Here is a 111,037-nt window from a genome sequence, read left to right as displayed (position 1 = left end):
ATACCCTACTACATACATATTAAAAACCATGGCAGAATCAACCAGGTACATTTATTAGGGAGAGTTGTCAATATTTACCCCTACAACGTCAAATAAAGCATTTACTCTCATCACTTTTTATTTTGTTTTCGCGATGTTTTGCACATTATATCAAAACCAACACATATTTATTTGGAACAATTTTAATTTGAATTAAATATTTCACGAAAAAAGTAAATACAGAATTTGAAAACCAAAAATTAATTTATTTTTGTTTTAGACATTTCGTTTTGTTTTTTCTAATTTTCTTTTGTTTGACGTTATAGGGAATGAATAATTGAGAATATACTTTCCAATAATTGTACCTTGCTTGTTCTGCCATGTTAAAAACTAGCCTGCCAGAAATATAGCGACAATGTATGAATGTATTTTGTATATGAGCAATTCCATATCATCGTACGTGACATTTGTACGCCTATAGAGTGGAATAGATTTTGCTAAAATAAGAGTATCTGAAAGATAATTTGGTCTTTATGTTCCTATATTTTAAAATAATAAAAAGTTCTTTCGAAATATTGTTGTCCAAAATATGGAGCGAAATAAGGGTATATCGTACGTGACATAAAACGGAACTCATTTTCAGGTACATGTAGAAATATGTGAAAATATTCGAATCGTGAGAGGCGTTATGTTTTCTTTTAATTTCTTACACTAAACGAAATAATTTTCCTTTACAATACGGTACATTTATATAAAAACAATCTTTGGATGATTTTATAATAAAAATTAATTTATAAAAAATAAGTACGTGGCATACCGTACGTGACAGATAATAATAAAAAAATATATATTCTGTAAATATATTCGGTTTCAATAAACAATTCGACAATAGCAAAAAAAACAATCAGAGTCAAATTCATTTTATACTACAAGCTAATTGGGAGCCTAGTTTTCGCCACAATTTTAGCCTAAAACATTAAAAAAATAAATATAATCTCTTTAAACTATTATTTTTGTCTTTAAAATGTTGTGATCTAATGATGTAAATACTTTCACATAGTAACATTTTATTATTTTCTTTTATTCATATCATCTTGAAAAAAAGTTTCAAGGGTTTTTGTTTTTTCAGTCGTGGTGGCGATTCTCGTGGAATTGCCCATATTTTAAAAATGTTCATCTTTATAATCCACCGTTTAATGCATTTATTTATGAAAATTTACCAAAAACCAGTTTTATATATAAACATACATATTTAAAAAGGGACCACATTAATGAAATTACAAGGACACGCATTTGTATAGCCATTTTGAAAACTAGTAGTAGTGTTTATATTATGTTTATTAATTACAATAAAGCAATAAAGACATTAATTGTCAGTGACAATTTGTCACTAATGTCTGATCACTTGGTTGACTCTAATTTATATATTTTGGGTCATTTGACACGTATGTGTCCTTTGTAGTTCAGAGAGAAGTCAATTGGTTACTTCATACATCCCATGTTATCTAGCGTAAAGACAATTGTCACTTAAGTGTCTTTAGGTAATCTAGAGTGTAGTCACTTTAAACGATTATTATGTGCTGTAGTTTTATACAAATTGTGTTGATATATTTCTCATAAAGTTTATTTTCTTTTTGCTTACGACTACTGACATCACATGTAACCTAGCGTATAGTCAATTGTCACTTTAGTGTCTCTAAGTAACCTAGAGTGTAGTTACTTTAAACCTGACTTAATTTACCCAAAATTAGTAATTTATTGGAGATTAGTCTGAGGTAGGTTTGTCTAAAAGCAATGGGTGATTGGACTGTCTATGAGATGTAGTTTTAACTGGCCATTTGTTTAAATAACTAGTTATGTAGCTGATCCAATAACCAGTTAGGTAGGTAGTAAGGTAACTGAATCTATGTAGCCGGCATGTGAATCCAATACGTTGACTACTTCGGACAAGCTGTCAGACAATCTCATTATAATCAAAAAAGGTCAATTGAACCTCTGCCTAGTCACGTAGCTAGTTATATAACTTGTTGTCACCCGCAATGATAGGTAAAATCACAAGTTCGGGACAGTCTTCTAGAACTGCTGGGTTGTAAGAAAGTGTCGTATTGAGTTTTTCGAACCGTTACTTACATTTTGAATTCATCAGAATGCAAGAGGACATTTTCAATTTCATTAATGTATTATTTATTTTTGTTTCTGTAATATATTATATTTCATTATTTTGTAATACAAATGTGAAAAGTTTAACTGCGATTAATCAAAAATCGCGAGTATAAAAAATTAAATGCAATACGCCCACATACGTCTGGTATTAAAAAGCAGCGGATTGTAAAGGTAAACTTAGTTTTAAACTTGTATTTTTTAAATAAGTTTTTATCCTTTTGGAAGCATTTTTTTAATTAGCAAAAACGTTTTTCTTTTAAAATTTCAATAATTTATTTTCGTCTGACTTTCGCAAGTGGGCCTTAAATTGAGAGCTATTCCAATTATGGACCGATCGCCATGAAATAAGGTCGTGTGATTTATTTGTATATGAGACTTTTTTTGCTAAATTCGTAAATATATTTTATTAAAACCGGTTAACCGTCTTACAAAAACCGGTTTTTCAAAAAACCGAAAACTTAAAAAAACCGAAACCGGTGGAGTTTACAAAGATGAAAAAACCGGTTAACCGGTTTTCGGTATCGGTTTTGGATACTCTAATTGCAATGTACAAAATCGTTTTTACTGGATAATGCCATTGATATTAAACTATAATTTAATTAATTGGTTGACAATATAAATTCCAATAAAAATCCTCATTGGATTACTTTTCATCCTGTTCTGTAAATAGAATCCGAGTAACGTTTTTGTTTTTAAAGCGAGTTCACCTATTTTGGTGTTCTCTAAATCGAATTAACATGACTTACTCGTTTCGAGTAAACAATCCAATTTCAATGTACGATTAAAAAAATTGGGTTTTTGAATTTAATTATTTTTCAAATCACTCGATTTACAGAACTGCCGCTGTTATCTTAAATTAATAGTTACTTTATTGTAGCCTTCAAACCACTATTTTTCAATGTACTATTTTTTACCTTATAATGCTAAAAAACTATGATTTTTTGAAAATCAATATTTACAAAAGCGTTTACTCTTTCAAATCCTATCTATTTTTTTTTTCAAAATCTTTTATTTTGTGAAAGTTAATGGAAAATTGTATAAAAAATATAAATATATAAAAATATTTTTTAAATTAAATTAAGTATTTTACATTACCTATAACTACATTCATATACATACATATATTTTTTAACAATAATTTCAATTCACATATCATCGAAACATTTTGTATACATTGTATACTCAATTAAAAACTCCTACAAAAATCACTCACATGAATTAAAACAAGTAAGAGTGTTGTATTCGGCTCTGTCGAATCTTGTACACCCACCATCAATATGTAGTATCATAAACAATATTTCTGGAGGGTAGAGTCAATTATGGACCGATCCTAACAAAAGTTGGTAGAAAGATTTAGGTTAATATAGAACTTGTTTATGTCCAATTTCATCACGAAAGTAATTATTATAAGACAATTATGAATGTTCAAGTCATTTGATTTCAGAAATAATTTGTGCAAAATTTTATCAAGATTGCCACATAATCAAGAGTATTCCTTGTGGACATTTGTATATGGGTGGGGGGGTGTCTAGGTGAAATATATGGACCCATATTAAACATTTTCAATACCACACAAGCCTTACCCACAGAAAGTATTTGTAGAATCTTCCGAGGACCCATATACATGATGTATTATAAACGGAATGAGAAAATCAATATACCCCCCATCTTTTTTGATGGTGGGTATAAAAACACTCAATAATGAAATTAATTATGAACAAATTAATCAAATTAAATTATAAATAAAGCATTCTACATTTTTATATACATATAAAAAGTGCTTTAAGTATTTAAAGAAAAACTTTGTTAAATATTTCCCAAACAAATTTAAACAAAATTAAAAAAGAAAAAATATACATCTACAAAATGAATTATGTATTTAAAACAAAAAATAGAATTTAGCATAGTAAATATACATTTAATAAGTCTATACCTACATATAAATATTAATATACAATTATGTATACTTATGTAAAATTCTTAAATGTTTAAGTAAATTTTTTTTAATGAAAATATTTAAAAATAAAAGATTTTGTTTGTTTATTTTTTAACAACGAATAAATAAATAAAAATTACGAAATAATAAAATCAATAATTGTTTAAATTTCAATAATGTTTTTGTTAGTGTATTTTTATAAGGTAAGAGTACAAAAACGTCAAAATTACGGGCTCCACAAGGCTGGCCCTATTCCATCTTGTACAATAAATATATGTGTTAAGCCCGCCAATCATTCAAAACTTTAGATCTTCTTCCGAATTATATTGATGGTTTTCAGAATAAATTTGCAGAACAAGCAGTCCCGACATACATATTATCAATATAATTAAATCAGGTTTTAGTTAATCTGGGAACATGGATTATACGGTTGCCCAGCTGATATAATTTAATTTGTACGTGATTTTCATCCAAAATGATTTGAGAGCTCTCTTGGAACTCCAAACAATTTATTCTAGTTGAAGGAAACCACACCTTTATGGTTCCAAAAATTCTGTATGAATAATACAGTCTCTGAAACCATCTGGACGTTAAAATGAAAAATCAAAAACATTTTGCAGAACAAACAAGCAATCGAATTTGTTGCCATCGAATGATTCGGTTCTAGCAACTGGTTATCAGTAGAAAAAGAAAAATTTTGGTTGAAGCAACCAAACTTTTGTTACCAGTTCCAAAATTTTGTAGCCACAACTGTAAAATTCGGTCACTAAGGCAGAATCAAAATTCCGTTGATATTGCGAATCTGTTTTCTCTGTGTATGAGTTTTATATTCGGCTATACCCACCAATTAATACGGGCAAAGAAAACAGATTCGTGGTAGCAAGCGAATTTTGTTACCAATCGAATGATTCTACCATAGAGACTGAATTTTACAGTTGTGACTGCAAAATTTTGGAATAGGTAACAACAGTTTGGTTGCTTCAAGGGAAATTCTATTTTATCAACTGACTTAATGTTGATAGAAATGAAAAATTATATGTGTGCAACAAATTCAGTTGATACTACTACGAATCTTTTTTCTCTGTGTGGTTTACCAGATTTGGTTGCTAGATTCATGCATTTAAATATTTTTATAGGTTATTGTAATTTATTTATTTCGAATTTCAACGTGATAACGATATTTATAAGAGATTTATGTGTATTTAAGTGATTTTAGGAAGTGAATTATATATGGGGAATATGGTAAAATATGAACTAAATTTCGTTTAGTTTTTACATAGAACTTTTATTTGCTGAATTTTGTATGGATACTGATATTATATATATGTACTATAGAGCCATATTCCGGGAAGAAATTTGTGTGAAAGCTGGGTTAAAGAAAATATCCAAATATTTTAAAAAAATTCACTTTTTTGGATGTTGTCTCACATTTTGGTCAATAATTCTCGTTCTAGTTGGCCGCCTTTATCCAATTTAAATAGCAAACAACAAATAATATTTTGGGAAAATTTCATCTCCCTAAGTCCTTCCCTCGAGGACCTATCGTGCCAACAACTGGTAGACGAACGGACATAGCTAGATCGTCTAAAAATTCGATAAGTACCAGGAATATATGTATGTATATTAGGGTGGCCCTTAATAAACGAAAGTTGGATTTTGGCCATTCCCATCCTGAAAAAATTTTAGGTAAATCGGTTAGGGTTAAGACGTGTCGCAAGCCCTCTGAAGTTTTGAGATGCATTTACAAGGAAATTTTGACATTTGACCATCACGATTTAAGGTTTAACGTTTTCCAATTTTAGTAAAACTTTCAGAGTATTTTTAGAAATATCTGGACTATAATATTCTGAATAGGTTTTACTTAAATTCATAACAATAAGGAAATAGAGCTCATTCGCCAAAAAATGGCCAAATAATTGGTTTTTCTCGAAAATTTCAAAATTTAAATCGCAGGTACAGAAAAACTTTAAGAGATATTTTCATAATTTTTTCACATTTTTATTCCCTATTATATTCTTAATAAATCCCAATGAGATGATCAAAAAATTCTGAAATTTGTTTAAAAAAATTTTTAAAAATTTGAAAATGGAGCTTTGAAACTGCGTTAACGATATCCTACGAAGACAAAAACTCATATACAAGTAAATATGGATATATTTTAAGTAAAAATGAGCCTTTATTTCAATATTTATCAAAATATGTTAATTTTGTTCCTAGATTTCTTGTTCTAGTTGCCTGAGACACGGTAATGGCCTGGCGAATTTTTAATAACTTTAAAATTTTTTGACTAATTTATGTTTTTTATGTCTCATTAGAACGACAATTACGTACAGATTTGTATTATTTTAAATTAAATTTGCAAAATTAATTTTTTAATTGCAAAATTTTTACAAAAACTGAAAAAATTCATTTTTTCCCCTTGTAAATGGATCTCAAAACTTCAGAGGGCTTGCGGCACGTCTTTACCCCAACCGATTTACCTAAAATTTTTTCAGGATGATTTTTTTACTAATGTTCTCCAAACTGAGGGGTGATAATGGCCAAAATTCAACTTTCGTTTATTAAAGGCCACCCTAATGTATATACTTTTTGGTTCTAAGTCCAATATTCCGATATGTTACAAATGGAATGAAAACTTCCTTTTAAAAAAATAATACATACTGAAATTGGTTATGAGTTAGTTTCATCCTATAAATTGCAGTTTTATTAATTAATTCAGTTTATAAAGTTTACTATTTAATCTTTATAAAATCTACCGGTTTCGGTTTTTTGGCAAACCGGTTTTTATATGAACAAAATAAAAATAAGGAAAAAACCAGGACAATCTCGATTTTTGACCTATATCTGGATTACTAAGTCATTAATATAGACAATATGAAAATCTAATGATAGATATTTCAAAGACCTTTGCAACGACATATATAAGACCATAGCAAGTTGAATCTACAATGGTTCAAAATCGGAAAAAAATATTTTTTAACCCGAATTTTTTTTCACCAAGAGTTTTTTTCGCTAAATATTAAAAAAAATTAAAAAACAATAAAAAAAAATTTTAAATTTAGACCCCTCAGGAGCGAAATTTTTAATTAAAATTAATTAAAAATAAAAAAACAATTCGAATTTTTTTTTCCAAAAAATTAAAAAAAAATAAATTTTGTTTACCTAAAAATATTTCAAATTTTTATTTTGAAATATAATTTGGTGAAGGGTATATAAGATTCGGCACAGCCGAATATACATACATAGCTCTCTTACTTGTTTTTATTTTAGTTTGTTTGTATGTTGTAGTTTGTTTTTTTCTGCCATACACGCATAAATGTTTTAGTTTTTATGTTAAGTTTGTTATTTATTGGTTTTTATAGATTTAAAATTTTGTCACCATATTTAGACAAAAAAAATAGCTGCGTTGCTGCTCCAGGTGAGGCTCGAACTCACAACCCCGGCATTGCTCACAAGTTACTGATTATAAGTACCGTGCGCTAACCAATTGCGCCACTGGAGCGCTTATCGTAAATTTGTCAAAAGCTCCACAAAAGCTTGCCGTGATCAAATTACATACACATGTATGTATTAAAAAAGAGATGGTTTAAAAATATAGTGAAATTTAATATTCTGAGAGTATTTGTACATAATGTTAAATGGAATATTGTGACTAACAATTATTAAATTCTATTTATGAACGTTATCACAACAAATAGTACATAAACAATTTCAAATTGTTTGTATAAAAATTAAATAATACATATGTATGTATGTACTCTTACTTTTTAATCTAATGCTATTAATTAATTAGCTGTTATTTCAAAGCAAACATTTCTTTCCCTAAAAACTTAACATAACAATTTTTAAAGTTGATTGTATTTTAGGCTGTTAATAACATTTACTATAATCATTACTAGCTGCATTACTTAGTAATAATTATTTCATTCAGTAAAATCTGTACATAAGTACTTTGTAAATACATATTTACTACGAATATGCTTTGTAAATAGATTTTTCAGTAGCCTAGTTGGTTAAAGCGTTTGCTGATTTTTTTATTACCCTTAGTGGTTTGTGGTTCGACTCCTGACTGGGTCCAAAGAAAAATTATTTTTATTTTTTTATTTTATTATTAATTAAATAATAGTTTTAAGTGTGAAATTTGTTTAATTTAGCTGTTTTTATATCACACATATAACCAAACTGATTAAATTTGCCATAATTTTTTACATTGCACAGTGGCGCAGAATGAAATTAAATTGGAAATATATCTGTCATTACCAACTACCTGATCCGATTGACATGAAATTTATTATATGTATAGTGGAGGAGTATTCGAATTTAGTTTTTGACGACGGACTCCATAGACTCCTCAGTAGCGGCGTTGTGGAGTATCAAATTATGCCACCTCAGACATGCAACATATTTAAACGCTTGTGAGTTTTTAATATATTCTTAGAGCCCTCGATTAGATCAATAAAATCTCTTAGTTAAATGCATTTTAATGTTTTTTCTGCTAGTTAAACAATTAATAAACAAATCACATGAAACATGTTTCAGAGCTATATATTTTACCAGTCCGAAAATAATCGAATTTGAAAATTTAAAAAAATATGAAGTTTTGTTCTTTGCTTCCTATAAAAAATGATATTACAACAATGATAGCTATCAAATATATGCTACTAGTTTGTCTGACCCTGATATCTATCAGATTTCTTAACATTTCTCTTTTCAATCTCATGTAGTATTGTATTTGAACATACATATTTTGAATTCTTTAACGATGTCCGTATCTGTTGTAATCAACTTTCTTAATCCTCGAAAATAACGTTCGAATAAACTTCCGATAATTTTGCGACAAAAAATCACTCAGATTTTCACAAAATCCTAATTTTTAATATATTTTGATCAAAAACTTGTTACTGGTTCAACATATTTTGTTCATTATTAGACACATAAGTGTCCAGGTTTTTATACCCTTCACCTTCGTGTGAAGGGTATACATATATAAGTTTGTAATTTTCACAATATAATTTTCCGAACCTATAAAGTATATATATTCTGGATCCTTATAGATAGCGGGGTCGATTAACTATGTCCGTCTGTCTGCTTGTTGAAATCAATTTTCTGAAGACCCCAGATATATTCGGGATCCAAATCTTCAATAATTCTGTCAGACATGCTTTCGAGAAGTTTCCTATTTAAAATCAGCAAAATCATCGGTTCACAAATGGCTGAGATATGAGAGGAAAAAACCAGGACAACCTCGATTTTTGACCTATATCTGGATAACTAAGTCATTGATATAGACAATATGGATAATGCAACGACGTATATAAGACCATAGTAAGTTGGACCTACAATGGGTCAAAATCTGAAAAATATTTTTTAATCCGAAAAAAATATTAAAAAACATTTTTTTTTTAAATTATTAAAATTTAAAAAAAAATTCGGCTGTGCCCAATCTTATATTGAATAACAATATAAGATTCGGCACAGCCGAATATATCTCTCTTACTTGTTTTAGATCTCCTCGTATCGTGTTTTACTTGTTTCTAAACTTCGGGTGTACGGACATTTTGTATGTTCAATTATATTTTGGTTAAACCGGTTATCCCATTTTCAATACCAAACATTTCGGATTAACAGATATTATTCCCCAAGGTCCTTCCTTTCATCCCCTATCGTGCCTTCAACACAAACGGACGGACATAGCTAGATCGTCTTAAAATTTTTTAAAAGAAACATGAATATATCGATGGCTTAATATAAAAATGGCGTAACTAATTTGTTTTTCAAAAATATCAATGAAAAAAAGGGTTATATTAAATGCCTCATTCAAATAAAAAAAAAATTAATTTTAAATGAGAAATAAAATGTGATGTCTCTTCTTATTAAATATTGCATTAAAACTTTTTTTGTGTCTAAAATTTTATGGATTTTATTAAGTTTTTTCCTTCTCATGTAAAGTAACAAAATTTCGAGTTACGTCTTTTTTATATTAAGCCATCGATATATTAGTGGTTCTACGATCTATTATTTCGATGTTTTAAAAACGGAATGACTAAATCAATATACCCCCATAGTTAAGATGGTGGGTATAAAAAGTGATTTTGTACTAACAAATAATATAATATTTAAAATGGAAATTATTCAACTTTTTCTTCAGAAATTGTTTAATGTTGTGATGAAAAGTGTATTAGTAATAAAAAAAAACTTTTATTTTGTACTCAAAAACACTTTATACTTTCTTTAATCTTTGGTATTTAACTCATAAACACACACATTTATCATCACTCCCATTTATCCTCACTATTTGGTATGTAACCATCACTCCATGTACTTCGGGATTCATCTAAATTTTCAAGTTTATCGTTGTTGTCATCGAAGGAGTTGCATTTATTATGATTTTCAAAGCGATACGCATGCGAACGTCGTCGCACATTTAATTCGGTCAAGTATTCCACAGGTGTTTGGTGATTTGCATCAGACGTACTATCTTTAAGGGTTTTTTGTAAATGATTTATATAATTGATGGCTATGCTGAAATGAAAGAGATGAACGGATTATTTCAATTAGTTTTCTTCGTTGTCATAGAAATAATTGTGGATTTCTTACCGTAAACTTTCTATTTTGGAATATTTTTTACCATTTGGTTTTGAAATTGGTAGTTTCGAACGTAGTAGATCGAATGCTTTATTCATATCACGCATGCGTGTGCGTTCTCGATCACAGGCAGTCTTTTTGTAGTCTAAAAATGGAAAAGTTTAGAAGGATTAGGGGTTTTAGCAATTAATTTGGTTTTAAATGTTTGTCAAAACTATGTGGAATCATATCATTACAGATATTGGATGCAAATTTGGATATGAAAATTTAACTCACAAAAATAAGTCAAATATCTCTTAAAACAAGTTTTCACCAGCTAAAATTGCGTGCAGATATGTATCAGTACTTATCAATATCATAAATGCCTTATTCATACCCTAAATTATGAGATCGGCCATAATATGGTATGGTCTGTCTATTACATGCTATTCTTGTGACATTACTAATTCAAATAATGTGTTAGAATCAGCAAACCTACGGAACCAGTCAAATAACTAGTTATATATCAGTTAACTTCTTTTTAGGATTATTAAACTATTATTGTTATAAAGTAAATAAATTATATTAAATGTCTGTCTATATAAATTTGAAAATCTTAATTTCGAATTAAAAAATGCCAGCAATTCAATCCATAAAACCATTTCCAATAAAAAAACAATTCTCCAGGTTCATTCAATTTCGTGTATTTGAATGGAATTCTTTAGTTGTTGAATGAAATTATTTCGTAATAAAATTCATTCAATCTTTATATTATACAATTTTTATACCCACCATCAAAAGATAGGGGTTTGTTTGCCATTTGGTTCTATGAAATATTGGTCGTAGAACCAAAAAGTATATATATTCCTGATCCTCATAATATTCCAAGACGATCTAGCCGTGGAAAACATGATAGCGCCCAAAATCGCCAATATCGGTCCATGATTTTACCTACCACCGATTCATATGTCCCCCGGAATACTGTTTGATCAGTCATAAATATGTTGATTGTAAGGCAATTTTGATAAAATTTTGCAGAAATTATGGACCGATCCACTTTCTGTGAGGATCGGTCCATAATTGACCATTCATATAACATAATTTTCGACATAAGTCAAATTCTGTATAGTTCGGACCATAACTGATTCAAGTCCCCATAAGAAAACAACATATTGATGGTGGGTATACAAGATTCAGCCGAATATAACACTCTTACTCCTTGTTAATTCAAATCCAAACCAAATTGAATGAAAATGTTTTTTCCTTATTAAATTTGTTTTGGTTTTTAATCGTTTATAAAATTAATTGAAAACTACTTTCTAAAGCCTATTCGTAATAACTAGATTTGAATTGAAGAACAATCCTTCTTCAATAAATTTTATAATTTGTATTTTTTTTTTTTTTGAGTTAAAGAAAAAAATTCGTTTTATAACAAATGAATCCTCAAAGGAATGAATTCAATACGTTTGAAATACTAAGGAATTAAGCATATGAATTAATTCGTAATGAATTTGTAAAGATATAAAATTTAATTAAGAATTAATTCTTTCGGATCTTTGTTTTGGAATGATTTTTCTATCTATGATTCTTCTAACGATTAAAAAAACTGTTTAAATTCTACAAATGTGCAACATCATTTGAAAAGCTTTTTGGAATACGCTGACGAAAAGAAACATTGCATCAAGGAGTCTTAGTTTTCCTAGGGTATATTGCACAAATATTTACATTTCAAATCTAATAAAAAAATACTATTAATTCATAGGCTTAATTAGTTAGTATGTACTTAAAAAGTATTGAATTCATTATTCATAGAATTAATTCCTTGTTGTATCATTCCAGTTTTTTTTAATTCAAATCCTTTACAAATTCAAATCGATTGCAAACAGGCAACCAAAAACAAATTAAATGAAGAAAGATATTTTCATCCAATTTGGTTAAGATTAAAATTAATTAAAATTTAACCATTCAAAGGTTGAATGAATTTTATTATGAATTAATTCAGTAATAAGTCAATTCTTTTCAAATAAAATACTTTGAATGATGCTAAAGAATTCGATTAGTTGGAAAAGGTTTTATGAAATGAATTGTTGATATTTGTGTAATTCTGAATTAATGAATTAAGCTTTTTAAATTAGAGCATATGTCAAGATCTTTAAAATAGATGTTGGATACAACTTCAATTAAACAAGTCATTATTGCATATTTTAAAATTAGTGAAAACAACCAAATCCGAAGAATCTTCCTTAGTAGATTACATTACATTTAATGGATCAAGGCTTGAAGTGATAGCCTCTTGCAGAGTATATGGCCATAAACAATCTTTTAAATCTATATAGTTCCAATAAAAAACTCCGTTTTTTATCAACATTAACAAAAAAGAAAGTTTCTTGGCCATAATTCTGAAATACCATGCTTTCTTTGATTTAAAAAACTGCAATAATCTCGACAAATGCGAGATGTATGGTCACTTTATGTATGTATATTAGGGTGGCCCTTAATAAACGAAAGTTGGATTTTACTTGGAGTCTCACCCTCCAGTTTGTTGAACATTGGTAAAAAAAATCATCCTGAAAAAATTTTATGTAAATCGGTTGGGGTTAAGACGTGTGCCGCAAGCCCTCTGAAGTTTTGAGATGCATTTACAAGGAAAAAAATTTAATTTTTTAAGTTTTTGTAAAAATTTTGCCATTAAAAAATTACTTTTGCAATTTAATTTAATTTAAAAGAATTGTCGCTCTAATGAGACATAAAAAATATAAGTTGGTCACAAATTTTAAAGTTATTAAAACTTCCCCAGTCCATTAACGTGTCTCAGGCCACTAGAACAAGAAATGTAGGAACAAAATTAATATACAAAATTATATACGTACGATTAAGGATATATTTTAAGTAAAAATTAGCTTTTATTTTAATATTTCTCAAAATACACACAGTTACTAAAGTATACGTACGATTGACTTTTTGGGCTTTTTTTAAAAAATCTATATATTTAAAAATACAAGGCCTAACTCATTCATTCACTCACTCACTGATTCAAAAGTCAGTCGTACGTATACTTTAGTAACTGTGTGTATTTTGAGAAATATTAAAATAAAAGCTAATTTTTACTTAAAATATATCCTTAATTATTTGTATATGAGTTTTTATCGCCGTAAGATACCGTTAACCTACTCGCAGTTTAGTTTTTCCGTACCTGCGATTTAAATTTTGAGATTTTCGAGAAAAATATTTTTTTGTCCATATTTAGGAAAATTAGCCCAATTTCCTTACTGTTATGAATTTTAAGTAAAACCTATTCAGAATATTATAGTCCAGGTAATTTTAAATGTAGTCTGAAAGTTTTACTGAAATCGGAAAACGTTAACCCTTAAATCGTGAAGGTCAAAGGTAAAATTTTTCAATATTTGGAATTTCTAATTTAAAGAAAGCGAAATGTTATTTATTTTTGGGCCGATTTTGATGAAACTTAGGAAAAATATAACATAAAGTCTAGTATTTATAATAACAGCACAAAAATTAAAATTAACCCTTAAAGGCACGTGTGGTTAAAATGAAATTCAAATTTTAAAATCACGAAATATCAGTCAATATGAATGTTGCTAACTTTAATGTTTTTTTATAATTAAATTAACTGAATGATTCAAGTTATTTTTTAAATTTTATAAATACTAGACTTTATGTTATGGACTATAATATTCTGAATAGGTTTCACTTAAAATTCATAACAGTAAGGAATTGGGCTGATTTTCCAAAATATGTCCAAAAAATTATTTCTCTCGAAAATCTCAAAATTTAAATCGCAGGTACAGAAAAACTATAGGAGGTATAGTCATACTTTTTTCATATTTTAATTCCCTATTATATTCTTAATAAATCCCATTGTGATGATCAAAAAATTCTGAAATTTGTTTAACAAAAATTTTAAAAATTTGAAAATGGAGATTTGAAGCCGCCGTTAAAATTTTTTTATTTTTTTGGTCATACCTGCGAATAGGTTAACGGTATCCTACGGCGACAAAAACTCATATACATACAAATAAATATGGATATATTTTAAGCAAAAATGAGCTTTTATTTTAATATTTCTTGAAATATGTTAATTTTGTTCCTACATTTCTTGTTCTAGTAGCTTGAGTGAGACACCTTAATGGCCTGGGGAAGTTTTAAAAACTTTATCATTTTTTTACCAATTTCTGTTTTTTATGTCTCATTAGAACGACAATTACGTACACACACATCTATTCTTTTAAATTAAATTGCAAAATTAATTTTTTAATGGCAAAATTTTTACAAAAACTTAAAAAATTGCATTTTTCCATCTCAAAACTTCAGAGGGCTTGCGATACACATCTTAACCCCAACCGATTTACATAAAATTTTTCAGGATGTTTTTTTTTACCAATGTTCACCAAACTGGAGTGTGGAAAATCCAACTTTCGTTTATTAAGGGCCACCCTAATGTATATGACACTATCGATCACTTTAAAATAGTTTATTAGTCCGTTACACGTTTAAAAATACCTTTTTCACTTTGCAAAGCTTTGACCTTCCATGAAGGATTTGCTTCTTTACTGATCGTGTGCTCGCGAGCATCCGGATAAGACATATAAACCGGTGGTGGTACAATTTCCGTTGTCAATTTGGTATTAAGTTCTGTGGGCGTTATACTCGTCAGCGGTGTTGGCGTCGACCAAGTATAAACTGTTTGTGGTATGTGCACCGTATAGGGCACGGTATTCAAAGAAATCAGTGATGTTGAAGCGTTACACTGATGAGATGGATGTGGCAGGGTTTGATGTGTAGTCGCTGTTGTTCCATCGTTATAAGAATTATTGTATAGTAGTGACGAATCTGTGTGGTAAGTGTGGGAGTGTGTTGGAACACTTATGCCATAGACATTATTTAAATGTATGTCCAAAGGATAATCACTGGCATAGGGCACTGAGCTTAATTCTGTTGTAGTGGCTGTGACATTCGAACTGGCACCTAATTCCAACAGAATAGGTTTTTCACTCTCATTGTCCGATTCGTCGTAGTTGGTACGAATATCGTTTGCCGTACCGTCGGCATTTGAGGTGACAGTTTGTACTAGAAGTGCATTGGGAGCCATGGTTTCATTGTGGAGTGTGTCATGTAAATGATCAGTCATGTTGTTTATTATTTTGTTATTAACTCTTGTTTAAAGTAATTTACTTATTTTCTAGTTTTCTTAATACTTATTATATTTTATCTTTAATATCACAATTTTTTTATATTCAAATAAATTTAAAAATTTCACTCTTTTGTATTTTTATAATCGTGACGTATGTTATTTTTAAATTCCCGCCACTTGACCTGTTTAAGGTTCAATGTCTCTTAACGAAATAACTGTAACAACGTCTCCAGTTGCGTACTTTAAAATATTACTTTCGTTTTCTTAACGTTGATCCTAAATATTTGTTTTCTGTTTTTCTCAAAACGTGCGTTAAAAAAGTAGAGCTTAACTTCAAATTGTTTAATGATACATTAAATATGGATAAATACTAGAATGTATCAGCGACGATACAAACTCACTCATACAGTCACTCAATATTCGTTAACTGAACATTGTTGACTCGTTTTCCTTACTTGTGTAAGACTCTCTTGTCACTCAAACTCAGGTGTAGTTTTTATTTTATATGTACATACCTACATACATATGTGGATGCAGTGATGTGACAATAATATTTACTTAGATATCGAATAATGCGATAGGATAAAAGATTCGATAGAATTAATTCTTAATTCAATTTTTAAAATCAAATAAAATTATTCAATACAAATTAGTTTATAGGCTTAATTTATTAGTATGTACTTCAAACGTATTGAATTCATTCCTTCGATAATACTGTCCAACAAATTGAGACTTTTTGATTGCAACAGAATAGTGACCCTATAATTCTGAAAGAGCATGTTGAGTATATCATTTTTGTAGAATAAACTTATAGTCCAGCTGGTCTGAATTTTTTTTTACAGTGGGTCAAAGTTTTAATTTTTTGATCGAAGGGAGCATTATACTAACTGAAAAAATTTTGTAAGTTATTATCTGAGAGAATTCTTATGGTCAGAGTTATATTATGGAATTTTATGGGGATCATTTTTGTGGAAGCTCCGACCCTTTTTTGAGAAAATCAAAAAAAGTCCTTTCAGAAAGGACATTTAAGGATTCAAAAATTCTTCGAAAATTTTTGACGGAAAATTTCAGTGAGGTTCGCCAAAGATACCAAAGTTGTAAATAAAGCTATTTACGCTTAATCAGCAAAAATAACTCTTGACCTAAAAGTGATAACCTGCATTTGTATGAATGTTTTTTATAGATCTTCTCTAGGACTATTTATATTTTAAATATCAGCTCATTCGGATCATAAATAGATTTTTTGTGATTTTTTTAAAAAATGTGATACCCAAGGTGGAGTTTAATTTTGCCAATTAAGCGTAATTAGCTTTATTTACAACTTTGGTATATTTGGTGACCCCCACTGAAATTTTACGGCAAACATTTTCGTAGAATATTTGAATCCTTAAATGTCCTTTTTGAAAGGACTTTTTTTGATTTTCTCATATAACTCTGACCATAAGAATTCTCTCAGATAATAACTTACAACATTTTTTTTAGTTAGTTAATGCTCCCTTCGATCAAAAAATGAAAACTTTGACCCACTGTAAAAAAATTCAGACCAGCTGGACTATAAGTTTATTCTACAAAAATAATCTACTCAACATTGCCTTTCAGAATTATCTGTTCCAAAAATTCTGTTCCAAAAATTTGTTGGACAGTGTTATTAATTCTTATTGAATTCTTAATTCTTATTTATTCTACAAAAATTATATACTCAACAAGCTCTTTCAGAATTGTAGGATCACTATTCTGTTGCAATCAAAATGTCTCAATTTGGAAGGAATGAATTCAATACGTTTGAAGTACTTACCAATAAATTAAGCTAGAGGGTTAAGATCTTCCACAAAAATGATCCCCATAAAATTCCATAATATAACTCCGACCATAAGAATTCTCTCAGATATTAACTTTCAACATTTTTTCAGTTAGTATAATGCTCCCTTCGATCAAAAAATTAAATCTTTGACCCACTGTAAAAAAAGTTCAGACCAGCTGGACTATAAGTTTATTCTACTCTACTCAACATTGCCTTGGACAGTGTTATTAATTCTTATTGAAGCACTCTAGTTTTTTGTTATTCAAATTCATTACAAAAAATACCTAGAACTTTAGGCAATTTTTTCAAGATGATTTTAATTGGAGAAACCATAAAAATGTTACTATGAGCTTATTAGTGCTTATTACTACATTTTAAGGGCAAAAATAATAGTTTAAACTGACTATATTTAATTTTTTTTAATTGGTATACTTTGCAAAATTGCATGTACCTCAAAATTACTTCCGTTTTATGTCACGTACGATATACCCTTATTTCACTCGATAATTTTGGACCACAATGTTTCGAAAGAACTTTTTATTATTCTAAAATATAGTACCCTCGGAATGGAACATAAGACCAAATTATTTTTCAGATACTCTTATTTTTGCAAAATATATTCTACTCTATAGGTGTACAAATGTCACGTACGATGACATGTAATTGACCATACTTATGTAAAATGTTAAGGAAGTCGTCAAAAGGTTAAATCCAAAAAATCATTAAAATCGACCCAGCTGAATAAATCACGCCAATAAAATAGATAAAATTTGATATAGTTCCGTTCCTTGATTAAAATTTCGAATTTGGCTGATATGAAATACATACATAGGTCTAAACTTTTTTCACATTTCAAATAAATACCTGGAATAAAATTGGGTATATTTCGGATGCTTTAATATTCATATAAATATTTTGAGTAACTGATTTCTTATAAGAATCGATTAAAAACGCTAAAAACACTATATTTTTAAGATGAAAGCCACCCACTATTTCACACATACACTCACTAAACACTTTGAGTGAAATGATACAAAATGCTCTAACATTTTCTCAATTTTACACCAGGCGATCTTTTACTCCACTTTGGACGATAGTTAATTTTTTTCCATGTTAAGTTTATTATTAATTACACTTGTTTACACGAATACTTTACTATTTATTTATTTCCATTGTTACATCAATCATTCATCAACAAGAAAAGGAATAAAAAAACACCAACAGCAACAACCTTTATAAGAGATCTATACAATATATAGGTGGTATAGAGAAAGAGTCTCCATCTATCGATCGAGTGACAAGTGTGTATTAGTATGAGTATGTGCAACTCAGACATGACTAAATAGAAAACAATTGCAGCAGACGTGTGTCAACAACAATAAACAAAATAATAATAAAAAGTATTTTGCCACAGGTATTCCCTCAATCGAAAACCAACAATAGGTGGCAATGTAAATAATCAACATCAAGTGATGTGATGATGATCATCATCAGCATAAAAGTGGACTATTACATTTAAAACAACAATAAAAAGGAACAATTTGTATTGTTCTCTTTTTAATGGAGTGTGAAACTGTCTTTTATAAGCATAAAATTTGATGACATTTTCATTTTATTGATAATGAAATTAATCTTATTTGTATTATTCGTAAAATAAAATTTATACATACATACATATTTCAAATAATTTGTTCTTGGGTATTTAATATATTTCGTTTTGATCTTCTTTCTACTCCACCTCTCTAGACGAGTATTAAACGTTTTAATCGTATTTATCACAAAATACAACAAAAAAATAATAATAATAAAGTCAACACAAGTGTTTTCCATTAATTGAAATTTCAGTATTTAAGATATGGGGAATATTGAGGAAACATTTGTGTCCAATCTTAAAGGTACTGGAGGGCCCCACTGTGTGATATATGTACAATACATATGTACATTAGGGTGGCCTCAAAAAATGTTGTAGCTGTTCCCAACTACAATAAAATAAAAGTTTAATTCATTTTTAGATAATTTTTATTCTGGGTTCAGTATTTGGTGACCTAGATCAAAGGAGAAAAATGTCCTTTTTTCAAGGTTTTAATGATTTTTTTTCTAAATTTTTGAAAGGCGCTTTCAATGCCACATCGATTTTTTTTTAACTTATTTTCTTTCCAATATAGATGCTAATAGCTATTAATTCATGAAACTAAATTTGCATCTAAAAATATATCTTAAAATATATGTACATACTAGGGTTCTATAGCTGAAACAAAAAGTCGACTTTTCGACTTTTTCCGTTTTTTCAAAAGTCGACTTTTCGAACTTTCGACTTTTGGACGAGTACTTTTAAAAAATATTAAAATCTTTGAAATCGGATGGGAAACAAAAAAATGGCACGTGTTTAAAAATTTCACATGTCGAAGGTACCCTACTTTGAGCCCCTGGAGTATTTGTACCGCCCATTTTAATGCTCCTTGGCTACGCCCACGTTAAATTTTATCCCGATCGGACCAGACGATTAGAAAAAAATTTCGATTCTGCCCCACTGTGCATTGTAGGTCCAATATATACATCGTTCCAATGGACTTTGAAATATCTATCATTGGATATCCATATTGTCTATATTAATGACTTAGTAATTCAGATATAGATCAAAAATAGGCCAATCATGTTTGTAAGTTATTTGGGGGATACGGATTTTTTATCAGATTTAGACTATATTCGGTAAACACATACATTCCATTTCCATTTTTATTCTTTTAAATCTCGAAAAACTCGCAATTTTATTCACGATTTAAACTTTTATTAAAAATCAAGAAAATTTACATGGTACTTTTAATGTTATGAAGCTGTTGTCGGAAATTATTGATTTAAGAATCATTTGAATGATAATTATATCCTCTCCAGACTAGCCAAATTAATTTGTTTGTAATATTTTTTTAATATTTAATGAAAACACTTTTTTCATAATTATCTTTCAAATGAATCTTAAATCAAAAAAAAATCCGGCACCAGCTTCATAAGTTACGAATACACAATTTCTTTATGTTCGAGGATAAATTTTGTGTTTTAAATTCTTAATTACTTAAATGCCAATTACTTTACACAATTATTTTCAATTCAAATAATACATTTTCTTTAATAGCACCAACAATGTAATTAATTATATTTTATTTCAAAATGCATCAAAATTGAAGAATATTTCTTTTAAATACTTCTGCAGTTGTATTTTTTTATAATTTCATATTGCAATATTTGTTCAAATGTATTTGTCAAATAATTATAGCTACAGGTATTGAATTTCTAGTTTAAATATTTTAATTATTGAAAATGACATAATAGAGCAAAACTTTAACTGAACAATATTTACGACTTGTCTGAGTATCATATTCAGCACTAAGAATACAACGAAGTGTAAATATTTGTAATAAAAAAATATAGGTCTGTAGGTAAACAGAATTGTATTGGTCAATGTATTTTTGAATGGACAATGTCATTGTGAAATTACAAAAAAAAACTTTTTGTATTCAAATAACAATAAAATTCTAAAATTGTTATTTTTGAAAATTTATATTACAACTGATTTCTATTTAACACTACTTGACAATTCTCAATCAAATTTTAGCACATAAACTTAATTCATTCTTATTGAATTAATAGAAAAATTTTTTTAATAATCACAAAAAATATTAGCCATTTTGGCTATATTATATAAATATACTAAATATTTTCTACATTGTACAATTAACAGCATTTACATACTAAAAAACTATTTAAACACATAAACTAAATTGTTATTTTTGGAATTAGTAATTTCATTATTATTTTCAAGTAAACCATCCGTTAAACATTTTTAGTACTACTTGCTAATTACAGTGAGGCCTCGATTATTCGGGAGTCGATTAACCGGCAACAACAATTATCCGGGAAAGTAAAAGAAAATATTACCTCTATTATTTGGGATTATGAGCATAATTTTTTTTTCGATTATTGTTGAACAATCCAACACGATGTGAATAAAACGAAAAAGGGGAATTCCCTCGATTACATACGATGATTCGCATATACATATTTACACGTGTTTAATTTAGAAATTTGAGAAGTGCGAGAAGTGTTAGATATTGTTACGTTTTAACCTTTTCAAAACGTTGGTTTATTTCCTTTAAATAAACCGGATACTTTTGATTGCAAATAAAAGCCGTTTAGTAGTTTAAAAATTGTAACAACTCTTTATTTATTTAAAATGTACAACAACAGAATTAAATAGTCACTCAATGTTTTTTTAATACACGTTTATAAATTCTCAGAATTACAGACACAATTTATAATGTACACGAATTTACTTGAAAAACACAACACACTTAAAGGCACTCAGATGATGTTTATTCGAAAAGCGTCTCTGATAAACTCACCAACGACTGCAACCTCTGCCACTATTTATAACACTGCCATCTGCACTCTAGATTGCTCTTTAACTGTCAAAGTTCGAATATTCTAAATCATACGCCATCTGTGGTGTACTTTCCACAATGTTCTTTAACTGAATATTCGAATTCAAACAGCGTTGCCAACTTACGATCAATGGTCAACTGAAAGCTTTAATTTAATAATGCCCACAGATATGTTACAGTTTGCTATTACAGCACTGTTATTTGAAAGCATTATGCTACTTTTAAATCAGCCCTTAAAATCGTTATATTTGAATTCAAGTACAATTTCGTAACAATATTATAAAAAACAAAGTGATTCTGTTGGCTTTCGAAATCGAACAACGTTAAAGACTGCTGAAGAACCAAAAGTAGATTTTGCAGTTTATGAATGGTTCCGGAAGGAACCAGTTGAGAGCAGTTTGGCTTGCCATAATGAAAATTTCATAGAATGGAACAAGGCCTCAAAGCAGAGACTAACCACATTAGTTTGCGTTAATACTGCTGGTACACACAAGCTTATACCAAGAGCTTTAAAAAATGTTCATGACATTTCCATAAGGCCAATATAGAAAGAAGCTTGGGTAACACAGCAACTATTTTTTGAATAGTTTAACAATAATTTTGTAGCAGAACTGAGAGAGCATTTTAAGAAAATCGGTCTAAAAGATGATAGTAAAATCATTCTGCTATTGGAACGTTATTATGAAAGTTTTTCCACCAAATTGGACGACTTTGGATTAGGGAGCTTTAAATGTCATTATCGAAAAACTATATATAAATTGTAAACCGTGAAAATTGATTATCCAGAATTCTCTCGGCCCCGACCATTCTGCATAATCGACGTCTCACTGTATATCCGTTTTCTTTAACTATAAACAAAATTATGTACTTGTGCTACCCTGTGTTTTTAATGCCCTCTTCTCTATTGCTCTCTGTCCAACTAATATGTTCATGTTGCAAAGTGTACATATGTGTCTCTTTCTATTCAGCAAATAAGCAGAAAACTAAACAAACTAGCATGGTTGTGATTCAATGTAGTAAATCATATAAAATGTGCGTTAAATTGAAAAATGTATATGAAAAATATAAATTTAATTAAAAGCAAAAAACATAATTTATTAATTCATAAAAAAAGAATTGAATATTTTATGTCCTTTGCTTTAACTGTTTTCTTCAGAATTTAATTAAAATCTTGAAGGTTTTGATTCCATAGTTACAATACCTATTGATTTTGTTTTGGCTTCTTCAGATTCCATTAACTCCATTCAATAAAAATAGTAATTCTGTTTATCCATTTTAAATTTCTCAGTGTTGCGCTTATGAAAACCAAAACTTTATTTTTGATTAAAGAATTAAAAATATAAACAAATATCAATCCACTTTAAAAAATTGGTCAATCATTTTTAAATATCTTTTTTTTAAAGACTTTATGACTAATATTTCTGTAACTCTGAGACCATTCAAACGATTAGCTCCAAGCCGGTTTCATTGGAAAGGAAATATCATGAAGATGGTTTTAGACAACTAAAATACTACACCGAATAGACCTAATCTATTCGTAAATCCGATTTTCGAATTTTCTCACACAAACATTTTTCTCAAATTTGAACTTTTGGGAGAGCGAAACCAAAGTTTTAGTACTTTTTGTATCCCATATCCAAGAAATTTAATTTAAATGGAATTGTAGTCCTTCTAAAAAAATTCAAGTGGACTTTGGCACTCTTTAGAAATTTGAACGTATAAGGGGTGAAATTGATCCCTCTTTGTGGTACATTTTATACATTAATCTATATATATAAAAATGAAATGGTCCATGTATGTAATGTCATCACGTGAGAACGGCTGGAGCGATTTGGCTGATTTTTTTTTATTCCATTCGAAATTTTCAGGTAGAACTCGGAAATACTTTTTTGTGAGTCCAGTCAACTGTAATAAAAAAGCTCACTAAAGTATGCAGTACAAATTTAGATATTTTATTTGCAAATAAATAAGAACAGGTTGGTGTGCGTGGGTTGGAGTAACTTGAAGAACTAACATTAGTAAATGCTACCGGGCGAAGCCGGGGCGATCAACTAGTATAGTATAAAAATTATTATTATCAAATTCCTCTATTAATAAAGAATTTTTAGCGTAGTATAAAATAAAGTGCTTGCAGAATAAATGTATGAAATATATCTATGATGCATTTCAATAAACAAATTCGGATGTTTGAAATGGTTAGAGTGATTAGTGTAACTTAAATACCAATAATATGTATAAGCGATTACAGATTAGATTTTTATCCATCAACCATACAAACAAGAAGAAAACCATTTAAAAAATAAAATAACATGTTAACATATTTTAATCAAAAAACCACTATTTTTTAGAATTTTTTCTAAATTATTATTTATTGCTAGCTGCATTCTAAAAGCCAATGGTTATCATTTTTTCTGTGCAATAAATAATTGCATTTTGATTTAATTTAGTACCTTTTCAGTATCTGACTAAATAAAACTAAATAGTACTTAGTTTTCCAACAGTGCAGAAAAAAATCTTCACATACAACAATACATACAGTTCTATTTCTGTGGCTGACGTAAATTTTATTTTTCACTAAAAAAACAAAGTGTAAAACAAACCAACCCCTCTCAAATAAAAGTTTAAACAAGTAGGTTTTCATTTAAAAAACAAATAATGTATTGACATAATTGCCAAAAAAAAAAATAGAAAAAACAAGTTATTTAGAAATCTATCATAAATTTTCCCCCATTGAAATAGGCGAAACGGCAGATAACTATAAAAAAGAACAAAACGAAACAAAGAGACTATACAAAATAAAAGAGGTGAAGCCGTTTGATAATTAATTTTTATTCCGCCGTATATGGTGTATAGGTTAGAAAGAGACAACTGTAGGTGTTGGAAGATAAAAGCCGGCTGACGGTAAGAAAAGAACAAAACGGTAGACAAACGACCAACAAACGAAATACCAAAGTAGTGCTTGTGCCGCCGATCAGAAGAGAGCTCCAACGAACGGAAAAAAACGTGGTTTTGCCGCAGAAAATAACAGAAGAAAACTGGATAACAGTGCAGAAAAAAATTGTCAAAAAAAATAGAAGCGGGTTTTTTCTAAATTAACGCCAACAAAGAAACCGTTAAAAGAAGTTTGAAAGAAAAGCAAAAACACTCATTAAAAAAAACAGAATTTCTTTTCATACGGATTAAAAAAAAAGAAAATGGAAACTGAAAACTCCAATCTAACTCCTGCCGCTGCTACTGAGGAGGCTGCAGCCACTAAGAATGGCGGCAACGCAACTCAAGAAGTCTCATCCACAAGTAAGTAGCAGAAAATAAGAAATTAAAAAAAAATACAAATGCCCGTAAAAATTGAAAAGTAGAAGAAACAATTTACACAAATTCTTTTTTGTTCTTGTTTTTTTTCACATACATATATTTTTTGTATTGAGTTTTTATTTTTTTTGGGTGGAGTAGTTTTATTTTCTTGTTTTGGACTAGAACAAATTGTTGTTTCTTGCTGTGAGTATTTTAGCAAAAACGAAAAAAAAGCCAACCAACGAAACAACACGGGTAAAAGGCAAAGTAAAGAAGAAAAATAGAATAGTGTTGAAAATAATTAGTGGAGGAGGTTTATGAGTGAGTGTGTTTATATATGACGCATTAACCAAAATTCAACATTTTTTCGTTTTCCATTTATTTTTAATAAAATTGCCACCCAACTGTCTGCCATTCAACCACCAAAAACATTTGTTCTTTTTTATTTCTTTTTGTTTGTTCCTTTTCCCTGCTTTTGAATTTCTTTTTACCCTTTAAATTTTGGTTGTGTTTGTCAAAAAGTTAAAAATTAAGAAAATCACATTATTATAGGTTTTTCATTTATTTTTAACTCAGTTCTTTAGTGTATATTGTTTTTGGATCAAGGGCGAAAGAGGAGTTTCTGTGGTAATTCTGCATTTCATTTTAATGTTAAATTTTGCAAATTACTTTCGGTGTTTGTGTGTTTATTTTATTTACACTTTTTTGTTTGTATAGTGATTGTTTTTGTGTTTCATATTTCTATGAACATTCTTAACAGTGCTGTAATAGCACTGCTGTTAACTTAAATGGTTATTTATTTGACAGATGTAAAATTTTTGTAGCTACAAATACAATAGGCGACTTTCTAACTGTGAGATCCACAACTCAAAACAGAATTCCATTCCGATCGAACGTGGAGTTAATTCCGTATTTTACTTCAGAAAAAGTAAAACGAATTTATTTTACGGAATGAAACCACTTAAAATTCCTTTCCCAAAAACTTGTTTACAAAACGTAAAATTAAAATTGTTAAAACGGATTTTTTAAATATTTTAGCAATTGACAAATTCTAATGGGATACGAGTAGATACAAAAAATCGATCGAAATAATAACTACGTAATGGAAACGATTCATTCAGAATGATTTCAATTCCGTATTCAAATAATAAATTAATGAAACATAGTATATATATGTATTTTCAATACGAAAAGTAAAAAAGATATTGTAAAATTCAATTGAAAGTTATTGTTTGGGGGGAATGGGAGAGTGATATCGGAACATGCACTTATTTTATTGTTTTATCGCCCTTGTGAAATACCAGTTTCTATTTACTAATGCCTTTGTTTTTAGATGTATAGAGGTTTTTGGAACAACATACTTTATTAGTATGTAATAGTTTTTTATGATTGTGGAAAAAATTAGAAAATAATTTATATATTTTTCTAAATTGTTTAATGGTGTTATCGATTAATGTTACAATAGAAATGTTATCATCATTTAGTTGACTTGCACATACAGTGCCGTTCAAAATAATAGCACCACAGAACCTTAAAGCAATTAACCAGAGACCTGCGCCGAACGGCAGTAAGCCGGCTGAGCCGAGCCGCCGATAAATTTTCAAAGCTGCCGCCGTAATATTTTCGGCTTGAAAATAGCCGCCGTTTTTGATAAAAGTTCCTTAGTAATTTCATAAAATTTTCAGAATTTCACTTTTTTCAAATTTTTAATTATTTAGAATTTTAGTAGTTATTCTCTAGTCGGCTGACAGCCGGATAGCCGCCTACCTTTTTTGGAGTCAGCTGCCGCCGCCGTGAAATTTAGTCGGCGCAGGTCTCTGCAATTAACATGGGAAATATTTTTATTTCCATAGTAATTTTAATTAAATATAATATAAGATCATTAATTAATGTCTATTTCTTCTATGAGTAAAGTTTCTTTAAGAAATATTAACTTTTCAATCAATTTTATGCTATTTTTGAAAAATACCCAGATTTTGTGCAGTCAAAATAATAGCACCATCGTAAGAAATTGTCGAAAAATATATAATATTCTTGTTTTCGTTTTTAAAAATCGCCATAAAATTATAATTTGAATCTATTTATATCGAAATAAATAAAATTAAAAACCAAAAAATTAATTTAACTTTTCAAATTTTTTTAGTATCAAAAAAAGTGGTATATGTGAGTTTAAAAAATAATGATTTCTGAACATACAAATTAGCTTAATTCAGAATAAAACTATTTATAGATATTTAGAAATAGTTTTAAAAAAAAACATTGCGTTGAAATAAAAAATAAATTTTAGGTTTCGAAACCGTTTATCGCTTTTAATCATAACACTCTTGGCCCACCGTTTCGAAAATCAGGCATTTATGTACTGCAAGGTGGTCAAAAGTGACGACTAGTGTTGCAGTTATTCGCCATTACAAGAACAAAATTTAAATTATATAAATCCTCTATTAAAGGTAAAATTTCCGAAGTCGCATTACCATTTTTCAACATTCAAGTACCAAAACACTTTTTGTCAAATAATTAAACAAATTATATTGTTTGATATCAGACTTCTGTAGAATGTGCTCCGAATCTAATTTCAACCAATATTTAAGATAATATATTCATCTTATCTTACAAACACACAGATTTTAAAATTATAGTTTGATTATGGTTTTTCTATTATAACATTCGAAGAATATATTGAATATGTGGAATAAATAATTCAATCTTATATGATCAAATGCTCAGATATAAATCAAAGAAATTATGACCATAGGAATGATCTATGGAATGATAAAGTGATATAAATTTGGGTTTCAAGCTAAAAGGTCAATGTCGTGGCACAGAATGAAACCCCAAACACAATTTTATTAAAAATAGATGGCCAAAAGTCACAAAAAGGGTAAAAGGAAACCAAAAATATTTAAGAATTTATTTTGGGGAATGAAAAAATATATTTGGCATACAAGTTCGAAACAAAATTTTGAAAATTTTAGAATATTTATGGGTAGGAGGTGGTCGGGCTCTTTTTTTGCCAAAAAATACGAAAAAAAATACAGCAATTATTTTACTTTTAATAATATCGTGTTAAGAACGTTAGAAACCATAATAATTGTTACTAAATTAAATTTTGTTCTGGTTAATTTTTGTTTATTTTAATCGATTTCTAGCTTGGTTCTATTTTTTTGGCAGATGAATTTCTTAGGTATTTATATATTATGTAGTTTTTTCTTTAAAATTTGCATCTAATTTTCAAAATTATTTTTAAGGTTTGAAAGTTCAAATTTATACAAAAACAACAAAAAGTAATTTACCAGTTTTTACGTAATATTATTTTGACCGCAGCTGTACATACGTTATGTACACTGGCGATTAACTAATTAGAACAACTAAAGTTATAATTTTTCTTGTATTAGAATTTCGTCTGAAAAAATTGTATGGCAAAGGATTTATCGTTGGCTGATGTTAGAACAATATCCTATGTGACACATTTAAATAGTGTTATTTGTTTTGTGTTTGACATAATTTTGACAGTTTTTTGGTTCTTACAATCAATCAATTTACTCTTTTTTTAAAACTGTAGAAACTTTCGGTTGGACTTTTATGTAACACTAGTTTTCTATGTGCATTTAAATCTCATTTAGAGCGTAATGCATTATATTTTTGAAATTGTACAATATTCTTATTCTTATCTATACTAGCAACAAAGTTAGAGAGAATTTTGTTTATTACCTGTGTTGAGAAATTAAAAAATACAAAACAAAACATTCTTCGTTATCGCAAATTATTGTGTGTAATTAAACCAAAATAAAATTAAAAAAAAAACAAGCAATATCAATGGAATTAAAATGTTGCATTATTTTAAATTGCTAATAGATGCAAGAAGAGCCCAAGCCATCATGTCGAGCCAAGTCAGGCATGGATAATTCAACAGGTGTTTTGAAAACAAAATTAAATTGATAATAAAGGTTAAAGGAGAACAAGAAATACATATGTATAGTCAAAACACATAAAACATTATAAGAATTATTTAATATTTTGTCAATTATGAGTATGGGTATTTATTTTGAATTGTTATTGTATTTTAAGTTCTAACCTCGAGTGTATAATCTAATTTTATTACTACTCCAATAATTTTTTTTTTAAATTTGTATGCATTAATTCGTTTGCCAAACTACGCCTTTATGATCATCATCATTGATGTTCATGATGAAGTCATTTTGTACGTGTTTGGTAAATTGAATTAAATTTGTTGTACCTATCGTTTATAAAAAATATTGAACGTTTTCATGTTTAGAAATAGTTTGAATCATAGATAAATACACATAGATCGGAAACTCACCTGTCAAAGACCTAACTCAGTTGTCTAAAACCTAAGTGGTGAGAATGTATTAGTAAAAAAAAAACTATGTGAAAACAAAAACAATACTTGTATGTGTGATTATTTTGAGTAATTTTTTTTCTAGTTTACGCTCTATGTATATTTTCTCTATGGTTTGAATATTTAAAATAGCATTTCTATTTTTAAACCAATATTTATTATTAAAATTGATAATGATAAATACCTATTGGCATTTACAATTTCACTATTTATGGTTTGAGTATAAATATATGTTTTGTTTTAGCAAAACATTTTTGTAAGAACTTGTTTAGGGTTTCATTTCAGAAATGTGGAAATTACAAATTTTTTTTTTGTTTACAAAACTTTTTTATACCTACCTAGGTACCTATGTTATTTTCTAAAAATGCATACATACTACAAGCTAAATTATATCTTTTAATTTACAATATTTACGACCAATGATTACTGTTCGAAATTGTTACTTCGGAACTAATAGACCTTTGATGAAACAGTGCTGAACTAGTTCTTTATTTAATGATTTTGGCTTGAAATTTTCATTTTTGGTACTATTTCCACGTAGTGCTCTTGAATTAACATTTGAGAAACATTTATTATTTCTTTGAAGCATTAAATTGTCATTTTATATGTTTTTAATAACATTACATCCTATATAGAATCTAGAAGTCACGTTAGTAAATGCTAAAATTGAAATTCACTAATTAAAAAAAAAAAATCATGGTAGAAATTTTTGTATTTCTAAAAGATGAAAAAATATTATGTTCTGCTTACTCGGAAATCCTGAAATCGGCCTTTTATCCTGGGACATATAATCCCAATAAGCATATTTAGTGGGACATATAATCCCAATCAGTGTCTTTGATGGGTGATTCGAAATTAAACAAGTAAGAGAGCTATATTCGGCTGTGCCGAATTTTATATACCCTTCACCAAAATATACTTTAAAATAAAAATTTTAAATATTTTTAGGTAAACAAAATTTAATTTTTTTCCAGTTGTTTTTTCGAAATTGTTTTTTAATTTTTTTTTAAATTTAATAATTTTTTTTTTAATATTTAGTCAAAAAAAAATGTTGGTGGAAACAAAAATTCGGGTTAAAAAATATTTTTTCCGATTTTGACCCATTGTAGGTCCAACTTACTATGATCTTATATACGTCGTTGCACAGGTCTTTGAAATATCTATCATTAGATATCCATATTGTCTATATTAATGATTTAGTAAGCCAGATATGGGTCAAAAATAGGTCAAAAATCGAGGTTGTCCTGGTTTTTTTTTCCTTATATCTCAGCCATTTGTGGACCGATTTTCTCGATTTTAAATAGCAACCGAGCCGGAAGAATTTCGGATACATTGATGTATCATTCGTTTATGTAAGTTATTTGGGGGCTGATTTCAATACACAGATGGACAACGGACATGGCTGTATCGACTCCGCTATCTATAACGATTCAGAATATATTCAGAATACTTTGTGGGGTCGCAAATCAAAAATGTAGAAATTACAAACGGAATGACAAACTTATATACATATACCCTTGCCACTCATGGTGAAGAGTATAAATAAAACAAAATGAATAAAACATCAGAATATTAAATTTAGATGAAAATACACATTTATTTGCTTATTTATAGCATTTTATAAATGTAATTAGGGATTTAATTTGTGGAATAGTCTAAAACACTTGTAAGACAAAGCGTAGTTGCAGCATGATCATATCATCTTTGTACACTTTTCGATACCAAGTGAAGACCAGTATGCTCTATTGACATACCAGTTAAAACCAGTTAAATATTTCTAAGCTAAAATTAAACGCTTAATAAAAATAAAACCGATGACGTATTATCTAATGGAACCTAAAGGAGGAATGTGCTATAACAATAACCAGTAAATAATTTAGTATTATTATGTTATTTATGAAAGCATATTTCAGCTTAATTGCCATCATCTAATGAACTTTACTTAAAGAATCACTTGTGCCATTGTCGATAAGACACATTTTCCAGCTGGGTTGCTTAGGTTTTGAGAAACATTAGATAAAAATAATTATCAAATGAAAATATCATTAATCAAACGTACAAACCTCAAATGTAATGCCCAGGGTTTAATATTCAGCACCAAAATAAATAGCCTCATGTAACGACTGAACTGAAAAAAGTTTAAGTCTTCAATTTCAACAATTTGCTTACTGAAAACAGTTGACTGTGCACACACATTACAACAGCAAGCAGCAATCGATTTTGTTTTTTTCCAGCAGCCAAACGAATCAGCAGCCGCCATGTTTCAGTTTTCAACTCTACCGAACTGATTACACGACTTCAGCAGCAAAAACATTTCTGTGTGTGCTGCTTACGCATTGTCAGTTTCGAGTTTTGTTTTTCGTACTACGCAGCGTAACAAAAACTGCTAGCTCGACTGAATAGTACGACTGGCTAGTTTGGCTGGTTGTATAAAATGTGTGTACAACAACACACACTTTATGAAGCTCGGTTGAATCGTATGATTTTTTGGTTTTTGTGTTTACATATCACAGAGGAAATTTAAATGTTATTATTGTTAATAGAAATAAATAGGAAATTCTTATATTTATTATATCTTAATTAAAAATACTAAAAAATAAATTTAATAAAATTATTAATTAATAAATTTAGAATAAAAAATTATTGATATTTTTTTATTATATTTTATATTGACTAACACAGTACAACATTTTTCAGTCCATTGCTTTGGGACTCAATTCTGACAATTGCACGTGAAAGTAGCCCCAAAAATAAGGACTTCTGTATCATTAGTTTTGTCAAGTTGGCTGCCATAATAATTTAATGGCCATACGAATTTTTTTCCTCAAGGTGGATTTTTATCACTTTTTCTATATTTTAGCACGGTTATATCTCGTATACCGTACGGAATATCTCTTTTGTGGCTGAAGCAAAGTTGTATATATTGAATAGTAGAAGAAAAGTACGGAACATACCTACCCGAAAAAGTTGCATCCAGTGCCTTAAAAATCGTAAAAATGAAAATTTTTACCAATTTTTCACCTTTTTTGCTCAATAACTGAATTACAAATCCAATTATGGACCGAACACCATGAAATTAGGTCGTGTGATTTGTGTTTATATGAAAGTTATTTATCATGAATTTTTCTTGTATACCATAATTTTTAACAGATTTATTCACTTTAAAGTGATTTTCGGAAGCGGGTCTTATATGGGAGCTATGAATAATTATGGACCGATCATAAACAAATTTGGTACATATAATTTTCTCGGCACAGGGACGAAGCCTGTTGATGTTGGCTGAAATCGGTTCATTATTTCACCTAGCCCCCATACAAATGTCCTCCCGAAATTGGACTTTATCGGTCATAAATGTTTAATTTATATATGTATCTACACAAAATTTCGCTCCAAATAAGTTTTATATATGCAAAATTCATGTCACCAAATTTTATTATGATCGGTCCATAATTATTCATAGCTCCCATATAAGACCCGCTTCCAAAAATCACTTTAAAGTGAATAAATCTGTTAAAAATTATGGTATTCAAGAAAAATTCATGATAAATAACTTTCATATAAACACAAATCACACGACCTAATTTCATGGTGTTCGGTCCATAATTGGATTTGTTATCCAGTTATTGAGCAAAAAAGGTGAAAAATTGGTAAAAATTTTCATTTTTGCGATTTTTAAGGCACTGGATGCAACTTTTTCGGGTAGGTATGTTCCGTACTTTTCTTCTACTATTCAATATAACCGTGCTAAAATATAGAAAAAGTGATAAAAATCCACCTTGAGGAAAAAAATTCGTATGGCCATTAAATTATTATGGCAGCCAACTTGACAAAATAGCCCCTTATTTTTGGAGCTACTTTCACGTGCAATTGTCAGAATTGAGTCCCAAAGCAATGGACTGAAAAATGTTGTACTGTGTTAGTCAATATAAAATATAATAAAAAAATATCAATAATTTTTTTTATTCTAAATTTATTAATTAATAATTTTATTAAATTTATTTTTTAGTATTTTTAATTAAGATATAATAAATATAAGAATTTCCTATTTATTTCTATTAACAATAATAACATTTAAATTTCCTCTGTGATATGTAAACACAAAAACCAAAAAATCATACGATTCAACCGAGCTTCATAAAGTGTGTGTTGTTGTACACACATTTTATACAACCAGCCAAACTAGCCAGTCGTACTATTCAGTCGAGCTAGCAGTTTTTGTTACGCTGCGTAGTACGAAAAACAAAACTCGAAACTGACAATGCGTAAGCAGCACACACAGAAATGTTTTTGCTGCTGAAGTCGTGTAATCAGTTCGGTAGAGTTGAAAACTGAAACATGGCGGCTGCTGATTCGTTTGGCTGCTGAAAAAAAACAAAATCTATTGCTGCTTGCTGTTGTAATGTGTGTGCACAGTCAACTGTTTTCAGTAACCATGTGATCAAAAACTGAAACTAGTTACTTTTTTTAAGCATGAGACTGTAAAAAGTCAACTATTCAGTAAAATGCGACTGCTTTTAGTAGTTCTTCGAAACCCTGGTAATGCCTTTAAAAACATGAATGACATTATTTAGCAACTTTGAGTATTCGGATAAAGCCTGGCAAAATTTGTTATAAATTTAGGAAAGATTCTACAACGAATTAGACAAATTGTTTTTGCTAGTGTAGAGATTTCATTGCTAATTCTTTTTGAGTCAATAACAAAAGCAAAAATAGTAATAAAATATTTTATTTTTTTTTATTTTTCACTAGCTAATTTTTGTGAAAACGAATAATTTTATATATAGAATATAGATAGATAGATAGATATTTATACAAATTTGTCATTAATAATAAATGAATCATCGTACTACATAAAATTTTAAAACATTTTTTGTTTATCCATTATTGGTGTAACAACAACAATAATCAAGGCAACAACTAATTCATTTTTTTAAATTCTTTACTCTCCATCTGCTTTTTTTTTCTAGATTTTGCAGTTTTTTCATTCTACATATTTTAATTTTTAATAAGAAGTATTTAAATTTTTACGAATGTTTTTTTTTTTGGTACTTTTCATAAATTTTTCTTTTAAGCGTAATTTTTTAATCATTTCTTATAATTTGTATTACAAAATTAAATATTGGTTGGGTTTATTACAACAACACATGGAAAACAAAACAATAACAATAACAACTAACACATGTTAGTTGAAATGAATGAAGGAAAGCGTCGGAAGGTGTTTCAGGGAGATGAGAGGCATTTAAGGGGGTCTAAAGAATAATGATGATTGCGATGATAATGATTGTTGTTGATGCGCTCATCGCTGTTGTATGCCAACTAATACATTTAAACATTCACAAATGCGCTCTCTCTTAAAGAAACAGTTCCTCCCTCCATTCAACCAAGTCAGTCATCGCCACTAATATAAATTTGTGTTTTTTTTTTTCAATATGCGATGGTAGTCTATAGATTTCTTTTAAATCTATTTAAATCTATTTTTGTGCTGTTTTTATAATACAAGTTTTACATTTGTTTTGTTATTGTAACAAAAACAAAATATGTACATGTAAAATTTCCACTCAAAGTTCTCGCTTGTATTATAAAAACATGGGTTTCATTTATTTTATTTATTTATTTTCCCAAAAAAGAGTAAAATTTGTGAAAATTATGTTAATTTTATTTAAATTATCAAATATAATTCTCAATGATTTATCAAACTTAAGCAGATGTTTGAAATTAATGTTTTTAAATTAACCCTCCGTTAGTCGCAATCATTTTCAATCGAGATTAGTCGCAATGTATCAAATTGATATCAATAAAAGAAAGGCGCGTTTGAAAATAATCTCTTCACTTTTTATTTCGAAAACATAAAAACAATATTAACCCTTTGTCGATCGACGGTACTTATAAGTACCATAACAATAATAAGCTTACAAAATGAAAACAACACATATTTTGACCCCTTTTGCCCAAAAGTACTTTGAAGTACACTAACATCTTTGGAATAATATATTTTTTTGTCTACATATTCACCCCTATCGCGAATCAACATTTCACATGAAATATTTTCCCTTTTCCTTTTTTCGTTCATCAACTTTGTTCACGTGAAAAAAATTCCCCTTGTTGTGAAATTTTTAGATGGAATTTTGTAAACAATAAACAGCTGTTACGAACAAAATCAACTATTGTGAATGTAAAGTTCATCATGATATTCCCGATAGCAATTTTCCCTTCGAGGGAAATGGATATTTCATGGGAACAAAATTTCACATGTTATTGCCGATAGGGGTGATTGGCAAACTCGCTTACCTAGAATAACATTCCCATGACAGCCGGTTCTACGCACCGGAATGACCCGAGTTCACTCGGCCAAGGGCTGTCAACCTAGAATAACGGTGACTTATTTTATGTTCTCATTGTGGTGTTAATTTATGTTGTAATGACAAAAAATACCATAAAATAGACTTGTAATAGAAAATTTTATAAAAGTTACATAACTAATCAATGTATTAATAAAATGTAAACAAAAATCTATGAGTTTTTTTATCTTTTGGCTGATGCTGATCCAACGGTACCAGATCCCTTTCGGATCCTTGCTGGTCCCTTTCGGTATCTTACAGGTCCTCCACAAAGTTACAATTTTGTAAATAACTTCCTGAAATCCTTATTTTCACTATTTCATAAAAAAAATAAAACTTTTTCAACGATTTAAAGCCTTGGTCCACAAGGGGTTAAAGTCAAAGTACATATTTAAAAGAATAATAAAAATAAAATTGCAGTATAAATATATTTTTATCAAAAAAAGCTTAAAACTTCTTAGGGTGTTTAAAAAATTTTTGCCTGTATCAAATAGATCAGTTGCTGCGAGTAACGGAGGGTTAAATTGGAGCTTGATTTTTAAAAAAAAGTTTGAAAAATTATTTTTTAACAAATTAAATTTGAATTTATGAATTAAGGCTTCTCAGTAGGATAGCCTATGTATTCTCAAATTTAATAAAATTTGGGAAATGGCTATACACATTTCAAATATATCTAATAAAAAGAACATAGTTTGAGAAAAAGATAGTTCTCATTTTGTAAGTAAACTTTTGTTGTTATGGGTGTACAGTTAAATTTAATAGTTAAATTTTCAGATTTCCCTCGTATTAGTAGTTTTTCATAATACCAATACACTCTTGCTCACACAAACACTACCACCATAAACATACTCATTTAATAATTGACTTGGTCAATAGAATTCAGCGCGTGTTTATTTATGCGCTTTTTCGTTTTCTTTAAACAAATTATATTTATTTTTTTATTTTGTTTAATTTGCTATATAGTGGAGAACTACTTTTAAAACATTGTGTGTTATTCTGTTAATTCTTCCATTTTATTTTTTCTCTCTGCTGTGTTTCTTCTCCCGCCAATTTTGTTTAGTTTTTTTGAAATGTTTTTCTTTCATGTTAAAACATTTAGATTTAAAATGTTTAAAAATTCCAATGATGTTTTTTCTTCTTTCTCTTTTTTAAATATTTTGTTATTGTTATTGTCGTTTTTGTTTTATATTTCTACCTTGTGTGGTTTAATGTGTTTGTAGTTAGTGAATTTCTAAAAAAAAAATGTTTGATATTTAAATTTTATTTAGATGTGCAAATTCTTTGGGTTTTTTGTATTCGTTCAAATAAAAATATGCCGTAAGTTTTAAGGTGTTTTGTGTTTAGTGGCTTAATGACACGATTTTGTTTTAAATTAAATGGTTTAAATATTGTTTTATTTTTTAAGAAATTACATGAGCATACCTACAGAGATATGGATTTTGAGATATGAACTTTGAACGAACGTACGAATAAAATATGTCATCTACAATAATGAATTTCCTACGATATCCATTTTCATATTTGGAATTTAATAACAGTTCTATTAAGCGAACACTAAAGAATAAATGATTGGAAAGCTTATTCTTGTCTTATAGTATTTTCTATAGAAAATGTTATGTATACAAATTTTGTGTAGAACAGATTTTCCTATAGGAAAATTTGTGTTTTACAGTATTGAATAACTAAAAATTAAAATTTTAGTACTGTGATTGAAATTGTCTAAATTTTGCATTTTTTTCTTGTCAAATTGACTTTTTTTATTAACAAAATTAGAGTTTTTGGACGAAATTAGGGCTTTATTTTGGAAAAAAAAAATCAGATTAGCTATCATATTGGCAGTAATTTAAAATCAAACTTTTTCTTAAATGTCATACGTTTTAGAACGACTTAAAAAAAAATGAGAACATACGAAGTTTTTTTTTTAATTTAATTTTAATGAATATATTATGAATTGATCTCAAATTTCCAAATATGTGAAAAATAAATCTAAACCTATTCATTCATAATAGTTGATTTTGTTCGTAACAGCTGTTTATTGTTAACAAAATCCACTTAAAAATTTCACATTATGGGGAATTTATTCACGTAAACAAAGTTGATGGACGAAAAATGGGGAAGAAGATTTATATTTCATGTGAAATATTGATTCGTGATAGGGGTGATTTACATTCAGGTTTGGTATCAACTGGAGAATGATTGTATGTATATCAAATGACTAGCGTGTAAACATGATTTAATAAACATTTGAGAATAATAAATTTCTCAACAAAAAGGACAGTTTGTACTCGATTTGAGAAATACATTTATTTGCAAATTATTCTCAAACCTTATTCTCAGTTGTTATTACATTGTTACAATATTTCGATTTATTCACAATTTTGAATTGAAAAATAATCTTGTTAACAATGTCATAAATGTGAAATAGGTACCAACATCTGTTTTAGCTAGATAATCCTTTGATTCTCTAATTTAGTTCCAACAGCTAGGTATAATTTTCAGTGGTTATTGGCATATCACAAGGTAAACATTTAATGTATGTTATTATTACTGTCTTAAAACTCTGTTTTTTTTCTAACATACATACTTTGCATTTTAAACAATCCGGTACGAAATTTAAAATATGTATGTTTAAAATTAAAAAAAAAATTTAAACTTTAAATGTATTCTAGGTTTTTCTAAAATTCTATTTGCATTTTATTTTATTCGTACCCATACTTGTACATCTAAAATATTTGGGTGTGCAAAAACAGGTTCTTCAAATTTGCTGTTATTTTTTTTTTATCAATTTCCGTTAACAGAAATAATAAAAACGTCCAACAAAACAAAAGTACATATAAAAAAAAAACCTGGATAGAATAAGAAATTAATTTTTGTTGAACAATAATTTTGAAGCTCTCGAATTTCTCTAAAGATCTCTTGTTTTTTTTTGTCTCAGTTATATACATATTTTATTTTACAGTCATCAATTATTGTCGTCATCGTCGTCGCCATCTATTTTGCTCAACTCTTTTATTTGTTGTTATTATTTTGATATAGAAGAAACAAAAAAAAAAATACTAAATAAATAAAAACAAAACTGTTTATGCAAAAAATAAGGGAGAAAAGAAATTGGAAATAGATTCACAAACATACAAAAGGTTAATAAACGATAATGTTGTTTTAGTAGTCAATACTTTTATCTATTTATTGTTGTTTCTTTATAGGTGTACAATATTTTTACGTTTGATAGCTATTATTACTCTAGAAATGTAATTGTTTGTAATTTTACTTAACATTTTTGTAATAGAAAAAGTTTTAGCACTACATACGTTTTTTTTATATTTTTTTTTTTTAAATGGGTCAGAGTGATAGCGTTTTTTTTCATATTTTTATATTATTCATAGTACATATGTATTTTTTTTAACAGATTTGAAATCTCTGTTGTTGTTTTCTTTTTATTCATACCTCTGTCTCGTACATTCTCATTATGGACCGACGACGTCTCTATCGTCTCTAATTCATTACAGTGTTTTGTTTTATTTTTTCGATTGTTTTCTTTATTTAGTTTAAAGTTATCAATACTAATCAAACATTGATTTTTTTCTTAAATTGACAGACTTTTAGTAGAATGTAGTAGTTTTTTTTATTTATGAATGCAGAGTTTATAAATGTTTGATTATACAAATTTAGCTTCTTGTTAGATCTTTCTGAATGTAAAATAGAACAGCTTTTTGTAAGTACATACCTATTACAGGTTTGGTTTCTAGCAGCTCAATTTAATATTTCTCTTTATCTGATTTCTTTTTCCATAACCACCTTTTTCCTAAATTATTTTGTTATACATTTTCCATTACTCTTAATGCTATTCATAAAAAAATTTATTTTTAGCCTGATATATACTCAGTCATCCTACCCGATTCGCTCTGCAAAAGCAACCATATGCCATCATCCCATACATTTATAAATTGTATTTTAGTCATCCATCATATATTTATACGAGTACATACTATGAGTTTATTACACTTTTCTCAATGACGCTATTTTATTTCTATATATTTTAAGAAGAAAACAAAAAAATTACATTCATTCAAAATTTGTTTGCTCTACATTTTTACACATAAACTTGGATATTCTCTTAACATGATTAGGAATGATTTTGTTTTATATGATGATGTGATATCATATCATTTATTAAAATTTAAATGAAGTGAAGTAATGGGTTTTAATTAATATTGAAGATTTTCGGTTTATTTTTTTTATACTCTTACTAGGTACTTACTACTTGCTCGCATTCTAACAGACATACAGTTGTGCTCATAAAAATATGAGTGCCCTAAAAACATGGTGTATTTATTCCAAATTTTAATTGTAATATAATTTTGATTTATTCATAACTTATTAAACTAATGCATAAATCAATTGAAGCTTATAGGCCGAATTATAATCGCACGATTGCTTGTTTTTTCGTCAGTACTGTGTCTATTTCAGGACTTCTATCGGCAATAATATGTGATATTTATGTTCCCACGAAATATCCATTTCCCTGGAAGGAAAAATTCCCATGAACTTTTCATTCACAATCACCCCTATCGTGAAAAACAAGTGAAATTAACTAACCCTTGGTCTTCACGTATCAATTTTTATTGCTAAGCACAAGCAATATCGTCGGCAGAACAACAGAAGAGCGTCACAAACGTTCGTCACAAATACAAAATTTTCAACGCGAGAAGTTCTATGAAAAACTGAGGTGTATTTTGCTTATATTTTGTGTTGAATGATAATATTTCTTTGTTTTTTTACTTTTGGTACTTAAATAAATTAAATATATATGAATTTATCGCACCGGATCATAGAAAGAAGAAATTTTACATTAATGACAAATGAACTGACACATCCATCCTATTGCTTAGCAATGGTTGCTCAGGCAATCAGTAGAGCAATCATTGCGCAATGGATTGCTACATATGGTAATTTGCGGTCTACACTCGCAAATTTCATTGACGCAATCAAATTTGACAATTGCAGCAATAATTATTGCTACGTGGAGACCTAGGGGTATGTTCCCATGAAATATCCATTTTCCTCGAAGGGAAAATTACTATCGTCATATTCCCCTAAACTTTTCATTCACAATAGTTGGTTTTGTTCGTGACAACTGTTTATTGTTTACAAAATTCCATCAAAAAATTTCAAAACAGGGAATTTTTTCACGTGAACAAAATTTATGAACGAAAAATGGGAAAAGGAACATAGTTCATGTGAAATATTGATTCGCGATAGGGGTGATTGTATTCGATATTTTCGGATTTTTATAAATGGCATTTAAATTAAATCTTAATTAATAGAACGATTAACAAAAAGCAAAGTGATGGGGTATAAAAAATAAAGGTTTTCTTTTATGTCGTTTCTTTTTTTTTGGTGTGTTTAATCTTTCTTAATTTTGATTTATTATAAGTTGACATAAATTGTGTTTTACTAGATTTATTGTAATTTATTAATACTTTTGGAATATTGATTAGTTTTGCTTTTACATTATTTTAAGCCAAAATATATGCAAAACTTTAGGTCTTACATATTTACCAGATTATTAAAAAGTAACTAACTGCTATTACAGATGATCAAGTTATTTAAGCATATTTATGCGTTTTATAGAATCACTTTCTAAGCCCGTCCATCTGGCTGTTCATGTAAACCTAGTGCGCAAAGTACAGGTCACAATATTGAAGATATTTTGATAAAATTTGGGACATAAATTTGAAACTGGTTGAAATCTGTCGATTATTAAATCTAGCCACTATACAAATGTCATCCCGAAGTGGGACTTTATTGGCTGATTTATATAAATTTCATAAAAATTCTGGTATCCACATAAATACAATATAAATAAATCACACGAAATCACATAGCTCCCACTTCCGAAAATCACTTTAACTAGAATAAATCTCATAACATATAGAAATCACGCTTCCTAATTTCATGATGATTGGTTGATAATTGGACTTAGCTCCGGAATTCACTGACGAAAAAAATTATTGAAATTATAATAAAAATAATATGGTCATACTTGACCAACTATACGTTCTTACTTTTTTTTTTACTTCATATTTGATATTTTTGAGGTAATTTTATTAAGTCCGCGGCTGTGGAGTGGATTCATTTAATATCATTCCAGTATGCCCCACCGACGGAATATTAATTTTAAAAGATCTATTAAAAAGTAGCTGCTCTACTAGATGGCCATGTTATTTTGCACATGTATCTACAATTTTTTAAAAGAAATCAATGACTTTCTAGAAAGCTTATCATAAATATTGTATTTTAAGTCCGCGGCTATACTTTTGGAGTGCTCTAGTTAATTGAGGTACTTTGATTAAGTCCGCGGCTATACCTATGAAGTGTATTTTTTTAATATCATTCCAGTATGCCCCACCGACGGAATATTAAATTTAAAAGACATTTATTTTAAGTCCGCGGCTATATTTCTGGAGTGCAGTATGCCCCACCGACGGAATATTAATTTTTAAGTATCTATAAAAAGTAACTGCTATTAGTTGGACACGTTATTTAGCACATCAATCTACAGTTTTGTAAAGCAATCATTGACTTTTTTCAGAAAACTTCCATAAGATTTAAATTCAAAATTGATCTACAGTTCTATAAATAAATAATTATATTTTTTTTTTTGAAAAATGTCATTAAGTGTATCTTGTCTATATCGCTTCATTATGTCCCACCGACGCACTGTGGGAGAAATCAACAATTTAGTGGCGCAAAATAAAAAAAAAAAAACTTTCGCATATTTGTTTTATTGTTATGTAGTTTCAATCTGTAGTTGTTGCTGTACTTAAAAATATTTAACATTTATTAATAACTTCAGTGGTTTGGTTTTGACAACTATTTAAAAATAAAAATTTTTTCAGAAATTTTTTTATGAAGAATTGGTTTCAAAGTTGTTGTTAAGCTGGATAGTACAAGGTTTTCTTTAAGATGTATTTTTACTTTTTTTTATGTAGATGGAATATGAGTCTTGGTAAATCAGAAAAATAAAAATATATTTTCCGTTATTTGTGATAACCAATGGCCACATTCTTATAGAATTTTTTTTTTACTTTTTTGAATTTTTGGAAGGTTGCCAGTTACTAATGCTGTGAGATGCAGTCCTAATTTTTATATCAATATCAAGGCTATATTATAGACTACATATGGTGAAAAATTTAGCTGCGAAAAAGTGCGAGGTGAATTTATATAATTTTTTTAAAAAATTGTTATCGTTTGGACGATGTAAAATCTCGTACTAAATTGTTCCTTATTTTTTTAAGATTATATATAGGAAGTGCTATTGGTAATTACATTATATAAAAATGGAATTTATGTAATTCTAACTACTTACAAGTTGCTAAAAACAAATGCCAATATACCAAATTTGACATAAAATTATGAGTCCTTTTAAATATGGTAGTGCTTTATTTAGATTAAAAATATAATATTTGCAAAGCATTTTATGTCAATATTAATATATTTGTTTTAACGCTGTGTTATATCCACATTGTCCAGAACTTCTTCTGTAAGCTATTAAAAAGTGTAAGCGTTATCGAAAGATGTTATGCATCTTTTGTTGGATCCATTACTTCCTAGTGATTCATCAGACTCCAGTTTTTTGATAACAGCGGGTCCAAATATTTCCCGATTTTCTCCATTCCGATTTTGGTTGTTGCACAGTGTAATTGTTATTCGTTTTTAAAAATAAAGTTATTAATAAAACTAAAAAAAGTTTAATTTCATATGAATATTTCGACCTATACCGGCAATAGGGTAAATGTCCAAAATCTATAGATTTAAATAGTTACTTGCTATAAATAAAATTACTTATATAATTTAAATTTTTTGAAAGATATATTAAAATAATTTCTTACAATTGAAAATAGTATAGAATTTCTTCCGATGTAGTGTAGTTTAGCAGCCACTACCGCTCATTCTACTGAAGTAGCAGTACCCATTTCGCATTACTTTATTAGCTTACCTCCTTGCCTGTAATATTTCCATATAAATGAAATTAATTTGGCCAAGCGTTTAGAAGATACGAATTTAGTTCCACTAAATTAGGGTTTTCTCCCACTGTGCGACGGAATATACATTGTTAAGTATCTATTAAAAAAAATAACTGCTATTAATACATAGATGGGTATGCTATTTATAGCACATTATTCTGTATAACAGTTCTTCTTTGGTCCCCTAGTATGTATGGTGAAATTTATTGTTTTAATAAATTAGATTTTCTCTCTTATACTTGTTTTTCTGTTTATAACTTAATAGTTACTGAAAATATTTGCTTGCTTCATTCACATCAAACATCTATTGGAAAGCAATAATAAAATCATATTTTAAAAGAAACCAAACCTGCACTGCATCTTATTTAATTGAATTGTTTGTTTGCTATTGTGTGCATATTTGTAAGTGATAAATAACATGCAAATGAAATGGTGAGAACAAAAAAAAAAAATACACATAATTTATTAGCAAAACTTTTGTAGTTGTAGGAAATGTATTGAACATGTGCTAAATTCTTTTCATAATGGGGGGGCTGTTATCACTTTATATATTACAAACAGTTCGTATAAAATGTTTTCGAAATGATTATTTATGTAAATTTCTTTTCTAATTTTGTTTATTTTTTATTTACAGCTCAAGCTGTTGAGCCCACCAAACGCTCATTGCGTGTGCAAACATGGAAGAAATTGCAAGAAAACAAATTTGGTGTAGGTTTCAATGCCATTTTCAATCGCATACCAGGTTTTGTGGACAGTGACAAGGCCGGCGCTCTATTGGCCGAAACTGAGGAATTCAAAAATGCCAGTAAGTTTTATTTTTTCTTTTGTAATATTAATTTGTAAAATTAATTTTGTTTTTGGTTTTCTATTTTTTCTTAATAGAGGAAATTAAGGTTTTAATTGATCGCGCTTTGTCTGTCGCTAAATTGCAAACATTACTTGCTGGCAAGAATTTGTATTTGCCCAGTACACGCGATTCTAAGGCTTTGTACTTGAAGGTCGATGTACCAGCCGATGCAACAGAAGAACAAAAGAACGAAATTCTCAATATCCAGAATCTTGAAAAACATCGTATTGAAATTTGTGAGTATGACATACAACTAGCTATAGCTGACTAACAAATTATTAAATTAACAAAATTTTAATTGCATTTGTCATGTTTTTTTTAAGTTTGTCTCTGGTATATATAATGTATTTTTGAATAATTATTATTTTTTTGTTGTTTAGCTTTGGAAAACAAACTCGAACTGGATATGGTCATCATTGGTTCAGTTGTTGTGTCACGCGATGGCTATCGCATTGGTCGCGGCAATGGTTTCAATGACTTAGACATCGGTCTCCTTATGGAAATTGGCTCTATAACTGATAAAACCGTCATTGCCACAATGGTACATGACTCTCAAGTGGTTGATAATCTACCAACAAATCTATTCCAAAGATATGATTCTCCCGTTGATATGATTATTACACCCACCGAGGTTATACGCGTTGCCAAACGTTTGCCCCGTCCCACTGGCATTTTCTGGGAATTACTCTCAGAACGTCGCCTTAAAATGATACCCGTACTCCAAGTACTCAAAGAAACTCAGGAACAGGCCGGCAAGGTCATTGTCCTCAAAGAGGAAGACACAGATGTTGAACAGCATCAACGCAACCATAATCGTCGTCGTTACTTACCACGTCGTCGCTATGGTGGCAATCGTCGTTATCAACGTCGTACTGTCTCACAGAATAATGCCGAACAACAGCAAGGTGGCGAAAATAATGGCCAACAACAGAAACGTAATCCACCACAAAGAAGACGTTTCATCAATCGCAGAAGACGTCCAACTAAGGTGAGTGTTTATAATAAAAGATATATGCAATACAAAATTTTAACTTTTACAGAAGTAAGTTGTCTTGCGTTAATCTTATTTAAAGTTCGTAGGTGCAACGAACTTTGGGAATGTTTTTTAGACGTCTTGACCTAAGCAACCGGAGAAATATTAATTTCACAAATAATTTTCAGGGAATTTATTCAATAGTTGAATACAATACATATAGTTTTTATATTCCCATAATTTATTTTAAAATATGTGTCCCACCAACGGAATAAAAATGTTGAGGGATCTATTAAAAAGTAGCACATTAAGCTACAATTTCAAAACATATTTAAAGTATGAATTAAATTGAATTTCGTGATTATTATTTGGATTCATATTTGTAACAAACTGATCTATCAATCGCACGGAATATGAAAGTCTATAAAAATTAAGCGTTTTTATTTTATACATTATACATTTTCACCCCTATCGGCAATAACATGTGAAATTTTGTTCCCATGAAATATTCATTTCCCTCGAAGGGAAAATTGCTATCGGGAATATCACTATGAACTTTACATTCACAATAGTTGATTTTGTTTGTAACAGCTGTTTATTGTTTACAAAATTCCATCTAAAAATTTCACAAGGGGAATTTTTTCACGTGAACAAAGTTGATGAACGAAAAAAGGAAAAGGGAAAATATTTCATGTGAAATATTTATTCGCGATAGGGGTGGTTATATAGGGTTTTTAATTTCCCGACCTTTTTTTATTCTCGGGAATCGGGAAATTTTTTCTATAATCCCGGGTACCCGGCTATTCCCGAAATATATAATGATACTGTAAATTAGGAATATTATAGCCAAATTTCATATAAAAAATTAGTGTTATAATTATTAAATAGCAGAGCTTCGAATTAATTAATAAAATTTGAGCTTAATTCACTAAAATCTTAATCCGTAATTAAAAAATGTCAGCCATGAATCCATAAATCCCTTCCTAATATTTAATTTTTTAGATTCATTCCAAAGCCTTTGTTTAAACTGAATTAATTTTAAAGTTAATTAATAACAGAATTTATTCAAACTTTGAATGATTAAATTTTTGTTAAATCAAATAATTTACAAAATTAATTGAAAAAATTGTCTTAAGCCTTTTTGTACTAGATTTGAATTGAAGAAAAATTTAATCATTTAATAAATTTTTGAAGCATTTTGTTATGGATTTGAAGAATAAATTTAAGAAATTAGAATGATTCAATAAGAAATAAATTCTATAAATAATGAATTCACTTTTTAAATTTTCATACGAAAAACCCCAAATAAATAATAATAATAAGCAAATATAATAAATATAAACAAAAAACTGTAAAAAACTTTTTACTGTTTTTTGGTGAAAAAAATAGTGTTCTAATAACTAGTTTTCTAAGTATTTTCGTCAGTTTTTAATTCCCCGGATTCCCGATTATAAATCCCGGGAATCGGGTAGTGATAAATTGGCAAAATTCCCGGGAAATTTGTACCGGGAATTCCCGGGATAAAAACCCTAATTTTATATTATCTCCAGTATACCCCACCGACGGAATATAAAATTTAAAAGATCAATTAAAAAGTAATTGTTTCTACTAGATGGATCTGGTATTTAGTACATTGATCTACAGTTTTATAAACCAATCAATTACATTTTTCAGAGAACTAAGTCTTAAAGTAAAAAAAAATTATGTCCGCGGATGTACTTATGGACTGCTTCTATTAATAGTACTTCAGTATGCCCCACCGATGGAATATCAATTTTGAAGGATCTATTAAAACGTAACTACTGTTATTTAGAACATTGACCTAAAGTTTTACAAAAACATACAAAATTTATTAAAAAGCACTCCAATAATTTTGGTAAAGCTAAAATATCACTAGAACAAAATATAATAGATTATTCAAATTGTTTTTAACAGTTTTATTACATCTTAATTATTTAGCACAGTGATATTCCGTTTTTTAATCAAATCAATTCCCAAAATGAAAATGAGAAAACTTGATAAGACCCGTGGCTATATGATCTACAGTTTTATAAATAAATCAATGGCCTTTTTCAGAGAACTATAGTTGGATTTATATTTTAAAAGTTATTTCTTGAAAACTATAAGGCCATATGAAATAAATATTTAATTTATACTTCTATTATTATATGAATAAAAAATTTTTTTTTTTAATTTTCATTTCATTGTTCTTTTCTCTTTATTTTTTTTAGTCCGAAGGTGATCAATCTGGTGTAGAATCGAAGAGTCAAGATCGTAAATCGGCTGGCGAAGGTGGCAACAGAAGACCAAAGTCACGTAAGAATCGCCCAACACGCGATTTCTCTGTTAAAGTATCCAACATTTCACGTGATGTCCGCATCAAGGATTTGAAGAAAGAATTGCGTAGTCGCGAATGTAATCCAATGGCCATTACATGGAAGGGTAAGAATGAGAATAAATATAAATTGAAATGCAACATCACAACTGTATTGATTTCTGGTTTGTTTTAAATTTTCTAGGACAATATGGTCGCTGTTATTTGCATTTCGGCAATCGTAATGGCCAACCCAGCACTGAAGATGACATGAACAAAGTGCTGGAAGCTTTGAACGATCTCTCCTTGACTATCACACCCAGTGATAATAAAAATGACAAAACCAGCCCTGCTGCCACCAATGGTGAAGAGGGTGGAGCTGCTGGTGATGCTGGTGGTGAGCAACAGGAACAAAAAACCGAGGAACAAAAAACCGAGGAACATAAAACAGAGGAACAAAAAACCGAGGTACAAAAAACCGAGGAGGCTGCTGATGCCACCCCCAAAGCAACCAAGGTTGTCAACTTGAAGGTGGAATTGATCAAACACAGTGACAAAGCAAAAAGTAATGCAGCTGCTGCAGTAGGACCAGGAGCAGAAGCAGTTACTGCTGGAGCTGGTGGCGCCGTTAATGGCGGTGGAGATCCAGCTACTGGCGGAGATGCTAGCTCAGCACGTATTGAGTCTGTCGATACCACTACGGTATAGTGTGAGATGCGGGCTGTTTTAAAACGGCTGTACTTTTGGTTTGGATATTTGGAATCGTGCGTTATAGCTTTGGATGATGATTCACTGATTGTTTAGCGTTGTGTTGGTACTATGCTGCTCTCTCAGGTGTTTCATCATTCCTACTATATATTTTTTGTCTTCATCAAGTTCTTCTCTCACATACTGCTTTTATAAATATAGTTTAAATAGATTCGTGTCGCCTAGTTTTTTATTTCCATAAAATCTCTCCAATATTTTTAAATTAACGGTTTTTGGAGTTTTCTTAAATTTAATTTCATGGCAGCTAAAATTGCGCGCGCTGTGCTGTTTATTTAGCTTTTTCTCAATGCATTTGTTATATAGATCTGATTTTATTTTAATACTCCTGTGCAGGGAGTTGTTGGGAAAATGCCACTTTACTTGTATGATGTTTTTCTCAATAATTTCCTGCTCAATATTATTGTTAAATATTTTATGTAATTAAAATAATGTAATTTTTCTTAATTTTTTTTTTAATATTTGTATATTACTCAATCACAAACGCCACTTATGCGATCTCCAAATATCCATCACCATTTATAATCGTAATTTATTTGTTTAAAAAGAAATTATTTTCATTTGAAAGTAGTGGGGGGAAAGATTAACACGATGATGCAATACGCTTTTCCGACAGCTGAGCTGTCGGCTAGGTTGCGTATCTGTGTCATCTAAAGGTCTATCTTGTCTGTCCAACTCTTCATCAAAATGAGAATTATCTTTTTTTATATATATATATGAAATATATTTTCTCTTTACAACTTCAACAACAACAAAATATTTGTATGAAGAATGAACAAAACAAAACAAAAAAAAAAATATTGAAAAAAATCTTTATAAAAAATCAACAAAAAAATGAATACTGAACTAACAAAGAAATAATCATGTTTAAAAACAAAATAAAAAAGGAAACATGTCTTGTATGTTACAACAATATTTAACATTTTTTTTTTTTATTTAAATTGTTTAGCATATTTTTCTCTATTAAAATTGTAATATTTTCGTTTTTACTTTTACTTTTTCTTTAAACTCAAATCATGTGTTTATTATTATATTACTGTTTTTGTTTCTATTAATTTTATCATCAATAATTTACAATAAAAATATAACAACATGAAAAACTCAAGCAAGCAAACAAACAAAAAAAAAAAGTAAAATAAATAATACAAACTAAATTTACTTTCCTTTTTTATACAAAAAAATTATAAAACCATCAAATTGAAATTAAAATAATAAATAAAAACTTGTGAATTTTGAATTAAAAGCATAAAACAACAACAAACAAACGAAATATATATTGAAATTTTTTTGAAAAATAATTATGTGTTCTAGTTCTTAATTGTAGCATATTCTGCATGTTTTGCAATTCGCATTTTACAAAAGTGGCACATAATTTTGTGATTTTAAAACGTTCAGCTAAGGGGCTGTCGATTTCAAATCACTTGCTTATTTTTGTAAACACTTTGCTGGGGAAATTTCTTAAATGCATAATTTGATGTGTTCTTTAATAATTTATGTATTAAAATTAGATATTTTATTAAAAAAAAACAAAAATTAAAAATGTTTAGGTGTCTTTTGCAGCAAAAAGTTAGTTAATTTTTGTGATTTTCTATTTCTGATTTTGTTGTTGGACAATACAAAGCTTAATTTGACGAAAAATAAAATTTCATTTATACAAAATATCTAACTATTAAAAATCAAAACAAATTTATTTTCAAAAGTTATTTTGATAACAGTCAACAATTTTTATAGTTTTTTGTGAAAACTTAAAAATATTAAAGCTTGAATGGCAACAATATTTTTTTTGAACAATGTTTCCTTGTGATCCAGAACAGGCACTAATCACGTGTGTGATTTAAAAACGATTAGTGATTTGAAATCACGTGGATTTCAGAACAGGCCTGGGAGGTTACTCCCTAATACGATTCGAAAGGAAATCGTTTCGAATTATAATGTATTTAGTACACAATTTCGAACATTTTCGTTTACGGATTGATTTACGTAGTAAGCCCCCTGATAGAAGCGTTACTAAGAGTCAAAAAACCTAAGTCTTAGTTGCGCCTCTAGTTCAACCATAAGGTAGTTGCCATAGAGTATTATAAATAGAGACGAGACACACTACGTTGTATCCAACTAAAAAACAACAACTCATATTTCTCATACAACAACGAAATACTATCATGCCTGTCACACATTTTGTTCGGAATGTTTTCAATTCCGATCGATTTCGTTTTAGGTTCTTCAAAAGTACCAAAATAGGGATCAATATGTTCAAATTTCAAAAAAGTGGCAAAATCCATTTGATTTTTTTAGGGTCTACAATTCCATTTGAATTACAGACTTGTGTATTCATGTAAATTATAAAGTGTGTGTATTAAAAGAGAGATTGTTGTGTAAATTTAAATAAAAAAAAGAGTTGTTACAATTTTTAAACTACCAATCGCTTTTATTTGCAATTATTTAAAGGAAATAAACCACCTTTAATAAAAGGTAAAAACATAACAATCACCCCTATCGTGGTTGGCGTAAACGTCATACGCCTACGACAGTTTCGTACTAGATTAAAAATAAAATACAAACTGTTTCTTTAATCTAGTACGAAACTGTCGTAGGCGTATGACGTTTACGCCAACCACGATATGGATGAATAAAACGTGCGTCCAACTGGCTGAGGTATTATCGTATATCTGGAGATGTATTTACTGTATATTTACTGAAGCATCACGACATCTAGGTTAACCAAGGAAAGCCGGGTATCCGGGATAGCGAGACATTCTAGGACACGATGGAAATCAGGGTAATTGTATAGCAGACTAATTGGCCAGAAGGGGAACGATGATGGCTGACGATTCCCTTTTCTGGTACTTTCCTTGCTAAATCTAATGGATCGATTGTGGATGGCAACCGAAGTTCAGTTGCGTTCGTCAGTTGCCTAAATGGTATTACAGATGGCAACTGGCAGCATCATTTTCTGTTGCCAAATGGCAACCAGAAATTTGTGGTTGCCCTCTGGCAACGAAACTGAAGTTCGGTTGCCATCCATAATCGACAGCTGAAACTATATGAGACTAATGAATCCACATGTGTAATCGCGAGGTCGACCTGGCCGTATACGATGCTGGCAGGACGAATCTACTTATAGAATTCTTTCGTGAGCAAATTAGGCTATTTTTTTTGTCTTTTATTACAGGATACTTTATAATTGGAACACATGTCGAACTACTGTTTACTTCTTGGGTATCACAATGGGATCTGTTTCGAATGGACACAAGTGAATTCCTTGATGTTTGGCTGCCAATGGAACCTAACCTATATGCTTTTATTAAACTCTTTTCGAACGAGAATGTTTTTATTAAATTACCAAATTCTGTTGTGGCTAAACATTTTTAGTTGGGGTGACACAAATTAGCTTATTTAAATCTAAAGTCTTCAGTGTCAACTGATTTCCTATTGCTAGTACCGAACAAATCTAAGGATATGATTGAATCATTTGATTGGCAATGGATCTGTACGGAAATAATACTGTAAATAAAGTAGAAAACTTTTATATAAATTCCCGAAATTTCCCAATAAATTTTTTTAAAGACTTTCGAAAAAGGTATGTTTTAGTAAATTTAATACTAAAGTATTAAATATATACATATGTATTTTATATATACATATGTACACCCAAATATTTGGATATCCATTGGATACATAACATCGTTTAAAAAGGATCTGCATCAGATTCCAGTCATAGTATTTTTTGTGATATGATTTGGAGCCTAGAAAAACAGTCCCAGACTCTTTTAGAAATATTTTCCCATAACTGCCTCTTAAATTGTATTTGAGGAGCTGCAGAATAAAAAGGACATTTTTCGATTTTTTTTCAAATTGATTTTTTGGTATTTTTATATGTGGGTTTTTAAATTTTCAAAAAAGTACCTTTTGTTCTGCGGCTCCTCATTTGGATTCATCCGAAAAGGGAACAATATTACATTTCTGTCTCGACCAGATTCAATGTTCTTTGGAATATTGTATACGAGCAGAAAGTTTTTTTTAGAAATGAGAATGTTTCTCGGATAGCAATCGCAACCAAGTATCGAATGCCGTAGTCTCAAATAAGAAAATTACGATCGATTTTACGGTAATTCGGCCCCAGCCAAATTTTCAAAGTTTGAGAACTAATTTAATTTTTAGGATTTTCTTAAACTCTCATAAACTCTTGGAATTGTTTTACGTCCAAATGTTGAGTTTTTATAATACCTGTCTATCGTTTAGTACCTATTAGAGATTTTAAATTTTCTGAAATCTTGACTATTAAAGATAGGAAGCGCTTAATGAAAGACCGTTGAATGATAGCTTAAGCTAAATTATAACCATTTTTACTAACTATTGAAAAAAATATTTTGTGAAAACAATTAGCAAAATAAATATCAAAATAATAAAAAAAAAAATCTTAAAATAATGGTGTTTTTTACATACCTTTTTTACATATTCTTATGTGTCGATTATGGATGGCAATCGAACTTCAGTTGCGTTGCCAGAGGGCAACCACAAATTTCTGGTTGCCATTTGCCAACAGAAAATGATGCTGCCAGTTGCCATCTGTAATAACATTTAGGCAACTGACAACGCAACTAGAGTTCGGTTGCCATCCATAATCGACCCATTAATGTTTTAGTCTCCTTTATTGTAGACATTTTAAAGTTTCTATTGTTTTGCCAATGCTAGGAATCATTAAGCGGTTTCTATTTTTAAATTTAAAAAATTTAAAATAAAATATTTTATAAAGTACTATATTTACGTAAAATTTTAATTTTAGAGGAACCTAACTTTTAAGGATCCAAAAATACATCGCCCAGATAAAGTTAAAAGTATTCTCTTTAACCACATACATATATATAATTTTAAAAACGCCCGGACCCGCGCGTAAAACATTAACATTTATATTAACAATTTTTATTCAAATAACTCCAATTTTCTCTATATTAGTTATGGCATTTTAATTTAAATCTTTGTAGTCGTTTTTATTTTGCCTGCTTATATTTATGAGTCTAATATGTATATGATTTTATGACCATTTAACTATAGGTGTTCAAGAAGTTATCTGTACATTAAAAAAATACAAAAATATCTCAATCGTTTCAAAAGTTACAGAGTTTTGGCCGTTGAATACAATATGTATTTTGAATGCGTATTTTAAAAAAAATTTTAAGATATACATAATTTGAGAACTAGAGCAATTTTAAAGAATTTATGGATGGTTCCAACAATTTGTATTGTTTACTGGTTCAACATTTTTAGTTAATTTTTTGTCATGATATTTCTGCCAATTTTTTTGAGCTGATTTTACTAATTTTCAACAGCAAAAATTTCAGATCATTAGAGTAAATATATAAGTTTTGATTTAGTCATAAAAATGGCTAAATGAAAATAAAAAGGCTAAAAAAAATGACTGAACGATTTTTTAATTTGTTTCAATAATTTTTTTAAAAATTAAGCTTTTTCGAATTATTCGAAGACCGGTTTTTAGAATATGACGAATATTTGACAACTCTAATTGTCACTTACAATACGTAGTGAACGAAAATATCGTTTTTCCAGTTAATATCAAAAATACCAATTCTTAATTCTTCTTAAGTTAAAAAAATATCCAGTCTTTACCTTTATAATTAATATTTTATAATAAATTTCCAAACACATACTTATATTTGCTTTAACACATTTATGTTTTATTTTTTATTGTTAATGTTAATTTGATTTTATTTTTTTTTAAAAACTAGCTGTTCTATACATTTATTAAAAAATAGGATTTCATTCAATTTGATTTGTTAAAATTATTACACGAGTAGTATTTAGGTGGTAAATCTTAATTATTTTATAAAATACAAATAGTACATTTACAAATATCATTTAAATAAATAATTAAACATTTTTGTACAACTTAAGTTAGTGATGCCAAATAAATAACGTGAGTATGATAAAGAAGTCGTTTGTCATTAGCAACTAAGTTTGAAGTTGAATTGTCAGTTAATAATATGTGTAATCGATGTTTATTATGGGGTCTTATAAAATAATTTATAATTAAAAAAAAAACTTTTAATAAAGAGTTTAAAACTCGAACCTTCGTATCTTGTTATTCGTGCGGTTAATTGGCAAATTCGATTCGATTCGAAATACATAATTGATATTTTCATTTATGAATAGATGTTTTGAAACAACTTATTTAGAAAACTTACATACATATATGTACGTGCTAAATTCGTAATTTATTTAATTTGTTTAGGTCCACTATATTTTGTTATGAATAGTTCCAAAAGATAATGATTTCAGCTAATAGTTTTTCAGAAATACTGTATGTCAGTGTGTTTGTAAATGCAGGGGCGCATTTTGTAACTCGTTTCGAGAAGAAACTCTTTCAAATTTGTATGTTTTATACATTGGCGGAGTTCTGTATTAAGTACGAACAGACAAATGCAAAAATTTCACAGCAATCCAATAACAAAATGCACACGAGAAGCCTTAAATTGTTGTATTTGCAATGGTCTCCCCCAACTGTTTGCATTAAATGCTGGATGCTAATTCTAGCATTAGTAATCGAATTAAATTTCGAATGTTTCTTAGCTTTCGAGCAAAAACTCCATAGTTATCGAATGCAATCATTATAAATGTTCATCATTCACTCGACCGTATACACCCAATAATTTACCCTTGTTCTTCAGAAACCATGTGAAGGGTTATTATAAATTCTTTAAATTTAGGAGCTAAAAACTAAGCCCAATTATGGAAAAAAAACATCCCCGGGAGTTTTTTCCCTTTTCTCATTTTTCCTATTCAAATTCTATGTTAAAGAAACGAAAAGGGAAAAAACTCCCGGGGATTTTGTTTTTCATAATTGGACTGTAATATTTTTGCATTCATAATACAATTCTGATGCATTTTTGATAAATTTCTACCCTTTTAAAGTCCGAGACAAGAATTTTCATAAAAATTTCACCAGGTTTCTCATACAAAAAATAAATTTATTTTAGTTTATTATTTTTTTGGTTTGTATCATTCAGAATATTGTACAAAATTCGACAAAGCATAAAATATTTGGTCAATTCATAAGTTCTCTTATCAGTCATATTGTCTTAATATATGTATCACGACTCGGAGGCTCGGCTTAACCGACTCTTAGACATTCGGCATAGCATAGCATTTTTTGCTTGAAAAGCAATAAAATCCATTGTGAAATATTAGGACATTATGACAATATAACATGATAAGAGACCTTGTGAATTGACCAATTATGTATTGATATCTTGTAAATCTGTGGAACGATTTTTTTGATTCGGGAACCTTATGAAAGTTTATTATGTTCTCCTTATATAACTTTTTTTTTTTAATAACAAACACAAACTGCGAAGCGTTTTGCTTGTCTACAGATAAACCCAGAGTCTCTGGCGGGAATCGAACCCGCAACGCTCAGATTAATAGTTCAGCACACTATCGATTGGTCTATCGGGGCACCCCCATAGACCAGTCATATGGCAATTTCATGTCATCGTACGTGACATTTGTACGCCTATGAAGTAGAATAGATTTTGCAATAATAAGAGTCTCTGAAAAATAAGTTGGTCTCTATGTTCTATTCAGAGAGTACTATATTTTAAAAAAATAATAAGTACTTTCGAAATATTGTTGTCCAAAATATCGAGCGAAATAAAGGTATATCGTATGTGCCATAAAACGGACGAAATTTTGAGGTACATATAAAAATATGCTAAAATGTGCGAATAGTGAGAGGCGTTATTTTTTCTTTTAATTTATTAGACTAAACAACATATTTCTCCTCTACAATCCGTCATATTTAAATGAAAACAATCTTTTGGTGATTTTATAATAAATCAAATTTAATATCGTTCGTGACATATCGTACGCGACAGATTTTTTTCTTATAGTAAAACAGTATATATTCTGTAAATATAATATATTCAAAAACTAAAAAATAAATAACAAAATATACATATATTCGGTTTCAAACACCAAGGTGATAATAGCAAAAAAAAACATCAGAGTCCAATTCATTTCATACTACATGCTAATTGTGTTCTTTGTTTTCGCCGCCATCTTAGCCAAAAACATAATACAAATTAAATTAAAAAATTAAATATTGTCAGTTTAAACTATTATTTTTGCCCTTAAAATGTTGTAATAAGCTCTAAATACCTTCACATAGTAAAATCCTATTTAAACCATCTTGCAAAAGAGTTTGAATGGTTTTTGATTTTTCAGTCTTGGTTGTCATACTCGTGGTATTGCCCATATTTTAATATAAAAGTGCATTCTTATTGCAAATGCATTTTTCGTAACTTTTTACCCTTTTGATTCTGGCATTTGTTTTTACTGTAATAATATGTGAAATGTTTAGTTAACAGCGCAAAAAAAATTATTCTGAAACATAAAGGTCTACTGCATAGGGTACAACTAGAGGCGCAACTGAGAGTAACAATAATTACTCTCTTCACACGTACTTGCGATATGTGAAGTCAACATACTTGTGAGAGAATTAAACACATCAAAATACTTTAAATTTTAACTTTGATTTTTCGACTAAATACGGACCGAACCACTTTATTACATTTCTACACATTTGGCAAATTTTTTGATTACTTTGCAGTAAACGAAAAAAAATATTTTTTATAAATTTTTGACACTTAATTTTATTTGTGGTAGAATTTAATTTATAGAACAGAACATAGAATAACGCATAGAACGAAAGGAGAGAGTAAAATATTACTCTCTTTTAACACATACGAGTGATACAAAATACATGCAATACATTCTCATGAATTAGGTTTCTGACAACAGACTTAGGTTTTTGGCTCTCAGTTAATTTTTTTGGAAAATGGTTCAACTGGTTTCTTCATGACGAAATAAACTTGTCACCTTCGGAACAAGTTATATGGAATCGTTACGAAGCCCGAGCTCCTTCCTGGGAACGATTCTGGAACCAGTTTGCTTGGAATTGCGACCCTCGGAATTAGTTTTACGGAAGCAATAGATAACGCTAACACACCTTTTTAAGAACGGTTCTAGAACCAGTTCTTCCATCATTGTTTTTTAATCGAAATTATCATGCATGAAACTAGTGCTGGGAACCAGATACGGAATTATTTGTAAACTTCATTAGATTGCAAATAAAGTATTTTAAAATGTTGGCTTATTAATTATTTGATATATTTAACCTCTATTGAATTCTGTTTTTTAAAAGCCTAATGTCCAAATACTATACGTTCTTATGTATATATTAAAGAGCAATAGTTTTCATTGAATTTATCTTGACAAATAAAATTGATTGTTTCTTAAACTAAATTCAAAGTTTTTTTAAAGGTTCCATGAAGTTTTTTCGGAACTAGTTAGAGTTCTATGGAAATAGTCAAGAACTAGTTCCCATTAAACTCTATAGAATTCTTAAGAATAACAATATTGTTCTTTCGAACGGGTTCTAGAAGTAGTTGCGATATCACTAGTTCTATGGATGTTATCAAAGAATCTGAAGTGATTTTGGCTATAGTCATTCTAGAACTAGTGATTTTGCAACAAGTTCCAAACATTTTCCTGCACAGAGAAAACTGATTCGTAGTAGCAACCGAATTTGTTGCCAAGCGAATGAATCGGTTGCACACATAGAAATTTTTGGTTTCTATTAACAGAAAGTTAATAGAATCATTCGATTGGCAACAAATTCGGTTGCTATCACGAATCTGTTTTCTGTGTGTGTATTCAATTTTAGTATGAGAAAATGTGTGGAACATTTGTATAAAATAATCTTTAAAATTAGAACAAAATTTATGAATTTAACAATTTAGTAAACAAAACATTTCCAATTTTATTATATTAAAAAAAAATGGTGAAAATCAAAACATTTTTCAAAACTGTATTAGAAAATTGAATTTGCATTATGAAAATGCACTTTTATATTAAACTTTACTTAATAAAATAAGCTGATCAATAATGGGAACTTGAACTGGAATCATAAAAAGTACTAATTTTTGTTCGCAATAAAGTAGTTTGTAAGCGATTTATGTACGTAGTACTAACTCGAATGGGGCACGACTTGAATCCCGCGAACGTCAACCGTTTTAGCTTGTTAATTTAGTGTCTTAAACACTACACCACGACCTGGATATTTTGTTAAGCGTTTGTAACTGGTGTCGAATTTTGTCACTTTTCAAAAATTGTTAATTAGATCGTTAGAAATATTAGAAAAATTTAAAGTAAATACATACATACATATGTGTGCCAAATTTGTACAAAGTCTGAAGACCAACAGTAAAAAACTGACATATTTTTATAAATCTTTCTACACATTTTATTCGATATCGCACGTTCGAATAAATATTCGCTCGTAAACGAATGCGAGAATTAGTCCCCCTGAATTCCGCTATTGCATTTCGGAAATATCGAATTACACAGTAACCCCTCAGTAATATTGCGTTGCTGGTAGCATAATTAAAGTTTAGAGTACGAAAAAGGATTTTGATTATATCAAACATATTTTGATGAAAACGCTGCCAGTTATGTCATACATTTCTGTAAATCACGCTGCAAAAAGTTGCAAACAACAAATGTAATTCAAATTTTCAATGAACGTAGAAAAGATAAGTTCTTGGAAATTTTTATTTTATAAAATCCTTTTTTTTTATTTTCTACATCATTAAAATATTTATTTTGTTTCTCTTATTTGAGGCGCAAATTGAAATTCAGTTGATTTTTACAATGAATCACAGTTTATGAGTCTTAAATTCTAAAAAATGTTTACATAATTTAAAAAATATTGAAAGAAAAATATTTATAAATTTTAGGACAGAAACCTGGAAATACATACATACATAGAGTACATACTACATACATACATATAAAATATTTACAAATAGTCGAATTAAAGAACTAAAATCTTTTATACATTTATTAAAAAAAATTACATATTTTGATTTTCTATTCACAAATTTGTTGCTTTATTTAGGTGTGAGTATGATGAAAATCGGAGACTTTCATTATGTTTGTAGTGAAACCTTTTAAATTAATTTTTTATTTAATTTAAAAAAATATGTTTGTTCCCCTTATAATGCTCCACTAATTTGATGCTTAGGTGAAGGTGTACGATCAATAAATTCTATACTTTCGGGAGTTTTTGATTTTCTCGCACCGGGTCTTTGACACTTCGTACACATTTGCAAGGTGGATCCTAAAGTAGTCAAAGTTTTCGATGAACTAAAACTGGAATTTGATTTTGTGTTGCTATTTAAACTGGAATTTGTGGCTTTTTCACAGGGATGTTGTTCCGCTATAGATGACGTTACTTTCAATGTTTCTAGCAGTGGTGTCTCCATAATGGGCGCTAAACTACTGACCACTGAATTGGCCATGGCTTCTTCCAATTCCTTTTCCCATTCGTTTTCTTTCTTCTCCATGTCCTTGCGTTTGAGTTCTTTGTAACGATTGTATACAATGAATTCCTTAACGAGCGTCGGCTCAGGATCGCTGTCACGTTGTGCCGAACGTTGTTTGGCCAAACGTTTCTTCTTTTTGTGTAGAGGGCGGGTTTCGACAATCATTTCTTCTAGTTCCAGGCAGGGATCACAATTCAAATGATCTTCTGGTGGCTTAAAGGGAGGTTTCGTTTCCTTTTCGAGCACATCTTTGAATTCGATATGACGAAGTAGGGGTGTCAGTTGTAATTCTTGTTGTGAACTAATGCGGCCTCCAGGATGTACGCAGAGTAACTGGAAATGAAAGGAAAAGTGTAAGAATGTTAATTGGTCATTTATTTTTGGGTAAGTTCGTAAATGTAGTAACATTTAATCTGTAACATTTTCGTAAAAGAATACTGAAATCAAGGCGCTTTCATACAAGATGGATGTAGTGGTCGGGACAATTCTCGCGAATTTATTAATTTTAATTTTGACATTCACAAATAATTCTTTCACTCTTGAGTATGTTAAATTCCATATACATACATATGAGGAACCCCAGAACAAAAGGTACTTTTTTGAAAATTTAAAAATTTTGGGAAATTGTTTTTTCTAGAAGATTTCAATCCAAATATTATAAAAATAACAAAAAATCAATTTGTAAAAATATTCGAAAAAGTATCTTTTGTTCTGCGGTTCCTCATGTGTACATATAAAAAATTAATAAATTTTACCGAAATTGCCACGGCTTTCACCTACTACGTCTTGACTCAAATTGATTACATTTACGAATTCGTTTTTATACCCTTCACCTTCGTGAAGGTTCTGTCTGTCTGTTGAAATCAACTTTCCGAAGTCCCCAAATAACTTACATACTTGGTTGCTATTTAAAATCGAGAAAATCGGTCCACAAACACGCAGAGAAAAAATATAGTTGGGCAAGGTTACTGTAACCATTTCCATATTGTTACAAGTTTTTTAACTATATTATAGTCACAGTAACCATTTACATGATTGTGGTAACCATAATATGGTTAATTTACGATTCACATGATTGTATCAACCATATATATGGTTACAGTAAACAAATCTATGTTTTTGTATTAATGTATGTTATTTGTTTTTTATAAATTTCGAAATATTTAAAAGGTTTTGGCTGGATCTAATACATTTATTTTTATTATCAAATTTATGTATATTTATTGTTGTCCCTAAATTATTAAGAATTAATTGACCTTTTTTTATTTTTATTATTTATTTTCAACAGCATTGTTAGTTTTTTTCATTTTCATAAAAATTTTAAAGCCTTATTTACAAAATTTATGGAAAAATTACGAAAAATTGTAATGTAGGGCACCTTAGTAAGCTAATTCATTGCAAAAACTAAAAATGTTTGCTCAGAGAAATAAAGCATGGACATTTTTCTTTTAAACTGTGTCCTCAAAAGTAATGAAAATCGTGGGTCTTGGAAAAGTTATGAAGAAAACTCCAAAAAGGCCGACAAACCCGATTTTTGGCAAAAACTCGACTTGAGCGACCTCTAAACCTCTTCCGAAAAATCTAAAAAAAATCTCAAAAATACTTTACCCTATAAGCTTTCAAATTAAGCTTAAGCCCCAACAAAATTTTGTTTTGGGACATACATATATAAAAATACTTTATAAAAAAATTATGCATCATTACATTTACCTTTGTTATTAAATCAACAAAATGATGACTCCAGTAGCGTGGATAATGTACTGGCGCACTTAAAATATGTTTCACTTCCACTAAAGCTGTATTGGAATGAACTGAAAAGGGCCGGACATTGGCACGCATTTCATATGCCACCACACCCAGTGACCACCAATCGACCGGAAACGTATAACCAGCTGTTAATGAAAAAAAAAATAGGAAAACAACAAAATAAATAAATAAATAATGTAGCAGCGTTTTCATTTTTAATAAAAGTGTATGTATGAATGATATGTTAGTTTGTGATGTTGTTTATTGGAAAACAATAATTCACTTTGCAATTGAAAAGTTCAATCGTGTCAGTGTTTTTTGTTCGATTCTTACCCACTTCATCCAGAGCACACATAAAGACCTCCGGTGCCATATACGGTTTTGTACCAGACATACTACAGGCGAGGCCATCCATTGCCAGTCTTGTTGCGATATTAAAATCAGTCAAATGTGCATGACCTGCGGTAATAAATTTAAGAATTTGTTAACTATATACGTTTTACTTCTTTTTTTTCTCTGTTTGTATTTTAATAACGTTTTCAAAGGACATGATTTATGGGAAACTTTAGTAAAGTTAGTAAAGGTTATATTTAATCAACACTCGTGAGAATGTAGTTTAAATTATTTATTAAATTAGTGGTATGTATTTAAATTGTATTTTTATTAATTTTATTGAAATTTAAAACAAGTTCAAAAATTATGTAGTTACTAGCGGATACCCAGCGTGTGCTACTAACTACTAGGGTAGTTCGAATAATTCGAATAAGAAATTTAAAATTAATCGATTTATTCGAATAATTTAAATTATTTTAAACAAGTAAAGAATGAAGCTTTGATGTAGGTTTTGTAATATTTTATTGTTAAAGAAAAAACAATAATGTTAACGTTAATGTTAACAATTCATGTATTGATAATGTTAAAAAACATCCGATAACAAAGTCCAAAAGTCCAAAGTCAAATTCAATTTTCATCAGAAATATTCTGATCAGATTCCCTCCCGAACAATCTACAAAGCAATTGACTAGCACACCCTTTAGTTTCCGTTTTGGATCTAAGCTTTAAAAAATTTGAGCTAGTTGGACATGATCCTGAATTCAAGTACAACATAAACGTATTAAGAACTTTTTTATGTCGTTCATTAATTCAAATTTTAAGATTAGTAACTAATTCTTTAGAAAATTAGCGATTCTGCTAATATTTCGCCAGCATATGTTCACACCATCTTCAGAAATCAGAGTCTATAAGGGACACCGGTAGAAACATTTTTTGTTTTTATATATATAGAAGAAGAAGATTTAAAAATACGTTTTGAGTAATCTTCTATCTTCTATCTATATAAATAAAAATCAAATGTCGTTCGTTGATAATTGCATCAGTAGAGAACGGTAGGACCGATTTAGACAATTTTTTTTTTAAAATGTTGGTCATAGCCCATCTTAGGTTTTTACAAAATGAAAAATTGACCACGCCCACTTTTACGCCCTCTTTTTTCAATTTATCTAAAATCGGAAAACGGCTACATCGATTTTTTACTGAAAGAAAAATTGACAACGACAATTTTTTTCGATATAACTAAAATCGAAGGACGCCTGGACCGATTTAACAATTTTTTTTAAAGTTCGCAATACATAGTCCGCAAAAGTTTTTAAATAAATAAGAATTGTCCACGTCCACTAATACGCCCACTTATTAAATACATCTGCAAAATACATCGGTCTGTGATCAATCATATTTCAGACCAAAATTCAATTACTTATATAAAAACTCACAATAGCTTAAATCGATAATAACTTGGTCAATAAGCGTTTAATCAAGAAAATGACCTCGATCTGTGATCACTCTATTTCTGACCAAAAATAGATTTTTAAATTAAAAACTCAAATTATCTAAATTCGCTGATAACTTGGTCAATAAGCGTTTAATCAAGAAAAGGAGCTCGATCTGTGATCACTCATATTTTTGACCAAAAATCGATTTATTATATAAAAACTCAAAATATCTAAATTCGCTAATAACTTGGCCAATAAGCGTTTAATCAAGAAAACAAGCTCAATCTGTGATCACTCATATTTCTGGCCAAAAATCGATTTTTTATAAAAAACTCAAAATATCTAAATTCGCTAATAACTTGGCCAATAAGCGTTTAATCAAGAGAAGGAGCTCGATCTGTGATCACTCATATTTTTGAACAAGAACCGATTTTTTATATAAAAACTCAAAATATCTAAATTCGCTGATAACTTGTTCAATAAGCGTTTAATCAAAAAAAAAATCGATTTTTAATTTAAAAACTCAAAATATCTAAATTCGCTAATAACATGGCCAATAAGCGTTTAATCAAGAAAAGGACCTCGATCTGTGATCACTCATATTTCTGACCAAAAATCGATTTTTAATTTAAAAACTCAAAATATCTAAATTCGCTGATAACTTGGCCAATAAGCATTGAATCAAGAAAAGGAGCTCGATCTGTGATCACTCATATTTCTGACCAGAAATCGCTTTTTTATAAAAAAAACTCAAAATATCTAAATTCGCTAATAACTTGGAAAATAAGCGTTTAATCAAGAAAAGGAGCTCGATCTGTGATCACTCATATTTCTGACCAAAAATCGATTTTTTATATAAAAAATCAAAATATTTAAATTCGTTGATAACTTGGTCAATAAGCGTTTAATCAAGAAAAGGACCTCGATCTGTGATCACTCATATTTCTGGCCAAAAATCAATTTTTTATAAAAAAACTCCAAATATCTAAATTCGCTAATAACTTGGCCAATAAGCGTTTAATCAAGAAAAGGAGCTCGATCTGTGATCACTCATATTTCTGGCCAAAGGTCATTTTTTTATAAACAAACTCCAAATATCTAAATTCGCTAATAACTTGGCCAATAAGCGTTGAATCAAGAAAAGGAGCTCGATCTGTGATCACGCATATTTCTGACCCAAAATCGATTTTTTATAAAAAAACTCCAAATATCTAAATTCGCTAATAACTTGGCCAATAAGCGTTGAATCAAGAAAAGGAGCTCGATCTGTGATCACTCATATTTCTGACCAAAAACCGATTTTTTATATAAAAACTCAAAATATTTAAATTCGCTGATAACTTTGTTAATAAGCGTTTAATCAAAAAAAAATCGATTTTCGCTAATAATTTGGCCAATAAGCGTTTAATCAAGAAAACAAGCTCAATCTGTGATCACTCATATTTCTGGCCAAAAATCGATTTTTTATAAAAAAAACTGAAAATATCTAAATTCGCTAATAACTTGGCCAATAGGCGTTTAAACAAGAAAACAAGCTCGATCTGTGATCACTCATATTTCTGGCCAAAAATCGATTTTTTATAAAAAAACTCAAAATATTTAAATTCGCTAATAACATGGCCAATAAGCGTTTAATCAAGAAAAGTAGCTGGATCTGTGATCACTCATATTTTTGACCAAAAACCGATTTTTTATATAAAAACTCAAAATATTTAAATTCGCTGATAACTTGGTCAATAAGCGTTTAATCAAGAAAACAAGCTGAATCTGTGATCACTCATATTTCTGGCCAAAAATCGATTTTTTATAAAAAAAACTGAAAATATCTAAATTCGCTAATAACTTGGCCAATAGGCGTTTAAACAAGAAAAGGAGCTCGATCTGTGATCACTCATATTTCTGGCCAAAAATCGATTTGTTTATAAAAAAACTCAAAATATTTAAATTCGCTAATAACATGGCCAATAAGCGTTTAATCAAGAAAAGGAGCTCAATCTGTGATCACTCATATTTCTGGCCAAAAATCGATTTGTTTATAAAAAAACTCAAAATATTTAAATTCGCTAATAACATGGCCAATAAGCGTTTAATCAAGAAAAGGAGCTCAATCTGTGATCACTCATATTTCTGGCCAAAAATCGATTTTTTATAAAAAAACTCAAAATATTTAAATTCGCTAATAACATGGCCAATAAGCGTTTAATCAAGAAAAGGAGCTCGATCTGTGATCACTCATATTTTTGACCAAAAACCGATTTTTTATATAAAAACTCTAAATTCTAATATCTAAATTCGCTAATAACTTGGTCAATAAGCGTTTAATCAAGAAAAGGAGCTCGATCTGTGATCACTCATATTTCTGGCCAAAAATTGATTTTTTATATAAAAACTCATAATATGTACATTGATTTACATGTATTCTGTTGTTGCAAGTCTTAGGTTTTTGACAATAGACTTATATTCTTTGTCTCTCAGTAACGCTTCTATGTATATTTTATTCTATGACCATAATATTCATTGTACATATTTCAAAATCAAATGTAAATCAAACTATACGTTTTTTTTCTTTTTAACTATTTTTACCCATTTCAAAATGCTTCTTACAAATTCACAAATCGAACACAAGCATTTTTTTAATTTGGACAGGACAACGTCTGTCGGATCAGCTAGTTGTGAATAAATTCTAAAATAATCAAATCAATTTTTATGATCGATATCTCATTTTATTGCTATCATATAAACCTAAATAATTTATGCCGTTTTCGATCTTTCATGAGTTTTTTAAAACAAAAAATATTGATATTTTCACGTAAAAAATATTTTTGGTTGCTTCAATTTGTAATTATAACTCCGAAACTACTGAGCCGCAAATACTACTGAAAACGCAATATATAAACGTATTAAAGGTTATGTAAATTTAAATTTTTCTAAGTTTATTTTAATAATATCGGACTAACCGTTTTTGAATTATCATTAATTATGTGGAGAAACGTTTAACAAAATTTATGGCTTTTCTTAAAATTTTAAAAAAAAAAAATCTCTCCATAAAATTGAAAAATTTCACCATTTTTGTATTTAGGTAGCCATGGTGTATAAAATCTATATAGTGGTTATTCAAGCTTTTTGTTTTGCTGTTGACCTGTGTTGCCAACACATTTTGTATTATTTACAAAAACTATTTCAGTAACAGAAACGAAATTAGAAAGACAAAACAAGAACAGCTATTTAAGCAGTGCTGCATTTCTTACCTTGTGATAAAATTTGAAAGATGTAGCTTATTTTCGGGTTCTTAGGGCAACATTATTTAAAAAAGAAAAAAACACAAATATCGGTAAAAGGCAGAATAAAGTCATCATTTATGCCAGAAAAGAAAACGCCATAAAGTTGCAATCAAATACAATTTTTTATTAAAAAGAGATTTTATGCTTCCGAAACATCTATAACTTTCTAAATGGCGCATTTCTTAATAAGACCACCATCTACTGAACATTTCAACCCAATCAGCCACTCTTGTGTGTGTTTTTTTGTCTAGTTGGCATTTATTGTTAAACGTGTACGTATGATTAATTTTTATTGTCAGTTCGATGTTAATCATACGTTATGTATGACTATTTATTATTCAGTGTTCGTTATAAATTAAACCATAATTTACATTTTAAGTTGCCAACATCATTTCAAATATTTCTTCTTCTTCCCCCTCCCTCTTAGATGTTGTCCTTTTTTTTGCCGCAGTGTTAAGATGAAAATAAATAAAAATGTCATGTTCGTAGTGTAACATTTTATTACAAAACATTCACACATACTCTTGTAATCATACGAGTATAATAGAAATTGAGTTTAAATTTTTTTTGGAAAATCTAGTTCATCGAATCAATTGCATGGTGTGAACACTCGTAACTGCAAGTGTGCGTGTAAACATAATCAAACACTTGTGATAATACCAGAGCATCATGCATATATCGATACACACTTTCATATTTAATTCCCCATACAATATAACTACCCAGCAGTTCCAGGAGACTGTTCCGAACTAGTTATTTTACCCTTTATTTCGGATGGGAACTAGTTACTTCAATAGTTACGTGACTAGTTATTTTAGTACGTCACGTTAACATTTTAATTACAATGAGACTGTCCGATAGCTGGTCCGAAGTAGTCAATGCATTGGATCACATACTGGTTATATAGCGTCAGTTAATTTACTAGCTACCTAACTGGTTACTTGATCAGCTACATAACTAGTTATTTTAACATGTACGGGTGCTAATTTACCACAAATAGTCAGCTAAAAAGACTTATCATTGACAGTTCAATAAACGATTGCTTGTAAACAATCCTTCCTTCGACAACTCAGCAATAGATTGCTTCTTTTGGCTAAAATTACTAAACAAAATAGACGTTTAAAGTGACTTCACTATAGGTTACTAAGAGACATTAAAGTGACTATTGAGGTCACGCAATGTTACAAGGAATATCAGTATACTTAAGCAAAACGAAAATAAACTGTATGAGAATTATATCAACACAATTTGTATAAAACAATTTGTACGAATTACTCACAAAACTACACTCTAGATTATTTAGAGACACTTAAGTGGAAATTGTCTTCACGCTAGATTACCTGGGATGTATAAAGTAACCAATTTTCTTCTTTCTGCACAACAAAGACCCAAATATATATTGGAGTCAGCCAATTGATAAGACATTAGTGACAATTACTGTCTATAAGGGATACATTGACTACTTGCTTAACTGCTAGGTACTTGAAAATTAACCCCACACACACACACTTTCAACAAATTTATGTGATTTTGAATTTGAAAAGATTATATTCATATGTACGTTAATGCTTCAAGGTTATTGGGATGATTTTCGTTTTCAAAAAAATTTTAATGTAAATCTTTGAATGGTGTAAAATATATGTTTGTATCTGCTCATATGTACAGTTGCGAACCAAATAATGCAGTACATACCACAAAATATTGAAATATTTTGACAAACAGAAGAGAGTGGACATCGAATATATTGCCTACATGCAGAGAAAAAATATAATTGGGCATGGTTACTGTAACTATTTAAATAGTGTTACAAGATTTTTAACAATATTATAGTCACAGTAACTATTTACATGATTGTGGTAACCATAATATGGTTAATTTATGATTCACATGATTGTATCAACCATATATATGGTTACAGTAAACAAATATATGTTTGTGGCAACCATATTTATGATGAATAATTTTATCATAATATGTTGTTCTCAGATTATGATAAGCCTTCAGCCGAGAGCAACATGATATAATAAGTCTTTCATCATATGAATGGTTGTCAAATGTTTTGTTTACTGTAACCATATATATGATTGATACAATCATGTGAATCGTAAATTAACCATATTATGGTTACCACAATCATGTAAATGGTTACTGTGACTATAATATAGTTAAAAAACTTGTAACAATATTGAAATGGTTACAGTAACCACGCCCAACAATATTTATTCTCTGCGTGTACAGCCTGAACTTCCAAATAAAACAAGTTTAGACCCGCCAGTTCACAAAATATTGCTCTATTTGCTTGCAAACCAGTCAACATTCTGCAAACCACTATGTATTTTTGTTAATAGTGGCTTTTTCCTTGAAATTCATTCTGCGAAATCTGCTCCTTACAGTCATGTCGCTAACTTCTAAATTAAATTCTGTTTGTATTTGCTTGACAAAATAAATGGATAGTATTTGATGATTCTGACGATATTTCGATTGTCCTGAAGTGCTGTTTTCCGTTTGCACTCCCTACACGCATAGAAAAATTATAGTTGTGCATGTTTACTATAACCATTTCAACATTGTTACAAGTTTTTTAACAATATTACTGTCACAGTAACTATTTACATGATTGTTGTAACAATAATATGGTTAATTTACGTTTAACATGATTGTATCAACCATATATATGTATGGTTACAATAAACAAGTACATGTTTGAGACAACCATATTTATGATGAATAATTTTATCATAATATGTTGTTCTCTGATTATGATACTCATAAGCCGAGAGCAACATAATATGGTAAATCAATCCTTCATAATATAAATGGGTGTCACAAACATATACTTGTTTAATGTAACCATATACATGGCTGATACAATCATGCGAATCGTAACTTAACCATATTATGGTTACCACAATCATGTAAATAGTTACTGCGACAGTAATATTGTTAAAAAACTTGTAACAATGTTGAAATGGTTATAGTAAACATGCACAACTATATTTTTTCTCTGTGTATATTCTATTTTTTCTTTATATTTACAAAAAAAAGTACCTTATTTAACATTAAATATTCAATAAATTCAACATATTTAACTAAATTGCACTTTACTCTTGAAAAATATTTGACTTCTTTAAAAAAAATTAAAATAAATGAATTCAAAAATCCAGCACTGCTATTTCAATTTTAATAGAAAACAAGTAAGGAAGTATAGTTGTTCAAGCCGGACCATATGCTATCCTACACCAATCTAATTATGGACCAATACCACAAAAATAAGTGGCATGACTTCTGGTGGTGTAGGGTATAAATACATATTGTAATATATAAGAGCCTTTATTTCATAAAAAATTAACAGACTTGACAGATTATTGATATAAAAAATGTAAGTTTTAAAAGTACGCCGTTTCAAAAAAAAATCTAGAGATACTGCTATTTTCGTGTTCGCGACTGTAGTTATAGATATGACTTTTAGTAGGAATGCATGTAAATTAGGGTGGCCCCAAAAAAAAAATTGTGAATGTTACCAACTAAAATAAAAGTTTAATTTATTGTAAGATAACGTTTCTCAAAGTTGTTGTTCTGGATTCAGTATTTAATTAGCTGGATCAAAGGATAAAAAGCTAGTTTTTTAAGGTTTTTATTTTTTTATTTTATTTTTTTCACCATATTTTATTATGGTGTAAGTCCGTTTAAAATCTACCACAATATTGGACACCTTTTTTGTGCTCTTCAATTCTCTTTTAACCAGAGCCCAATATCTCTCCATTGCACTATAGTTCAAAGTATCACTTTTTCCGTGCGAAATTCAAATTTCGAAGTTGTTATTATTCATTATTTTTTGTAGTCAACCTGTTACTAAAACTCCAATGCAATCAAATTCGCAATTGGTTTTTGTAAAATACAAAATACTGCTTGACAGCACGCCTTCAAAGTCAAAGTTTCGATACATTTTTAATAATTTGTGAATAGTATCAACATTATATTGTAAATTTTAAACGTTAATTGTGGAAAGTGTGTGAATAATTTAAATAATGTTTAAAATGGAAAACAACGAGACGTCTAAGTACTTAATTTTTCTCTAATAATTATTTGGAAACTATTTCCCTTTATATTAAAAATTACAATTTTTAGACATAACCTTAAAGTAATTTCTTTTGATTACAAAACTTTAACTTTAAAGAAGCTTTTAAAAAAATGTTAACGTTTGTTAAACTTGAAATAAAAAGAAATAAATATATTGAAATGTTGTGAATTTATTTCACTTTATCTCATACTGCGCATTTTTGCGCTTTCTGAGTAATTTAATTTTTTCTAGGTTACGGTGCTATGAAAAAAATTAACTTTTTGAAATTTGGCTAAAATAACGCCCAAAAAGACACAAAGTATGATGCTATTAATAAATATATTGTGAAGAAAATTAGTGCTCCTAAGGGCTGTAAGAAATTATTGGATGTCCGCCATTTTGTCTACAATTACTTAAAAGTAAAATGTCAAAAATGCAGAAGAAAGGAAGATAATTTTCGAAATGAAAACACTATATGGCTTAATGGTGATGTATGCTTTCAGATTTGTATCTTTGGTTACCAATGACATCCACAGTACACAAGGTATTAATACATTCGAAGCAATTGATAGAAAACACAGACGAAGAAATTGGATCGTTTTAAAAATTGAACATCCTACTATGGGACCCCTGGCCGCGCCCCTGGTGAGCCCATGCGGTCAAAATACAAAATTTAAACTCGCCAACACTTCTTCTTTGCGCCTGTCAAATTTTATTCAAATCTAACTAAGGACTAAGGATTTAGAAATTACAGATTTATTTCCCTTTTTTTATACCACTGTGCGAAGTTTTATCTGATACTTCAATTAATATTTTGAATCAAATGTGTTTACAAAATCAATTACTGATTCAACTAATTTGACTGAAAACTAATATGAAATAAATTTTTTCTAATCAAAAGCAATGAATTTACTTTATTTTTCTCCTGATGTGTTAATGGTCGACAAAGGGTTAATATTTTCTTAAATTTGTTGAAAATATAAGCATTTCTACCTATGGTCCAATTTTGGTATCAAACAGTAGAATACTTTAATAGTTATTATTTTCGCACGGAAAAAGTGATACTTTGAACTATAGTGCATTGGCCTTAGCTCCGGGCAGTTTGGAGGAATTGCTTCTCTTGGTAAAAATACCACATTATTGTTCTTGTACCATTCAAAATCTTGCTTACCATAGTCTTGCTTACCAAATCAGGCTAAAAATAAATGGACACATTAAGAAGTCTTATAGTGGAAACATCCTTTTTTGTAAAAATTTCTTGATGTAAATTTCGGTATTTATTAGGGTATTCAATTAATCGGGTTTCTGGTTTAATCGGTTAATCCAGCAAATAATTAATCGAGGTTTAGATTTATTCGGTTAATTTACAATTATTCGATTAAGCGAATAATTTCTATTTTCATTTATACAACAACGAATTTTTTGTGTACAAAAACATAAAAACAGCAAATAAGGTATTTGAGATAATTTTTGTAAACATATCGCCTATTTGCTGCAACAACGTAATAACTCAAAACCCGTGTTTTATGAACTGATTAATACAAAATATGCGCTGTTCTATAATCTTTCATATAGTTTCATCTGTTTTCAAAAAAGTCAATTATTTTTTGTGTTGTAAACATCAAAATGAAAATTCATGTTTTCTCGTATATTTGTTAAGTGAAAAATTGGGTTAAATACAGATTAGAAAGATATTAACATCTACTATTTATGTATATTTCTGAAATCGCATGATTTGTTGAAAATTTATTTAAGAAATAGTAAAATGTCATAAAATATTCAAAGACGTTATTCTCGAAACGACTTTTTTTGAATTATGACGTTGTTGCAGCAAATGAGCGATGTGCGAGTTTTTTAGGGTTTTAGTGAGATCTTCTGAAATAATCTTTTATAAAAAGAATATAATTTAAACGATTTTTTCTTTAGATTTAATAAAACTTTTCTTGTAAAGTAAAGTTTTTTTCTCGTAGATTGTATATATTGGAGAAATCAAAAGCATGATAAAGGATATTCTGTTTTGGATTGTTTTAGATTTTGATTAATTTAATAGTTTCGTTTAGTTATGATAAAAGACTCATTTCAAAAAAAAAGTTTCGTCTATACATGTAAATACAAACAAAGTTTCAAATACATGTAAATTAAATACATATATCAGTTGTTATACATACTCACTAATCATGTTTATTGGATGTTCAAAAATATCTAATTTTAATTTGAAATTTGTATTTGAATTGAAACGGATAAATAAATACAAAAAAATTGTTTAAAGTGAAAAAAAGGAATTTCGGTTAATCGACATAAATTAATCGCTTTGTTTGTTATTTGAAAATCGGCAATTTCAAATTATTCGAACAGTTAACCGTCCAAAATTAATCGGTTAACCGATTAAAAAAAAAAATTCCAGAACATACGTTTCGTCGTCCATTATGCAGCAGGTATATTTTTTTTTTTATAAAATTTAACTTCAATTTGGTGTTTCAGGTCCACCAAATCTGGCCAGAACATCACAGGCAACCTGCACCGAACACACAGATTATGCGGCCAGACATGAAACTGTAATATGTAATTAGAGTGTCCAAAACCGAAAACCGGTCAACCGGTTTTCTTTAACTTTTCGGTTTTTTAAGAAACCGGTTTTTGTAAGACGGTTTACCGGTTTTAATGAAATATATTTTCTAAAGCCCATTTAAATATATTTTTGAAAAACTTTGATACCATTTCTAAAAATATTGTTTTATTTTATAGAAAATTGTAGCATTTGACAATATTTCGTAAAAGATATAAAACAAATGCATAAAGATAGAGTCTTAAGAATCGAAAATTTTAAATTTCCGACGATTTATTACACAATTCCTAACATATTTCTTTCTTATTAGCGTCCACAAATAAAAATAAATCTATGTAGATCTTTTTTTAAACCGGTTAACCGGGTTTTTTTGAAGACAAAAACCGAAACCGGTTAACTGTTTTTTAAAAGACAGAAATCAAAACCGGTTTTTTCATAAAAACACACTTTTTCGGTTAAACCGGAAACGGGTTTTTTGAATTTTCCAGTTTTTTTGGACACTGTATATGTAATGTAAACAAACTAAACTTTAATTTTAGTTGGGAACATTGACACCATATTTTTTCCTCCATATAAACCGGCCTTCCCTAATGTACATATGTCAGTTTGTATAACATCAATGTAGTTTGATACTCCAGTATTAATGTAATACAATCATGATAATGATGCTTCATTTATTATTTATTTATTGTTACAATGGTACTTTAAATTTAGATATATAGACATATTTCATTTTTTTTGCGGGATTTTTATTAAGATTATTGGTTTGACTTTAATTTATGGCATTTTTAAAGTTATAATTTGTAGGATAAATTTCTAAATATTTAAAATATTGTATATGTTAAGGTTATATTAACTAATTAAAAGTAATGAGTTCTTTGGAGGATTCAGAATATGTCAACAAATAAAGAAATCTGTAAAAAGAGACAAAATAAAATTTCCTGGAATGACTACTAATAGCAGCAGAAGATGCGGCTAGTCAGAACAACATGAGAAAACTTCACCAGACGATAGATTGTCTCACTAATCGATGGTATCAAAAGGAGACAAGCAGTCACTGATCGCAACAAACAATGATACACAGACGCAAAGATGTAAAGAGCATTTCGAAGAAATTAGTAACGTCATCGTATATGAAGCTACTGAAGACAACGAAAGAAACAAAAGCAGTTCCTGTTGCTTGAGAATATCATGTAACCCTAACAGTCTAAATGAGATAAAAGAGGCCATTGTAAAATTAATAAGGTAGCAGACGAATTTGGAATGCCATCGAAACCTTATCTGAACTGCTACAGCCTCACATCAGACTGGGAGGAAAAAAAAACTTGGAAAAAAGGCATAATTGTAAAGTTAGCGAAAAGTGGCGATTTGAAAGATTGCAACAAAGGGTGAATAGAGAATAATTTGCGAGATGAAAAGGTTGTTTTCCGGCCAAATAGAAGTTGCTTAGATCAGGACAATGCTCTACGCATTATAATAGAGCAATCTATAGAATAGCGTACCCCCCTGTATCTACAGTTCATATACTTTAAGAAAGCCTTCGATACCATCAGACTAGGGTTCCTAATTTCCCGGACTTTTTTCTTTTCCGGGAGGAAAAGAAAATTTTTTTCCAAAAAACTGATTTCTAATTTGTTCAGAGTTTTTTATAGTGTTGGTCCAGCCTTTATAAGGATTTCTAATTTAATAGTGGCATTTGATCGGTATTGTCACAGTCGTAGTTTTAATCAGTATAAAATCAATAAATTCTTTGTTTAATTAAAAAACTTAAGAATTTCGACTAAGTTAAATCTATAAAACAAATCTAATTTTAAATAAACAAATTTGAACCACTATTATTGTTATCATTTTCTCTAAATATGAATAATATTCATTGATTATCCCTAAATGTTGTAATGTGTTAGGCATCTTAATAATTCCTTTAAGAGCACAAACTATAAATTTAATTCATTCTTAATAACCGAATTTTTCTGCTGTGGCTTGAGTTGAGTGAAACAAAATCGGGGTTTTCAAACGTAATACTTCTTTATCAACTGACTATCCACAGAAAAAATTATATTTCAATTCAAACATTTATCCCATATTGAACTGATTTCAATTATTTATTAATTAAATCAAGTATTCATTTGCTCAAAAACAAAATTTCTTGATATTTTCTATTGAATTTTGAGTTTTGAATTTGATTATTTTGACAATTGAATATACAATTTTCGTTATTGGTTGAATTTCAAATACAAAAATTATTGAATCGATCATTTTCGTAATTGAAAAACAAAAAATAACAAAAATGTGTTTTCAATTACGAAAATTATCTATTCAATAATTTTTGTATTTAAAATTCAACCAATAACGAAAATTGCAGGGCACACTTAGAATGGTGACTGTGATGGAACAGCTGATTAATTTTTTTTTCAGTTTGAAATGTCAACTCACTTGTGGTTGTTGTGGCGAAAAATACTACAAACCCAAAAGCAAAAACAACAACAGGCAACTTTGACAGTTCACCTTCTGTTGTTTTTGTATTGTTGTAGTGCCTTTCTAAGTGTACCCTGGAAAATTGTATATTCAATTGTCAAAATTATCAAATTCAAAACTCAAAATTCAATAGAAAAAATCAGAAAATTTTGTTTTTGAAAATTATGAAATAATTGAAACCAGTTCAATATGTGACAAATATTTGAATTGAAACGGTTTAAGAAATAGTTTTTTCTGTGTATGTATATAAAACTATAGTTAAATGTGAAATTTTGTTTTTCTATCATGATTGCAATCCGTGCCGACTTGAGTGTCTTGATTTTGAGTGTCTTTTTAACCCCAAATGCTATTAAGGGTTAATTTTAATTTTTGTGCTGTCATTATAAATACTAGACATCATGTTATATTCTTCTTAACTTTCGTCAAAATCGGCCCAAAAATATATAACATTTCGCTATCTTTCCATTAGAAATTCGAAATATTGAAAAACTTTTCATTTGACCGTCACGATTTAAAGGTTAACGTTTTCCGATTTTAGTAAAACTTTCAGATTGTATTTAAAATTACCTGGACTATAATATTCTGAATAGCTTTTACTTAAAAATCATAACAGTAAGGAAATTCGGCTCATTCGCCAAAATATGGCCAACAAATTAGTTATTCTCGAAAATCGCAAAATTTAAATCGCAGGTACGGAAAAACTATAGGAGGTATTGTCATACTTTTTTCATATTTTTATTCCCTATTATGTTCTCAATAAAACCCAATGTGATGATAAAAAAATTGTGAAATTTGTTTAACAAAATTTTTAAAATTGAGTTTTGAAACAGCCGTTAAAAAAATTATTTTTTTTTGGCTATACCTGCGAATAGGTTAACAATATCCTACGAAGACAAAAACTCATATACAAGTAAATGTGGATATATTTTAAGTAAAAATAAGCTTTTATTTTAATATTTCTCAAAATATGTTAATTTAGTTTCTAGTGGCCTGAGACACGTTAATGGCCTGGCGATTTTTTAATAACTTTAACATTTTTTAACCAATTTTTGTGTTTCATATCCTATTAGAACGACAATTACGTACACATTTCGTTTCTTTTAAATTAAATTGCAAAAGTAATGATTTAATGGCAAAATTTTTACAAAAACTGAAAAAATTGCATTTTTTCCCTTGTAAATGCACCCCAAAACTAAATCGCAAGTCAGCACGGGTTGCAATCATGATAGAAAGACAAAATTTCATATTTAACTATAGTTTTATATAAAATAATATAAAAATAATAGAGGGTAAGCGTTCCAAAATTCCAAAAAAAAATAAATAAATTGGGACACCCAAATCTACATGTACCTCAAAATTACTTCCGTTTTATGTCACGTACGATATACCCTTATTTCGCTCGATATTTTGGACAGTAATATTTCGAAAGTACTGAATGGAACATAAAAACCAAATAATTTTTCAGATACTCTTATTTTTGCAAAATCTATTCCATTCTATAGGCGTATAAATGTCACGTACGATAATATGGAATTGCCAATACACTGTGGTTCCAAATCAAAATCTAGGTGGACAATATTATGAAAATCGGTATCTTCAGAATTTGGAAAAACTAAGTTTTTTTCGGAAGCTGACAATCTGCTCTCCTCCAATACAAATGGGGTTTTCAATTGGACATTTCGTTTTCTCGACAGAAGCGCCAGAAGTTCATAAAATTTTGAATCATATTTTCGTTAATTTTCTTTAATATTTACTGCTTTACTAAATTAGATATATCTCAATGGTTTTACCATATAGAAATTCATACTTCAAAACATAGATAAACATTGATATAGGCTTTTATTAAATGTATATCTTATATTTATGGGCTTCTCCATTTTCCTGTTATAGTCCTTTAAACTTGGTTCTCAAATATACTGATATTTTTTTTCTAACAATGTTATATATCTTGCCAAAAAAGACCGTCAAAGCCATCAAAGGAATGTCTTTGTAAAAAATTGTAGCCGCCAGCACCCGCCGAAATACTTTTTTTTTATTTTTACGGAATGGAATTTTTAGAAATATTTCTTTATTTATTATTGATTTTTATATATCTAGACCCTACTGTAACTTGAAATATAGTAAATACAGATCTTTTTAAAAATTTAGTTTCAGAAAGACATGAAAAAGTACTTTTTTTTAATTTTTTATTAATGTTTTTTATATGTATATCTCTACCCTACTGTAACTTGAAAAAAAGTTTATATTGATCTTTTAAAGAATTTTTTGAAATCGGAGATACCAATTCTATATAAAAAGATCGCCAAATAATTTTGTCCACCTAGATTTTGATTTGGAACCACAGTGCAATAAGGCTATTTGGAAAATACTTTCGAAAAGTTTGAAAGTATTTTTTCCAACCAACCAACCAACCAACCCCCTTTTCTGCAACAAAATATTTACTCGAATTACAAGAATTACGATTAAAAACTTTACTAAAATACAAGTGATAGTAAATAAAATCCAGACACACACCTGTGTGGGTTTCTGTTGTTGTTTTGCTTCACTTTAATATTTTGACATCGCACCACAGTATATTTATACACAATGTCAAGTATGTAAACAATGTAAACAATATAGATATAACAAAATTGCTTTTGGCAGACAGGTAGATTTAAACCCAAACTCGTTTGCTAGATACGAACATTTTATTGAAAACAAGTAAGAGTTTTATATTCGGCTGTGCCGAATCTTGTATACCCAGCATCAATATGTAGTTTTGACGTTCTATGCGGGGGAGCTTGAATCAGTTATGTTTCGAACTGTACAGAATTTGATAGAGTGATTAATTTCTTAAAACTTTAAATGACTTATGACGAAATTTATGTTAATATACTTATAATCGTATGTAAATTATTTACTGGCAATAAAATATTTTTCTGATATAGGGTCAATTATGGATCGATCCCCATAAAAGTTGGTGGAATGATTTAGGTTCATATAAAAATTCTGTATGTCCAATTTCATTGTGATATTAAATACACTGTGCTCGAAATTGACACTTTTTTCTGTTAAAAAGGGCACCTAGTGTGTTAAATTAATTCGGGTACGCTGAATTCAATGGTATTTTCGAGATATACCGTAAAAAAGTATTGAAAAATTCCAGAAATGGGATTTTTTCGTTTTTTGGCTATAATATCCATACTAGAGGCGGGGTTATCGGAACCCTTTACAAAATAATTAAGAACATATTGGGCCATCTAAAATAGATTATTATAATTTGATATCGACTATGCGATTTGAGAATTTTTGCCCTAAAGTTGAATTTTACATAAAAAATAGGCATTTCTTGAATGGACCTGATCCCGTCGGTATCAAAAGGTATACATTTTTTTTCATTTAAAATATTTGGCGTAAATTTAGCTTTTCAAAAAGTACAAATTCATTATACATCCTCTTAGAAAATTTTTAGATAACTTAAAAAGAATAAAAGTACTTTTTTCCCCAAAAAATTGTAACTTTGGACTCAGTCATGATTTTTAAACACTTCTTCCTTTATTTGATATATACATCTATTGTTAATCCTATAAAAGAAAAATGGATAAAATCGGAGAATATTTGGAACCGCGGTTACCAAAAAAATGGTGTAAAGTGGGTAAAAATATCTCCTAAGCTATAAGAGATAATTGATAGCTACGACGAGGTTTTATGTAGTGCTCGACGTGGAGATTCTGTATGTGTAATTTTTTTTAAATCGGAACACAAACGAAGAAATAGGATCATTTTAAAAATTGAACATACCCGAGGTGTCCTAATTTGGGAACCCCTGGTCCTCTTTGCGCATGTGAAATTTCATTCAAATCGGCGTAAGGGTTTAGAAGTTACAGATTTATTTCCCTCTTTTTTTATTCTCATACCACTGTGCGTCGTGCATTGTTTTCTATGTTTAGTACTGCAATAGTCGGCAATGCAGTGCCGTTTTTACAAAACGACAGGATTCTGTAAATTTTTTGTTTGTTGTTGATTTCCATAAATTTGACTAGTGGAAAAGATAATATATATAATATATATCAAAGTATAGGAAATTCTGTCTTCATTTCAAAAATGTATACAATTTTTAAAAAATAAAAAATTTATAGAAGACTTTTTGTAAAAATGTGGGAAAAAATGTTAAAATGTTATTAGGCGATATTTGCTTGATCTTTTGTTTATAAAATCAAAAGTTGTAACAGATATTAATTATTTAGAGCTTGTTTTGTTTGAAACTTTATTTTCTATACGCTTATAGGGCCCATACACAACACCATCATGATTGTGCCAGCTGATTGATCGTGTATGAGCTTGTGGTGTGATTGTACCAGCTGCTGGTGCTTTATAGGGCCCATCGTTATTGAGCAATCAAGTGGTTGTGCAATTAAGCTTGAAGCACACAATACACCAGCATGCTGGTACAAAATTAATTTTTTTTTAAAATTGTGTGGAAACGGTTATAATGAATAATGATAAAATTTGTGGTGCACTTATTGTTGCTATTATCCTAAAACGAAAAATTAGCAAAAAAATCGTATTTGGATAAAGAAATGGATAGAAAACAAAAGGGAACTAGAACATATTAAACTTCTAAAAGAATTGGCAATCAGCGCAGAAGGTGATGATGGTTCATTTTCCATCTCTGGAACATTCCTGATCTTCCAAAAATTGAGTTTATCGTAATACCACAACGAAGACTCAAAAACATCATCTGTTCCTGCAGCAGATTTTTCACTTTTTTGGTCGAAAAATTTGTAATTTGTTCTTTTTACCACTTTTTCTCTATCTGCTTCTTGGTCCACCTGTTTTAATTGTTCTACCATTCCTTACTTTTAACATTCCATAGGCTAGGCATTGTTTACGTTCGAGAAATGCTCCCCAAAATATTTTTTCTTTGGCATTCATATTTAATTTTTTTTATTTTTTTGATGTTTATGCCATAGAGAATAGACATAGAGCGGAAACTCTCCTGTCAAAGACCTAACTCAGTTGTCAGAAACCTAAGTGGTGATAATTTATTTGTAGAAAAAACTATGTGAAAACAAAAACAACACTCGTATGTGTGATTATTTTGAGTAATATTTATGTTTGAGTTTTTTCTAGTTTCCGCTCTATGTTTCTCTATGGTAATGCTAATTTTACAACACTCGATTCAATTATGCTGATACAATCAAAAAAATATCAAACTATTTTTGATAAAGCACCAGCAGCTGGTACAATCACACCACAAGCTCATACACGGTCCATCAGCTGGCACAAGCACTTGATTGCACAATTATATGGTGCTGTGTATGGGCCCTATTAGAACAGCGTTGCTTCATTTTTCAATTTTTCATGACGTTTTAAAAAACAAAAATTTCGAAATTTATTTGTTTGCCAAAAAAAATATTATTTATAAAAATATACAAATATTTTGATGTGTTACAAACGAAATGACATAACAAATATAAACCCCATTTTTGCTGTTGTCGTTTTGTTTTATATTTTGACAAGATTTTTAATAAAAATAACGACTAAATACTTTAGTTCATAAAGAATTTATAGTGATTTTTTTACTCTGGAAAATATCTGCTTTACAACCACAATATTGTGGCATTTCTTTTAATTCATAAAAAAGTACTTTGGTATGTTCTAAATATTTATGCATGTTGAACAAAAAAAATAAAATGATTTTAGAAAGTGTGGTCTTTTAAGGGAAATGTTTGAGTTATATATACATATCGGTCATTTGCTGCAACATCGTCATAACTCAAAATCAGGGTGTTTTGAACATAGTAATACAAAATATGCGCCGTTCTTTAGTCTTTCATATAGTTTTATAAGTTTAAAAAAAGTCAATTATTTTTTGTATGAGAGTGTTTTTTCGTTGTAAACGTCAAAATGAAAATTCATGTTTTCTCGTATATTTGACAAGTAAAAACTAGGGCCAAATACAGATTAGAAAGATTTAAACCAGGCTTCATTTCTGAAATCGCATGATTTGTTGAAAATTTATTTAAGAAATAGAAAAATGTCATAAAACATTCAAAGCCGTTTTTCTCGTAACGACTTTTTTTGAATTATGACATTGTTGCAGCAAATGAGCGATATGTATAAATATATTAAAAATTATTTAAATATTTTAAATTACAAACTTACCATTACCATCTAATAGTATATTATCAGGTTTGACGTCTCTAGATATGAGAAAAATAGATAAACGGGAGAATTATTATTATTATTATTAAAAAAATACAGTTTTTCATGAGGCATATCCACTGCTCTATATAAAATAGACTGGTTTATAAAACAAATAAAATAGTATGGACTAGAGTGTCCAAAAAACCGGCAAAATTAAAAAACCGGTTTCCGGTTTAACCGAAAAGGTGTGTTTTTGAAAAAACCGGTTTTGATTTTTATGTTTTAAAAAAACCGATTATCCGGTTTCGGTTTTTGTCTTCAAAAAAACCGGTTAACCGGTTTATATTAAATTTTTAATCAATATGAAAAATACGCTAATTTAAAATGTTTGAATTCTTAAGGCAATTATTTAATATATTTTACGAAATATTGTCAAATGCAAAAATTTTCTATAAAATTAATCGATATTTTTAAAAATGTTGTCAAAGTATTTCAAAAATATGTTTGATTGAGCTTTAGAAAATATATTTCATTAAAACCGGTTAACCGTTTTACAAAAACCGGTTTGTCTAAAAACCGAAAAGTTAAAAAAACTGAAACCGGTGGACCGGTTTTCGGTTTTGGATACTCTACATGGTACTCAGTTTCCCTGCTTTTGGATGAATATTCTCGCATGTAGAAATCGATGGAACACATTCACCATAAGCTTTGGTGAGCAATCGGTGTGCTTCAGCGGCACTTTTCCCGCAATTTTAAGTCATACAACCAATAATTAAAAGCTCTGGTTGAATCTAGGGTACATAAGTCTTGCTATGAGATCAATATTGTAAAAATTGAACAAGCAGTTAATACAAAATTTTAACTTTGAATTTCAATAGAATCCGACCAGTAGCAAATTTAAAAACCTATGTCCTTTATGTATGATCGTATGTAAGACCACGGATTTTTAAATTCTTGTTACTACATACTTTTATCTATATTTATCTATTATTTTATTTTTGCTGTGGTCAATTGAACATAACTAAACAATTGTTAAACCAGTCATCCGTTTGAAAACAGCTACAACTGCAGCTGAGAACCAACTCACCTGTGAACAACACGTTGCGTTTGTAAATAATCTAAAGCACTACCGAGTTCACACACTAATAAGGCAACACTTTCTTCGGAAAACTCCACCTGTGAAAAAAAAACAAAAAACAGTAAAATAGGTAAAAATAAGTAGCACAACAAGGAAGAATAATAAATTAAAACAACTAAAAGAGATTTATGGGGCTCCAAAGGAAACAAATAAATACCAACTACAACATAAAAAAAATATAACAACAACTTGAAAAAATATTGTAGAGATATAAAGAATTTTAAGACTCAAATTCCCATAAAAGCAAAAAATAAAAATCCATATAAAACCTTAATACACAAACAAAGACATGTACGTGCTGTAAATAATGAAAACTCAGCAGCAATACACAGTGGGATTCAGATTGAGAAATAAATAGTGACACTAATCATTCACAATAACGAACCAATTTTAAAAATCGGCTCGGTCGTCCCTTTAGTTTGTATTATCGTGAACTGAGACATGTACATTGGAGTAGGTCGGTCTCCATACAAAAAACTAAAGGATTAAAGATTAGTTAAATATGATTTCAGATATGTAAAAATAACTTTTTGCCATGCCCCAATATACCGTTCTTTTTGTTGGGGAGGGGAAATAAAGTTAAAATTTAGTTTACATTTTACATTTTTTTTCTTTTTTTTTTCTTTTTTAAAAAGATGGATGGATTGTGCAATTCAGAAATATAATTTTTTTTAAGATAGAGAGCTCGAAAGAGTATCAGTTACTACGCCGGATATATTCTTTCGCGCTCGCGCATTTAAAAGGGTTTTAGCGGATCTCAACATAAATAAGTCTCCTGGGCCTGATGGTATACCAGCACTGGTCTTGAAGCAGTGTTCTTCGACGCTAGCTCGTCCATTAGCTAACCTTTTCAGCACTTTATACAAATTTCCAGTATGTTGGAAGGTTGCTAATGTAACGCCAGTTCCTAAAAAGGGAGAGGCTAACAACCCTGAAAATTATCGCCCAATAGCAATTTGTTCTGTACTTTCCAAAGTTATGGAGAGTATGGTTAACTACCATCTTGTGAAATATTTAGAGTCCAACAATTTACTCAGCGACCGGCAGTATGGCTTTCGTAGAGGACGCTCTACGGGAGACTTGCTAGCCTTGCGAATAGAGTCGATTTCAATGCACGCAAGACTAAATGTTGTATGTTAACTCACAAACGCACAACAGATCATGTTGCTCCATCTGTTTTTATGGGTGGTGTAAATATTAAGGAATCAGAAGCTCTTGATGTTCTAGGCATTCATTGCGATGTCCGCTGGACAAAACACATTTTTCGAGTATCGAAAGAAGCATTCAAGTGCCTTGGTTTTCTAAAACGGTGTAAGAAATACTTCACTCCATCTGATCTCCTTACTATTTACACCTCTTATATCCGACCTAAAATGGAATACAACTCTCATGTGTGGGCCGGTACATCGAAGTCTATTTTGGAGTTACGAAAATGCTTATCGGTGACAGAAGGGTATCCAGCTCTATTGACTCACTGGAACATCGTCGCAATGTGGGTTGTGTTTCACTGTTCTACCGATTTGGGAACTTGTTCCCGAAACCCGTAGTTTTTAACGTAGTTTCTTCGGCAAGGGCACATCAATTCGTTGTCGACAGGACAGTAGATCGCACAATACATTACAGGGAAAATTCGTTCTTTAGCCGTACTGTCCGTATGTGGAATAAGCTTCCTCCTGAAGTATTTCCTGTCACTTTCAATATAGGAAAATTCAAATCAAATGTCCACAAACACTACTCCCTCTATCCTCCCTCCCATAACCTATTTTCCTAGTTCCAACACAATGCTTTGCATGAGTAGGGGTCATCCCCTGAGTGCTGGTCCAAGAAAAAAAAAAGATAGGGGTATTGAATATAGTCCCTCGATAATTTATTTATCCACTTTTTTTTAGTTTCTAACAAAAATCTGTATCTCTAAACATTCTCGTATTTTATTTATAGATTTTTGGTAATTATTCGAACTTTTTATATATGAGGGGCTTAGAACACAAGGGATTCAAGTGACTAATGTTTAATAATGAGAAAAATGAGGTTAAAGTTAATTTACAATAAAAAATGTTAGATGCTATCTGGAATATTGCTTTTTAATTAATGGAGATCCTGAGATATATTTTAATCTAACACGATAAAAAATACCATATTTTACATATACAAATACCCAAAAATTACCTTGGAAGTGAGGAAAGTCAACTTATACCCCTTGTGCTTTAATTTTTTTCAAAGTTCTGAATTACTTAATAAGAAAACCACATAGACTCAATTTTTTTATTAACATTTTATTAAGAAAAGCTTTTATGGTTCTTTGTTACATTTTTTAGTCGTCATAATCAGATTCCATGACATCATCGGGATCATCCTCACCTTGACTTTCGATTCTTTCCGGAATTTATTCCATTCCATCGTGAGGAAGTGCTTTAAACCATTCATGGTAAATTGGTGGTATATAGCAAAGAAGATCCTGTAGGTTCGTAAATTTCTGGAATATTATTGTTTTGACGCTGTTTTTTGGAGGAAGTTGTGGTAGTAACTACACGACTCGGTCAACATTTCGACCTTTCAGATTTAGTTTGGTGAAGTTTTCTTGCACAGTCATAAGATCATCTTTGCATAAGATGATCAGATTCAGAAAATTCGTCAATATTGTTTTCAGATTCACTTATTTTTAATGATGTTACGTACCATAAATAATAAAAAATCAACAATTATTAATGTACTCGATTCCATTATTTTATGTTACTTTTTCTTTTTTGGAAAATAATTCACAAAGGTATTTGAAACAGGTGTTTTGATAACAAGTGATGGAATTAATTGCTATATTTTAGCTGATCACTCATCTGAATTTTAATATTTGCTTAGATCACAAGGGGTTTAAGTGCTCATGTACCCCTTGTTCTCCAATCGAAACAGGTATTTTAATGACAAGTGCTAGAATTGGTCGCCATATATCGCTAATGGATGAGAATCCCCTATTCAACTCTTGTGCTATGAACTTCTCTGAACTTCACCTACTAACTCCATATGTTAACTCAGTTTGAGAAAAAAAAGGCACTTGAACCCCTTGTGCTCTAAGCCCCTCATATAAATTTTTAATTAGGCTTAAGTTCATTTTATTATAATTTTATTTGTAATAATTCAAAGAATATCACTGAATACTAAAATTTTTAGACAATTGGCAAATTGGAATGCATTTTCTACCCTGCCAAGGTCGTCATCAACAATCTTCATTGTCAAGGTCTTATTGTAAATTTCATCTATTTAACTTACTATTATTAGGAATTAGAATATGAAATATAGAAATACATATATGTATATATAAGCATTTATGCAGATGAGATATTATTAGTTTGAACCGGTCAAACAAATATTTTGTAAATTCTTTAAGAAATAATTTTCAATCGTCCCACTGTGCGACATTACATTTGTTCAATGTTTTGAAGGTCTTAGTACGTATGTAGTATGTTGGGAGAAAATTTATGCATTTGTGTAACAAACAAGCTATAAACACTTTGTTAAGAGAGTTTATCAGTACATGGATAAATTCGATGTGTGTTTTTATAACACAGTAGGATAGCTCCATTTTTGTAGAGACAAAAAAAGTAGCAGTAACAGTCAGATTGAGGAATTTCTAACAGAAATCATATAATATTTCACTTGAATTTTGTTTGATATTCCTTCCTTAAATGAATGGTTATGAAATAAAAAATAGGCCACTACTTAAGACAAATGATTTTAAACTCTGTGAAGTAAAGCTACATTTAAAATAGCCACTCTTATGGTTTTTGTCTCTATTTTAATATGGGTGCACCCTTTTATGTATAGTTATTGATTAAATATAGTAGTTGTTTATAATTTTCCTTCTCTAAGTACATTCTTCATTAATTTATTTTCAGCCAGTATGTGTATGTATTTATTTATTTTTGTATTTAATTTTTAGGATACTCACTCTATTTTGCAGATGATATCTTAAATCACCGCCTGTCAGCAGGTCACAAACCATAAATAAATCCTCTTCATCTGGTGGAAGGGCCAGTGTAAACATCACATAAAAGAAGAGAGAAAAACACATTTATAAGAAATGATGAAAAATTGAAAAAATAAAAAACATAAATTTAATTGAAATTTCTATATGCGAAGGCAACTCCATTCACACTCGCATACGCATACATATGTTTGCATATATTCACATTTAAATGTATGCTGGAACAAATAGGAAAATACACTACACCATTTCCAACACAATGTTATTTAATTCGAAAGATTTTTTATGTTCTCTCCATTAAAAACTTTATAAAAGTTGTGTCGGATGGAGCTAAACTCAAATGGATATTTTTAATGAAAGTAAAATTAAACTGCTAAACAGAAAATGAAAATGCTAATAAACAAATGATTTTTTCTAAAATTTCTTATAAGAAAATTGAACTGAAAATATATTTTTTTTTGCTATTAGTTACTTCATTCTCTTGATGTCAATAACAAGCTAATACAAAAACAAACAAGAGTTTTTTATTCTTATATAAGTACTAACACATAAATATTTTGTAACTCAAAACATAAAATGTTTGACTTTTTTTGCAAAATCAAAAACTTTGTTGACTTTTTTTCACAATGGACCCTTTTTAATTTTTTTTTTAGCTCAAAAGAAAGCTTGGGTCTATTCCTTTAAGATCTATTAGATCTCTTAGTGGGATGCGAGTGCAATATCTATCAAAATAAATATTTTGTAACTCAAGACAAAAAATGTTTGACTTTTTTTTTGTAAAATCGAACTTTTTTTTTCTTCAATATGGGGCCTTTTTTCCAAATTTTTTTTTTGCTCAAAAGAAAGCTTAGGTCCATTCCTTTAAGACATCGATTTCAAAAGTTGGTTCACTTGACATGAAATGCCCCATATATATCTGGTTCTCCCGATATTGTCACGTACGATATTAAATTTTATTTATTATAAAATCATCCAAAGATGGTTTTTATTTAAATATGACATTGTAAAGGAAAAATATTTGGTTTAGTAGTTTATAGTTTATTTCTACTTCCGTTTTATGTCACGTGCGATATACCCTTAGTTTGCTCGATATTTTGGACAACAATGTTTCGAAAGAACTTTTTATTATTTTAAAATATAGTACCCATAACGACTCTCACGATTCGCAAATTTTCGCATACATCTACTTCAGTTTTATGTCACGTACGATATACTCTTATTTCGCTCTATATTTTGGACAACAATATTTCGAAAGTTCTTCACCTTTGTGAGAAGGGTATATATAAGTTTGTCATTCCGTTTGTAATTTCCACAATATAATTTTCCGAACCTATAAAGTATATGTATGGATCCTTATAGATAGCGGAGTCGATTAAGCCATGTCCGTCTGTCTGTTGAAATCAACTTTCTGAAGCCCCCAAATAACTTACATACACGATTCATAATCAATAACTCCGGAATTCTTCCGGCTCGGTTGCTATTTAAAATCAAGAAAATCGGTCTACAGGACAACCTCGATTTTTGACCTATATCTGGATTACTAAGTTATTAATGTAGACAATATTTGCAACGACGTATATTACATAAATTAAATTAACACCAAATATTAAATTTTTTTTTTTAAATTTAATAAAAAAAAAATTTTAAATTTAAAAAAACAATTCGAAAAATTTTTTTTACAGAAAATTAAAAAAAAAACTTTGGAAAAAAATAATTTTTGTTTACCTAAAAATATATAAAATTTTTATTTTGAAGTATAATTTGGCGAAGAGTATATAAGATTAGCCTCTCTTACTTGTTTTTTAGATACTCTTATTTTTGCAAAATCTATTCCACTCTATAGGCCTACAAATGTCGCGTACGATGACATGGAATTGCCCATATGAGCGGACCATTTATCGAAATAAACGAAAATCTGGGTTTACCAAAAAAATACGAGTTAGGGCCTTATGTATTTGTAAATACATAAGTTAGCTATTAATTAGCAATAACTTTTTTATTTATACTTTCAGGAGCTATGACATGACCAATTAAGGGGCGATACATACACATGTACATCTAATCTGTGAGAAACTTTAATTTCATATCAATATTTGTAATTTTCGGAATTGGTCTTTATTTTTTGGGAGCTACGAACAATTATATAAAATTGTGTATATGTGGATTATCGATTATCAAACTGATTACGATGTTATAAGAGATTCTTGCGCATTTAAGTGATTTCTGGAAGCGGACCTAATGTAGAGACTGTGATCAAATATGAACCGATATTTACAAAATTCAGCAGTTATATTTTTGAATACTTATTACGTGTCTGAGTAAAATCTGTAAACAATATCATCATAATATTAATAGGCAAGTCGATTTCTTTAGACCCCTTTTACGCTCACATTATACATTCAATTTGGGCAATAAATATACCATTTTAAAGGGATTTATTCACAGAAGTGCAGAATATATATTTTATTGAAATCGGTTCAGTTTTTTAGGAGTTATAAGCGTTTAAAGATGTTACTAACACACATGCAAAAACGTGTACATGTGAACCTTAAGCTAAAAAAGTAAACAAAGCAATGCATGTTTGTCCAATTTGTTGTTGTAAATAAATAAGAGAAACAATTAGAGAGTAATGATTTCGCTCTGTTTTAAGTGAGAGTTGTTATAGAAAAGAGGGCATAGAACCCAAAATGGGATGGGTCGGAAAAGGAGGTGAGTCACGTCCCATACAAAGTAATAATTGCAAGGTTCTTCAAACTTTGTCCGCATAGCTCTCTTACCATTTTACACACATTGGCTGAAAATAGTCGGGATTGCATTAGTGGTTGTGGCACAAAGTAAATAATTAATTTTTAATATCTGGAGAACTATAATTCTAAAAGTATTTAAACTCTGTATCAATCAATTTATTACCATTCTACGGAGGTTAGCTAAAATCGAATTTATTTCTGTTCCCTGATCTCTCCCTTATAAAAGAAAGTTAAAGTAAAGATTGATATATACATAAAAGTTTTAAAAAAGGGTGGGATTAGAGCAGTGGAGTGGTATCTCCCACACAAAATTAGTTCGTTATTTTCGAATATCAAGTGAACTGTAATTGAGAGATTCTAAAATTTTGTATGTGTTATTTTCGTATTTCCATTTATATTTTTTTAATTTTACTAGGGTAGGGGTAGCGAAGTGCACCGGGTTATGCTAGTATCAATATTTAAGTGATTTTTGGAAGTTGATTTTATAAGGCGTAATTACCAATTAAATATATTTATGTGAAATTTTAACCTGATAACTATATTTATAAGAGAATTATGCGTATTTAAGTGATATTAGGAAGTGTATTTTCTGGTCAAACATGTTGAATATTATATTATTGATAAGAACTAGCTTCAAAAATTACTAACAATAGCAGTGTCGAAAATATTAGTTTGAACCAATTTCTATATTCATCATTAAATAAAGAAATTCAAAAATGCTGTGCTGAATCGAATATACCCTTCACCAAAGTATTCTTTAAGATAAATATTAAAAACAATTTTATGTGAAAAAAAATTGTTGGCAAAAAAATGTTGGAACAAAAATAATAATTTTTTTTTTTTTTAAAAAACTAGTGAAAAATCGAGGTACTCGGTGTATTAATCTTTGTGACTTCGAAAAGATGATTTGGACATAGTTCCGATATCCACTCATGGTGAAGTTTTAAAAATATCTAAAATCAACCTTTTTAGAAATTGGTTTCTATTGTAAAATGTTTTTAAAGTGAACTTACACCGTTTGTACACTAACCAAATTTGGAAATGGTGTAAATGCTAGTTTAAGTGTTTATTTATGTAGAAATTCTATCAAAACAATGTTCATTGATGTTCATACCAATACAGAGCGGCGAATATAAAAATAACTTTGTTTAAATCGTGGTTGTTTCTAAAGGGTGTGAAGGGCTTAACAACACAAATTCAGTTTCAGTGCCACCACTGTAAAATAAAGATATGGAATATGATATCGAGAAAACTTCTAACTCGCTAATGCGGCAGACTTTCGCTCTTTATGCTTCGCTGATTTTGTCAATGTATGTAGCTTCGAATTACATCTTTTAAAGCAATATTTGCTTACGTAAACTCGCTCCTACGAATGGCCATAGATATAATAATCCAACGGCGTTAAATCACAAGTACGAGGTGGATAATTGATAACAACAGATCCGGGAATTTCTCTTGCAACAACTGAATTGTTTGACCGGGTTTGTTTGTGACTCGTGGCGCAGTCTTACTGAAACCAAACATCATCGAAGTCAACATTAGTTTCTTTACATAACCGCTTTATTGAAAATGGGACTCATTATTAAAAACGATTTTGTTGAATAATACATTATTTTCGTTCAGTTTACAAAAAAAAAAAAAAAAACAATTCGCAAACGTTTCGTAGTTAAAATTTCCCAAGATTGTACTAAATAGCTCAATTCTGATATAATGATTCATCATAAATATGATTGTCACAAACATACATATACTTGTTTACTGTAACCAAATATATGATTGATACAATCATGTGAATCGTAAATTAACCATATTATGGTTACCACAATCATATAAATAGTTACTGTGACTATTATATTGTTAAAAAAAAACTTATTTTTACTCTGCGTGTAGATAGCAAATATACATAGGATTTACATAGAGTTTATTACAAAATAAATTGCAAAATAAAAGTTTAAATTTAATTCACCCTAGATTACTTAGAGACACTAAAGTGACAAATGACTTCACACTGGATTACCGGGGATGTATAAAGAAACCAAATGATTTATCTTTGCATTACAAAGAGCACCTGCATATGTGACGAATGAGCCATAAATATAAAAAATGGAGTCAGCCAAGTCATTAGAGAAAATTACTGTCTTAAATGAATACATTGAATTGAAAAAGGGATAAAACTACTGGATTCGTACTCTAAATATAAATAAAATATTATCCACTCTGTATTTGTTTTAAATACTGTATGTATGTATTTTGTACCATTTTGGGTTTTGCGTTGTTTTCTTCAATGTTTTTATTTTCAACATGTTATTTTTGTGTACATATGTATGTATATTTTCATCAAATTAATTAACTTTCAAGGTAGTTGTACCAGCATTCCTGTACTTTTGCATATATACAAAAACAACCCTACCATAAACCACATAAACTAATGGTGTGTCAGGAACCGCATTGAACAATTCTGAAAACATGTGTAATAACATATAAAATACAACTTTATGACACAACAAGTATGAGTGTAATATGTGGCTGTGTCGAATCTTGTATACCCACCATTAATATGTAGTTTTGGATTTCTATGGGGACATGAATCAGTTATGTTTCGAACTGTACAGAATTTGATGGAGAGATTAATTTCTTAAAACTTTATATGACTTATGCCGCAATTTATGTTAATTAAATATTGTATATTCAATAATTAATATCGTGATGAAATTGGACATGATATATATTAACATAAATTGAATATTCAAGTAATTTTCTGAGGGGGACCTTGTATGGGGACTAGGGACAAATGTTGTAAATTTTATCAGGATTGCCGCATAATCATATCAATAAAAATGCCGGGCCTGAACTTTAAAAACAAAATTATTGGCTTCCACAAAACATCTCCATCTTTTAAGATTTGTTTTTTTTCCGCATATTTCCCATGTAAATCCAGTTATTGGAGTATCATGACTCTCCATGTACGATGTTGCCATTATATCCAGTCTATTGTTTATTTTGTATCAGTTTCGTTAATCGGTTGTTGTTCCAGCTAAGTAGATGATTGGCCTGCTGTAGCAGGTCACGCGATACATAAACGATGTTGCCATAAGATCATGTCTGTTGTTATTTTTGACTTGTATCAGTTTCGTTAATCATTTGTTGTTCCAGCTAAGTAGATGATTGGTCTGCTGTAGCTGGTCTAGGATAATAGGGATGGTCAGGGGGCGGAGTGGTCAGGGGGCTTCTTGGATAGATTGTTTAGAGGGTGGTTAATTTTTAAAAACTCAAAAACGATGATGAATATGTTCGTCTCTGCTAGGTTTCGAAGCTACACCATGCCACCAAAAAAAAAAATAGAACTTGTGAAACTTAATTTAAAGACTGATTCTAGAGAATTTGTGCCACTAAACATAAAACAATGAATTATTTTTGGAATGCCTCCTTTTCCTAGTATGTACATTGAAACGATAATACATACTTAATGAAAAAAAAAATTTCATTAGAAACTCAACCGTAACAAAGTAATTGTTGATCCTTTCAGCATTTACACATCTCATTTCCAAACTGCATAAAAACTTGCAACAAAATTTTCTTATTTCACAGTAAGAAGCATTTAAGCACTACCCATAGATAATGTTGAGTTTATGTGTAAATTTGCTGGAAATATTAACAACTGATAAATAAGGACAATATCAAGCCACAAGAAACTCATTAGTATTTCAATGGTCACATTGTTGCAAGGATTACGTACTGCTTTCCATATAAAGCTGAATTTAAAATTTTTATGCAGAATTACCATAGAGAATATTATGTTTCATAATGATACATTTTCTTGATTCTTATTGTTTACTTAAAAGAGTTGTGTAGTGTGTTTGAGATGGAGATTTGATAAGCTTTAAATAATGATTACTAAATAAATTTAGAATTATATTTGATATACAGCTATATTCAGCATTGGTTGAAATTTTTAAAACTTGATACGAAGTCAAAATAAGTTTGAAACAAAAACTAGACTTTTTTTAAACTCTAAAAGCACATACCCCCAATACATTACAAAGTGTTGTATGTCAATGGAAAGCTTATGAAATTAGTGTTATTTATTGATATCCATGTAAACTGATTGTCACAAAATCCAGTAGTAATTTTCCTGCGGTATCGATATTTATAAAACATTTATGTTGGCGTTTTGGTGTTTTTCTGAAGTGATTCTTATGAGATCTATGATCAAATTTTTGGCTGATCTTCATAAAATTAGGTACGGCGATTTTTGTGTACATGTGGATTATTGATGCCAAAATTCAAACTGATTATGCTATTTACATATATGCGATTTATGGTTATTTAAGTTATTTTCGGAAGTGGAACTTATATGGGTACTATGGACAATTATGGATTGATCCGTACAAATTTTTGAAATGTGATTTCTTTTTATGTAGAACTTATTTGTGCGGGAATTTGTATATATAAAGTAGACACTAGGGTATTCAATTGATTAACCGTTAATCGGTTTACCGATTAATTTTGGACGGTTAACTATTCCAATAATTTAAAATTGCTAATTTGCAAATAACAAATAAACCGATTAATTTGTGTCGATTAACCGAAATTCCTTTTTTTGGACTTTAAAAAATAGTTTTGTATTTATTTTTCGCTTTAAATTCAAATACAAATTTCAAATTAAAATTAGATATTTTTTGAACATCCAATAAACATGATTAGTGAGTATGTATAACAACTGACATATTTAATTTACATGTCTTTGAAATTGTTTGTTTGTATTTACATGTATAGACGAAACTTTTTTTGAAATGAGTCTTTTATCATAACTAAACGAAACAATTAAATTAATCAAAATCTAAAACAATCCAAAACGGAATATCCTTTATCATGCTTTTGATTTCTCCAACATAAGTTCCAAGAAAAGTTTTATTAAATCTAAAGAAAAAATCGTTTAAATTATATTCTTTTTATAAATAAAATTATTTCAGAAGATCTCACTAAAACCCTAAACCACTCATTTGCTGTAAAAACGTCATAATTCAAAAAAAGTCGTTTCGAGAAAAACGTCTTTGAATGTTTTATGAAATTTTACTATTTCTTAAATAAATTTTCAACAAATCATGCGATTTCAGAAATATAAATAGTAGCTGTTAATATCTTTCTAATCTGTATTTTTTACTTAGTCCCGGTCCACACTGTGAAACATTTGCTGCAAAACATTTGAGTTGGTTGATGAAAGGGGAAAGAGGAATGAAAAAGGAAACTTTTTCATGTACATGAAGTTTTTGTTGAGTATGTCATCCACATTTATTCGTTCGTATTCGTACTGTACAGAAATGTCAAAAACTGAAAAGCAAAAACTTCATTGTGTGGACACGAATGCAGTTTCAAAAGAGAATTTAAAAATGTTTTGCAGCAAATGTTTCACAGTGTGGACTGGGACTTATCAAATATTCGAGAAAGCATGAATTTTAATTTTGATGTTTACAACAAAAAAACACTCTCACACAAAAAATAATTGACTTCTTTGAAAACTGATGAAACTATACGAAAGGTTATATTACTCAGTTCAAAAAACATGGATTTTGAGTTATGACGTTGTAGCAGCAAATAGGCGATATATTTACAAAAATTATCTCAAATACCTTATTTGCTGTTTTTTATGTTTTTGTACACAAAATTCGTTGTTATATTTTAAATTTAAAATTAAAATAGAAATTATTCGGTTAATCAGATAATTTTAAATTAACCGATTATTAACCAAATAAATATAAACCTCGGTTAATTATTTGCTCGATTAACCGATTAATTGAATACCCTAGTAGACACCCATTCAGGTGGATATTTCTACGTGAGCTAGGTGAAATAATGCACCGATTTGATCCAGTTTCAGTTTCCAGCCAGCCAGATAAGCGGACGGAGGGACGGACATCGTCAAATCGATTTAGAAAGTGATTATTACTCGATCGGTATACTCATACTCGATCGATATACTTAAAAAATTTAAATAATTTTAAGTAAACAATATTTATTTTTTTTTTTAATTTATTAACGAAAAAAATTTATAGCAATAATTTTTTTTAAAACTTTTTTTAATTTTAATTTTTTTTTTTTTAAATTTTATAAGAAAAAAAATCGGCTTAAAAAATAATTTTCCCGATTTTGACCCATTGTAGGTCCGACTTACTTTCGCCTTATATACGCCATTGCAAAGGTTTTTGAAATAGCTATTATAGGATATCCATATTTTTTATATTAATGAATAGTTAACCAGATATAGATAAAACAAATCGAGGTTGTCCTGATTTGTGCCTTATATCTCAGCTAGAGATGCCAAACGGGGAATCCCGTTCCCGAAAATCCCGGGGTTTTCGGGATTTCTTAAACCCCGAAGCCCGGGATTTTTTAATTTTAAATCCCGAGATTTTCGGGATTTTCCAAACCCCTGGTCGGGATTTCGGGATTCTTTACCAAATCCCGATCCCCGGGATTTTCAAAAATCAGTCCTGATTAGCATCTCTAATCTCAGCCATTTGTGGGCCGATTGTATCGATTTTAAATAGCAACCGATCCGGTAGAATTCCCGATATATTAATGTATGAATCATGTATGGAAGTTATTTAAGGGCTACGGAAAATTGATTTCAACATACAGACGGACAAACAGAAGGACAGACGGACATGGATATATCTATAACGATCCATAATATATATAATTTGTGGAGTCGCAAAGGAAAAATGTAGAAATTACAAACGGAATGACAAACTTATATACTTATGTTGTATGTACCCTTGCCACTCATGGTGAAGGATATAATAAATGTAAATTGTGTTCCTTAGTTTGGCTGATGGTAATCCTTAATGTTAAGAATTTTCATTATTATTTAAAAACACAATGTTTGTTAACCTTACTAGTATGTATGTATATTGCATTACAAAACATTTTCACAGCCTCTCGCGATTTTCATAAAAATGCACATAAATAAATTTATCTATGAACACAGAGAAAACAGAGACGTAGTGAGAAATTAATTTTTCAGGAGTTAAGCAAGTAGTCAATTTATCCCTTATATACAGTAATTGTCACTAACACAGAAAAAACTATTTCTTAAACCGTTTCAATTCAAATATTTGTCACATATTGAACTGGTTTCAATTATTTCATAATTAAATTAAAAACAAAATTTCTTGATATTTTCTATTGAATTTTGAGTTTTTAATTTGATTATTTTGACAATTGAAATTATTGAATAGATAATTTTCGTAATTGAAAACACATTTTTGTAATTTTTTGTGTATTCAATTAAGAAAATTATCTATTCAATAGTTTTTGTATTTAAAATTCAACCAATAACGAAAATTGTATATTCAATTGTCAAAATAATCAAATTCAAAATTCAAAAATTAAATAGAAAATATTAAGAAATTTTGTTTTTGAGCAAATGAATACTTGATTTAATTATGAAATAATTGAAACCAGTTCAATATGGGATAAATGTTTGAATTGAAATATAATTTTTTCTGTGAATGTCTGATCAGTTGGCTGATTCCAATCTATATATCTTAGGTCATTTGACACGTATGTATGTGCTCTTTGCAGTGAAGAGCAAAGTCAATTGGTTACTTAATACATCCCTTGTAATTTAGAGTGAATACAATTGTCACTTAAGTGTCTCTAAGTAATCTACTGTGTAGTCACATTAAAAGTACTTTATAAAGTTATTTTACCCACCAGAAGTAATATTTTGTTTACAAGCTATCTGTTATTGAGATGTCTTTTTAACAGACCATTTGAAAAAAAAAATCTTTTTTAATTTTGTTATTATTGTAGAAACTCTCAAGTCATTTCAATCAAACTAAATATCTGTTACTACTGTCACAGAAACTTAATTGAGACATTTGATTTTCATTTAAGCAAGTATATAGAACAACTAATTTACATGAATTTACCTTGAAATGAAAACCATAAATTCACTAAAAACGGATGCTCCAAAGAGGAAAGAAGCTCGACTTCTTTGATGACGCCACCCAAAGCACCACGACTCTCACAGGCCGAACGACTGACATATTTCATGGCATACAATATCCCGCTATCACGTTTTTGTACAATGCATACCTGTTTGTTGTTGTTGTTGATGATGTTATTGGATGGAGGAAGACATTATTCATACATTCGTGTTTGATGATTGCCAGTGGTAGCAGTTTATATTGTTGAAATATGAAAGAAAAAATAAAAAATTATTTGAGTAAAATTTTGAAATATGTATGTATATAATACATATTTATGCATTTTTTTCCTAGAATAATATCATAATGAAATGGCTTTGAATATTTTTTACAAATACTATTACTTGTTTTATTCCTATTAATATAATTTGCTTATTAGGAAAAATAAAATTTGATATGTATTTGTTTAATTAAATATAGAATTCATTTTTAACAATATCTGTGCTTTTTTTTGCTAACGTTTATAGACAATTTCAGGAAAATTTAAAATTTATATATGGGCAATTCCATTTCATCGTACGTGACATTTGTATGCCTATAGAGTGGAATAGATTTTGCAAAAATAAGAGTATCTGACAAATAATTTGGTCTTTATGTTCCATTCAGAGGGTACTATATTTTAAAATAATAAAAAGTTCTTTCGAAATATTGTTGTCCAAAATATGGAGAGAAATGTGGGTATATCGTACGTGACATAAAACGGAACTCATTTTGAGGTACATGTAGAAATATGCGAAAATATTCGAATCGTGAGAGGCGTTATGTTTTCTTTTAATTTCTTACACTAAACCAAATATTTTTCCTTTGCAATCCGTCATATTTAAATAAAAACAATCTCTGGATGATATTATAATAAATAAAATTTAATATCGTACGTGACAGATTTTTCTCTTATAATAAAACAATATACATACATATGTATATTCTGTAAATATATGTATACAAAAACTAAAAAAATTAATAGAAAATATACATTCGGTTTCAATAAACAATTTGACAATAGCAAGAAAAAACAATCAGAGTCAAATTAATTTCATACTACAAGCTAATTGGAAGCCTAGTTTTCGCTGCAATTTTAGCCTAAAACATACCTAAAACAATAACCCCCGTATTCATAAAAAAAATTTAATTTAAACAATGTTTTAAAGCTAAATTTCCATACGAAATATGATTTTAAAACGTTGTTTAAATTTAAAATTCGTTTATGAATAAATACGGCCTTAAAAAATTAAATATAATCAGTTGAAATTATTATTTTTGTCTTTAAAATGTTGTAATTGTAATATGATCTAAATACTTTCACATAGTAATATTTTATTATTTTCTTTTATTCAAATCATCTTGAAAAAAAGTTTCAAGGGTTTTTGTTTTTTCAGTCGTGGTAACGATTCTTGTTGAATTGCCCATATATAGGTTAAGGGCTAATATGTAAAATTATATTATTCTTATATACATATATAATTAATCTGAATTCAAAATCAAAAATACAATTATGAAAATACAAAAGTCAAAAAAGTCTTTTAACTTGAAAATTGTTTAGACAATTTAACTATCAGCGAACAAAATCATATTCGTAATCAGAAATTTACCTGTACCTGCAGAAAAATACCTTCCAAAATGTCAAATCGCGTTTTGATAACACTATGCAACAAATGAAGACTTTTGGAAAAACACAAGATCATGACAGTATAGGTTCGACTCTACTACCAAAGGGTAGTAAAACCCTATACTCAGTTTGTCTATTTTGGTGACAGATTTTTTTTTTATGAGCCCCCAAAGTTTCTGAAAATCAGTGGGGCCTCTAAAAAAGGTGTCATCAGTTTTTGGTTAACAGCTAATTCAGACTTTGTGATACGGCTTAACTTTATATGGCAATAATATAGCTAAGAGTCCGCCGAATAAATTTTGTTAAAAATGTTTTCCAAAAAATAGCTTTTTCGTGAACTTTTGTTGAAAAAATATTGGAAGAAATTTTTTTTTTACTTTTTTTAGAATAACTTCCAGGGACTTCTAATTTTTCAATAATAATATTTTGCAAAGTTGTAGCTACGGTAAATCTGAATAACTCTTGTGAACATATCAATGCAATCCGAACATATTTAGGCATTCTAAATAGCTGCCAAATATCACTTTATAGCTTAAAATTTTTAGTTTTTTTTTACTATTTTTTGACTCTAAAACAAAAATTGTTTGTTAAAAATGTATGTTCGAGTGTATACTTCTCTATTGTGCTGGAATTACGAAGAATCGGCAAATTATTATCGGTATGATTCGGCCCATCACTTTATCCAATCTTGATCACGCAAGACCGGCTTGATGCAAAAAACATTAAAATTTTTGTAAAAACGAAAATTGTTAAGGTACAAAGTGATCTTTATGTGCTATTTAGAGTGACTAGACAAGTTCACAATGCATTGATATGTTCTTAAGAGTTGTTCAACTTTACCGTAGCTACAACTTTGCTAAATATTGTTAGTGAAAAAAAAGTAAAAAAAAGACGTATCACAAAGACGTATCACAAAGTCTGAATTAGCTGTTAACCAAAAACTGTTGACACCTTTTTTAGAGGCCCCACTGATTTTCAGAAACTTTGGGGGCCCATAAAAAAAAATCGGTCACCAAAATGGACAAACTGAGTATAATGTTTTACTACCCTTTGGTAGTAGAGTCGAACCTATAAAGTCATGATCGTGTGTTTTTGTCACTGTTGCACTGTGTAATGAGTTTTAATAAAAAATCTATTTAACACTTTCATCGTGTTTTCAGTGCAACAGTGTACACACGATCATGACAGTATAGGTTGGACTCTACTACCAAACAATTTTCGTTTTTACTATTTTTTGACGCTAAAACAAAGTTTTTTTTTGTTAAAATAGTGTTATGCTGTATTATTAACCTATTTAGGTGTTTTCGAGTTGATTTACAGTTGTTCAGCTTCGTAGGCGGAATGGGGATCAGTGGGTCGACCCTCAAGTCAAGTCTTACATTTAAAAAAAAATCGCCAAAAATATATTTATGATCTGAATGAGCTGACATTTAAAATATAGATAGTCCTTGAGAAGGTGCTTATATCTGTAGGTTATCTCTTTTAGTTCAAAAGATATTTAGGTTTAATTTTTTTTTCAAAATTTAACTCGATCTTTTTTCGTATTTTATATATGATGGACCTACGGAAGGTCGGATTTTTTTTATTTTAAATATGACGTTTGATAACAATTATCTCGCCCCTATAAAAAGTTACACGCATCCAAAGTTGAAGCATCTTTATATATATTTCAACTTTGAATGCGTGTGTTTTTTAAGTTTTTTCCCAAAAAAGTCCCCATTTTTTTTTTAGAAAAAAAGTTTCGTTGGGACTATAATGTACAATTATTTTATGATCTGGAAAGAGAACTTAATGCAAAAACGTATAAAGTAACTTTATTACCCCCCAGCCCTATCCAAACTTGGCCAATTTTTAAACAACATTTTAGGTTTGAGTAAAAAATTCTAAAAATGCAAAGCATCTCAAAAACTCTTCGTAGTTGCGTGGAATAAATATGCTACAAAGGTGGACCGAAAAGTTGTGCAAAAGTTAATGGGTACCATCAAGTCAAAAACTAGAATTTTTATTAAAAATAAAGATATTTAACTAGTTTTTTTGCATATTCATAACTGTTAACAAATAAGATTAAATTTATGGTTGAACATTGTGAAATTGCATTTTGCTTTACATATGTAGATATTAAAGCTTAAGTGCGACCGGATTTTAAGTGAACAATGCTTTAGTACACGTCTATCTGTACTAGACATTTCAATGTTGAAATGCATTTGATAATGAAAACATTCACACAGCGAAAAAAAAAGGAAACGAAAAATTTCTGTCTGTCTATTAATTTCGCAATTGTAAACGGTTTAGGGTAATTCAAAAGAGAATGAGAAAAATGTCTGCCTTTCAATTTCTGTTTTGTAAAAGGGGACTTGGGAACATCAACACCTTATTAGCCTATTTTCATCAGTGATGGCAATTTATAAATTTTTGAACAAAACTGTCAAATGTCTAAAACATATTGTCGATTTTTAAAGCCATCAAATATTAATTTCCTCTATATTTTAATAACATATTAATATCATTTTATGTAGAATCTACGTTCATACATACATAAATATTTTATTATTTATTAGCTATAAATTGTTTGCTACCATGGCAGAACAAGCAAGGTACAATTATTGGAAAGTGTGTTCTCAATTATACATTCCCTATAACGTCGAACAAAAATAAAACAAAACAAAAATAAATTAATTTATGTACAATTTACTTTTTTCCGTGAAATATTTAATTTAAATGTTTCAAATAAATCTGTGTTGGTTTTAATATAACATGCAAAACATCACGAAAACAAAATAAAAAGTGATGATATTAAATGCTTTATTTGACGTTGTAGGGGTAAATATCGACAACTCTCCCTAATAATTGTACCTGATTGATTCTGCCATGGTTTGCTACAAAATTAGTTTACTAAACAAATTCTAGAAATATCTTTCATAATAAAATAAATTGAAAATAACTGATGCATTTTACAGTAATTTTTTTCTTTTCGTTTTAGCCATAACATATTAAAGTGAATGAGTTTTTGGCAGTTAGCTTTAAATATGTAATTTACAACAATTGTTTGCATTTAAACATTGTTCAATCACTTGTACAGCAGTCGATATGAATTTTTTATGATAATTTTTCTGCTATTTTTTACAATACTCGGAATTTATGCGTTCTTCAAGATTTAAAGTCTCGGAAGGACTGCAACATATGCAGTCATGTGTGTGTGGCTTTCTGAAAAATAATATAGACATTTGTGGCAAAATTCAACAAATAAAAAGAAAATAAATATGTATGTTTATTTAAACAACTACAGACTAGACGTGATTGAAAATGTGTTGGCATGTATGTATGAAAATTGCCAATTTTTAAAATGATATTGGTTAGAAGAAAAATGTGTGTAAAAATAAATATTGAAAAAATAATCATAATGTTCACAGATTATTAAATTATGTAGCATATGCATTAAGGTTGACCTTCAATGTATGGAAAAATTGAAAACTCATCTGTTTCAAAAACGAAGGGCAGTTTTGTGTTATGTTAGGATAAACAAAATGTTGTCAAAAGTTAGAGCTCGATCGGTTAAAAATTGACAAAGGGAAAAAATGCTATTTTTTCAGTCTTAGTAAAAATGTTTCCATTAAGTAATTACTTTTGCAAGTTAATATAAAACAATCGAAATGTGTACATAATTGTCGTAGTAATGAGATATAAAATACAAAAATTGGTTAAAAGATGTTAAAGTTATTAAAAATTCCCCAGGCCATTAATGTGTCTCAGGCCACTGGAACAAGAAAGTTATGAACAAAATTAACATATTTTGAGAAATATTAAAATAAAAGCTCATTTTTACTTATAATATATCCATAGTTACTTGTATATGAGTTTTTGTCATCATAGCATAACATTAACCTGTTTGCAGGTATGACCAAACAAATTTATATTTTTTGTAAAGGCAGTTTCAAAACTCCGTTTTCAAATATTTAAAAATGTTGTTAAACAAATTTCAGAATTTTTTGATCATCACATAGGGATTTATTGAGAATATAATAGGGAATAAAAATATGAAAAAAAGATGTCAATCCTCCTATAGTTTTTCCATACCTGCGACTTAAATTTTGAGATTTTCGAGAAAAACTAAATTTTTCGCCATATATTGGCGAATGATAAAAATTTTCTTACTGTTATGAATTTTGAAAATCCTTTACAGAATCTTATAAGTCAGAAAGGTGAAATTTTGCAATATTTGGAATGCGGTACAGCCGAATATAACACTCTTACTTGTTTTTGTTGGTCTCACCTAATAAATGTTGATTTTTTTATGAGCAACGTTTTTCTTCATTCAAGTGTTAATAAATGAACATTGATTTTTGTGCGATTTGTATGATTATTGAAAATTTTGATTTTAAACAAAACTTCACAGAATTTATTATAGCACAATTGAATTGTCATATTCTTTACTATGGGGAATATTAAATGACTTTGACATTACATGCTGCTCTAAGTGATTTACATACATACCTTGCCAAAGCTGCCTTTGCCAATGGCGCGCAATATTTGAAAATGATCGAAATTGACTGTAATGAGAAGAAAATATTGAATTTATATTTATAGATTTATTTACATATAAAATTAATGAAATAAATGTGATTATTAGATAGAAGTAGTATAAAATGTATTAAATGTACATATTAGTGAACAATCATGTTGAAGACACTCAGACGTATGATGAACATGAATTAATGAATTAATAATTATACGTTAAGTGGTACATGGTAGCTGTTATTCAGGTTTGAAAAATTAAATTTTTTGTTCAAAATGCTGGTATTTAATTTAAAGGTAAATTTAATATTTGTATAAATTATCTATATCTAGAAAAAGGTTAATAAATATATAAATTCTGAAATCGATTTAATTGGATAGTAATTCATAATTTTTCAACAAGATCTGTCATGAACTCTCTGAGTTAGAGTTAGGGCGTATATTTAGACCGAATGGACTCGATTTTTATTTTAGTTAAACAACTAAATTACTATTAATACACAAAAGGTTTCAGAAGAATATCAATTATGGATCCAAAAATAAACGATTTTCAATATAAAAATTAAAAAAATAAAAGTTATTTTTTTTTTAAAATTTAAACTTTGGGCCACATGTTCTAAAATCCCAAAGGTGGGATCAGAAAACGGAAAACATCTTTGGAAACCTTGATGTATTCCCTATTTATCCCCAAAGTACTATCTCAGGCCCGATGGAAATGTGGGCTCTATGGGTAAAATTACAAAAAATGCCATTTTTTGAATTTCGCTTAAATTTTTAGGAATTACTGGATTGCCTTTTGATACATTTAATAAAACTTTGTTAATAACACTCTGCTACAAAATGACACTTTTTGTCAGAACTTGAAAAGCGACCTAATGGGGGTTGTAGGCCTAGGTGAGGACATACTAAAACCGCTTTCAAAGATTTTGAATCACTCTCAAAATTTTGAGTTACATATTTTGAAAAAACTGTTTTAGGGTAGGTCGTAGAACTTTAGTACCTCTAACTCACATATTTTTAGACCGATTTCAAAATGTTAAACAATTATGGATAGACAAAGAATTAAGCTTTCATAAAATGTATGCATAAAATGTATATCGAAAAAATTGCTTAAGTTTTTATAGAAAGTTTCGCTTTATTTTTTATTTTTTTAATAATTTTTTAAATTCAACAATAGTTATTTTAATTTGTTTCTATAAAAACCTATTCTTTTTTCCACAGTGTTTTAAAGAAAATTTCATATGGGAAAAAATGAGATATTATTTGTTAAAATCGGTTCATATTTGCAAAAGTTATTAAACTTTTTTGAAAAAAGTTCGAAAAAATTTACCTTGTAAATTCAAAATTTTACAAATATTTTGTGTGTTGTTTTTTTTTATTCATATGCGCTGGGGGAGAAAATACTAAAAATGGTGTCAATTAAAAGTTGAATAACTTTTACAATTTTAATCCGATTTGAATAATTCAAACTATGTTTTATTAAGAACTAAATTTCCTATATATGTTGGTATAAAGTTTTATAAACGTTCATATCAAAATAAGCAATGAAAAGCGACTAAAATCAAAAAAGTTGATAAATTTTGTTTTTCTTTTAGATATTCTTAAGAAAAACAATACTTATTACTTACAAATGTTTAAAAAACTGCACGTAATTTTAAAGCGTAATCAGTTTTCTTTGCAAACCCGTTAACTAATTTAAAGTCGGACAAAAACTGACTGAGTTACAGATCGATAAGTTGACGAACATCACTGAAAACGGTTTATTCAGAATAACTTCTGAATTTGAGGGTGTTTTTGAAATTTTTTGACACAATTTTTTTCCATCGTAGCACCGTGTAATTAAAGTTTTTATTACATATAACATTATGTATTGAGTTTCTAAAACGAAAATTTGTATGAAAATTTTAATAAGATTGCAAATATTAGGAACAATTTGATCTACATTTATTTCCAAATAGATAAGAAAATTTTTGGTCTTCGAAAAAAATTTCAAGTCAATATCTAAATTAGATTCACTTTTAAAACTCAGTCTTCCCAAAAAATATTGCATTCATTCATATTTTAGTACAACCCCCATTAGGTCGCTTATCAAGCTCTGACAAAAAATTTTTTTTTTGTAGCAGAGTGTTATTAATTAAATTTCGAAAACGAGATCACGAGAAAATATTAATTGAAATAAAATTACATAACAAATAAAATTACTCATTCGATGTCATACAAAAAAATTAATTTAGATGATGCAAACACATTTTTTATATAACGGGATTCCCTAAACTTTAAAAATCTAATTAAAAGTGTTTATTTCAGTGTTGTCTACATTCCAAATTCGCTAATAACTTGGCCAATAAGTATTTAATCAAGAAAAGCGTTTAATCAAGAAAAGGAGCTCAATCTGTGATCACTCATATTTCTGGCCAAAAATCGATTTTTTATATAAAAACATAAAAAATCTAAATTCGTTAATAACTTGGCTATATATTCAATCAAGAAAACGAGCTCGATCTGTGATCACTCATACTTCAGAACAAAAATTGTTTTTTTATATAAAAACTCAAAATATCTAAATTCCTTAATAACTTGGCCAATAAGCGTTTAATCAAGAAAAGGAGCTCGATCTGTGTTCACTCATATTTCAAAACAAAAATCGTTTTTTTATATAAAAACTCAAAATATCTAAATTTGCTAATAACTTGGCCAATAAGCGTTTAATCAAGAAAAAGAGCTCGATCTGTGATCACTCATATTTCTGGTCAAAAATCGATTTTTTTTATATAAAAACTCAAAATATCTAAATTCGTGAAATACTTGGCCAATAAGCGTTTAATAAAGAAAAGGAGCTCGATCTGTGATCTCTCATATTTCTGACCAAAATCGATTTTTTATATAAAAACTTAAAATATCTAAATTCGCAATAAGCGTTTAATCAAGAAAAGGATAATTTTTATTTTTTTTAACAACAGACTTAGGTTCTTGGTTTCTCAGTAACGCTTCTATGTATATTTTATTCTATTCATTGTATATATTTGAAAATAAAATGCAAATCAAAAATAACCCAAACCCATATGAATAAAAATTATTATTCAACAATATGCTTTTGTTTTCTTTTAAACAATTTTTATCCATTTCAAACCGCTTCTCACAAATTCATAAATCGAACACAAGCTTTTTTTTTTAATTTGGACAGGACAACGTCAGAACGAAGGTACCCAACTTTAAGCCCTCATAACGAAGGTCTACTGGAGCATTTGTAGGGCCTATTTTAATAACATAAACTCGAATACTCCTCGGCTACGCCCACGTCAAATCTTATCCCGAGCGCAACAAAAATTTTTATTCTGTCCCTTACTTACTTATACTCGATAAAAGCATACGAAAAGGTACCAAAAATGTTTTCCTCCTTTTTTTAATATATTTAAATAAAAGCTATTGAAATGTGTCGAAAATTCTAATGAAATTTGATTTTTAATTACGAGTAGTACATTGAAAACAAAAGACTGAATTAGCTGAACAATGGTTATGGATGTTGTTGATTGATATTTTCTATTTTTGTATATTAATTTAGTGGACCTGCGGGATCCCCTCAAACTTTATATAAGTTATTGAAAAAAAAACCATAATACAAACTATTAAAAGTTTCTATAAATTATTCCTGCACACAATATACTAATTTGATTGATGTGCAATTTCACAAAATAATTAAATTCTTGTACTTTCAGTGTAAATTTCCAACATCATCAAAACTTTGAAATATGTATGTAGATAAACATACATAAATATGCAAAATTGTTATAGAGTGTAAACAACTTACTTTACTCATGTACTTACTTACATATATACAATTCTATTATTGTTCGTTTGTGTCAAATTAGATTTTAAATATTTCTACAAAAAAAAAGAAGAGAAAAACAAGTTCTTTATGAACTGACGGACAGTTATTTTCATGTAAACATGCTGTCATTGTTTTCCATAAAAACGCCAGCGCCATTTAAATGGCGAATGACAAGTTTAAAAGTGAATAGAATGATAAACAAACAACATGAAAACTGGCTATAGCCCTCTCTCTCACTTTTGAAATTTATATGTTGTTAAAAACTTTTGGGACATTTTTATACCCTCCACCACCATAAGTGGTGAATGAGGGTATATATAAGTTTGTCATTCCATGTGTAACATTGAGAAATATTCATTTGAGACCCAACAAAGTATATATATTATTAATCCTTATGAAATTCTAAGTAGATTGAGCTATGTCCGTCTGTCTGTCTGTCTGTCTGTCTGTCTGTCTGTATGTTTGTGTAAAACACGCTCACGTCGAAAATAGATAAACAAAATTGGTAAACTTGCAAGAAAAATGTTTATTGTTCTCCTAAGCAGTTTGGTATTGAAAATCAGCAAAATCGGTTCAGTGGAACCAGAGTTATGAACCAAAATGTGAGACAACCTAAAAAAAAACATGATAATTTTAAAATATTTTTTGTTATTTGTGCAAATATATTGCAGATAATACTATCGAATTTTACACACATTATTTTTATGTTAAAAGGACTAACTCTGGTAAAAATTATAGAAATCGGTCCATGATTTATCCTAGCCCCCATACAAATTTCTTTCCGAAATATGGTTCTATGGTCTGTAAATGCCTACAAAATTGCATTATCCACTCAAAATTAAGGAAAAATAAGTAAAAATGTTTATTGTTCTCCTAAGCAGTTTGGTATTGAAAATCAGCAAAATCGGTTCAGTGGAACCAGAGTTATGAACCAAAATGTGAGACAACCTAAAAAAAAACATGATAATTTTAAAATATTTTTTGTTATTTGTGCAAATATATTGCAGATAATACTATCGAATTTTACACACATTATTTTTATGTTAAAAGGACTAACTCTGGTAAAAATTATAGAAATCGGTCCATGATTTATCCTAGCCCCCATACAAATTTCTTTCCGAAATATGGTTCTATGGTCTGTAAATGCCTACAAAATTGCATTATCCACTCAAAATTAAGGAAAAATAAGTTTAGTGCTTAAAAAAATCACAACACTAAATTTTTTGTAGATCGACCCATATTTGACCATAGCCCCCATATAAAGTACACTTCCGAAAATCTCTTAAATAAGCAAAAATAAAATAAATATCGCTATCAAGTTGAAATTCGACATAAATAATTCCCATATATGCCAAAATCGCTGTACCTAATTCTATGAAGATCGGCCGATAATTGGTTATAGCTCCCATATAAGGACCACTTCCGAAAAACAAATTAACCTACATAAATATCTGAAAAATATCGATATCAAAACAAAATTTTATACAAATCTCTAATTTGTATTTAGAAATCATACTACAGGATTTTGTGAATATCGGTCCATATTTCACCATAGCTCCCATATAAGGTCCACTTCTTAAAATCAGTTAAGTACTCATAAATCACTTATAACTAGCTTTATCATGCTAAAATTCGACAAAAATAATAAGCATATACATAGAAATTACTGTATAGCTCCCCTATAAGGCCCATTTCCGAAAAAGATATTATTAACTTTAATAAATATTTAAAACAAATCGATATCAAAATGAAATTACCCACCTATTAGTCATTTGTATCCAGCAATCATACTAATGTGAATATGGGTCCATATTTAACCATAGCTCTCATATAAGGTCCACTCCCGAAAATCATTAAACTCCTCATAAATATCTTACAAATATAGTTATCAGGTTGAAATTCGAAACAAATTTATTCAATATATGTATACAAAAATCTATGTACCAAATGTTACGATGATAGGCCCATAATTGGTCATAGCCTCCATATAAGAACCACTTCCGGAAAACACAATAAAATGCACAAATATCCAAATTAATCTGTACTGAACCAAAATTTTACACCGATCAGTAATTTGTATCCAAGAATCGTACTACAAGATTTTTTAAATATTGGTCCATAATTCGTCATAGCTCCCATATAAGGACCACTCTTGTTAATGGCGTTGTTTATATGAAATTCTACAAAAATCCCATAATAGGTCATAGCTTCCATATATTGAACCAAAATAGTACACAGATCAGTAATTTTTAAAATCATACTACTGAATTTTGTGAATATCGGTCCATATTTGGCAACAGCTCCTATATAAATACATAAAAATCACGTTAAAATATGTTATGACAATCGACTCGTAATAGGTCATATCTCCCATATAAGTCCCACAACCCAATATCTTGAAATTTGTCTAAATATATTTGTATGTATACCCTTTTTTATACTTTGTTTCTTCACTTGAGGTTAAAAAGGAAAAATGTTGATCCAAACGTATTAACTTATTATTATAAATTGTTAAATTTCATACGTTCTAATAGGAATTTCAGTTATAAATTGCAGAATTATATACAATTTTTTGTACATTTGAAATAAAATATCTTCTGCGTAAACTAGTCTTTTAACAATTGTTATATTATTTCTGTTGTTATACCATCATATTTAGGAGGAGGGTATTTAAGATTCGGCAAGACCGAATATAGTACTCTTACTTGTTTTTTTTTATTAATTTTTAGGTTGTTTATAAGTCTTTTGCAAATACAAATGAAAAAGTTTTTTATTCTCATAAAATATGAAAAATAGGTACATACACATGTATGTATATAAAAAAGTTTACTAATAAATTAAAATTTTGGAAAGTGATTTATCAAATTATA

General features: G+C 29.1%; 3 protein-coding genes and 1 non-coding gene across 4 annotated transcripts; 1 reads left to right on the top strand and 3 right to left on the bottom strand.

The window, feature by feature from the left end:
* Nucleotides 1-7,488: 7,488 nt before the first annotated feature.
* On the bottom strand, nt 7,489-7,580 carry TRNAI-UAU (transfer RNA isoleucine (anticodon UAU)). The gene is given in 2 exon segments: nt 7,489-7,524; nt 7,543-7,580. It is a non-coding gene; the product is annotated as a tRNA-Ile (tRNA).
* A 2,694-nt stretch (nt 7,581-10,274) lies between these two features.
* On the bottom strand, nt 10,275-15,791 carry sage (salivary gland-expressed bHLH). Its single transcript, XM_065502724.1, has 3 exons — nt 15,164-15,791; nt 10,676-10,808; nt 10,275-10,600 (listed from the first exon to the last, which is right to left on the bottom strand). Exons 1-3 carry the CDS (start codon nt 15,789-15,791, stop codon nt 10,351-10,353), a joined length of 1,011 nt encoding a protein of 336 aa, XP_065358796.1. The 3' UTR covers nt 10,275-10,350.
* Nucleotides 15,792-24,838: 9,047 nt separating this feature from the next.
* On the top strand, nt 24,839-49,858 carry lost. Its single transcript, XM_065515907.1, has 6 exons — nt 24,839-25,325; nt 44,679-44,849; nt 44,927-45,127; nt 45,272-45,879; nt 48,096-48,306; nt 48,384-49,858. The coding sequence occupies exons 1-6, from the start codon at nt 25,226-25,228 to the stop codon at nt 48,884-48,886; spliced, it is 1,794 nt and encodes a 597-aa protein (XP_065371979.1). The 5' UTR covers nt 24,839-25,225; the 3' UTR covers nt 48,887-49,858.
* A 10,154-nt stretch (nt 49,859-60,012) lies between these two features.
* LOC135952999 (serine/threonine-protein kinase 32A) lies at nt 60,013-104,377 on the bottom strand (the record flags this gene model as incomplete). The annotated part of the gene is made up of 8 exons (XM_065502723.1): nt 60,013-60,675; nt 62,053-62,234; nt 62,422-62,547; nt 82,387-82,424; nt 83,456-83,544; nt 87,447-87,517; nt 98,164-98,329; nt 104,318-104,377. Coding segments are annotated over 8 exons (1,395 nt in total), but the record flags the coding sequence as incomplete, so codon positions are not given.
* Between the last annotated feature and the right edge of the window lie 6,660 nt (nt 104,378-111,037).

Source organism: Calliphora vicina, chromosome 1 (genome assembly GCF_958450345.1).
Source record: "Calliphora vicina chromosome 1, idCalVici1.1, whole genome shotgun sequence".
Classification (NCBI taxonomy): Eukaryota; Metazoa; Arthropoda; class Insecta; order Diptera; family Calliphoridae; genus Calliphora; species Calliphora vicina.
The sequence above is the reverse complement of the archived record's forward strand: the minus strand, read 5'-3'. Positions and strand labels throughout refer to the sequence as shown.

Coding starts and splice junctions, on each gene's coding strand:
- sage (XM_065502724.1), bottom strand. CDS start 15,791: ATGACTGATCATTTACATGACACACTCCACAATGAAACCATGGCTCCC. Junction 10,809..15,163: donor AGCTTTGCAAAGTGAAAAAG/GTATTTTTAAAC, acceptor TTCCATTTTTAG/ACTACAAAAAGACTGCCTGT. Junction 10,601..10,675: donor TCCAAAATAGAAAGTTTACG/GTAAGAAATCCA, acceptor CTTTCATTTCAG/CATAGCCATCAATTATATAA.
- lost (XM_065515907.1), top strand. CDS start 25,226: ATGGAAACTGAAAACTCCAATCTAACTCCTGCCGCTGCTACTGAGGAG. Junction 45,880..48,095: donor GCAGAAGACGTCCAACTAAG/GTGAGTGTTTAT, acceptor TATTTTTTTTAG/TCCGAAGGTGATCAATCTGG. Junction 48,307..48,383: donor AATGGCCATTACATGGAAGG/GTAAGAATGAGA, acceptor TAAATTTTCTAG/GACAATATGGTCGCTGTTAT.